Source organism: Channa argus, chromosome 2, assembly GCF_033026475.1.
Source record: "Channa argus isolate prfri chromosome 2, Channa argus male v1.0, whole genome shotgun sequence".
In the NCBI taxonomy this organism is placed as follows: Eukaryota; Metazoa; Chordata; class Actinopteri; order Anabantiformes; family Channidae; genus Channa; species Channa argus.
The window spans coordinates 4,450,208-4,594,386 of NC_090198.1; the positions used below are offsets into that span (position 1 = coordinate 4,450,208).

General features: G+C 41.3%; 1 protein-coding gene and 1 long non-coding RNA gene across 3 annotated transcripts; one reads left to right on the forward strand and one right to left on the reverse strand.

Annotated features, from left to right (window-relative positions):
- Positions 1-52,554: 52,554 nt before the first annotated feature.
- Positions 52,555-90,863, reverse strand: tshz3b (teashirt zinc finger homeobox 3b). The gene is made up of 2 exons (XM_067494961.1): positions 90,535-90,863; positions 52,555-57,443 (listed from the first exon to the last, which is right to left on the reverse strand). Exons 1-2 carry the CDS (start codon positions 90,572-90,574, stop codon positions 53,788-53,790), a joined length of 3,696 nt encoding a protein of 1,231 aa, XP_067351062.1. The 5' UTR covers positions 90,575-90,863; the 3' UTR covers positions 52,555-53,787.
- A 1,743-nt stretch (positions 90,864-92,606) lies between these two features.
- LOC137109891 (uncharacterized) lies at positions 92,607-111,302 on the forward strand. 2 transcript variants are annotated; one of them, XR_010912301.1, is made up of 4 exons: positions 92,607-92,739; positions 106,930-107,007; positions 109,115-109,504; positions 109,603-111,302. It is a non-coding gene; the product is annotated as an uncharacterized lncRNA (long non-coding RNA). The 2 variants fall into 2 exon arrangements; XR_010912300.1 differs by having other exon boundaries at positions 106,930-109,504.
- The last annotated feature ends 32,877 nt before the right edge of the window (positions 111,303-144,179 follow it).

A 144,179-nucleotide genomic window follows, 5' to 3' on the forward strand; every position in this document is an offset into this window, starting at 1 on the left:
TTACAGTTTGTGTGAAGGAAAAAAAGTAGTGACAGGCAAATACATTTTATATCTACAGCATATAAGTTGTATCTAGCTACTGTTTCGTTTTAAACCAGTGTGTGAATACTCACAGTATGCATACAGTACAGTACAGTCTATATGCACACCTTCACACACCATCTACATTTTCTTTCTGATGTTCCACCTTCTGTGTGTGTGTGTGTGTGTGTGTACTCAAACGTTGGCCCTCAGTCTGATGAACTCTGGTTGACCTGTAGAGGAGTTAGGGGGAGGAAAAGGAGGGGGGGTGGAGTATGGTGGGGGGCACAGCCAGGTCAGTTGTCTATTGGTCAAGATAAATAGTGGCCAGCACCAATCACATTACATGCATCCCCTCCAGCTGCCAGCCTTGTTAGTGCAGTAATCACTCATTGTTAGAGACCTGTCCTCAGGCCTCTCTCAACCTCCCATTTAAGACTGGTCTTACATAACATATCCCTGGTTTACATACATATTCATCTCTCCTATGATCTCTGTCCATCTCGAAATCCAACTGGCCAGTGTGTGTGCTCATTCCCTCACTGTATCTGTAGGGTAGGGGTAATTCCACTGCTAAGTAGGATTCAGACTTATTCATTTTATATGCTGGCACACGCATTCACCGCTGTCAGCCGTCTCCTCTGCCATCTGCTGGGTCATGTGAGCGGGCTAGCTCTGCAACATCTGACAAGCTGTCAATCAATCCCAGGAACAATGAAAAGAGAAGAAGAGATAATCCCCACATTTACATGTCCCTAGAGGTGTAAAACTCTGTATATGGGTATAAACAAATTCAACATAAGAAAAGTGTTTTTTGACTATAAACCAAGCACACACTCATCTACTACACACACACACACACACGTGTGCAAACAAATGTCCAAAACTCAATCACCAGAGGTCGTGTTAGTGAGTGGGGGAACAGATTTGATTAGCGCTGTATTAGATACGGGAAATGATTTCTGTCAAAGCCATCTTTACCACAATTATGATATGATAATTATGTGTTTCATTCTTTATGTGGGATAGACATGAGGCCGGTGGCTTCTGGCTGAAACCATGCACGGTTAGAGAGAAGTGGAGAAAATGCACAATGTGGGGAGGCAGCGTTAAAGAGAGCACAAAGTGAAAGAGTAAATGAATAGGAAGCATGTTAGGGTATTTACATTTTTTCATTCGAGTGTAGTGCAAAGTGTTGAAACATCACCTTTCAGTCAAAATGATTATAGGCCTCATAACACCGTTATCATTGTACTGCAGCCCCTTTTTGTAGTCTTGCTGTGTCACAGGCTCGTAACTGATTTTTGGCTGTATCCTAAGTGACCAACAGCTTTGTCAGGTCTGATGCCAAGCATATGTTTTACTGTCCTGAGGTCTTGCGGGACATTTGTCTCCCTCTTCCAACTATGATGTTAGGGGCACTATAAATCCACACCGTGCATTAAATGACAAGTTCAGAAAAAACTCGACTCTCCTAATGGTATTGCAATGCTGACGAAAGAAAACGTGCATAATCTTTACCTAAATACCAAATTGGGATTTATTCTCATAGTTGTGGCAACTGGGTATATTAGTTATAATAAACATGTTCTCAATAAACATAACAAGTGGGTTCGGAAGAGAAATACACCGATCATCCACAACGTTAACACTAATTGTTGGTGTGCAGGGGTCAGCATGGGCACTCTGATTGGTGTGTGACTGCGCAGCCCCAAATGCAACACTCTGTGTGTTCTGACACCTGACAATCATTGTCAGCATTATTTTTTTCCTTTGTTGACCCTTGTTCATCAGAAGACTGGTCTTAATGTTGTGGCTGATCAGTGTCAGTCACACTGTCACTCCACTCAAAAGCTGTGACAAGGTCAGATGTTAAGATGGAGCTAAGAACTACAGTACACTTAAAAGTTTAGCTTTATCCTGTCTGCTGCGCTCTGCCAACGAGCAACGTATGGTGGGTTGGCTCTGGCGGACAGAATAAAACCAAAAAACAGTTTTTAGCTCAGTAACCTCACGATGGTGGAACAAGCTACCTACCTCTGCACGCTCAGCAACCTAACTCCCAATAAAACTGCTGAAAACACAGCTCTTCCACACTTTCCTATGCACTATCCCTGCTGTTCCTGACCACGTGGTGAAGTTTCCCTTATTTAACCTGCCACATTGGTCATATTGGAACAATTTAAGCAACTTAGGTGGCACAATGAGTAGATCAACAGGTTGGATCAGCAGGATGGAATGCAAAAGTCTGGGATCAAATCCCAGCCTGCCCCAGGTATGTTCTTGAGAGGGACACTCAGTGCCAGCTCCCCAGGTGCCCCCCAGTGGCTGCCCACTGCACTGAAAGGGTTAATTGGAGAGAAAGATTTTCATTGTACAGTATTTGTGCTCAATGATGATTGTTTATTATTTGACTTAGATTTTTCTTTGCCTTTTACCTCACTTTTAAGTCTCTAGGTATATTGTTTTGGACATAGGTTAAAGACTGTAGGTCAATCACTGTATAATCGCAGAAAAAAAGCAGTCTCACAGTTGCCAATACAATATAACATTATAACATTACACATTACAAAGTCAGTAAACATCAAAACGCAGTTGTACTAAAGTCTCTAACAATAGGAAAGTTTGGCTGAGTCTCTAAAGTGTCAAACTATTAATGATGGCTTCAATAGGTAAAAAGTGGCACCTCAACCCATTGAGCATCTATGGACGCTTTACACCTGCTTAAACTGTGCTCATATGAAGTTTCTTCTTCAATTTCTACAAAAGCTTGTTTTTTTAACCATAGCACCCCTGTGTTCGCAGCACTATATCTTCTTAAAACAGGACAAGAAAACTAGTAAGACTTGCCCCTTCATGTTTAACTGAAAGCCAAACAGACACTGGATAGATTTGGCTCAAATTTTGGCCCAAACCCTTGGTGTTTGCAGTGTGAACAGGCTCCCGTGGCCCGAATAATTGCCTGTTTCGAATCGATCTCTTGAATTTCTGGCGTGTCAGAAATGTTGGTCAGCACTCGAAACAAGCTTGCTCCCATTTATATATTATATTATACATTTTGTGACTAAAAAAGCCTGTGGTTTTAATGTTGTGGCTGAATTGTCTGTGATATTGGCTTCAGAATTTGGAGGAATAACAAGTAAAGCCATATTTCAGTTTTTCAACACATTGCTAGATCACACTTACAGGTATAAATGTATTCGTGAAACCTCTGAATGACTGAAGAATGGCTCATGACTGATGAGTTAATGAGAGCTACAAGGACATTTTCTATTAATAATACACTGAAATAAAAAAAATTAAAAAAAACCTTAACCTTACCTTAACATACTATACCCACAGCGGGCCATCGGCGTCTGACAACCCATCCTCTTTGCAGAACTCACCAGCGGTTTAGGGAGCTGTATATTCCAATTAGGTGCCAGGATCCCTGCACCATGGATAGTATACAGAGGGAGTCACATTCAATTACAGTGGGTGTCCACTGTGGGTTTGTGGGTTTTTTACCTGTCCTCATGCATAAAGTAAGTACAACCATTTCCATATGCACTGGTGTCAAAGTGTGTGTGTGTGTGTGTGTGTGTCTGTGTGTGAGGGGATCGTTAGACTGGATAAATACATTTGTTTGTGTTCATGTTTGTTTGTTTCCAAACAGCAATTACATTAAAAACAATGTTCAATGTGTGTGTGTGTGTGTGTGTGTGTGTGTGTGTGTGTGTGTGATCAGTGCTTGACAGACTATGTGCAGAAATGCCAGCAGCTTGTGAATGATGGTCAGCAAGCTGTCCTACATAACTCCAGCTTAAAGCAAATGAAAACACTCAAAATATGGTAATGTATTCATGTTGAGGAAAAAAAAAATACAATAAGTGCCATATCTGTGCCCATTCATCATCGTATGACTTCCCTTTTGATTTCCTCATTTTCCCTGACTTATTATCATACCAAGAATAACTAGGAATTTGTTTTTGTTTTTTGTTTTTTTGCGATTTCAGCCTGTTTTCTTCTGTTGTATTCTTTACATATCAGGAATTGTTTGATGTGTGTGTGTGTGTTTTTTTTTTTTTTTTTTCTATCTGTGTCTTGAAGAAAACAAAGGCGTGCATAAATTAGCAGCTAGGACTGCAATTAGACATCCACTGTGATTGGAAAAGAATAATTATCCGAAGGCTGCTCTGTTTCGGCCCTCTTCAACCACACAGCTCCTAGAGGAAGAGAAAAGAAAGAGGGCCGGTGCAGATAACCCAAAATAAATAGATTTTTTTTTTCTTTTTTAGGCATTTTATTTTGACCACCAGGGATAACTGATTATAATTATCAATTTGGACACACATTCTTTCACAGCCTGTCCTAGACACTCTGAAGAACCACTTGTTTTCTTTTTTTTTTTTTTTTTCTTTGAGTTCTGTAAATCTATTTAAAAGCCAACATGAATATATTTATGTTGCCCTGGTGTAAGGTGGTCTTGTCCCTGCTGGACATGATGAAGATGAGAGAAATTTGAGTAAGAACTTTATATAGTTTCTTTTTTGATTGTCTGACTTCTGTGTGCATGTTTGTATTGTTTTGTCTTCAGTCACTCAACATCAGCAACTCAGGATTCAGTAAATATACAGAAGGAAGCTTCAGATTTGATGAACATTTATGGAAAAGCTTTCAGTTCAAGCCAAACTGGAACACACACACATTGCAGCTGAGCTGAGCAGTTTTTTTTGGTTTTTTTTTAAGGATTTGCATGTGTTTTAATCTTTGCTGTGTGTGAGACAAAGATACATTTTTCCCACACCCAGTAAGCCAAAGTGTCACTGAGATCTAACATGCTTAGACTTAAGAGCAGCTGTAGTATCCACATTTTATTTTTAAACCAATACTACTACACTAGCATTGGCAGTCAGCCAGTGTGGATAGATTTCTTTAGAATCATATTCATCCATCAAACCCCAAAGAGACACCCCCTTGTCTATCCTTTTGCCTATTGTCCACTTCTTTTTCATGGCTTCGAAACATGTCCATCTTTCTCACTCTGGCCCTGAACTTATAGCAAAAACAGTCTAATTCACAGGGCAAACTTTGCCTTCTCCAATACGTTGATTTGATATACTCCAATAGAGCCTTTCTCCCAGACACCATCAATTGACCATAGATTTTTCTTGGCTCTCCGCAGAAGAGAAACAAAAGCAGGCCTCGAGAAGCCTCGAGCCTAAGAGGCTTTATTGATATCGATGTTGGGGGAATATCGCCCATTTTCACCGGGGGATCAATCAGCCCGTCACTTCTTGCTTTACGAGCTGCGGCCCCTCCACTTGTGGGTCCACAATATGTCTGTGCTTGTGTCCATGAAATAGAGTGACAGACAGTGAGAGACAGATGGATACATTTGTAGATGGATAAATACTTTAGCCAGATTTGTGTTTTAAATTTGGTTGCAATGAAAAGAAGGTTAATATCATGTTAAACAATCCCTCTTTTTACCTTTTCTATGTGACTCTCTTTATTCTCCTCAAGCACGGGGGATAATAATATCCCTTTCACAGTCCACGTCTGGAGTCGAAAGTGTACTGTCCAACAAAGATGATCTGACGATCATAATTCAAAGCAAATCTGAGCAAATCATTTTTCCATTTGCTTAGCTGCCTCCCTTATCAGGTGGGCTTAGCGAAGGGTTTATAATTCAATTACAGAACTGGGTACATTACATTGATGTAATTCAGGCTGAGGACTGAGGATGAAAGCCTGGATCCCTCTAAACACACTGGGAAAAGTAGTCACTGTAATCGGCCGTGCAGTTGCATGCAGGACGTCAGAGAGCAAAGTCACATAAAGATGTGGAATCTAGCTATAATATTACTTACAGTAGATTAATAGAGTTGTTGTTTCTTTTTTCCAGATGTACAGTAAGATTCATGCATCTGTGGATACAAGTGGCCTAAGTCATTGTGAATATTTATACCTATTTAGTTGTTTGTCATTCTGCAATGACACTTCTGTGCCATGATGGTGGGTGTTCTTACAACTCAGTGGATCACATTGGAGTTAGAGCTAACAGATATTGAACAGCACTTACTGTACAATACTAACAAATGGACCAATTGGTGCTATACAGCTGTCTGCAAGGTCAACACAGAGACTCCAACTCAACATCTGACAAGGTGGATCCAGGTTGTGTGGTGCACAAAAACAAAAATTCAACATAGTAAGACATCAGCTTTACATTCTTGTGGCAACTGTCGTCCGGTGGAGGCATAGTTGCATTGCAGACACACGTGCTTCTATTCGTGCAAACAGAGAAAATGTTCCACACAAAACCTGATGGTGTCCCCAATGTTATGGAGCACTATCAGGTCTGACCTGAGCAAAATTTAAGTGTCAGTATTGGCTCAAGTACAACAAGTTAAAATCACAAACTTCATCTACTTGTTTTTCCATCTCAACCATCCAACTCTCTAGATAAACACAACTGGAGGAGTGTTTCATTATTAGGAGTTCGGAGTATGTCATCTGGAGGAGCTCTGGAAAAGCAGGTTTGCTATGATTACAAACTCTATAGTGTGAGCCACAAGATAACATAATATGAACTGAAGGTTCCTCCAAGTGATGTCATCAGGAGGCATTTTTCAGCTCGAAGTAGAGAGATATAGGGAGGTCAAAGGGAAGTTTAATGACTAGAACCAAAAGAAGCAAATTTTTACTTAACCTTTAACTTCTTCTGTGAAGTTGTAGCTAGAGTAGTGTCTGTACACAGCCAAAAACTATTGAGTGAAATATAATTAATAAAAATAAATAAAAATAAAGTTTTCTAGGAAGGGTCAAGTAATTCCTGAAAAATGTGATGTAGTATACTGTTGTTGTGTCAATTGACTGCAGTCAAATCAGATTCTGTCATAGACCCAATCCTACAGAACTGTGATCAGGATCACGATGAAAGTGTTACATCACATACTCTTTATTTTGGGAAATAATAACATCACTGCTAACCTATTATCTCAGTGTCTCCACAAAACAACATGTTTCCTCTCCACTGAGCTTTGTAGAAACCTTTCTCGTGAATGCAATATTTCCTATAAAGACAGACAAAAACTGTTTACAGTTTGCAGAGATTATGCATGAATGGTAACCCAACATTATGTGACAGAACTCTATAAACAGTGGCAGTATTTTACCTCAGGAGAATGTCAGGGAAACCTGTAATCTTGGTTCCCATTGTTGTTTATTTCTTTCTGATTTTGAAACAGATTCTCATTCTAACCTTCTGTTGTTTAGAAACTATTATAATGGGGATAAAAGTGCAAAAAAAAAAAGCCTGAAACAGCTACAGCAGAAAGGGGTTTCGAAATATCATCAAGTAAAAATAACAAGATACATTTCTTATTTTAACACAAGGATATTTTTTTGCTTTGCATCCTTTTTGGACATATTTATTGTGTTTTTGTTCCAAAAAGAAAATAAAAATCCCAACAGCCTCCCTACCCTTTTACAGTATGTTCTACTCTCTAACTCCTCCTTTCTGGTTCTCTTTCCATAATGTACATTTAAGGAGATAAGTCACCCATTCCACATTGCTTACACTATTTTCTTTCCGTGATAAATAGTGACAACATGCACCCTTCTGCTAAAAAAACTAAACAACTGAATTGGGTACAGAGGAAGCAGCTGTAAAGTAATTCAACTTGAAAAGGATTCATGTTTAAAAAAATAAATAAAAAATAGAAATCCAGGAACTACATGTGGGTGCATGGTGTTGCTAAGTTACAACATTAACTTGAAGGAATTAGAAGTAGAAAAATGTTGAGCTGATAAAAACAAAATTGTTTCTCTTTAATGAAAGTATGCAGAGATTATTTGTAAACTAAACGATTTTCAACACCCTGAAGTTTTTGAACAAAGCAGCAAAGATAGGCAGAACCACAATCTTTGGTTATTGTTCAATTTAAAGCAATATTTGACTATGATTTCTAATATCAATACTGATGCTTTTTGCCGTTGAAAGTAGCAAATGAATGGGAGAAAAAAAAGGGACTTATGAAGCTTTATTATTATATTATATTTGAATAAAGGAGACTTGGTGGTGGAACGAGGCAGTTCAGGAGTGTATACAGAGAAAGAGGTTAGCTAAGAAGAAGTGGGACACTGAGAGGACTGAAGAGAGTAGACAGGAGTACAGGGAGATACAGCGTAAGGTGAAGATAGAGGTGGCAAATGCCAAACAAAGAGCATATGAGGACTTGTATGCTAGGTTGGACACTAAAGAGGGAGAGGTGGATTTGTACAGGTTGGCCAGACAAAGAGATAGAGATGGAAAGGATGTGCAGCAGGTTAGTGTGATTAAAGATAAGGATGGAAATGTATTGACAGGTGCCAGTAGTGTGATGGGAAGATGGAAGGAGTACTTTGAAGAGTTGATGAACGAGGAAAATGAAAGGGAACGAAGAGTAGAAGAGGTGACTGTTGTGAAGCAGGAAGTAGCAAAGATTAGTAAGAGTGAAGTGAGGAGGACATTGAAGAGGATGAAGAGTGGAAAGGCAGTTGGTCCTGATGACAAACCTGTGGAGGTATGGAAGTGTCTAGGAGAGGTGGCAGTAGAGTTTTTGACTAGTTTGTTTAACAAGATCTTGGAGAGTGAGAGGATGCCAGAGGACTGGAGGAAAAGTGTACTGGTACCAATTTTTAAGAACAAGGGAGATGTGCAGAGCTGTGGCAACTACAGAGGAATAAAGCTGATGAGTCACACAATGAAGTTGTGGGAAAGAGTAGTGGAAGCTCGGCTAAGGGCAGAGGTGAACATTTGTGAGCAGCAATATGGTTTCATGCCTAGAAAGAGTACAACAGATGCAGTATTTGCTTTGAGGACGCTGATGGAGAAGTACAGAGAAGGTCATAGGGAGTTGCATTGTGTCTTCGTAGATTTAGAAAAAGCGTATGACAGGGTGGCGAGAGAGGAGCTGTGGTATTGTATGAGGACGTCTGGAGTGGCAGAGAAGTATGTTAGAGTGGTGCAGGACATGTATGAGAGCTGTAAGACAGTGGTGAGGTGTGCTGTAGGTGTGACAGAGGAGTTCAAGGTGGAGGTGGGTCTGCATCAAGGATCGGCTTTGAGCCCCTTCTTGTTTGCTCTGGTGATGGACAGACTGACAGATGAGGTTAGACAAGAATCTCCCTGGACTATGATGTTTGCAGATGACATTGTTATTTGTAGTGAGAGCAGGGAGCAGGTGGAGGAAAATCTAGAGAAGTGGAGGTCTGCTCTGGAAAACAGAGGAATGAAGCTTAGCCGCAGCAAGACAGAATACATGTGTGTGAATGAGAGGGACCCAGGTGGAACGGTGAGGTTACAGGGAGCAGAGGTGAAGAAGGTGCAGGACTTTAAGTATTTAGGGTCAACGGTTCAGAGCAACGGTGAGTGTGGAAAAGAGGTGAAGAGGCGAGTGCAGGCAGGTTGGAACGGGTGGAGAAAAGTGTCAGGTGTGTTGTGTGATAAAAGAGTATCAGCGAGAATGAAAGGAAAGGTGTTCAAGACGGTGGTGAGACCAGCAATGTTGTTCGGCTTAGAGACTGTTGCACTGAAGAAAAGACAGGAGGCAGAGCTGGAGGTTGCAGGGCTTAAGATGTTGAGGTTCTCTTTGGGAGTGACGAGGATGGACAGGATCAGGAATGAGTACATCAGAGGGACAGCTCATGTTAGATGTTTTGGAGATAAAGTCAGAGAGGCCAGATTGAGGTGGTTTGGACATGTTCAGAGGAGAAACTGTGAATATATCGGTAGAAGGATGCTGAGGTTGGAGCTGCCAGGCAGGAGGTCTAGAGGAAGACCAAAGAGGAGATTTATGGATGTAGTGAGGGAGGACATGAAGTTAGTTGGTGTGAGTGAAGAGGATGCAGAGGACAGAGTTAGATGGAGGCACATGATTCGCTGTGGCGACCCCTGAAAGGGAGCAGCCGAAAGGAAAAGAAGAAGAAGAAGAAGATTTGAATATATAATAGATAACACTTTATAAACATAACTCACCTCTTTTAAAACTGAATTTTAAAAAAAAACTGTTTAAACAAATATTAAACTAGTTTAACTACATGGAAAATCTAGTCATTAAAATGTAATCAGAACTTCAAACCATTTTGCAGCTCAATCTTAAAATATTACTGATACAAACAGCCTTTAAACACCATAAAAATCCATTAATATAGTTACCACCAATCAGGCCTGTATGGTAGAGTGGCCAGATGGAATCCGCTCCTCAGTAAAAGGCGCATGACAGCCCACCTGAAGGACTCTCAGACCACGAGAAACAAAATTCTCTAATCTGATAAAAGAAAGATTGAACTTTGAGGCCTGAATGCCAAGTAACATGTCTGGACCAGGCACCGCTCACCACCTGGCTAATACCGTCCCCACAGTGAAGCATGGTGTTGGCAGCATCATGCTGTAGGGATGTTTTTTAGCAGCAGGAACTGGGAGACTAGTCAGGATTGAGGGAAAGATGAACGCAGCAATGAACAGAGACATCCTTGATAAAAACCTGTTCCAGAGAGCTTTGGACCTGGTTTGAAAGTTCTGTGGACTGGGGACTGTGAATGTCCTTGAGTGGCCCAGCCAGAGCCCAGACTTGAACCTGATTGAACATCTCTGGAGAGATCTGAAAATGGCTGTGCAGTGACACTTCTCATCCCACCTGATGGAGCTTGAGAAGATGAATGCGAGAAACTGTCCAAAACTAGGTTTGCCTAGCTGCTAGCATAATACTCAAAAAGACTGTAATTGGCACTAAAGGTGCTTGGAGGATTATTAAGGAGTATTAAGCAAAGGCTTATCTACATGTGATTTTTTTGTTTATTACTTTTATTCAATTTGCAAAGATTTCAAACAAACTCCTTTCATGTTGTCATTTTGAGGAAAAATAATGAATTTCATTAATTTTGAAACAAGGCTGTAACGTAACAAAATGTGGAAACGGTTAAGCACTGTGAATACTTTCTGGATGCACCGTATAAGAATAAGTATACAAGTTAGATGTTATTTTCTGACCAGTTTATTTCTTGAGAAGTTTGTTATAAATTAGTCATTAGGTCACACAGCTAGTCTTTCTTGCCTGGTGTCTATGTCCTCAGTTTAGGGTGTACATGTACAGTTATGCTTTTAAACTTCCCTCTGACTTCCCTTTATTTAAATATTTCTCCACTTCTAGCTAAAAAAACAAACAAACTCTTTTTCATCATTAGGAGTTCAGATGATGTCATCTGGAGGAGCTCTGGGAAAGCCGGTTGATCATGATTACAACTTCCAAAGTACGAGCAACGAGATGACATAATCCAACACAAAGTTTCCCCCCTTGCGATCTCAACTGGAGGCATTTTTCAGCTAGGGGAAGAGAGATGTGTTAATACAGGGAGGTCAGAGTGAAGTTTAATGGCATTCATTTACACTTACTAACCAAACTAACAAAGCTGGAACTGGTGCCATTGTGGAGGTTTATCAAGGTATCCAGGAAGATAATGTCAGGGTGGCTCAGACGAAGCTGGATGATTCAGCAAGACAATGATCCTAAATGTCAAGGTAAATCTACCAAAGAATGACTTTGGAAACAAAACAAATAAAAAACATAGCCCTCAACCCAACGGAGATGCTGTAAAATGACCTCTTAACAATATGGCTAAGCTGAAGCAGCTCTATTAGGTAGAATGATCCAAAAATAAACTGGTACAGGAGTTGCCTGCTTGAGGGTAACTGGGGCAAAAGGTGGTTCAACTGGTCATTAAAACACTGCTGTTTTTTCCACCATTGCTTTGTATCTTTAAGGACTATGTAAAAAAAAAAAAAATGAGATCATGACTGTGTTTCATCAGTTTAGAAATATTGTGTTTGATAATATGTCATGTTCTGGCACTTCAGCTTCACTTCCTGTTCTGGACTTTTATTTCGTAGCCCTTTCCCCCATTTCGGTTCCCAGTGTGTTCCACCAGCTTCACCACTGTCATAATTGTTCATAGCCTATTTAGACTGAGCTCTCCCCACAGTTCCGTGCCAGAACCTTGTCTTTTCCCTTGTCCTTGATGGAACACGCTGCTTCCTGGTTTGCCTGGCTCTTGTTATTTGGTCTTTGGTTTGAGGTCTGCTCAGACTTATCCACTCCTAGATGATTTACTCCTGCTTCCACTTATACCCTGTAAGTGTGCACTGTGACTTTTTTGAGTTGGTTATCTTACTGTTTTCTGTGTGTAAACCCCATGTATACGCTTTTCTACCTATTGGTACTCAAAGCGCTTTACACTGCTTCTTATTCACCCATTCACACTCACAACCACACACACACACACCGATGGGGGAGTTGCTATGCAGCTGGCCGATGGGGGAGCAACTAATTTGCTCAAGGACGGTTTGACACGTTACCGGAGGAGCCAGGTATCGAAACAACAACTGTGGCATTGGTGGATGACTGCTCTACATTCCTGCACCACATTCACCCCTGATGCGGTCGAAACTCCTGTTCATGGCTTTTCTGGCAATACAACCTGGTCCTGAAGTGTCAGCTTCAGGTCCTGAGCTACCTCCTGGGTCAGTCAACATTCTGCCTAATCCTGTCCTGGAATTGACCGACTAGTCAAGCCACAGCTAGCTAACATCACTGGGCTTAAGAAAAGGCTAGTCAGACATTAGAGATCCTGCCGCACCAGGTCCCCCAGACCTCAACCTTTCAATCACCAATCCCTTTCCAATATCACAGCTGGAACTGACTCGACAGACTATAATCAGCAAGAGCAATTTCCTCCAGAGCAAAACCACAGAGACCTCCAGACTTCCTGATGTTCGTTGTGCTGCAGTGGAGGAAATCTTCAACGTCCACACGTTCAAAGTTCTGTCCACACACACACACACAATTCTGTCCACACGCACTCACACACAAGTCTGTCCCCACACACACACACACAATCCTGTCCCCCCCCCACACACACACAATACTGTCCACACACACAAACAATTCTGTCCACAAACACACAAACAATTCTCTACACACACACTCACACACAAGTCTGTCCCCACACACACACACACACAATCCTGTCCACACACACACACAATTCTGTCCACAAACACACAAACAATTCTGTACACACACACACACACACACACACACACACACACACACACACACAATTCTGTCCACACACACAAACAATTCTGTACACACACACACACACACACACACACACACACACACACACACACACACACACACACAATTCTGTCCACACACACACACAATTCTGCACACACTCACACACACACACAATTCTGTCCACACACACACGCACACACAATTCTGTCCACACACGCACACACACACACACACACACACAATTCTGTACACACACACACACACACACACACAAAATTCTGTCCACACACACCCACACACACACACACACACACAATTCTGTCCACACACAGTGCCGCCCCTTGATACCAGTTAGTGACAATGACTGTAGCTGTTGCTTTTCCTGCCAGCTGGAGAGTGTTGATGGAGTCTGATTGTAAGCAAGTAAGTGTATTTTCTGGGTGTGAATATGCGCGAGAGAGAAAGGAAGCAATTCCATAGTGAGGTGGGGCGGATCATCATGGAGAAGCAGAGAAGGGATTGGGAGGAGGAGGGTTGCACACCTGGCATTCACCACAGATGGGCACAATCATCTCCCTCGCTAGCCCCCACCCACCCCCCATCACTCCAGACACACCCCTCTCCTATTCCGCCATCCATTCCATGGGTGTGTGCATACACACACATGTTGTTTGTGTGTCTCGTTTGAACAGCAGTCATGTCAAAATTAATCTAGATGACAAAAAGTTTCATGTTGTTCGTTGTTGTCTAATCCAAATTTCTGGCAACAATGAAATTCATTGACCATAAATAATGTAGGTATGTATACTGGCATGTAGTAATGACATGATGCATTTTGCCAAATGATGTGGATTTTATATAAAGTAGATGCTAATAGATGCTAATAAACATGGTTTGAGTGTCTTGAATGTTTCGACTTATGGCTCCTGTTAATAATTTATGGCTTCAGTTAATGATCTACAGAGGTGAGCAAAAGGAGCGGGGTCTCACAAAAACCCCAGAACAAAGTGGACATCTTTAAGTGTTTTTTTTTTTTGTTGTTTGTTTTTTATTTCTCAATGTCAAGTTGTAATGTTTTTAAATTATTTTAGCTTAGCTCAAGTTGATTAGGCCCATCAGTGTACAATTTGTGCCCGAACACATCTGAGCAGTGACTTCATTTTGTGATTTCTTTTAACAAATCACTTGCTGTGATCTTTTTTTTTTCATAAGATAAAGAAATGAGTGAAAGTACCAAAAATTAAAAATGGCAACATGTGTTATGCAGCCAAAAAAAAAAAAAAACACAAAATCTGTGAACTGTTTAGCAGGCACATTTCATTTGTACTGACCTCATCCAAGCAGGATCCTACCATACCAGGCACCAGAAGTGGGACATGGCCAGTGGGCTTTGATGTTTATTTTAGCCACCTGCCCCCCACCATCAGTGCTTTGCCTTCTTTTGTGTTTGTCCAGGTACAACAGCTCAAACCTCAACGCTGAAAACAAGCTTCCTGGGGCGTCCTCTGTGTTTGACCCTGGGTCAGGGGATGTCCTGTAAGTAAATCCTCACTCCGCCGCACTTTGTTTCCTTCCGTATGCCTCCTGTCTCTTCATCCTCTCAATCTCACAGTTACCAAACATCTCCTCATGGACACACACACACACACACACACCCCTCCTAGAATGATCTATAAGTGTGCTTATGTCATCATTGTATAGATCATCGTCAACACATCTATATTGAACAGTGTGTACTTGTGCATTACAACTTAGAAAGTACTGAGCATAGAAATGAGGGTGGTGGGCACAGATGGGGCTTGGGGAGAGTCAGATTAGGAGGAAATGGGGGGGGGGGATTGGCGAAGGTGGAGGATTGGTTTATGTTTCCTTTCAGTGCCTGCCAATCCATCAAGGCTCAGTGTACCGCTGTGCACTGACAGGCAGCACAGAAAGGAACAAGGCCCGGCAAAAGAGCCCCCCCTCTCCATGGCCATCACTCATCCCCCAGCAGCCTCTGAACTCTGTGTGACCTTTTAGAGAGGCTCTTCATCAAGTTCCATTCCTTAGCACCTAGTTAGCCTCAAAGACTCAGATACAAGCAAATGCCACCGATTGCCAGCACCTGGCCATCATAGGCAAATTTGTTTGGTGTAAAATATGTTCAGCGGAAGAGTTTGGTTACATGGATACACACATGTGAGTGTATGAGTGTGTAGTGAGGAGCTAAATCTCTTCCTTATAGCAGTGAAGCCTGTCCATGACAACCAGATTGCCAGAGAACTCAGAGGAAACACAAAAAAAACCCTGAAATCTACAAGCCACACACACACACACATTTACAGACACTGCAGAGGGGCAGTGAACACTACTTGACATCATTAGGCCAGACACATTTTTGTCACGCTTCCAGATTCGACGTGTCTGCATTTTGCTGAATGCCGACTCGGTCTTGCTGTTTCTCTTCCCTCCCACCCAGCCTCGCTCTCCCTATCTCTTTGTCCCGCTTACATGTTTAATACCGGAGACACCCCGGCTCATCAGGGCTGTCCAGACACCACTTTGTGCTGGTGTGGGAGAAAATAAAAAAAAAAAGAATAAAACAATAGACACAGAAAGGATGTACAAAACAAAACTGTGCCCTTGAAATCCCGTGTACGGTAGTCAACACCGCAGAGCTTGAGTCTGAGCTAAACATTTCCAGCATCTCAGAATATCACAGCACCTTTTTATCATGAGTTTATTTTACCCAGATTTCCTCTCTTTACCAAACACATTACTCATTCTCTGTTCAGATCCAGTGCTTTAGCCCAAGTCTGGTCACATACTGTAGGACTAACTGGTGTGGCACATTTTGCTCTGTCCCTGTGGCTCAATTGTGTTTTCTTGTCTAGTCTGTTTTTTGTTTTTTTTTTTGTTCTCTGAAAGCTTCAGCAGAAACACAGGCATAATTTTCAAAAGATTCCTGCAGGTGACTAATTAAATTTTTAGCTTCCTTTTTTCAGTTCTGCATCCTGGGGAATTCTGTGTGGTATCAAACGCTTTGAATAGACTCATTGCAACATGTTACATTGATATTCATCTGGCCCATTGCCTATTGTCAAAGACTGCCTGATATTTAGTAATACTATGGGTGAGGATTTTACACTCGGCCAAACATATAATGGAAACAACTATAGCAATCAAGTTTTTTTTTTAATTCTAATGTGTGTGTATATATATTTGGTTCATTCATATCTACTTTTACATTTTAAAGCCGTTTGCAAGTTCTGTTATTCTGACTTGAGGACTTTCAACTTGAAATAATAAAATTATTAAATGAGCAACCTCATCCAATCAGAGACATGATGGTGGTAGTATCATGATTTAGGCCCCACTTTGCTGCCTCTGGACCATCTCTGGAGTTGAACAAGCAAATTCTTCAAGAAAATATTCATCTCTCAACTGAAGCTCATGTGAAAGTGGATTATGCAGCAAGACATCTGATACCTTGTACATTTGTCACTCAAAATAGACAAGATGTTCTACCAAAGAATTATGTTTTTGCTTATGTCTATTCAAAAGTAAGAATAAATTCAGCAAGCTTTAAAATGTCACTGTACAGTAAATGACTTTTAACCCTGACTGTGCCTCAAGCACATGCAACAACACACGCATGGGCCTAAAACACCTCAGCGACTGCATGTGTGTGTGTAGTTGAGAAAGCTCGTCTGTTTTAAAACATCTTTTTATACGTATATCAGCCAGGAGATGGATGCAACAGCCTCCAGAGCGATGGGAGAAATAGATAACTCGGTAACATCTGGGCAAGCGACAGTAAAGAGGGATTTAGTGTTAGCCCCAGGAAGGCAGGGAGAAGCTGTGTGTCCATTAAACGCTTTATTACAGAGCCAGCAGCCCCACGCTAACTCATTTAGCCCAGTGTGCAGGAGGCTCTGCTCAGTAACCTGACTGCCTGTCAGCCTGCCTGCTACTCAACACACACTGTGCTCGAGGCAGTCTCCCCCTTACACGCGCTGGTTAGATCGGCCCATCTGATACCTTGTCCATTTGTCAATCAAAATACAAAAAGTGGTCTGCACTCTAACGTACAAAAAAAAAAAAAGAAATATCTGGTACAGAATTTGTTATTAGTCAGTGCAGAAAGAACAGGTAAAAAACTATTTATAATAGTTATAGATAGGTTAAAGTTTTCTTTTTAAATATTAGGGTAAAGGAACTTTCAGACAATGGTCTGAAAACAAACATTTTATTTTGTTTTTATGGCTTGAATGTCCTTTTCACAGAAAAGTTCTTCAAAAGTTAGAGTTTAACACATTGAACTGCATCCATTCATCCATGACCTGTAATCGCATATCCTGTTTAGGGTCACAGGAGGCTGGAGCCTATCCCAGCTGTCATAGGGGGAAAGGTAGGACAGGTGTCCAGACTATCTTAGGACCAACACATAGTGACATACAAGCAACCATTCACACCTACGGCCAATTTAGAGTCACCAATTAACCTAACGTGCATGTCTTTGTCCTGGGGGAGGAAACTGGAGGACACGGAGGAAACCCACACAAGCATAGGGAGAAAATGCAAACTCTGTGCAGAGGTGCTACAGCTGTGTGTATACATAATGCAAATTAACATAAACACAGTTAATCAAAGCACATCGTAGTTCGTGGAACATTCTATGTTCAGTACTTTCAAAGAACATCAAAACCACACTGTGCTTCAAAACACCACTCAAGTCCATACAAACTAATTATGCAATGATTTATATGTATACAAAATTTAAACCATTGAAAAAATGTATTTACCCTTTGTGATGAAAGATCATTAAAGTTGATAAAGTGGAATTTCCACTGAAAGCACTGATTACATCAAGTACCTCTCTTTAGTGTTAATCTATGTCTAACGATTTTCATAATTTTTTCCTGCAACAGGAAACCAGATCAACCATTTACAATGCAGGTACAGCGTTTTCAGCATCTCTTACAGTAAAATAGCTGTTTAAATATGTTTAAACACTACAGAAGGCAAAAATAAATGGACTTGGAGTGAAGAACAATAAACCGGCCAGTAGTATTAATAATATGGTGGACAGGGGTCAGCATGGGCAAAATACTGGCCATGATTGACAGGAAGCATAAAAGGAACCTCTGGCACAATCCCACCTGCTGTTAAGGTGCACGGGCTTGGGGACACAAACTGAAAAGATCACGGCTGCATAGTGGCTTCATTTGCACACAAACTGCGGATTTTAATAAGCATTGTTTGGATTGTCATTCACGTTAAACCCTCATTGGGCTGAGAGGGCCATGTTTCAACTCCACATCCTTTTTAGTAGACTGCATTTTGAGAAGTGACAGATCTATGTGCTAAGGGCCTGTCAGGATCCTGATTCATATTACACTTGAAACAGGCCAGATAGGACACTGGTAACAGATCGTCACACCATGACACAGTGTGAAGGACTGTCTCATTATATGTCCCCACACTCCATTTAAAAACACTAGCTTCTACTTGGCGTGTGTGTGTGTTGCAATCACATTTGCTCATGCAAATGTACTTCTGAGTGAGTATGTACAGTGTATATGTATGCTTTCATGAATCTGTACACCTTCCTTTGTCTATATTTGTGTGTGTGTCTGCATAGATGTGTGTTTGTGCGCGCGTGTGTGTGTGTATATGTGTAAGTGAGGAGAGCTCCTGCTGCAGGAAGAATGAGTTGATGCCCTGTGTTTGGCTAATTAAGACAGCAGTCGACAGAGAGAGAGAGAGAGCTGAGAGATGGCAGAGAGGTGCTAATTCATAATTGACGTAATGGATGAAATCTGTCTGTGAGCTTTTAAAGACTCACTCACACACACACACACACACACACACACACACACATGGTGATTTCAGTCTGATTAGTTACTGTGAGTAATGAAAATACACACCATGTACCAGAATCCTTAATGGATAGCAAATCTGTTGTTACACAACACACACATGCATGCATTTGTACCTACCACAGATCAAACACACACACACTGTATGTTATATGCCTATTTTGCTGCTGTACAGACTAATAAAATTGCCCTGACACTGAGACTCAAATTGTGATCAAATTGTGTGTTCACATGAAAAGGCATCACCCTTTCCTGCAGCCTTACTAGGAGTTCATTCCTCACAAGTGAGTTTTCTGTGGCAAAAAATAACACTTCTTTTTAAGTGTGAGTCATTACTGTTGTCCCCTGAGCATGATTTTTTTTTTTCCCCCTCTCAGTAGTTCATCTTCTTATAGGGAAAACAACCCTTTGCGTATTAGGTGAATTACCCACTCACGTGTCCACTGAGCTCCCAAACCAACGACAATTACATTTTTGCTTGATTAGTACATTTTACGAGTTGCATTGTCATTTATTGTAATTTCATAATGACAACTACCTGAAGCGGTGGGCAGAGTGTAACGTAGCAGCGAGACGGCGGGCTGGGCACAGCATTTTGAGTAATCATACTGTAGCTGTCACACAGAGGAGTTTGAAGGCAACGCAGAACAGAGTCATTGTGTACCTGACAGTCGGCCTTGAGATTTAACATACTTATTGTGCAGAGCAAATAAAGCGGCGTTAGAAAAATGAATTCCAAGTAAAAATTTACAGAGGTTATAATTATGTATGAAAATGTAGAACAAACTTTCATTCCTCACCTAAAACTCCAGCAAGTGGTCTCCTCACCTCCCAGACATTTACAGACATTTATTAAAAGAAAGGGGGATGCTACACAATGGTAAACATCACCCTGTTCCAACTATTGTTGTTGCTCCCATCAAATTCATAGTGAGCTAATATTTCCAATGATATGTCAGCATTTCTCAGTTTCAACATCTGATATGTTCTTTATGTTCTCTTTTGAATAAAATATGGGTTGATGAGATTTCCAAATCATTGGATTCTGTTTTTATTTACATTTTACACATCTTTCGAACTTTTTTTGGAATTGGGGTTGTATACTTAAGTGCATGTAAAGCCACTTAATGATAACTCCCAATACTTAAGAAGCCACATACTTTAGATACGGGCTTGTGATATTTCCACCAAACTAAGACAGTTTCCGCACCTAAGAAAGTAGATTTAAAAGCATGAACTACAGGATAAATATTGCAGTAGTACCATAGTACTTCTAGTGACATTTCCAATACACACAACATTTACTTGGTGACGTAAATAAAAACCCTCAATATTTGCAACATTGTTGGTTGGTGGACAAGCATCGAATTATTAGCAAATTATCGAATCAGATATGTATTTCAGTTTTTTTATGTACCTTCAGTTTGTCACTTTTCTGTTTCAGTGACTAAAAATGGTTACAAGCACATGCTATTTCAGTGTGACTAAGAACAGATCACATTATCATTAACATAATCACACAGAAACAGCAGTTTTCTTGCCACTTTGCTTTGAGAAACTCCAAACCAGATATAAAAGAGGTCAGGGGTTGTCTTCTGCATGAGACTACCCTCAAGCTACAATGTAAACACATGGCAAACAGGGGCAAGGGAAAATTGATACAAGTCAGATTTCAATAACTAAAGCAAATCAGGACAAGAATCAAACACTGTAGCAGCCATTTGCAGCCCAAGTGGGGAAGTATGCAGCAAAGCACACTGACAAAAAAATCCATCTTTAAAATCGGGTCTTTAAAAACGACAAGTGAAACCAGAGCCAATGGCTATTCTCCAATCTGTTTTTTTTCTTCTGACACATGGATGGATCCTGTCTCGCAGACTGCATTGTGCGATTGTAGGCCATCACGTACTGTCAGTGCGGGCTGACGTGTTAGATACAGTGAATGCAGAATCGTTGTGTCTGCAGTGTGCTGAGGCTGTCTTTGACAGTGTAGCACTGTCTGTGTCACACTCTAACAGACAGCCAAATAACCCCTTGGCAGTGTAAACAAAGAGAGATTACACCCTGGTGAGTGGAAGGAGCATGCCTGTGTGCTCCCAGCATCCAGGGGAGAAACTGACGATGGGTGGTTGGTTGCAGCAGAAGAAAGAAAGACAGAGCAACGTAGAAATATAGTCTCTGAAATGGCAAATATAGAAGGTAATGGTTAAAAATACCCCAGCTTGACTTGTTTGGGTTGGTAAATATTGAGCCTGAGTGGCTGATTAAAACAATCCGCCATGCGTTGTATCTCATTTCCTCTGAAGTTAAGTTGTATGGTTACTTCACCAGAATCTGGAATATTTCTTCTTGAATATATTCTGTATGTTGAACATCCATCCATTAAAGGTAACCACTTAACACACCTACAAGCCTGCAAATCATGATTTCCCCACCAAACCTGAGTTCAAGAGAAGAACTCACGTCTTTGGACTGTGAAAACTGGTGCACTGGGAGAAGCATGCAAACTCCACAAGACCTCCATAAAAATCTATTTTGGGGCTTGAGCTGGAGTTTTTTTTTATTATTAATTGCAGTCTTGCAGTCATTGTATGGACCTTGTATGAATGAGGTCTGTTTTTTTCCGTGATACTGCGAAACCGCACTGCAAAATTGGGCATTGAAGGCCACAACCTTAAAAAAATAAATAAATCTCAGGGGGACGGCCTTGTCTCCATGTTTTATACATATCATCAACATTTTAATTTAACCCACAAACCTAATAAAGCTTTGCCTAGGAAGATCAACTAAACAGTTGCCGTCCACAGCAGACACGTGTTATTCAAAATGCATATTTACGTTGATTAAAGGAAAACTCCAATTAGGGACAGAGGTGCTGAGCCCCCTAAGTCTTTCCAGCGGCTAAGGCAGCGAGCTGTTTGAGGCCCCAGGCCAGTAGAGGGCCCCCCGATGGCTGACAAAGTTAAACTCTATACACCGTTGACTACGTGGAAAGTTTCCAATGACACTACAGGTTTCCCACCTCCCTGAGAGGACCCCGACTCTCACTCCGGTGCAAGTAGCGCATGATTCAGTGTAAACCGCCAGGTCTGATGAAACAAGGAAAACCAGCTGACGAAAATGAAAAAGGAGGAACAGGTGAAAAAAGCAAAATAGTGGTAACTGGAGCAGTGGAGATAATTATTAAATATAATACAAAATAACATTAGCTAAATGCTAATCGTGCTATGTGCAGTGTAGTGGGGTGTGTATTCTATCGTATTTTCGACATCTTATGCACATTGGTTCTATGATGCATAAATCTTTTGTCTAGGGCACCAACAGACTCCAGGATCACCACTGCTTAGGGATAGTGAGCTGTCAAGGCTGATGTCTGTCCTCAGTGAATAACAGAGAACCATAATGAAACCATAAGGTAAGAGGCTCCACTTTACACAGCGAGTTCACTGTACTTAGCCTGTAAGTCGCGGGCTGTAATCGAAAGCGTTACCAATAAATATGTATTAAGTGAATGATAGATTTTGATTGGAGGGGTTATTGTCCCTCATATGCATTTCTCTTACCTGTTGACTATCACGGTGTCAATCAGCAGACACCCCACTTACCTTTTTATCAACTAAAGACGACTGGCCAAAATCCACATAAACGTCTGCACCAGTGCTTCAAACTGGCTTTTACCTCTATGTTTGTATATGATTGGTTGCCTTTTCCTTTCTTTGTCTTTGTATTACCAGATTTAAATGTTCTTTGCTACAGTATGTACTTTTAACAAACCCTGACAAAGGCCAGAGGCCACAAATGTGAGGTTCTACTAATAAAGATGTTAGAAACATGCAAATGTTGCTGGAAATTGGATTTTTTCAAAAAAAAAAAAAAAAAGTATAAACGCTGATCGAGGAACACATATTTACTAAAACTCTATCATGTGATCACTGAAGTAATTCAGTAATTTCCCTATTAAGAGTCAGCTATTTTGGGTTTGAGTTTTAAAATAGTTTTTTCTGTGTGTCATTTCCAAAATAAAAAATGTAATAAACAAAAACAAATGAAGTAATGGAGCTTGGCACAAAGGCCGTACATACTGTTTGGTCTCCTACATTTGAAAAGAAGCCCTTTGACAAGAATGATGTGACATCCTGCCTGGATCCTGCCTATTGAACTTAAACAAGCCCAAGTTCAGCCTAAGATCCTTGTAAAGGTATGTTAGTAACACTTAGTTCAAGTTTTAAAAACCAAAGAAGACTGAGCTTTTGGAGTTAAGCCCCTCGGCTCTGGGGAAAACCTGCTGGAACAGATCAACCAGGTGAGCTCAGTGTCCTTTCTTAAAAAAAAACAAAACTCATCTTTATACTATTAATATTTTTCAATCTTTAACACTGTGTCACTGCATAAAACACAAAATCAAATGCGAAATGCAAAATGTAGATATGGTGATAAACAAAATAGCAATGTTTTGGGGCAAGTTTAATAAATTCCTTTGTTATAGCCTCAATGTTAGCATCCTACCATCATGTGCCTGAAACATTAAGAAGGCAGCAAATTGGCATTTTTAACCAACTCACTGAGCTAAAACTATCTTAATTATTGTTCCAGCTAATACAATCTCACAATGAATGTTGTCATTGAAACTATTGAACTCTCCGGTCACTGCCTGAGCATGAGAAATCTACTTTTGTCCACCTCTATCTAAAAAAAGCTGTTGTGTCAAAAATTCTTCAGAAGTCTTAGGCCAAAACCTTTGCTAAAACCAATCAACACAGCCCCGTGTTGAGGCTGTAATGCAGTTGAGCAGCTCCGCATAGCAAGTGTATCATTTAGCTGCCACTCTTATTAGTCCCTGTTCATTTTCAGTCATCACCTGTGCTGCAATGCATCTCAACGAATGAGAGGGGGAAGGGGGGATGAGTGTGCGCTGCAACCATCAACTCTGCGCTCGTGTGCGGTTAGGTTCGTGTACTCTGACCTTGCCGTCCTCCTGGGCCAGCTGGGACACATCAGCGTGTTTGTGTCGGTGAAGCGTGATTGACATTGTGTCATCCCGCCTATCCTGAAGCTCCGAGCACATTATGACTATGTCACACTAATATCCCAGGCATCTGGAATATCCCAAAATGCAACACAGCCTTTGCTTTCATTTCACTCTCCATTCTTCTCTAATAGCTCATATGTTATTACTTAAGAGTTCTCTGTTTCAACATACCTGTCTCTTCTTAAATCCCCAGTCTCTGCAGTACTGATCCCTCACATCCTCTGGCCATTTATAGTAAGTGTAAACTGCAATAAATGTTATTATACTCAGAGAATATAATATCATATAATAGTATGAGAAAGAAAAGGGCAGATGATGGTTATAGTAGTTTCAAACACATTTTTAATCGGACTTTCAGATGGTTTTTGGTAATTCACCAGTGGCTTCAGTAGTTTCAGTTCAGTTCTGAATGGACAATAAACTTGTTGTAAATTTTATTTTAGTTCACTTTTAAGTGACAAATGAGGGATTAGTTTTTCATTTTGTGTGATTAAATTATTGATTTCAGTTCATGAAAGCATCTGTTACGTTACTGTTAAGATTTCTTTCAAAATCCAGAACGGCCACTTTATTAGGTACACCTGTAAAGTCTAATTCAATCCAATACAGCGGCTCTGCCATGAATTCTACTTTCACCGTGTTATAATTTATCAGTTTCTGATGTTGCAACCCTCTGTTCACTGCATTGTACAGCAGTGTTATAGAATGGAACCTTTTCTGTCACAAACGCTGGCGATGACTACAGACAAAAAAAAAAAGTTTCTCGCAGATTAGCAACAGCTGAAAAAACCTACTGCCACAAATATTAAAACAAGTAAGTAAAATGGTACAACTGCTGCATTGCTGCATCCGAAATTAAGCGCAGTTTTCCAACCTCAGTGCCTGAATTACACATTTACAGTAGTATTACTTCTCATGCATATAGTTTGTCCTGTCGCTCTGTTCCTATCAGGGTCTATCTGTGTCAACAAACCCTACTATCTCCTACATCCCCTGAGTCAAGGGCTGTCTGTATCAATGCACCCCCACTACATCCACCCCAGCTAATAGGCCTGTCATGCGCTGTGACATCGTGGGCTTGAACCATGTGACGACTCTGCACGTCAGAGCCATCGCCCATTAGTGAGCGTGACTTGCCAGTAATGTCAGCACTGTGACACGCCTGATTCACTGCCTTACACACTGACCATGATATCATATTAGCCTGAGAGGTCAAGGAGGAGTGACCCTAATGAATACCAATAGGATTCAATACAACGAATGGCACATGGTTTTGAGGCACTTGCTCAGTTTGGAAATCTGTGGCGATAATTTCCCATTCTCTGAAGGAACCAGGGAAGCAGCAAGGTCAGGATCAGCTTAAACAAATGGGGAAAGAGTCAGGAACAAGATGATTAATTAGTTAACAATTTATATTAATGTTCATTGAAAGACCTCCACTTAGAGCGTAATTAATTCTAATTAAAAGAGTGGCTATGGTTATGTCAGCAAGTAAAAAAAAAAAGGACCTAACAATATAATCAAGCTAATTAAATGGGGGTGGTCTGAAACCCTGCAGTTATCAAGAACCGATGATGCCTGAAAATTAAGTGAAGTTGATCCATGTATTTATGCACAAACACATAAAACAGCTTGTTTATGAAAAATAAGGCACAACAGTTTCTCAATTCATTACACATGCAAGAGATTACGCTTCAAGAAAAAAAACAAAAACGAAGGACAGATACCTCAGCAATGCGAAGCGTACTGTCAGTTCATATCAATCCCAGGCATTTTCTCATCTTCCTTTATTTCCATCTCTGCCCTCTTTGCTTTGGTTAAGTTCAAAATCCCCACAAGATGGTGGGAGATTGACATTTGTTCAGCAGAGTTCACAGTGGAGGAGCTGGTGTGATGCACTGAGCCCACCCAAAACTGTCAAGGCCGACAAACAGCGTGCCTCCTCCTCGCTGACGTGCACAGAGATATCACTACGCGTGCCACTGCAAATGGACCACATCCTCTGTGTGTGTGTGTGTGTGTGTGTGTGTGTGTGTGTGATAAGGCCATTCACCTCCATATGACCTGATCTCTCTTTCTCCTGGCTTCCTCTCTATATCTCCCTCACCCAACATCCCCACTTTTGTGACTTTAATTCAATATGCCCTCTTTCTATCCAGCTTCACGCTGCTGATTCTGTTACACGTGCACGCACACACACAGACATGCAAATGTTGAAACAGAGAAAAACTCTAAGACTCCCTGTGCCAATCACCCTTCGCTACTTTTACTCGCTGTGACAACCTTCTGTCCATCAACCGTCACAATCGTCGCATTGCCGCAGTCTTATTTCTGATGGTGTTCAGTGTCACACACCAGCTTTAGCTTGTCGTACTCCATCTGTCAGTCAGCCTGTCACTCCTCCGTGGCCCCGCTTTCAATCAAGCCTGTCAGTCAGCTTGTCCCCAAGCCGACTTTTGGTCTCCCTGTCTGTCAACTGCCAATTTAATTTGTTCATCAGCTCCTGAGTCCTTTTGCCGTTTTCTTCTCAGTATCATGGGACCTACGTGAAAACAACCACAGGCTAAAGCTTACATAACACGATGCCACGCTACCAGGTAGCTCAGAGCCAGGCAGCTCTGACTGACATCCCATGATTGAACCTGTTCAGCAGTGACACATCCCAGGTTACCTTGATCTCATGGCTGGTTTGGGAAATGATGGAAGTGGGCGGGAGGAAAAACTCAACTTCATTCACTTTCTCTTTCTCTCCCTCACTCTCTCGTTCTCTTTTTTTTAATCTAACTTTGCATGTCAAAACGTCAATTCCACACCGAGGGGATGTGACAAGCTCGTGGGCCCAGGGGGGACAGCTCAGAATAAAAGGCCCTGGTGCAAATTGATTTAGATTTTCCTCCAAATCAGTCAAAGAATTTAGCTTTAATGCGAGCTGATCTGAGAGCAACTTGGAGCACGACAGGACGAGGAGAGCGGGACAGTAACTGGGGAGATTAGCCCCGTCACTCCAGAGATCAGCGCACGTCACTGTTGCTCACACACAGGGACACACACACACACACAGAAAAGGCATTCTTGATTTATCAAAACACACACACACATCCAGTAATACACTTTTAATTGTTATAAGTCAAACGTATGGCTTTAGCTCACATGTTCACATGCTCACAAATACTCACACAGCCGATTTGGATTTACATACAACCACACTTACCGTCAACACACACTTCCCCAAACGCACACTTTCTCCTCTTATCACAGTATCTGTCAGCTGTGTAGTGCAGACAACAAGGTGTAGCACAGTTTCCAACACCCTACTGGATGTTTTACATAACACCACAGCAAACTGCAGAAGAGACACACAAACACACACACACAAACACACACACTCACAAACACAATCATCTTTTCCTGTAGGCAATGTAGCTCATTTTAGGGAAAGTCAGCGAGCGGAGTGTCGCTCCGCTGACAACGCCATGCATATTCAGGGAATTCTTATCTCTGTAAGAGTAGTTTGCTTATAGTGCATAAACACATTTTTTTAGCCTAGTTTAAAACTGCAGATGTGTTCAGAGTGTATTCTCATAACTCATAACACATTGTTTACAAAGCGGTTTGGTTGGGAAGGTGATGTTCACTTTTCACTCTCCTGATAAAATTTGGGAAGAATGTAAACCACAAACCATTTACTTTACATGAGAGGTGTCCAAATGTTTTATGGCTGGTGCAAATGGAATAAAAGATTATCCTTAGCCACTTTTCAATTTTTATTTTATAAATATTAAATACTTTTTTTTTTTTTTTTTTGAGAAAGTAAGATTTATTATGTGTTATCTCTGCATGTTGGCTGAGGGAACAGGCTTCAAACACTACATTGCTGTCTAGAGCCAAAGATTGTCTAAAGAATGTGAAGTTGACATCCAGCTTTGCTTAGTGTTGGAGGATGCAAACCCCATATTGTGAGGATTCTTTTTTGTTCATGCCTGTTGGAGAACGTGTTTTGACTTAACTTTCACGAATCTGAAAAGCAATGCAAGAGTACAGTAGGCCAGCAGAGGATCTGCATCGGTTTCAGGTGTTTTAAGCAAGTTGATGTTGCGAAATTAGGTTTGCCAGAGTCAGTAGCCTGTTAATGTGAAACTACATTAAAATACCATCGAATGAACATTAAACATTTACTGTTCTCCAAGAGACTCTGCAATTTTTTGCCGAATCCAACTGGTCGGACTAAACCCCAACTTTTAATTTGCTAAAAACCTACCTCTTGAATGTTTGGTATTTTGCAGAGGGCACATGACACCATTACTAGTATCTAAAAAAGTGTTGCGCTTGCCACAGGGACACACAAGATGCCCCCGGCCACACAGCTCAGTACATCTCCCTGCCCCAGCGTCTGCTCATTTGCAAGCGCTTGATGGCCTTGAACTCTGAGTGGATGGGAAGTGACAGCATCAAAGCCTGAGCTGAGCCAGTCAAACTTCACAGCCCCTCCTGTCAGCAAGAAAATCCCATGGGGAGGGAGGAAGGGAGACAAGGAAAAAAGAAAAGGAAGGAGAGAGATAGAGACAGAAGAGTATTGCCCAACCAACTTCGTCCCATTACCACAGACAAAGCCACCTTAGTGGTCTTAAAACACTAAGACATAAACAGCCTCTCGCATTGCACTAACATTGCTCTTTGACTATACACTTACATATTTGTGCATGTATACAGCCATATATTACCTACTACTGACCCTGATATCACGGTCATGCCAGTTTAAGTCCTGTTATGGTTTTTTATTGACTTTAAAGGCTGGAGTGAGGATCAAAGGCCTGCTTCCCATGAGGTCAGCACTTTTCTCCAGCCCCAGGAATGGGCTTTAAGGTGCCTTGTAATGTGCAAGGAAACAGGACCAAATAGATTGATACACAGGTTTTGACATGCTATTTGAGTTGCAGGCCTGCTGTAATTGGCCACGTCATCATGAATTAAATTAACAATATATAGAGAAGTGCCCTGAGACGAGTGTCTTGGCCTGATCCGTCAGGCATCAGTACAAAGTATATGTGACAGGCCTCTCTAAGAGGAGGAATAGTGGAGACGAGAGGAGGGGGGGAAGTGCTTTTATAAAATATTACTCTGAAAGACATCTGAGCTCAAACTCCTTTACTCCATTCTCTGGCTTTCTTTTGAGTCATCCAGAAACCATCCAGCTGGCAGGGACTCATTTACACCCGAAATGGCTGAAGAAGGTGCTCGGCTAGTTTACAGGTTGGAAAACCAAAAGTAATCTTGATGTTGGACTCTTTAAGTGACTTTTTAGTCCCAATTTGAAATCGGTAACGCTGAAGATTTACACCACAGTTATACTCACCACAGTGGTCAGTGCTTAGGGCTGCAATGCTTGACATCAACACAGAGTCAGAAATATTGTTGTTGCGAATGTTGCCTCCAGCTCATATTTCAGTCCAGCACCATGCACGCCAAGTTACAAATACCTGGAGGTGCACAATCACTCTGTACTTGGTGAGTACAAACTAAGCTTAACTCAATTCTCTTCGGGAGGTCCGATTTTACCAACCGAGAGCTTGGAGAGGACACTCAAATTCTGGTCTTGACTGGGGCGGAACAATTAAATCTTTTCATATCAATATTTCAATTAAGCAAAATCAAATCATTGCAATTGCAATGAAGAGGGCCAAGATCTTAGGGTTCACTCCACTTGTGCCGCTTTGCACATCCTTTGGCAGATCACATTGATGCCACAGGTACCCTCTGGCATTACTACTGGACATATCAGGAGTGCCCCTTTTTGACACCCTGGGAACAATGGCATCTGGTATTGATGCTGTAAATCTACTAAAAACTTCCAGGGTAAGATAAATTACGTAAAACCAAAACGCTACAAACAGTAGCCTGACACACAACAGTCAAACCACAGTCTCCTGTGGAAAAGTCTGTGTCTTGTTGTACTATCCACCACCCCGTCCACCTCCCTATGATGCTTTTTACTTTATATTCTCTGTCATTGCTTTGAACGTCAGATACTGAAGCATCTGGGTTTCCATTGTACTACACTGAAAAGCTCAGAGCTTCAATCTCCGACACAAAATGGCACCTTAAGTGTCATCATGTAAATCAGAAAGGACTGGGCAACACCTCAGTGATGAGAACAGTCTGGTGTCTTTGTTCCTCTCAGTGTGGCACAGGATGTTCTTGGTTGTTTGAGCGATGTTTAGATTTAGCTGTGACCAGATGAGTTGAGATTGCTTTTTGCATCCATGAGGTCTTCAAGTTGTTTATTTGTGTGTTGGTAATCACTGATCTGAAGAAAAGTCACTCCTGTGTATCCCTCAGGTGTGTGTGTGTTCACTGGGTGGGGTTTGAAAATGAACTGACAGGCGAAGAAAAACTGTCACTGATGATGTCACAGTTGTCAGCTACACTTTCGATTCCATATGTTTATAATATGATGAATCATCAATTGATGAGGGAAACCATTGGCATAATGCGTCACCTTCTCCTTTCATACTAACCTTAACCACCATAACTAAATGGTTAACCTCCACCCTCACCGTAATCCAAGTCTAATTCAGTAACCCTGAAACCAATTCTTTTAGGTGTAATCCTTTTTTTCTGGCAAAAGATTGGCTGCTGAATGCAAATATCAACACAGAAATATACCCCCTCTCTTCAGTCTTCCTTCAATATCCCCCACAAATTCATTCATTTGAGTTTCTTTGACAATGGACCTACCAGGTGCATTGAGAGAAGTTTATCCAATACATGCCATACAACATTATTATCACACTTAATGAAATCTGAACACGCAGATAAAACACAAGGATGAAACTATTGTATATGAAGTTTGTTGTCAGCTGTCACACTTTGCTAAATACAGTTGCTGCAGCAACAACAGCAACATTCAGATAAAAGCATACATATGTAATCTAGCAACTTAGCTAGATGGCAGTGACAAACAAATTACTCACTTTTCTATCTCATTTAAACATCTTTGAGCACAGAATGCAGAACTTCTGAAAAGTCTGCTGTGCTGGTTGGGCAGTGTCCTTGGCTACACAACCAGGAAGAATGCCTGGGGTCATTGTCCTGCTGAAAAAATAAGTTATACCCTCTCAGTCATTGCCCAGAGGGAATGGTATGTGTCTCCAGTACTGGGTGGTATTTATGCTCATGAGAATGGAGATTGCTGATGGTGTTAGCCACACATCTATAATCTTTTCATGAGCTCTGCATCTGATATATGTTCTTTGCTTGGATCCATACACATAAAACTTTGACTCATCAGTCCAAAACTCTAGTTTGTGCATCTTTGCCCACTGCAACCTTTTCTTCTGATTTGCAAGAATGACTTTTTTTTCTCTCCAACTCTGCCCATGAGGCCAGATGCCCTGAGTCTCATATAGTGTCTGTGCACATTGGTTTCTCTCTTGTTTTATTCAATGATGGAGCCAATTCAGGAGCAGTGAGGTGTCTGTTTTTCAAGGAGGACACTCGTAAGTACTTATCATCCCTGCTGTTCTGATATATTTGCCAGGAAGTGTGCAAAAGTGACTGAGGCAGACAAATTATTCCAGGCTGTGTTGTTGATATTTGATGTGAATAAAAGTTAGAGGTAGAAAACAGGGTCTTGATTTTTATGACATGTTTTAAACTATAAAGCTCCTAGAATATGTGAAGCAACATGATGTTCAACTTGTGTCAATACAAGAGTTAGTGAGAAAGGGCCTTTATTAGCTTCATGTTTGTTTAATATAGATGGTGGTGCCATGACAAAGAATATAAAAGTTGGATTTCAAACAACTGCATTACTACTCTACTCTCCTTTCGGCTTATCCCGTGTGTTCGGGGTCACCACAGCGGATCATTGTCCGCATGTTGATTTGGCACAGTTTTTACACCGGATGCACCCCTCCCCAATTTCTACCAGGCTTGGACTGGCACTGCATCGCTGGAGAGGGGGAATGGGCTGTTAGGGGTTCAGGGTCTTGCCCAGGGACACTTTGACATATAGCCAGGGCCGGGGATCGAACCACTCACCCTGTGGTCCGTAAGCAACTGCCTTTACCAACTGAGCTATAGCCGCCCCCTATTTCAAACAACTGCATTAACCCCCCACTAAATCAACACCTGGCTCCAATCTGTCCCCTGTGGTTCAAATTGCCCAGAACCCCCACAATGTCCTTCTACGGATTAACTCATATTTTTAAACTTGTTCTTGAGTGATGTATGCTAGTTCAGTCCTACAAGGTCATGTTAGCAGTGCCACAGCACAGACTAAATTAGATCAAATCTACACCACTAAATACTTTAATGCTCATATTCTGTGTTGCATTAAACCAGACCACATCATATTTTATCTGATGTCATTACAGAGTCGTAAATTCTTCCCTTGACTGACAGATGTGTCAGTTCTCAGTGTCACCAGCACAATGTAGACTAGGAAAAAATTGCAACTTTATATTGGAGTCTGTGTGGAGTCAAACACTATGACTCTCACAAATGAGCAAAACAATGATCAACTGTTGCATCTGATGCCTATTTTCTGTCTCTGTTGATTGGGTCTACATTAAAACTACATTAGCTTTCTAAAGGCTTTCTCCAAATGAAAGACACAAATATTAGTCTTAAAAGTTGCACATTGGACCTTTTAATACTTTGGCTTTACTTGAGTATGTCGATTTTCTGACAACTAAAATTAAAAAAAATTGTACTACTCAACATTTACTTGACAATTTTGTTCATTGATTGCTTTTTAAAAAACGTTCTTCATAGAACCCAACGTCTTGGGGCGACTGTGGCGCAGGAAGGTAGAGCGGTCGTCCACCAATCCTCACAGTTGCTGGTTCAATCCCCGGCTTCTCCTGTCATGTGTCAAAGTGTCCTTGAGCAAGCACTGAACCCCAACTTAGTTGCTCCCGGTGAGTGTTGGCCAGCTGCATAGCAGCTCCCCCATCGGTGTGTGAGTGTGTGTGTGAATGGGTGAATAAGAAGCAGTGTAAACACTTTGAGTGCCAATAGGTAGAAAAGCACCATATAAGTGCAGACCTTTTATAGAAAACATAATCAACTAATAATCAGATAATTATCTGATTATTTTTCAGATAGTAATCAATTATTATTATTATTACTCAGATAATATTCAATCATAAACAGATAATTATGTTTTATTAAGAATTTGGCAGTAAATAAAGATACATTTATCAATACTGTGTGTCTTAGTGGACTACTACGAAGCAACAAACTACAGTGCATAGAGGGTATTAGAATTTTTGCAACCAATAAATGCATTTTTATATACCATCCAGTGAATAACTGGCATTATAAACATCTGTTTCTAAATTGATTACTCATTAATATAAAGTTTTCCAATTAGTTTTTCCATAGCAATTTTCACAATGGGCACTCTATTAACCTTATCCATGCCTTTTTTATCCATGTCTGTATTTAGCCTTTACGGATTCTATCAAGTTTCTTAGCAGTGCTGTTCTCCAATAATATAATGTCTTTGTAAAGAAAATTATTCTCACCTTTAAAATGTCTTTTATATCTTAGTGTCATGTACAGTGTGTCCTGTAACACAGAGTCTCTACTAGTTATGTGTTAAGTGGATGGAGGAGGGGACTAATCCTACACATAAGGTTACCAAGTCCATTTTATTAAGTTACCACCACTTAAATTGTGTTTTGACGAACGTGGAAATTTGAGTGCTCATGAATAAAAATAAAAATACGTTGCTGTAATTACCAGGATTTCAAATTAAAAAGTGTATTTAAATCAGTAACTTTCTATTATTTATTTTGGAAACACATTGATTAAGTGGTGGTAACAGGTCCCCCGAATTACTTTTTGTCTTCTGTGAGCTCAAACCAGATGCCATTGGGTGAGAGGCAGGGTACACGCTGGACAGGTCTTCAACCTATCTCAGGGCCACTTTTTACAATAATACAAAATACCTAATGAGATCAGTTAATATTCACCTTGAAGTTTATTTGAAAATCAGCTATGCCATTAAGTTTAATATGCGTGAAAGTGAGCTGCACTAAAATTCGACTGCGAGTGTCAAAAAAATCATATGTGTTTAGTGAAAGAGTCCAGGTTGGCAACAGACACTTGTAGCTACTGAAGTTTGCGGCAGGCTATTGCACTATTCAGGGACAACATCCCGAGCTTCTCAGCATGGGCAGCTTTTAATGACGTTCTAAATCTGTCAAACAAGGCTTTAATTTAAAGAAAAGAAGGGAAATTCTATCATTAGCTGCTTCGGAAACTAGAGTTGGACTTTTCTCAGGTATGTGTAAATGGCGACTAGATTAGTTTGCACGGGTGAAGAAATTATTAAAAAGTCTCACCTAAGACCTGCTGCTTGATATGAATGGCACTTCTGTATGTGTGTGTGTGCGCGCGCATGTCGGTTACGGGTGCGTGCATGCATGCCCACCCCAATGTGTTCGTGTGTGAGAGAGTGTGATGGAAACACTGACTCCTCTAATCTTTAAATTACCTCTGAAAAAGAGAGCGCTGACCTTTACACAGAAGTTATATAAAGTTCAATTTAACAAGCCTCTCCTCTCTATGATTTATTAACCTGAAATCTGAAGTGGAGCCCATTTCTTTACTGCTGCGCCACTTGGTTTGTTGCAAGTAGTCAGGGCTGCAAAGAAAAGTATCACCTGTGGACAAATTCAAGAGTTGGCCCCTCTTTTCTAACTTTGTACCGGTGTGTGTTACATGTTGCCTTTCTGCTTTGTCTCAGCTATTCCCTCGATAAGCAGGAGCATTTATATATTAGCTGGAGTGGCAGCTCCAAAAAAAACAAAAAACAAAAAAGATTCAGGCATTGAAAAGCAATCATGAAAACTGAGTCATGCTTGTGCCAGTTCATTCCCCCTCCTCTGTTAGCCATTTCTTTACTCACTCCTCTCTTTAAAAAAAAAAAAAAAAAAAAAGAAAATCCACCCATCGTCGTCTCTCGCCCCTCTCCCTGTGCAGACTGAGCTAAAAAAAGGCAGGTTTATTTTCTTAAAACCGGCGGAGAGGAGGGGCAGTTGTGGAATAAACTTAGAAGGAGCGAGACAGACTTAAAGGACAGAGGTAAACAATTGAAATGAGAGGGTGAATGACGGAGTGGAAGAAAGAGAGGTGAAGAGAGATGAGGAAAAAGGGATGATGGGAGGAGGGAGATCTCCTCAGAGCAGCAAGGCGGCGTTTGAAGCAGGAAGCTGGCTAGACAACAGAGGCAGCTTTATTTCACAGACACAATGAGCGAGCGCCACAATGGGAGTCATGCCGAGAGCAGGCCTGCACTACACTGAGCCACACACACAGGATTAAAGCGAGAACACACTTAAAGATCCACCCCATGAAAGGAAAGGGAGGGGATATATCTTACACACAGACACCAAGAGAGGAAACAAAACAAAACAACAACAACAAAAAAAAAAAGAACACAAAATGCTATCTGGTGTGTTTCTTTTGATGAAGACATTTTGTGAATAGTGTAATGTTTGCACAGCCTTTCATAATAGCTGTAGGTGCTTTGTGTCTGCCAAGAACCTTTTTTTTTTTTTTTACTATTTTGAGAGATGATCCCAACATTAGGGTGAGCGGAAGTAAGAAAACAAGTAGGGGAGCAAACATCACAGGTACGGAACTGCTTCAGCAAAACCTCCTGTCTAAATAGTCTGTTTGCCATTCGATGAGGTTTTTTTTTTTTTATTTGATTCGATTTTTATTTTTCAACATCCTCCTTTCTTTAGTCACACCTGGGCCTTGAAGCCACTCTCCTGTTCTGTGTGTTAAAAGCTGCCGAGGTGAATTTGCATAGAAAAGCTGTTTGCATATCAAACAGCTGGGATGCAGAGCTCGCATCATCTTTCATTGATTTACAGGGAGATGCATGTAGCGCTGACATGCTGGAGTGCATGTCCCCTTTACCTCCATCTGCCCTTTGTGGGCATATCTTAAACGATCACTGGTGCCTGTGGCAGGAGTGCAGGGCAGCAACGTGCATTGTGTGCATATTCTGCTCTGGTATGTGTGTGTGTGTGTGTGTGTGAATGCACATGAGTGGACCTTCACTATACCTCTCTCACGCTCACACACACACACACACACTCTCGGTCAGCCCTCTTCTTGACAGGGTGCACCGTGGCTGCTAATAAGGGTATTCGTCACGCCAGCAGCTCGCCGTGACAGCGCTCTCCGATCGGCTGCCTCACAATTGTCCCTCAAATATGAACTTATCATTTAATTACACTTGGGGAGCAACTTGATTGCCTTGTCACGATGCAGGTTAGTTAAGAGGAGCGAGATCTTGGCCAGCGGTGACCTTTCTGTCCTGGGAAATGCTCAGCTCGTCATGGGATCACGTAAACTCCACCTGCAATGGGATCAAATTTCTCCTCATCCTCTTTGTCTTATTTTTAATCGCGTGTTCTTTTAACACATCGCCCTTTATTTATCCTCTATTCCAGAGCAGTCGCCTCCAGGGCGTGAGGCGCTTAAGTGTATTTTCCGTTGCGCAGTACCTCGCCGCAGTTTCACATCCCCATTTGTTTTCATTTATGAATGCAGTTTTGTATCGGAGTTCGGTGGTTTGCTGGTGGGTGAAGTGTCAGCTGTTTTGCATGTTGAAATCCCCTTCGTTTGCTTGCCCTAAATTAGTCCAGTGTCTGAAGTAATGAAATCACTCACGACATTAGGAAGTAACTTGGCATTGCTTTTTATTTCCTGTGCACTGCTTAACAGTTCTCCAGGGGGAAACTGGCTCTTGCCAATGAAAGTTCCACCCTGGCACGAGCTAAGCCTTCACAAATGAAGACATATGTCACCAAGAGAGTGAGCTGGAGCAAAAAAAATAAAAAATAAATAAATTTAAAAAAAGGAAAAAAAAAGGCCTGGAGAACTTTTAAATCCTGCACATACCTCTCTGTTAACAAAAAGGCCTCATAAATTCAACCTTTCCAATGAGACACAAATGAAATTTGGAGCCTGAAGTTTGGGCCGTTTTTCTCTCGGATGATTGGAATGAATATGGGGTAGTTAAAGTTTAATATCCTATTATGTGTGTCTGTTTAACTTGCCTGGTTGCCTGGACTGTCAGGAACCTCTGTCTGTCTGTTTCTTTGTCTCTCACTCTGTGATTTTTCAGCATTTTCCAGTGCTTATGAACATTTGTAACCACTAAAATATGTGCTTTCATTTAAAACGCTATGCCTGCAGAGCAAGATTTGTGTCATTTAGGAAGGCTAAGTCTGTTACACAAATGTGTCTGATATGTAAGCCATTAAAATAAAAAAAAAAAATGGAAAACATTACTCAGTAACTGACAGGATGTCTAAAGGTGGATAGACATTACAGAGATATTCCATGACAGAAAGTGAACATTAAAACGCGGCTTTCAGGATAAAATGAACACAATATTAATAATGACCCAAAAATGAAATAACAGGGTTAGAAATATTATCACAAATACACTTAAGCAATTTGTTTGTAGTGAGATAGTAATCGTCTCGATCCCTCCTTAAATGCTTAGCGGCTAACGGACAGCTCGTCTTCTTTACAAAGTACGAAGCAGTGTTGGGTTTTTGAAATGTTTTACTTGGTATATTGCCAAGAGCAGATCCCAATTCTCAAGTTGTCCCATGTATTACAGCAATTTTCACCAGTAAAGAACAGGATCTACCACCCGTACTTATTTTTGTGTTCACGACTACTCTCACATGGCCACTTGTGATTTTGGTACTCGTTTTCGAAATGTGAAAAGACGTTTACGAACTGGTTCACGGGTTCAAAACTAGGACAAAGCAACTCGAGGTCCGAATAAGCACCAGCAGGTTTTGTCTGACGATTTAGTCAAATGTCTTCAGTTCTTTTCTTTGCAAGATATGAGCCACAAATGTTGAAGTCAGACCGTATAAAGTGATGAGTAAAATGTTTTAAATCACTGCTTTACTCAAATTTAGCACAACTTGTCAGACTACCTGTGGGGAAGAATGGGATTACTGAACTAAAGTGTGTGGATTTCACAGTAACAATGATACCATAGTGCATGTAAGAACATCACCTGTCTGCCCTTCTTAGGGTGTGGATGCTTGTGTGAATGATATGCTGATACGCTCTAGCTTTTCAAAATAAAAGCCTCCTTATTAAATCTGTTACATGATGATGAGAAAGCTAATCAACAGTTTGGATGTGATCACATGCAGGTGTTCTCAGACAATTTTATCGCTGGCCTAGTAGAACCACTGTCTTCTCATTTATTCTCACAACGCTTTTCTTTTCCCTTTTACGTGGGCCCTTTACTTTTTCTCCACCATGACTGTGATAAACCTGTTAATGTGCTGAATGCTCCATACACGCATTGCACATCTGTATCATATTTTGATGTGACAAGCATGGAAGAGTAATTGATTACATTAATAGCTAATTACTGGCTCATAATTGGATCTGACTCAATTAAAAAAAAAAAAACCTCTGGGTGATAGTAATGAAACAGGGCGCTACGGCTGAGTGTGAGGCTGCGCAGCCACGCTCGCCAGTGTGCCACAGGCTGCGGGAGGGGAAGAGGGAAGAGGATGGGGGTGGGGCTCTTGATACACCTGCAATGCTAAATCATAAGCGGCTCACTAGATAGAGGCCGGCCTGGGAATGCTTTGTGCTGTTTTTGCAATTCCTCAATGCGGATTTATATCTTTTGCTTTGGGAAAGGTTGTAATATTTCACCGGGTGTGCGGCACTGGTAGTGCACACGCGAGGATTCGGAGTGGGGGTTGTGGGAGGACTGGGGTTGCTGAATTACAGTATCAGCATATATTGTAATTTCATTTTGATAAGGCCATGCTTATAGCCTGGTATGGCTCATCTTCAGCAGAGTGAAGTGGGTGTTATTTTACATATTCTCCAAGCTCAGGGTCTCTGAGGTGCCATCATTAGCAAGACTGTACTAAAAGGGATAGGATCTGCAATTTAGGACGGGTGTTCAGCTAGCATTGCTAGCACAACACATTAGTATGATGTGATAACACAAACCTGGCTTGAAGTCAGTTTATTTCCTGAAATACAGACTTGATGTATGCTGATATTTGTCTCCATATATGTGTTTAGTTGAGTTTTTACGTATACATACGCATTAATATTCCTGCACAAGTGTGTATCATGTGTCTTTTTCTTAAATTTCTGCATTTGTGTATTTCTGCATCTTTGTATGTTCTATTCTGTCTGCATGTGTGTGTGTGTGTGTGTTGTGTTCCCTACCACCACAGCCCTGTCAAATTTCCTTTCAAAGCTGTCTGATCGGGTCGGGCCTTGTCAGCCTGTCACCAAGGCCAGTGTTTCATTAGGACTCCCGCTCTCAATCCGCCCCGTCGAGCACAAGAGCTCAAACACATGCGCAAATTAAATCGACATCCAAACTCACTCCCATACACAAAGCAATTTAAATGATATTCATTAGAGCGATGACAAGTCCTGATGAGCCTTTCAGTACTGCAGAGAGGAAGGGAGAGAGACTGAGAGACAAAGTGAGAGGATGGAGGACTCTTTTTTTTTTTTTTTTTTTTTTCCTCATCAGGTCTTTGCCAACTGTGTTTCATGGGCACTCAGGCATAGCACCCATCAACGCACCTTGATTTAAATAAAAGAGATAAGAAAATGCACATGATGCAAGGAGCTTCCTTGATGTGCTCTGTCCAGTCCACTTCATTACTTCTCTAGGGTTCTCTTTCAGTCTCAGCATCGAGCTGTGTTTCCTGAGAACTCAATGTTACTTCAGCATCCAATCTCAATTGTAGGGAAGGACGGTTGGCAAGTATATTACCAAGTATATTAGCATGTACAGTGGGTGTTTCTAAAGTATATCCTCATTATTTTTTTCTCAAGTATTTTGTTTTTCCAGTCAGAACTCACGCAGGGGCAGACCAAAATCAATCGTTTAGAAGCCGTCTGATCATTTGATTGAGCTCCAAATTGAATAATGTGTGCATAAAACTACACTGTACTTGAAAAAAGTTGTGGAACCTTAATGTCCCGTTTTTTTACATATTTTGTAAAAGAAATGTGCTCCAACTCTTATCTTATTGTGAAGAAGCGCAGTGGGCATCATTGATGACTCGCTCGTTCAAAAACACTGGCAGCAGTGCAGAGATATTCACTTCTGAAAGCATTTTGAATCAGAGCAGAAAAAGAAAGTGCCGGACAGAGTTGTCATGTTGGTGTTAACTTAAGTTGCACACTGGGTTCTTGAATTCTTGTTTTATTATTATTGACCTACTCATTCTTGCTGATCACCAAACCATGTGTGTAACCACTATTTGGCTGTTTGATGTTTAAATTGTCCATTTGTTCATCTGTCTCTTTGTCTTTACTTTACTGGCATTCTTACTTGCATGTTTTCTTTTCTCCTGGGTACTCTGGTTTCTTCCCACAGTCCAAAGACATGCATGTTAAGTTAATTGGTGACTCTAAAATTGCCTTGAGTTGCTAATGGTTGTGTTTCTCTTTATATCTTGAATTATTCTGTACAGCCTTGTTCAGTTAATAACTTACGACCTCTAGTTTTATCAGGTCACTATAAGAAGGAAAGCTTTTCTGTAGAGATGATAAGTTTGGATTGGAAGATTGGAAGTTTAGTGTGGATGATGTTTAAGTTATTTCATATTATACCAGTGGTGCACTCAGGTTTGTGTGAAGGGCAGGGCTGAGAAAGTACTAACCATGGCACCTGATGCATTCTCAAGAGCCCTGCATCAACTTTATTTGGTCCGGTGGAAGCACCTTGGAGGACACTTTGCTACTGCAGCACCTTAAACTGGCAAGACGCTGGACAGATTTGGCCCGATTTTTGCCCTGACCTGCTCATGTCCAGCCCGTTAAAAAGTGCTGCTTTACAGTCCCTTCTGCGTTAAATGCTAATGTTTAAGGTACCATTTTGCATCAGTGACTGGTGCTTGGAGCTTTCCGTGTAGTTGGACAGGGATGGTGTCAAAGGACAAAGGACCGGGGTTCAAGTGTAAGACGTTGCACTTTATTGATGATTGCTTCACAATGTGGCGCACATTGTTACTGCAGTAAGGAAGTACGTGTCTGCTGTTGTCACTGTTTGTAGTGTTTTCTTTTAATGTAATTATTCTTCTAACTTAACCTTACCCTGACATTTTTGTCTGACAAAGTGGCCCTATTTAGCACCTTAGGAAGCTTCAGTATCTGACGCTGTGGGATGAGAACATGTTGTCATGTCTGACTGACTTTTGTGTGGGCAAATTACAACTGAACTTGTTGTTGTTTGATGTGGACTGTGAGCAGGCTCCCATGGCCTGATTAGTCACCCAAATGACCAGCGATCCTGCTATGATCCATTGGATTTATGGCATATTAAAAATTTTGTTGGCTGTCTTAATGCATCTTGTGTTATATTTCTCCCTCTTTTCCAACGTCATGACTATAACTTTTATAATTACTACACAGTAATGAATTGTACTTTCATCAGACAAATGAAATCTACATTGTGGCATTAGTGATGGGGTGGTCAGGGGTCAGTAAATAAATTTTTTCCCATGCTGACCCCTGTCCATCAACATTAACATCACCAGGTGTAATTTGTGTTGTGGTTAATCTGTGTATGTCACCTGTGTTTTGGAAGCATTTGTCACTTAGTAACCACACTGTAGTGACATGTGTAAAGCAGTGGGAGTGTAAAAATAATTGAGTCATAATTATAGACATATAGCAATTCAACTTTATTTATATAGCACAAATTCACAACAAAGTCATCTCAATGCACGTTACAGAACAAAGTCAAGACTATAAAGATGTATAGAGAGAACCCAACAATTTAACCCAACCCAGCAGAAACAGGCTCACGGTGGGCGACCATCTGCCTTGACCGGTTGGGTCGAGTGGAAAGGGAAAAGAAAAAGAGCAACAAAAGCGACAACAAAACATCGGGCAGGTTGGTAGGACCAGTAGCTGCACACTGGAAAACACACAGCTTCAAAGCCTGGGGACACCTGCAGAAAGGGACAGAGGGAGGGGGACAGAGAAGGACAAATAAGGGAGAAAATACACAGATTTAATGACATACAGTGGTGACAATTGCGGGGTGAGAGAAGAGGAGAGAGGGACAGGAGGAGGTGGGTCCCCCAGCAGTCTAAGCCTACAGATGCATAACTATAAGTATAAGCTTTATCAAAGAGGAAGGTTTTAAGTCTAGACTTAAAAGTATAGAGGGTGTCTGCTTCCCGAATCTGAACTGGGAGCTGGTTCCACAGGAGAGGAGCTTGATAGCTAAAGGCTCTAACTACCATTCTACCTTTGGAAATTCTGGGAACCACAAGTAGGCCTGCATTCTGAGAGCAAAGTGGTCTACTGGGATGATTTGGTGCTATGAGGTCTTCTATATATGATGGAGCCTGACCCTTCAGAGCTTTATATGTAAGAAGCAGGGTTTTAAATTCTATTCTAGATTGTGTTGCATTACAAGAACAATTGCTAGTACAGTGACTGTTTAGATTAATTGAAGTTGTATTGGTTTGTGAGTTGCGTGTGAGGCAGGCGACTAAGAAAAGCAGCTGAAATGCTTTCTATGTGGACATGCAATAAAGATATATTTGGATCAGAATATAGTTTGGCATAATCAATTCACGATAATCATCCACTAAGTTTTGTTTAAATGTAACTTTAAATTTAATTTAAATTTTACTTTTCCTCAGAAATTTCTAATTATTATTAAACACATACACTGATCCCTCTCCCCCCTCTATTATTTTTTTCCTTTCTTTTTAGGCACAGGCCAATTAATTCAGGTTTCTCCGCACAGCCCCTAATTAACCCCTTCAGGACTGAAAATATGCTTAACAGTGGTGATTAAGGCCAAGCCTGAAATTAGCCATGCTGCTCTGTTGTAATGACAAAATCCACATTCCCAGTTTGAAGTGTGTGTGTGTGTGTGTGTGTGTGTGTGTGTGTGCGTGTGTTTATGCTGCCACACAGGCACTTGTCTCTTTGTGTTTGTGTCTGATGCCTCTTGATTACCACCATCTCTTTGTTAAAGCTGCATGCATTACCCCCCTATTCTCATTAGCCTCTACCGAGAAGACATGCACACTTTTTTAAAATTAAATATACACTCTCACACTGTGGTATCATGGTATACATTTCTGGCATATGTACAGTAATATGTTACTGCAGCCATTTGTGCCTACTGGCACGACTGAGGGCCAATTGTCTTTTGTTCATGCAGAGGCCAGCCGCACACACACACTGGCTCTGATGTTGTAATCAATTTGTGTGGCCAGACGTAGTCTGGACATGTGTGTTAATTAACGTTCTTGTGGGAGGAAATAATTTAACCGCGATAATGAGCTTGAAGAGGAGCAGTGAGAGGGGTGTGATCTCTGAGATACCAGGCAAACCGAACAGGGAGTGTCCTAACACTCCTAGATTTTCCTTCCATTTGCCGAGCTCGTAACTCCTTAAGCTTTCTTGATAACTTCCCTCACTATAGTCTCCTTTTTGCAAAAGTCTCAAACTTTTTTTTTTGTTTGTTTGTTTTTTTCTAAAAAGGCTAAATTAATGGGCTAAATTAACCTTTTTTTGTGTTAAAAAAAAGTTGAACACTTCCAAGGGAGGTGGGTTGTGAATATTTTTTAATGTGGTAACTAATTTGAAATGCTAAAATCTTATTTGTCCTAATATAGGAATACTATCCATACCTATCTAATTGTGCAGATGGACATTATAGAAACACTGCTGAATTGCGAGATGTGCGAGATGATGTATATTGATGATTGGAGCATACAGAATTACTACTGTTACTGTCACTGTTTGTAGCGTTTTGTTTTTTATATAATTTTTCAAAGTTTTTGTACCTATCCCAACGCAGTTTTTCTGTGTATATAAAGTCAATAAAGTGGACCTGTAGTGTCAATACTGAACTCCATTGTTGTTTTTGACTTTTTCAGTCTTTTTGTTCTTTTATGCACAAATTGCGAAGTAAAAAAAGCCAAACTTCGCCAATTTGTTGGGCACAGGAACAAACAAGAATTTTCAACTCTTGTGGAGGAGTCAATCTTCACAACAACCAGTCGTTAAGTGTGTTGCCTCCTCAGTTTACCAAGATATCAGGTGTGTGCTACTTCCAGACTGTCAGAGAGTAGAAGTCGATTATAGCTGTTGGACTTTCTGTGTGAACTGTCCAGTCTCTGACGGCCTTTGTTAGTCTTCAAGTGTGTCCCCAACATCCAAAAGCTTCTCACACCTGCATTTAGACAGTTTAACCCATTTCTTTCTGGCAGATCCTCTAAAGCTCCATCTGATTGGATAGAAGTTGTCTCTCCACAGATGTTCTTGGCTGTACTACATACGTATACTTCAGGAAGGGTTGCCCTGGTTTCACTTTGTCATTACAGGTGATTGAGTGCAGACTGAAGTGGCAATTTCTATCCATTTCAAATTAAATCTAGTTTAAAGGTCGCAAAAAGTGAATTGGTCTGAATAATATCTGAAGCTACTGTATACTCATACAGTAAAAGCTCCCTGTATATCACATACACACAGACACGCGCACACAAACACACATTAACATCCACATTCACCATGCATCTTCTTTGAGTGCATGTGTATCAGCGCACGCGACTGGGATTCTATTTGTGTTGGTGAAGTGGCTGAGCTGTGTTTGTAGCGTTTGGAGGAAATTACCCAGCGAGCACTGCCTCGGCCACAGTAGACATATGGCATATTGATTTCTTGTTGTGAGGAGTGCTGTTCAAGCCCCATTTAAGATTTCCATCGAGCCTACAGCCCTGAGAACGGTAGACAGCTGTAAATTAGGGAAATTGCACATTCATCACAAGCGTTATTTTAAGATCCCTTAAAACACGTGGGGCCACAGAAGATCTATGTTGTTGCAGACAACAAACATACACAACGACTGACTGACTGACTGACACTTCATCAGGACATAGAAGTGTACATTAAAAGCCAAATCACACTTTTGAATCATGGTAGTTATTATGGGATGTGATACTTAAGCCGCTGTAGCGAACGAGAAAACGCACCAAGCAAAAACATTAGCTGCTTTCTCATATGAACTTCAAATAATATCTACAGAATCAGGTGCAAACATTGTCCAGAGTTGCCATTAAACAAATGCAGCACACAACAGAAGGTTGTCAGTGTCATGTTCTCACTTAATGGAAATACTGCGTTTGGTTTAGGTAAAAGGTGGCACTTGGATAGAGCATGTAAGAGTCACGACTGGACGCAGAACATACAAAGCAGAAATGGCAGGGTTTTATTTTCAGCACATCGAAGCATAGCAAGTCTCCTACCATCAGACCATCTCAGCATCGGCCCTCACTGACAGCCCCTCCTGTTAAACATATTCATTGGCGTGTTTGTGTAAATTACCCATCCTCTTCACCCTCACATGTTTGTGTTCTTGTGATTTTGCGCCTGTCGCATGATAGAAACAACATCAACATGCGGCCTCACTCGTTTCCTGAAAATGCTCAACACAATTACCTGCTCTATTCACACATGGGCTCATTACACAGACATTGTACTAGGGAGCAGACGGGGTAAAGTAAGTGTAATGTTCGGTCCAACTGATTAAAAAACACGACGAAATGCAGAAATGTGCAGCGAATAAAAAAAAAATGAACCGCAGTTAGCACAGATGACTGTGGAAATGTTTGCAGGAGGCAGAAACAGGAAACACAACCACATACATCACAAAACTTTACAAACCTGTACCCGTCGACTTCAGTAGCTTCATGAGTGTATCCCAGGTGCAAGATTGTTGCCTGTGCTGTTTGCTGCATTTTTGTATTTCAAGTGTGTTTCCGTATTTGGCTGTGTTTTCCATATTTGTAACATTTTCTTCCTAAATGTGGCACCTGTGTTGTAAAATTAATTGATCTTAATTTGCTTCTGTTTTGTCCATTTGCACATTTCCTTACTCACTACGACTATTTAAAACGTTATTAAAAGGACTATTGAATTGATGAGGACATTGTTAGAGGTCTTTATCACAATATGTTTAATTAACATTAAATTATACCTCAAATAACAATAATTAGTGAGCGCCTTTCAAAATAAATTTCAAACCACGAATATTCAATATCTTTTCGTATGTGTATCGTCTATGTGAGTGGGTAATCTCTGCTTTTTTTCCGAAACAGGTGTTTCTGTTTGTTCCTCTTTCAACATGCACAAAGACACCAAGAAGATTTAGAGCTACACTGGAGCACTGGAGAGTAAGAAACATTAAATTTAATCCTTGGAAGGATTCTTTAAATATTTTATTAAAAAGGCATAAAAATAAAAAAAATGTCATGATTCTACTTCCCAACTGCTTCTGATGTGTGACTTTGATGTGCAACTTCTGAGTCTCTTGGCACACTTCCTATAGCTGAAGGACCTGCGAAGACAGAATTTACATATGCCATTGCTGTGATCTGGGACATCAGTGGCTGTACAAATGAATACCTTTCTCCCAAAGCACTACATTAGTGAATCAAGGCGCTGGTAATGTTACCAAGAGGAGATGCTCTGGTAAATTACAAACTAAGAGACTTCAAGACAGAGATTCAGAGTGATCTCTTGGTCGCCCTGAATGCTTTTTTTTTTTGATGTTTTACATCCGAATGAGTTCTATTTGGTTTACCACTGTAGTGCAAATGCTCATGCTGTTATGCTTGACTTCACATACAAAGAAGTAGAAAGGTTATTTTGTCGCTGTAGGTAAGACAACTCTGTCGACACAGGACGGTGGAGTGCAGGTATCTCTACTTTTAAATCAACTATAAGTAAACACAAGTAGATCCGTGTGCGAGTGTAGCTGTGGTTTTTCGTTTTTCTTACCTTGAACTGCCAGCAGCAGTGGATTGGCTGCAGTGTGTTACGGACAAAGTTTTGAAACTCAACTGGAAGAAATCACTGACCACAAAGTATTTCCATATGTTGTACTTGCAATTATCATCAGGGGGTTAACATAAACTCATTGTTTCCCAACTCACAGATTTACAGAATTTAGATTTTTTTGCAATTAGTGTGTCCCGTCAGTGTGCCCATGACGAAGACCACGGCCTCATGTGCAGTTTAAAGTCTGGAATTTCAGGGGTCTATTGTCAAGAAGATACTAGAAAAAAAAACCAATTTGAAAATCAATTTGTATCTTTTCAGATAAGTTAGTAGGTTAGTTAAGTCTGATTTTTCTGAAGCTACGTTCACAAATGTTTTAGAAATCCTAGGCATATATTTAATAAGACGCCATCTTTGACTTGAAACCCCAGTCAGTCAACGTTAACTGAGTACAGTTTCTTTATTGTTATACAGTAGAGGGGGTAATGACCCATCAAGTTAACCAACGATCCACTGTCATTGGGCATATCTTTCACTGACTGACCATGTCTCTACACGTTCGTCAAACTGCACAAATGCAGGTGCCTCAGCCTAGAAAATACACAGATGAGGAACAATGGAGATCTTTTTTTTTAGGCTTTTTGTACAGGGTGTTGTAGTCTAAACAGGCACATCACTCGAATGTAAGAAATCTTATTTAGGCACACAGGTGCGAATGAGTTCAAGCAGGAATGGCCAACAACCAAAGCAGTTTTCAACCAGGTGCATTTTTTATTGCAACTTGAAGAAAAGTGTATCTAAAAAGTATTTGACCAAGGGCGGGTTTCTACCTACTCCGAGCAGATAATAGGCAGGAAAAGAAAGGGAGCCCATATGACTGAAGATGAGAACTTCTGTGGTTGTTATTGTATATGTAATAAAAATATAAATCGCCAATATAAACTGTTCATCAAAACACCTCCATAGGCCAAATATACTTTTCTGTATATTTGCCGGTAGCAGCTAAGTACAACTATAGACCAATAAGCCTTTTTGTATACTTGTCAATATAACTAGTTTATACTTACTGTATAGCATTTTGTTTAGTATGTTTCTGAAAAGTACATAAAAAGTAAATGATATTCTTTCATTAAAAAAAAGGATACAAATCAACTACTAACTTAAACATGCAGTACTTCTTTTTCGCACATCCACAACATATCTGTTGACTATAGTGAGATATTTGGCTAATTGCTATGAAGACACCAAAGCAAAAGCAGACCCCTGTAAATGTGTCCTATTTTAAATGTTGAAAATTGAAAGATCAGAATGAGTCTTTATGTAGTTAAAAAAAAAAAAAAAAAAGGGAGAGGAGCTCACAAAAGTAATCTAAATATATTTATACTCGATAAAAATCTAACATTGTATGAAATATTAGTCGTATTGACAGCTTTGTGGTACACTTTTATGTGTCAGCACTGGATCAATGCTTTTACAGAATACAGAATTTAAATGAAACTCGAGGAAACTTGTGATTGACACCTCTATTATATGCTGAAGAAATAAGACTGTATGTACAGTAGCTGTTGTAATGTGGACTATAAAACTATGCTCATTGAAAACTGTCAGTTGTCATAGATATCTGTGTGGAGTAAGCAGTACTTAAGTATTGTTGGACTTACAGATTTTGTGTTTCCACCAACATTTCTTTTTGTTATTAAATCCATATTTTCCAAAAACTGGTTGTCATTATCAACAGAGCAGGTCACATGGAATAAACCTAAAAACCAAGTCAATTCTTTTCATAAAAGGCCGGTGGAAGGCCTTAGAACAGTTGGCTGTTGAGCTAACTGTTCTAAATAAATATAATATAATTTTTATAATATCTTTAATAGGGAAACAAGTAATTAGATGTGCAGCCTATAGGTAGCACCATGCCTGTGTATGCAAGTGAAAGAACGGGAGGGGAAGGAAATGGGAATAGAGAAAGGAGTCAAAAGAAGGGAGATGGACAGGGTGAGCTCCCTGTGTGTCTTTGTGTAAGCGGTGTGCTCGCTTGTACCTTGGCTTTATTTGTGTTATGCCGTGTGATTCCATTGTGAGGAGCAGATCCACTGAGCTTGTATTCCCACCCTCCCCACAAGCCCCTGCTTTAGATAAAGCTGTCTGGATCTGCAGCGCACCTTCGTCCAATGCATGTGAGCAGTTTACTGTTGTGGAGGTTCTCCGGGAGATTGTGACGGTTGTATTGTGTGGGCCACAATGGGGGTGTGGTATGCCGGCATATAGCACCATCTCCCAAATCACTATTTAGATGTTAATGTTTGCTGGCGTAGCTGGCGTCTGATAGTGCAGTTGTTTAACATCAAAGAAAGACTACAACACTTTTGGATAGTCTATAGAATCATGTTCAATTGCAGGGGGCACCATACGAGCTCATATTATGCCTTAGGACTAGAAATGTCCTGAGCCAATCCTGAGAGCCTGCACCTGGTCTGATCCAGCTCCGAAAACGCCAGTAAAAATGCTGGCCATTCTTTACTTTACTCTATTGCTACAGTTCTGCCGGGCTCCATATTTCCCTCTGTCTCCACCCTCTTTTTTCTGCTTTCTGCAGCGAAAATGTTTCTGCTTTACCAAAGTTGACCACAACGCTCATCAGCTGTACCTGCAACAACATTTGCCAGTAACCGAGACATTTCAACAGATGTTTATCAAAAAAGCTAAACACATTTAGTTTTTCAGAAAAGTGACGTATTGGACACATGTAACACAGAGCTTGTTCTGCTATTTATTAGCGATTGTTGGCATCGAAGGCAGCAGGTGGTAGAAGGGTTGGCAGTGGCGCCTCACGGCTAGAAGGTCCCCGGTTTGAATCCACAGGCCGGCAATGGCATATCAATGTGGTGTTTGGATCTGTGTATCTCTCTGTGTTGACCCTGAGACCTGTCCGGGGGGTGTAGCCTGCCTCTCCCCAATGACAGCTGGGATAGGCTACAGCACCCCATGACCCTGAACTGGATAAATGTTTAACATAATGGGTGGATAGATGTTGGCACTGGAAACCAAATTAAATATAAATGCCTTTAAAACATGTATTAGCTTTTGCCAAGAGCTGTGGGAGACTTTGTTGAATTTTGTCATATATCCATAATGAAATGATAGTTTGTTGTGGCAGTAAAACGGACATAAGTGTGTACCAGTAAATCTAGAACTAATAAAACCACTGTCTGTAGTCTTCACTGTAAAAAAATACAGGCTACATAAGAGGACTGTAGGCTTTATACTCAGTGTAACATAATTTGTTTGACATCATTTATTAATATATTAGAAATACTGCTACATTATTAAAATAATCAAAAATTATAGGAAGCAAGGTTGTTGAGATATATCCCCTGATTTTAGTCGAATACTTTGATTAAAATAAGTAAGTGTTCAGTTTGATTAAGATGATTTGACCATAGTAGGAAATGCTTCAATTTTAATTTCATGTCACTTTAAATAAAACTCTACAACATTTATCATTAAAGCACAGTTAACACAGTCATGGTTTCAAATTTTAGACACAATATTATAACTCCCCACTTTGGTTGTGTTGTAAACTGAGACGGTGTGCAGCTGTATGCATATAACGTCGGGTGCTTTTGGTGTTTGCGTCAGCATAATCCGTATCTGGAGGTCACCATTTACTCCTCATTTTACTTAACAAACTGTAACTAATGGGCTTTAGTGCACATTTTGATTACATCGGGACACATAGGAAGTCCTTGAATGTTAACGTTTCCTTGGATGTGTGTGAGTGAGTGCACACATCCCTGCCGTAGTACCCCCTGTCTCCTGCATGCTAGTTTTGAACCTTAATAAGCCCTTGCCTCTGCTTGCCGGGTGTGAAGGCAAGGAGAGAGAAAATGGCTTTCTTACACTTCAATTTCACGCATATTTTCTTTGAGGCTAATGAGAGCCTTAAATATGGTGCCAGACTTCAGGCTGCACTGTTGAAGGCTGACATTTTCACACACAGTGGCACCCTGTCACTGTGGATGAAGTCCTTCTACCTGGCTGTTGAGAGGTATGTGTGTGTGTGTGTGTGTGTGTGCCTTTTACACATCTATGTGTGTACGTGTGAAGAAAAGAAGAGAATTTGGTGTTGTGGCCTGTACAGTTGTTGTGTTGTGTGCAGGTGTGTGCTCTTGCCCATACATAGATGTCTTTTTGCAGCAGAATGGTGCAGAAAAAGTGACGTAGTTACAGAACACAGGACTGTCTCATTTATGTTTGTATGAGCAGATTTGGGTCCGTGGTGATGCTAAACATGCTAGTTTCTACACACTTCTTTGTCCAGCTATACATTTTTCATAGAGCTTTTCACCTAAGCTCTAACTCTTCTTTCGCTATATGGTAGTGATGCGATTTGTATTTAATCACATCTGTGAACAAAATATGAATAAATAAATACTCAAAAGGCTTGAAATGAGCTGCACAGTTTGTCAGCATTGTTGTCATCTCCCATGAAGCCTAAACAAATGTCTTTCAGGTTCCTTACCTCGTGGATAGTAGTCACAAGACGGATGTTGGAGATAATTATGGAGCTGGGGACATGTAGAAAAAACTTTTCCCATTGGAAAAGAGAGACAAGGTGAGTACAGTCCTCATTTGCTCCCAGGTTGTTTAATTGCAAAGAATGATCAATGATGAATGAACTGGATTATGATATCACTGCGCGATGCTATCTGAAACTACGGTGTGTGTTTGTTTTATGGTGTTTCGAATTGAGATCCCTTTTTGCACAAATTAGGTGGCAATTAGTAGATTCCGTTTCTTAAAATTACACCATAAAAGACAGTTTTGTTGCAGAGATAAAACAGCTGTTGTCATTGTTCTGTTTACTGTTTGGAGGCCTTTTATTACAGGTTCAATCTTATATATGCAATGCGTGCCTTAGTCTAAAGCCACCAGGACAACAGAAGTGGGTACTGAAAAACCCAACAATGATGGCATCTGTTTGCATGTCTGAATGCAGTATATGTATGGGTGTGTGAGTGTGTGTGTGTGTGTGTGTGTTTGTCTCCCACACGGCCAGCTGCTGCCACTCACTGTAAACTAGTCTGCAGCTCGTCACAGACAGACGTTGACACACTCCCAGTCTAATGTGCTCATTAGGGACTGCACAGCACACACATAATTGATAGCCATGACACATAGGATGCGCACACACACATTGTTGCAAAAAACAGTTTCCTTTTTTTAATGCTGCAGTAGAAAACAAGGTTATATGAAGTCATATAATGGGGGGGTTCATTGTCAGGAACAACAACAACAGAAAACGAAAGAACGAAATGAAAAAGACTAACGGCACAGAATGCATAACGGTATCTGTGCTGTTTACATGCCGATATTTTACACATAAGGATTTTATTTTTTTTTTTATTTCTCTACACTGGCAGCTGTCAGTTACTTCAGCAAATTAACTGCCAGAAATGTAGCAGAACTTGTCACTCAAGAGGTTAGTGTAACCATGGTTACCTTTCATATCCCAAAAAGATAAAGCTGCAGTGTGAAATCATGACAGAGTAATTAGACGGAAAGAAAATGACCAACAGGCATTCAACGATATGAAACAACCAAGAGTGCTTATAAATAACAGTTTACATTGTGAAATATCTTCATAAAGCAACATCTTTTTTTTTGTACAACCTTTAATATCATTTTAGTGTTCATCCAGCGGCACGCCGTGGCGCCTGGTAAAAAGAGTCTTTAACCCTTTGAGCACGAGTTGGGAATAAAAAGATTCACCTGCCATCCTTTTTCTGATCTCCCTTTTTTGTATCGTTTGATTAAATAACACATTTATAAAACTATTGTGCAAAACAATTTTAGTTAGGTCTTCATATACTGTGCACCAGCAGATAACCTTTTTTTTTTTTTTAAATTAAAAATATAGAAATGATGCATAATTTAGACAGGAATTAGTTAATATGTTTTTATATACATATTTTACACAGACCTGAATTAATATAGGTCCCTGATCGACCAAAGTAAAAGACTTATTTAGTTTGTTTTTTTGTTTTTTAACCACACAGCTCCAATGCTTGTGTCAAGTCTGGTGAGTATCTGCCAGACAAATATTGAACCCAAGCTGAACACCTTGCACTGTAAAGAATCTCCTTATAAAACCTCTCTCGTGTTTAGTCTTAGACATCCTGTATGTCTGGGAAGTAAGCATTGCAGACAAAATGCAGCTTATGCTTTCAGTTCTCAAAATAGCTTCAGTAACTCCCAATCCCATATCTTGAGTGTCTGTAGATGTAGAAGTGCTTGACGTACTCAGAGGGTTAAATATTAAATGCTGCCTTCAGCAGAAAAAAGGTATAGAAAGTAAAAAATGGACAGAGCGAGCAGGAGGGTGGAAGAAAAAAAACATTGAAAGTGCACCAGATTTATCTATAAAAGGTTTAACTAAACTGTTTTCCTTTATGCATGCAGCTTGTCACACCCCAGTGATGCCAAAATATAAAGGAAAAGAATTGCATTTACACAAGTTTCAAAATACACATCACTTCATTTTAGAATCTCTTTTTTAAACCTTCATATACTGTATCTTCTCAACGACAACAACCCCTCACTCCTCCATCTGCACATTTTGAACAAAGTCACTGTTCCTGTCAGCAGAGATCACTAAAATCAAGTGTCTTGGGCTGGAGTGAGTCTACCTCCCACAGAAACAAAAGAGAAAAACATCTTGTACAACACAAAATTTAAAACCATGTGCCGAAACTCAAAGCAGTAGTTGTATGGCATCTTTGTGCAGTTCCATCACATTAAGAAACCTTTCTTTTCTCTGCAAGAAATGTCTGTGAAAGGCTAAAGAGAGACAGAACAAGAAAGAGTGAGCCATTGCGAAAGAGTGCAGCATCGTCCTCAGCCAGTGCTACTGTTTTTCCAGCTCACACACATACATGAGATGGTCCTCGGGGGACTTCCCGTGAGTCTTGCTCAGATGAAGTTTCACCGCGTGCTTGCTCGCAAAAGTCCGGTTGCACAGATTGCACTGGTACACGGTCCCGCTGTCGTCATCGTCGGGGGAGGGTGATGGTGAGTCAGTTAAGGGCAGAGAGGTGGTTAAGGATGAGGGCAGGGACATGGATAAGGAAGAGGGTAGGGATGTGGGTAGAGAGGAGGGCAAAGCGTGGCTAGATGAATGAAGATTTGAAAGCAGTTTTTCAGAGAGTCCTTTGGTGTGGTGTTGTTGATGGCGTTGATGCGATAACTGGCTTAGCAGCTGTTCCCCAGAAAGCTTGGCCAGGTCTCGCAGACGAAAGCCTAAATGTGATTCTAAGTGGCTGACATAGGTGGATGGTGAGCGAATCTGAGAGGCGCAGTCACTGCAGAAAAACACTGGGTGACCTGAATCCAAGTTTTTCAAGAACTTGGTGCCACCGGTTCTCCTGAGCTGGTACTTGACATTAGCCAGCCAATGAGATATTGTAGTCATTGAGAGGCCAGTGAAACGGGAGATATGCATTCTCTCCTGTGGGCTCAGGTCCGACATCATGTACTTGCCATCGTTTGTTTGCCTCAGACTGGAAGCAAACTGAGCTTGTAGGATTAGGAGGTGTTGTGGGTTCCAGTTTGACTGGCGGCCTTTACGTTTCTGGGCCGGCGAAATATCTTCCGTTTCCTCCTGTGTGATGCCTTCAATGTCGGATCTCTCAGAATGGCTGGTAGGTGTGGAGGACTTGGAGACAGCCTGACTTTCAGTCAGGTTCCTAAGCATGTCAGAGATGTCTGACAGGGCATTTTCCCTCAAAGGGGACGTGGACATAAAAGATGCTACAGCAGCTGAAGCTTTGGTCATAGTGACAGTGGATGAGGGAGAAACTGAAGATGGGGTGGAAGTGGTGGAAGAAAGAGCTGTTGAACCCAAAGAACCACTAATGCTATTTTTGTCAGTATTTTTGCCTTTGGTGAGATCTATGGGTTGGTCGTTATTTAGATGTTGCTGGTAGAAATAACGGTCTAAGTGGTCATTACTGGGCTTTTTGGTCTGTGCTGGTGGAGTGGAAGCAGCAATCGCTGCTTTCTCTGCTAGACTGTTGCTCATCTTAAACAGCATGCTCATGGGGTCCAGGGAGGGGAGGGCGGGCTTAGCGGCCTTTCCTAGGTGGACGTTCATTACTGACTGCAGTGCACTAAGAGGGTTGACAAATGGCTGTTCGGGAGGTGGATGATCTGTAATGATAGCTGTACTGCCACAAAGGGAGGACGGGAGTGGGGGTGTCACAGCAGTTGACTCAACTCCATTCTCAACAGACTCCTTTATAGAATTGTCTCCATTTGAATCTCTCTGGCCAGCTCCACTTCCATCTTCTATCTCCTTTTCCACTCTAGCGGTATTCTCAGGAGTTTTACAGCCTCCCGCTCTACTTTCTTTGGGGGACTCTCCCCTCGCTGAGTCCCCTGTCTCGCTGTTGCATGGTGAGGGTGTGATACGTCTCATAGGAGATCCCCTCACAACACCACTGGGCTCTCTCATTTTCTCCTCTACCTTGGCAACTTTCTCTGTCACTTTCTTCACCAGTTCTTCCATTGCATGGAAGTTGTTTTTGGGAAGTGGAGATGTCTGGCAGCTAGGAGGGGAGATCAGAGGCTGGCTCTTGCCAGTGGGAGAGAGGATTTCCCCTCCAGGGAACATGTATTTAAGTGGGGAGCTCTTACCAGAGTTGCCTAGAGAGAGCTTCATTATGTTTGGGAGCTGGTAAGCGGCATGGATGCTGGGATATCCACCCCAGCTTGGAGAGCCATTCTGGGCTTTGTTGATGGCTGAAGTCACTGTGTTCTCCAAGGACTTGAGAATATCAAGGCCCCCCTTTGGACTTTCATCCAGATCCTCCTCAGTCAGGTAACTGTACTTTGAAGAAACATCAAACTTCTCCTCAGACTCCTCCTCACCTCCCGCCTTCTTCTCCTTGTTAAAATTGTTACCATTGTTAACGATCGACTCTTTAGTGCATTCCTCCTCCTTCTCCTCCTTTTTAATTTCCACAGCCATGGCAGTGGGGGAGATGCTGGATGGAGGAGGCACTGGGGCAGGTGGAGGGGAGAAGGTTGTGGCAGCCAGGGGAACGGACTGGACCTTTTCTTCAGCTGCCAAATTAAGAGTAGGGGCTGGTGTGGATGATTCTATAATGGGTTTGCCTTTCTTGATGGCAGAGTTGGTGACTTTTATAAAGTGTCCAGTCACCATCATGTGAGCGGTAAGCTCTTGCAGCGTATCGTGAGAGCTGCCACACTCCATGCATTTGAGGATCTGCGACTTCCGGGACTCAAACTGCCAGGCATAGCTGGCACCATTCTGATGTCCATAGCGGTTGTTCGGCGTGATGTAAGGGTTAGTAACCTTCTGTAGTATGTCATTAGTGTCGTTGAGGGAGGTGGGCTTCGGTGTGGTGCCTCCATTAGAATCAGGTGAGCTGGGGATGTCTAGATCAATCGGAACCCTTTTTCGAGCTGTGGAGATAATCTTAGCTGCCACTGGTGTAACAGGCTCTTTCAGAGGCACTTTCTGGTAGTGTTTCGTCTTGATCATGTGGACACTTAGGTCCTGCAGGGATTCAAAGGAGTGCCCACAATACATGCACTTTAGAACTTTCTGTGCATCCTCCTTCCCCTCCATCTCTAGCAAAGAGCGCTTTCTAGGCTTAGACCACCGTTTAGTACCTTCACTATCTGTCTCGTGGTTATCATCGCGGTAGTGGCCTGTCTCATTCATGTGCACCGTGAGCTCAACTAGTGTATCATAGGCCGCACTGCAGTCCTTACAGCGGAATTTGCTGGCACCAGTGAATATAGAGCCATAAAGCTTTGAGCTTTGTCGGTATAGCTGAACTGTGCTAAAGAGGTTAGGTTCTGCTGACACTGTAGACACAGCCACCGTGGGATGTTGAACCAGGCCCAGTCTGTTGTGGTGGTTCTGTGATGCCTGCTGAAGAGTTTTAGCTATAGCTGTCTGGTGCCAGTCATAGCCTCCACTTCCACAGCTACTGCTGCTGCTGCTACTACTGCTGCTGCTGTGACTGCGTGGGGGTTTTTCAGCAGGGGGCTGGCTCAGGTTCAGATTCAGTGTAGACCAATAGGAGTTGGTCAGGAAGGAGGTGTAAATTGCCTTCATCTTCTCCAGGCTGTCGGCCACTGAGCCTGTGGTGGTTAATACAGCCTCATCTCCACTTACTGCGGCAGCAGCATGGGCGCCAGCCATCATAGCAGAGGAGGAAGACAGGGAAAGGGCATTTGAGGGCTCTTTTGAGAGGAGGACATCGTCCTCATTTTTCAGTGAAGAGCTCTCAAAATCCGACATTCTATCACTGGATTCGCTCAGGTGAGACTCACTGTCCATCTCCTGACCAGAAAATTCAGCAGCGTTGGGGGAGTCATGGAAACCAGTTGATCCTGGCCTGTCCTTAAGAAGGAAGTCCTTGTCCTGACACAAAAACTTGGCAGCCGGTTCCTCCCCTTCCTGAGCTGAGTCGTCTCCATCCAGGTCCTCCTCCAACAGGGCTGCTTCCTTTTCATCATCAGGGACGTACGCTGCTCAGACAGAGAGAAGAAAAAACAGAAAAGGGAAAGAGAGATTTGTTAGAACCACACTGACAGCATATCTAACAGAGATTCTCAGTTCTGTATTCTTGTTTCTTCAAGCAGGGAACTGATAGAAATGCAAGATACTGGCATTCACTTTCTCCAGAGGAAACAGAGCAGTCATCCAGTGACAGTCACAGACAAAGTATTTCCTATCATAAACAGTTAAAGTAATTCTGTTATAACTTCCCCTTTTTACATTGACATTGTTTTCAAATTGGAATCAATTCACCACCTCTTCCCATTATCGCTCCACCCCCAGGTCTTTGTTCTGTATTGCAGAAAATCACAGACAGCCAGCAAGAAAAATGGAGGATGGAAAGAGAAAGATGGAGGGAGGGAGAGGGGAAAATAGCTCTTCAAACAGAACTTGCCACCTTATTCTTCTCAAGGGGCAACAGCTTGAAATTAAAACTAAATTTGAAATTAATGAAGCACATTCTGGCGGTGGCATTCGTTTCTGAAGTAATAAATTACTTGTATCAACCTCGGAGACAGCGGTTCCTGTCTGTCAATTAATATGTCTTACGCTTCTTCTGCAGACTCTAATGCATTCCCTAACAGACACACTCGCCATTTAAATTAAGCATGCATTTTCACTCATTACACTGCTCAGCCCTCGCCTCCTCGTAAATAAAAATGAATGTATGTACGTTTGCCTGCGACAAATCTCTCCCTGCAAAACCCATTTGCTTCAATTACCAAAGATTAGAAAAAAGTTTAGAGTTATTATTTACAGTTTAGCTTCGGGGACTGAGCTCGAGGCTTTCAATTTATATTCAAATCCCTCTGGTTTAAGAATAATACAATGGAAATCATAGAGAAAAGATGTATCAAGGCGAATCACAGTCTTGCCTCTTTGTACATCGATGAATGTTTTCCTTTGTTAATAGGTCTATCAAAAGCATAAATCAACATCAGATGAGAAATGCTGCCTGGTCACCCTTTGTGGTTCAAGCTGGATTTCTGAATAAAAACCGATGCACACACATGCAGATGTGTGCACGAACATCTCTCTTGTTTTTGCAGCTCCACCGGCAAAGAAGAAGATGAGCATGTGTGAACGTCAGCGGCTTTGTAGCCTAGCATTCCTTCCTGCAACAGGCCATCACTCATCTAAGCTGGTATGTAAACACAGAGTGAGCCGGTCAGTGGGATATGGGTGTGGCACAGAAGCCCAAACTCGATCCAAATCTACCACTTTCAAAGGAAAACGTGAAAAAAAAAAGTTGAATTGTATTACATTTATGATGACAGTGCACAGGGAAAATTCCTTAAAAACCAAAGAAAGACCAAAAAAAAAACCAAAAAAAACCTACATTGAAAACAAAAATCTAAATCATGGCTACAGTTTGAGGAAAATAAGGGGCTGAAAAACACACAGGAAAATACAGGCTTCCACAGGCAATGCATTCGCAACCTGCCAGCCACCGCACACAACACACCTCAGGTGTTGCAAACTCCTGTCTCTCACTAAGGACTGCAACTTGTGTGTGTACCTGCATGTGTGCATGTGTGTGTACATGTCTATTTGTTAGCACTTGCATCATCAACAACGCAGAAAGAAGACTCTGTCATTGTCAGGCCACTGGTTGCCATCGGCAATGATGCGACACTGCCGTGGGATAAACAGATGCACAGAGACACAGATATCCCAGAGCCCATCACACATCATGTATACAAATTGGCACACACACACTCACACACACATGCATAACACTTGTACTGTAACTGCTCTGGTCTAACAACATTTTGCCTTCAGGCAATCTCAGGAGTCTGTTCCAGCATTGAAAAACAAGCACCTATTTGAACACTTCCAACATATTAACTAATATTAAATACTGTTACACTGTGTGCAGTTTATTGAACATAAGCCATTTTAAAATATTGATGATCCATATTTTAACATTTATGGATGTAAAACACGCGCACACACACACAACCAAGTGTGACACATCTCCACAGAGCTTCCCTATGTCTTCCTGTTTCTCTCTCCCCCACTCAGTCTCAGAGACACATCCACCCGCCTGCACATACGTGCAGCCAAGCAGACCCACATGTACATGCCATCTGTTCTGAATCAGCCAAAACGACAGCTGTTTAAGAGAACAATGATGCTCTGGCTTCAGAAACAGCCGAACACAGTGGCACGGTGCTCTCATCAAGGCCAAACATCAATGTGCGATCCCCTTTAAAACATAACACACACACAAACTCTCTCTTTGGTTCAAATTAGCTTCCTTTGTGTGATAAGAACGCAGTGCGTATTTGTATACTTGCAAGTGTGTGATATGTATAGAGGCGCAAGCAGAGGATCGGAGAGACAAAAAGGTGTTTGCCAGCAGTATGTTTTGAATAAAACCTTGGTGTGTAGGCTGCATCCAATATACTGTACCTACATGGAAAAAACGAAGCACAACTAATTTCTAGACTTATCTTAGGGAGAGAATGTTGAAAAATGGGGACATAGGTGCAGTGTTACAATATCTTACATACAGTGACATGTATCCTGCCGTTGTGGGTGCCTGCATTGGTTTTAGTATCAACAGCAACTTCTCATAGTATAATGTCAAATTGTGTGACTTCATTTTCAATGCTTTCCAGTATTTTTGAAGCGTTTCACCATCCACCAAAAGATCGCTTGCAATTACAGAAGGCAACGGGTAGTTCACAGCCGTTTCATTAGAGCTTGCTGTTTTCTAAACGTGTTCCAAAGGCACTGAATTTAACTCTATTAATAATGTAAAATACATAATGTTATATTTATTTTACATACAAGACAGCATTACAGGATTTTGCTTCTTCTTTAGTGAGGTGCAAACCCCTTTGAAGAAAAGTTGAGATGTGTAAAATGCAAAAATTTGCAAATCATTTTTTTGTTGGGAGACAACCGCCATAGGCTGAAAACACTATGTGATGGTTAAGAAAACACCTGGTGCAACATCTACAACTGGCAACAGATCAGTATCACAACAGATTATAAAAAGATCATGTTTCTCAATTTATAATTGCAAAGAGTTTGGGAATTTCATCATCTGTAATTCATCACATCAATAAAACATTCAGAGAATCTGGAGAAATCTCTGTACTGAAGGGACAAGGCCAAAAAACAGTATTGGTTACTACAGTTCTACACCACACTACACTACGGGTCTCAACACCTGTGAAAACCACCGTCAATAAACAGCTTGTTGCTGAGTCCACGAATGTGAGTTAAAAATCTACCATGCAAAAATACAAATATATAAAAACAAGATCCGGAAATGCCAAAATATTCTCTAAGTCTGAGCTCATTGAAGATAGAATGAGGGGACATGGAAAACTGTCCTGTTGTCGGACTAGTCAAAAACCAAAAATTCATTTGAAAATCAAGGATGCTGAGTGACCATCGGACTCGTTGTCAGCGTTCAGTTCCAAAACCAGTAAGGGTGTGGGGATGCATCAGTACACTCCGCATGGGTAACTTGCACATCTGTGAAGGCTCCATTAATGCTGAATAACATAATCAACAACACATGCTGCCATCCAGATGACGTCTTCTGCGGGGAAGACCTTTTCTATTACAGCAACACACTGCCAAACCACATTCTGCACGTGTTACAACAGCATGGCTGCACAGCAAAAGACTGTAGGAGCTAAACGGGTCTGCCTGCAGTGGAGACCTGTCGCCCACCAATGAAGTGAAGTGGTAAACGTGATCCTATTCAGACTTTTTTGGAAAGTTGTTGCTGGTATCAACTTTAAAATGAGCAAAACCAAATCAGTTTGAACATTTGAAATGAATCAAAGTCAAAAAAGGGTTTAGATATTTTTTACAAATCATATTTACAGTCATTTGTAAGCCTATTACTTTGTAAAATTCCTAAAAATGAATATTTATTTAACAATTGTAGCCTATAAAATGTAAAATGAGATATTCTGATTATCTTATTGGAATAAAAATATAAATCTGACCAAATAGTTTGATTGTGTTTGTGTGTGAGGAGTACAAGGCAGGGAAAGGAGGACAGCTTGGCAGGAAGTGAAGACCAGGGGCACACACACACACACACACACACACACACACACACACACACACGCACACACACACAAAATGCACATGCAGAGATGACTCCCAAGGCCACTGGCTTAGGTCCAGGCTGGAAGGTTCACAGCGATATGACCCAGGATACTGAGATAAAAATAAAGAAACACATCCACACACACACACAGAAACACAGCCATAGAAAACCACTGGAACAGCAGAACCTTGAGCCAAACGCACCAGGTATGCAGGTGCTCTTTTAATTAGTAGAAAGAGAGTGAGGTAGAGAGAGTTCCAGATGAACTGTCAGCAGGGAGGAAGAGTTGGTTTGATCTCATTTCCAGGAGAACGGGCCGGGAGAGACTGCTGATTTGGAAGCCTCAGCAAGGCGAGCAAACAGCGCAGTTGCATCTGAGCGGGGGAAAGCTTGGAAATGATTCTTGACATGTGAACAAATCCCCGCCATAATAGCAAATACTTCTAATAATAAACAGTCAAATGGAAGTACTGTAGATGGAAACTTTGGATTTACAGTCACATGAAAAACACTTTGATAGAACGTCTGTGTATTATTGTCTGTGCATAAAGGGAGGGAATACTTATGCACTCTGCAGCTGTTATGATGTTAGGAAAGAGTTTATCATGCTTATATAACCACTTAACAGCCCTATCAGACACACAGGCACGTCAACGCTGTCTGTTTACACTTCTGCTCAGGCCGTGTATTTTCAGTGTGGTGTTCACATCAGTCCCATGCACATCAACTGATTGATTGATTAATTGATTGATTGATTTTTGTTGGGGGGCAGACAAAGCTGAAAACATGTGCAGACCTAAGATGAAAGTTAAATGAATTGTCTCCCATTGTGTGAATGAGTTTCTACATACTTGTCTGTTCTACACAGCCATCCCCCTCCCATTTCCCACTTGATGAGATCCTATAATCTCCAGCCTCACCTCCCTCCCTTCCTCATTTCCATCTCTTCCCAATCACCAGTGCAACCCACATTAATGAAGTTAATTGAATCTGAGATCGATAATGCTTAATTATTGTGATTTGACATGCACAGACAAATTGGTGGAATGGCTTCTCTCCTTGTGTGTGTGTGTGTGTGAGATTGTGCAGGCATGGTGTTTGAAGGGGCAAGACTATCAGCAGCGATTGCCATGGGAATGGAGAGTTGTGCCATCGATCCCCAAGAGGTGTCTGATCGACCCAGACGTCTCATGATGGGGCTGTTTCCTTTAGGCAGCTACACGACATCCCAGACTTATAACATATTTGCTATTTTATTGGAATATGATGCATTAATTGCTTTTCCAGTGGCACACTTTGCTCTTAGAAACATATTGCACATCTGTCATAGTCTGACTGGAAAACAACATTGTATTGTTGCAGTTCCTGTACTTCATAGCCTCCAAAATATTTCAATATACTTGCATTTAAAATGTTATACAGCAAATAGTTCTGCTATTTCTGGTATTTACTCACGGTTTACATTGATAATAATAAAATGACGAAAAAATGATAATAACCTTGCATGATTTATAGCCTTTTTTGTAAAACACATTACATTTATATTGTTTTTTTATTCAAGTCTATACTGTATTGTTCATGTGTACTTATATAGCACTTTTCTACCTATTAGCACTCAAAGCACCAAAGTCAGGTTTCAGTGTCTTGCTCAGGGACACTTCAACATGTGACCGGAGGAGCCGGGGATCGAACCAACAACTGTGATGTTGGTGGACGACTGCTCTACCTTCCTGTGCTACAGTCGCCCCTAGCTGCATGATAGTGGTAATGAACAGCATGATAAGCAAAACGTCTTTTGAAAAAAAGCTGAGATAATATTACAGCACATAGTGGCAGTGGTGTGTGTGTGTGTGTGCATGTGTGTGATGAGGGAGGGTAGATTAGATTTGGAGTGGCAACAGTTAGTGTGTCTGGCTGTAGCTGCACCAGCATCACTGTCACAACACTCTGAAATACTGCAGTCATTCAGAAACACAGATCCTGTTGTAATACACGTCTGTGTGTGTCTGTAAATGTGAGCAGTGTTACACTGGCTAATCATCTTCCCCTGCCACTCAGCCGGAGAATGGTTGGCAGGGTATTTACATGCCAGTGCTAACAGCCAATACAGTATGTGTAAAGTGTATACATGCGGTCCAGAGGTTTTTGTACAAATGAAATGCAGCACCTATTGGTTAGACGTGGAGTCAACAACATCAACTTAACTCAAAGCTGTGGGAGTCAACACTGTCTGTGTGTGTGTGATAGGGATGTAACCAAAAGCAAAAGTGTTAAAATTAACACACCAGCTAATTATCGCATAAGCCATAAAGCACAGAACGAGTTTCTTATTTAACATTTTGATTTAAAGATTTATGAGAAACATGGAAGAAGAGTCAAGGAGAAGTTGTTTTGATGCGTAAGTTCAAGATGCACATTACAAGAAACCGTTTCAAGTTCGGAGTATGTTAAAAGACCAAGATGCATTTATTTTGTTTTCTCTCAATGAAATGAACAGGAATTGCTATTTAATATGGGTTTTACGGAGCAAAACACATTTCAGATACCTCTCTGATGCTCTAACAAACACCAGGCATCAGCATCACTCTTGAAATGTGATAATAAATGAAAAGGACACAATCCACAGCTACAGCTTCATTTGTACTGGTGCTTCACAGACTGATTTGAACTCACAAAACAGAAAGTATGATTTAAGATTGCACAGAGTTGCTACATGTTTTTTTTTTATTTTTTTATTAATACAGTAGCAGAATGTTGGCCAGAACTCCAATACTTTTACTGGTGCCAGTGCTCTCAACCAGTAAACCATGCTCATGCATGATATCCAGCATGTGCATTTAGTTTCTTTGAAGGAAAACCAGGTTTTTAACAAATCCAAGTTGTTATAAAGCAAATTTAATTTGCACTTCATTCTAAGTTACCTACTTTCTTAGACTGACGCCACAAATAACTACAGTACAGAGCGTTTTGTGTTTTGTTTTACTTTCAGTCAGATGACTCATTGCTTCATCTATTGCTCCAGACATTCAATAGGCCCTTCAACCTCAAACAACCCACAGAAGCATGAGTTAAAGGAATTGGTGGGCCTGCACCAAAATGGTGGATGCAGTGTCTTTACAGTGGCAGAAATACATAGCAGATGATGTAACACTGCTTTTCATCCTAAATTGTCAAAAACACTCGAACTGTGCAAATGGGTTAAGTTTAGGCACTAAACTAACATGGTTAGGTTTAGTTAACCCTAACTAAACTAACATGGTTAGGTTTAGTTCAAATGTTGTAGTTGCATTTCACGGGTTCATCAAATAACCATACTGTGGTTATGATATAGGACAAAAAGCTAAAAGCTGGTTCACCCCGAATCTGAACTACAGTCTCCTGTGGAAAGTCCACTGGAAGATTTCTTTGTCTAAATATGAGGTGACTCCATAATTTTTATGCTGCCCAAAGGAAACAAGTCCCTCTTGGACGCTCTTTCCTGCTTGTACAGCCCAGAGTCATATTTTAAAGCACAGTCTCCTCCACTCTGATGCTTCCTTTGTGCAGTCTTTTGTCATGAACATACACATTTGTTTTTTTTAAAAAAAAAAAGGCAGATAAGAAACTTGGTTACATGGCAGAAAAATTATCTGATATCATTTACATAGCGGTTAAGAAATCAGCTTACTAAGAGCCAAAACAACCGAGTTAAGGGCTTGTAAACGCAGCCAGTGTCTAGTTCACACCACACAAATATCACATATTATCATTAGGTGACTGTCAGTAAATGATCCTCTGCCTGTCCTTTGTTATTCAGATAGGTTGCATTTGGAGCAGCCACTCTCAAAGCAATACAGGGCAATTCAAGGTCATGGGCGCTTGTCCCAAGGGATGTGTGGGTATGCAGAAAGACAAGAAGAAGAAAAAACAACAACAACAGTGGGGTGCAGAGTTAGCTAAGCAGAGCTGGGCTTAATCATTCTCACCATGTTCCATTCGTTTCCCTAGTTTTATTATTCATTTTCCTAATTCGTTCCTTCATTTTTAACTTTCCTTTTCTCTTAATTTCACAATCTTTGCCTTTATCTTGTCTCCTAAGGAACAGATCTGACTTGCCAAGAGGGTAAGTGAGCACAATCGAGTAGGGACACACACACACACACACACACACACACACACACTCACACCAAGCAACAGAAGAAAACACCACAGTGCTCAGTAACAAACGTAACACATTAAACACATGCACACACACGCACGTTGCAAAGGGAAACAAAGCTGTGTGCCAGCATCACTGTGCAGTAATGTCTGTACTTTAGCATATTTGCTAAATAGTATAAATGTCTGTATTCTTCTTTCCCAGAGACAAGAACACATGCACCACTTTGACAAAACACACACATTCACACACACTCTTTGCAGTGCAGTCTGGTTAGTTGCTGGGTATCTATTACCTGCCAGTTTGCTCTGATCTCTTTGGACAGCTCTGATCAAAAGCTGTCATCCGACCTACTCGACTGGGCTTGCTAGAGAAGTTAGCAACAGGGAATGTGTGTGTGTGTGTGTGTGTTTTGGAGTAAATCACATAGTGGTCTGGGTGTAAATAAAATGACAGGATCACTTTAAAGTCCTGTCAAGTTGGCAGGAAGCGATTATGATAACGCCCGCTTTGCTCCAACGCAAACGGACATACTCAGATTCAGTGGCCAGAGCGTAATATACATGATATAGCTCTTTTGTGTCTCGTCCTCTCTGCATTTGTGTCTTTTCTTTTGTTTCCTCTTTCACATTTTTTTCCCCCCTTTCCTTTGTTATTGATGCTACAGGCTGGAGGTGCATCTGCTGAGAACAGATTGAAAGAAAATCTCACTCGCAGACAAATTCAGGCCTTTAAATCTATAAAGCAAGAACGTGCCAACTCACTATTCACACATCCAATCACACATGCGGACACACGCACGCATTCTCTAACACACACACCAAAAAAAAAAAAAAAAAAAAAAAAAGGACGCACACATCCTGCATCTAAAAATGAAATGCATCTTCTCCACATAGAAATAATAAGATTTCCCCCAAATGAAGTGTAAACCAAACAGAACACAGATGTAAAAGACGAGTAGCAAAGCTCAGTCTGAGCAATAAAAGGTGTGAAATGTGAGCGGTTTTAGGGGGAAAGAAAAACGGCTGGCAATAAAGCTGGAAACCAGCACTGCTCCAAGGCAATTTAGACTGCAAAACACAAACCATTAAGTTTGTGCATTATCTTTTAATTTAATCTTGAATGATTTATAATCCATCACGCAAGGCTTCGACCATATCCAATTATTCTCTGCTGCTTGATTGACAACAAAGGTGATTTATTAAGCTAATAAAAACTGATGTGCTCTCCACTTGCTCTGAAAATAACCAGCCGGGCCGAGAGCTTAAAGACACACTTCGCCCACGAACACACAAACACACACACACACACACACACACACACCTCCTTACTAAGAGGTATAAGATCAATACTTTGTGTGTGCCTGCATGTTTATTTTGAAGTTGTGAGTCTTTGTGCGCAAGGTTAAAATGTGTGGGAACCCTTTTAACAATTGCTCAAGTATCTCTTCACTTAAAAGTGAAATCGGTCTCCATCTGTCCCCGCAGCCTCTCTCTCTTACTGTGCCAGAAATGTCGGGAATCAAAATGTCAGGCGTAGTGACAGGCCTTGGTTTTACCCTATGCAAAGGCGAGTGATTATATTAGGTTTTAATTCCTCCATCCACGGCATATATGTCATCTTAGTCTCTGCTTTATCTGCTAATGTTACGCTCAATCACTTGATATTAATGGAAAAACAAGAGAGCCAGGGTATGTGCATGTATGTGTGTATGGGTCTTTGTTGATGAGTGGAGGTGTGGGGCGGGCTAGAGGGGGTCCACAGTTCACATGCATATAAATGTAGGAGAGTGCCATTAAACATATTAGCATGTTTACAGCACCGAGTGGTGTATTAGGCTCATTTAATGAGGCTCACATGCTTTAATGTGGCTGCATGCACACACACACACACACACACACACACACACACACACACACACACCACACGGCTTTCTCTCTGTTTTCTTTTGTTTTGCTTCTCCGGCTTTTTTAGTTATTTCTGGTTATTTTTTTTAAATAAATTAGGTTTTTCTGACATGTTTAGAAATGCCCACTTAATGCAGTTGTGTTTCAAGGTGACTGAATTAGTCATATGGATAACGGCAACAATGTTCCCAGAAAAGGATGTGAATAATTTTACTTCTCCTTTACGATCAGTTGTTAGTGAGGGTTAAGATGTTAGAGGACAACTTCACTGATTTTAGATTTTAGTACATGTAAATAAATGCCATTAAACTGCTCTTTGACTTCCCTATACTAAAATATTTGTCTGCTTCTAGCTGAAAAATGCCCCGGGATGACATCACTTGGAGGAACCTTCAGTTAAGATTATGTCCTCTTGTTGCTCACACTATGGAGTTTGTAATCGTGGTCAACCTACTTTTCCAGAGCTCCCCCAGATGAAATCATCTGAACTCGAATGAATAGGTAGAAGCAGAGAAATCATTTGATATAGGGAAGTCAGAGAGACTTTTATATGGATTAATTTACATTTACATGCTAAACTGAAATCATAGAAAGCAAGTTGAAAATCGGTGAAGTCGCTCTTTAAGGAACTAATGCAGAAAATTGACAGTGGTGGATGAAGTACTCAAAAACTGTACTTAAGTAAAAGTCGGAATAAAAAATTTAAAATTAAAGTATTAAAAGCAAAAGTAATTCACAATTGTTTTTTCTCTGTCCTTTTCTGTGGACGAGTGCCACGGCGTGGTTCATAAAAAAATGGAAAAAGTAGTTTAGTATAAAATTTGTAGAGCGACGTGTCTGTAACGCAGCTTACAAATGTAGTGGAGTAAAAAGTACAGATATTTGCTCTTAGATATAGTGGAGTAAAATCCAAAGTAGTCATAATTAAATCTACTTAAGTAAAGTACAGATACATGAAAAATGTACTCAAGTACAGTAACAAAGTACTTTGGTACTTTCAACCATTGGTCATTGAATATATATGACTATAAATCAATTCTGTGTATATGTAAATTTAAATATGTTAAATAGTGAAATTTAGAGAAAATCTGCCAAAAACATTCAGCGAATCCAGAGAAATCACTGTATACAAGGAACGAGGGCAAAAACCAATACAGAATAATCAGGATCTTCAGGCAGCACTGCATTAAAAGCACCTCTGAAAACCGTGAACAAAGTTTATCGCTGCATCAAACATGTAAAGTTTAAATTCTACCATGCAAAGAAGCAACTTTTTCTTCTTTTCCTTTCAGGAGTCGCCACAGCGAATCACGTGCCTCCATCTAACCCTGTCCTCTGCATCCTCTTCTCTCACACCAACTAACTTCATGTCCTCTCTCTCTAGATCCAGAAATGTCCTCTTTGGTCTTCCTCTAGACCTCCTGCCTGGCAGCTCCAACCTCAGCATTATTCTGTATTGTTTTTTTTGCCCTTGTTCCTTGTATACAGTGATTTCTCATGCAAAGAAACAACCTTATTAAAAAAAAAAAAAAAAAAAAAAAAAAGATCCAGAGATGCTGGAAACCTGGCCAATGCAACTGAATTGAGAAAAACTTTGACAAGACGCAGACCCACTGAACACAGGCAACAATTCCTAGGCTTCAACAAGACATACAACTTCTTATCCAACGACACGACACACATCTGCAAAAGCTCTAATGCCACATTTTCCTACTGAATACTGATAGTAACAGACTGCAATATAAATGTGTTACTATCAATTCTGCTGTGACTATTTATTTATTTTCCTCATCCCTATATTTTATTATTATAATATATATTGTTTCATATTTTCAACACAAAAAGCTCATCGATACTGTACAGTAGCCCAGGGACATTCTAAGCACAGTACGTGTCCGTCTCCATAAAGACTTCCTGACTTTTTTCACTTTAACTTCTCTCCCGCATCGTCATCACATAGCAACATGCAATTAAAGTGCAACCTGAGAAGTGCAGGTAGTGAAAAACAACACATCAAAAGTCAGTTCCTTGGCTTTGATAGTTAGCGTGTTGTTAATATGTTGGTATAGCTGCAGACGTGTCGCCTAACATGATGGATCTCTGGCCCTCGGAAGCCATCAACACTGTTCCTTTTTTGGCCATGGGGTGCAGCCTGTGTCTGAGTATGTGGGTTTGTTCAAGGCGAATGATGGGTTTTCGGTTTCAAAGCACTGGATTTGCGTGTCTGAGACCGTGTGCATGTGCTTCCAGTAGGGCGGTAAAAGACAGACAGTGATGAATTATGTCAGGAAGGAGACTGACATTTTTAATCATGTAATTAGGCTTTAAGGACAGCAAAAATGAAAGAAAGAAAGATCTTTTAAGTCATGCAAACAATGTAAGCATGGATGTGTGCACATATGTGCATGTGTTTAACTGTAAAAACACCTCAGTATATGAAAGAGCCCCTCAAGTCATGGCACCCAGACTACAGGTAGCGCAAGAAGGCAAACAGGGCCCTGTCTAACTTCACAACCTCAGAGTGCTGTTATGGCAACAGAGCCTTAAGGGAATAGATAGACATGCACATGCAAACACACAGATACATATAAAGGAGATAAAAGAGCTTAAGATCCATAGAGACGAACTTAGAAGTGGTGGATTTTTTTTCTTGTATTAACTGTAATATATCCTGTATGTTGACATATTTTATTTTCCTGAAGGTGTAATAATTATTGCCACATAAATGTGTGGTATAGCATAGTTAACCGACACGTATAAATGCCGTGATTGAAGTATCAAAACAACAAATTAACACGTTAACAAAAACCAGAGAATACATTTTTGACATTCAACTTCTACGTTAGCTGTTTCGTATATTCTTAAAAGCCAGTCTGTTCAAAGCCGTCTTTCATGTGACTTTATTCGAGGTCATTTCCAACATCAGTGTGTTCAGAAAACGCGATAGTTGCCAGCTGCGTTAGACTTGGTCAGTTAGTTGCAATATTTGTATTTGTGTTGTGTTGCTAGTTTCAGTTAAAGGATATACTGGATATTTATGTCAAACTGTGAACAGGCCTAACATGTAACTGACTTGTCTGAATGTCCTCTAAGACATTGATGATGACAATCGATTGCAATAAAAGAAGTAGAAGTCGCCGGTTTTCAACCTGCTATGGTTGTAGTCTTGAGAGTACAGGGAAACTAATGCTTTTAATGCTTGTCCCTGGAACCTCTGTATTACGTCCAACATGATGACATCCTCTGAACTGAACTCCTCCTTCTGGCGGATTGATCCTGTGAAATGAACTCCTACTGATCCGAAGGTGTTTTGTTAGCCCAGCGCAGTAACATTTTAACATGGGGAACACAGATGGGAGTTTTATGTCCTTTATACTCATGTATTCACCAAATTAGAAGCACAAAAAGCTGTAAAATGTTCTATTTTTTAAACTACAGCATAGAAATTATATGCAACACATTTTTATTTTATTACACGTCAGGTGTTGGAGGAAGACTGTGGCTCAGGAGGTAGAGAGCGTATTCATTGGTCCCGAAGTGTCCGGGACTGAACCCCAAGCTAATCCTGGTGGGTCAGGCACAGATGGCAGCCGTCATCATAGGTGTGTGTGTGTGTGTGTGAACATAAAGCCCTTTGGGTACAAATAGGGTAGAAAGGTGCTAAAGAAGAGCAAACCTGCTCAACTGTTCTAAAATACAAAAATGAAATAATACAGTACATTGTAAAACATTGTCTGTAGATTTTGCTTCTAATTAGAAAATGGGTAGGTAGAAAACATCTGACAAATTAGGTGCGTGCATGTGTGCGTGTGCACGCACGTCTTAGAATAAAACTTAAGTAGATGCTGCTTGTTACTAGTCACGTTTGACTGCTGACTGTCCCATCACAGTCAGTAGAGCCACTAAAACCTTGATGACACAGATAGTGATGTGATTGGATCTTTATCTAAAAAAAAAAAAAAAAAAAAAGCATTTTACTGTTCCACCGCATCATGTCATAAATATTTGCCATACAACTCTCACACACACACAAAACACATGTGTGCAAACCTACAAGCATGATACAGTACATACACTAGCTGTGGTCTTGGAGGCAACTGTGATTGGTGACAGCTGTGTGCAGGACATCATGTGACGGCTGTGCACACACCCCCACCCCCCAATGTAAAACAGAGCGTTTGCCTTGTCGGCCATGTCTTGACACAGGCCACAATTGATTAGTGTGATTTACAACATAACTCCTACACACACACACACACACACAGGGATTCACTCTTTGGCAAACAGGCGAGTGCTTGCATGTGTGCGATCATGTGTGCTGCTCTGACTCCGTACTGGGCCTGTGGAATCCATAAACGCCGAGCGTTGACGTGGTTTCCTCTTAGATCGGAGGAGCTCTATCTGTCTCTCTCTGCTTTTTCTCAGTCACACATCCCAACAAAGCTGCTAAAATGGTCCGTTTGTACAAATCATTTTGCGTGAAGGTTTATTTAGAAAAATAACTTTACACCCTTGTGTGTATTTTTAATTAAAGACACCAAAGTCCTGTGGCCAGATTACTCTTTTTAACTCCCCCCCCCCCCCCCCCCCCCCCAAATCGTGTGGTTTTTAGCTAAAAATACATCAAGTGAAAGAGTAAAGGATCTTCCTCCAGACATGATCACATTATCACACATCACCAAAAAACTATATTTGTAACCCATCGCCCTGGGGGCTGGGAACAAAACAATGGTTTGCATTCATCTAACGGGATGCTGACATATTTGACCAGACAGCTTCATAAAATTGCACAAGCACCAAAGGGAGACAAATCTGGGCTGTTTGAATACGCTCAAATTGAAGCGATCTAAAGGCAGGACAGTATTAGTTTCCCACTGTATTTTAGCATGTGATGTAGTTGAGGCATTTCATTCAAGAGCTGAATTCATGTCACAGGAGAAAGAGAAACATGGCTTGACATAGCTTCTATTTTTAATTTTATGCTTTGTGCACTAGCAAACAAAACTATCTTATAGTCAATGCTTATTCATTTTAATATAACGTATTTACATTCGCTGTGAAGTTGAGGCTCCATTATTCCAATAACATTTTACAATGAGTTTAATTTTCATTTCAGAGTGATGGAGCTTCGGCTTCCTAATGTAGAAGTCTGTGGAGTGGATGCATTGGTTTTCAACTCTGAAATTCTTGACTGAGATATGTAATGCTTGCTTTTGCTTAAACCATGTGGTGACAGTTCACACAGACCAGCCAAGTGAAATAAAGCCCATGTGACATATTTAACTCATATTACCGAGACTTTTCTTGGTTCAGTCATGACTAATAACAGTTTAGGAATGCTCAACTATTAACAGATTTCTCAGAAACACCCACCCTTGCTTTCATTTTAAGAACTTGATGCCAGTGGGGGAGACCGGGGAGTGTTCTAACACTGGCTTAGTTGTAACACTGTCAGTTGCACGGCTCAGAGAAAGAGCTGCGATGCTGTCATTACTATCATACAATCTCAGGAGACGGGAGAAGTGGGATTTCTCTGTGAGCAACACGGTGGGTCTTATGACCAAAACACAGATTTTCAGGAATGAAAGATTTGGCGAAATTTGGTTTTAGCCATTTGTTAATTTTACTGGACGTACAATGTTGTTTTTGTCTTTTTGCTAAAATGATGCTTTAAGAAAAATGTAAGAGCACTATAAATTGTTCAGAACAGTTTATTCTTTATGCTTCAATATTTTTTTTGCCATTTTCTTTCTAAAAATGAATAAACTGATAACGTTTCTATACATTAGCTCATGTTATTATTAGCTCTGTGGGGTGGGTTGTAACAATCAAAACCATTGCATTTCACATTTTACATAACCTAACTTAGATTGTGTATTAAATGTGCCAAATAATGGTTGTCATAAGTTGGACAGGAGTTGGACACGAGTTTTTAATGCCCAATAAAAAAAGTGTAACTACCCTACAACCAGATTAAATTACAACCAATTTGTTTAGATGTTGGGAAAAAATATGTTTTTAAGCCTGACCAAAAAAACAAAAAAACTAAAAATATTTTTACAGTAATTGCATGTTTTCAGGCCTTCAGATATGAGCGTTTCCACTCTGTAGCTATCGGAACGCTATTAAACACCTGAGCTCATAATGGTCAATGAAATCAATAGCTACATGTTTACCAATCAAGTGTCTATTGACTAGGTTATAAGTGCTAATGAATCACACACACACACACACTCACACACACACATTCTCCTTTCTCTTTCTGCTTACCCAGCTGTAGATTGCTCTGATTCTTTATGCCAATGTGTCTTTACATAGCTTGTGTTCTTACGTTTAGTTCCATCAAAACAAAGACTTTCATTTCTGTGTTGCCAGGTTGTGTGATGATGATGTGATGGTAACCAGATAGAGTGTGTGTGTGTGTGTGTGTTTGTGAGCGTGTGTTAAAAGAGACAGGCAATTCAGTGAGACTGGATACAGTATAACCTGGGGCAAGGCTTGAGGCTAAATCGTTCCTGGAAGAGTGGCAGAAAAGGTATAAGCAAAATGTTAAATGCTGACTGATGCTCTGTCTGCTGCTCCCTCTGTCTCCCTCCCGCTGGTGTTTCTATAGCTGCATGCCTTCCTTCCCCACTCTCGATCTGTCCTTCCTAACTACCTTGGTAAGTAGCTGCCAATCTCGTGAGTTTTTCTATCGGTCCACAAATCTCCATATCTACTTCACTGTATCTCCCTCTACAGTGTGAAATATGTGGTTTGTTTTTACATATTGTAAAGAGGTGGTATTGTCTTAGTTTAAACAGATCTGTGCCATTTTATTCAACCACCAGGGTTCAGATTTGTTTAAAACCCATCGTTGTCATCATCGACCACTCGGATTCCTCTCTGTAAGTTATAAGTTAGTTCAAATAATTTCACATTATTCACGAGCCCCTAACCCTGATGGGCTCGACTTGCGGTGTCTGCGTTCCATCGTTACATAGTGATATGTGAACAGGAACCTGATCCTGATTGTTTTGAAAAAGGTAGGATTAAGCTATTTTATTCAAACCAATGTATGCAGGCAGCTATGGCTTTAGCATGTCATGCATTCGTTCAGCAGGTTAACAAGATGTTCAATTAAAACAAAATAATCCAGAAAAAAAAAAATGAAATGGAGCTATTTACTAATAGATAAGACTAAGTAAAGATGAAACCAATAGTCTAATGGTCCTTTTCTTTCCACTCTGCCATTATAGAGGTGATTTGGTAAATTGCAAAACATTCAACTCGGTTAATAATCCGCTGTTATACTTTCCTTTATTGTGCTTCTTTGCTTTCACACTCTCCTGATAAGTTCTCGTAAGTGGCCCTTTCTGGAACCACACAAAAGATTTCCTCAGTCATTTAGGACTCGCTCCCTTTTAACAGGTCACTGTATCAAAGTAAGTCTTGACCACACCACTTTTAAATCGGTCCCTTAGAAATAAAATGTTCTTTTTCAGAATTTGGACCTTTTTTCACAGTATTCTGACTCCAGAGCCAGAGAACTGTCTGCTGGCAAAATAAAGTAGATTGAATCAAAAACTGGCTGCAAGCCTTCGAATATTAAGTGCACCATTAAGCTCCACTACAAAACTCAAGACCGCACCTCCCAGGTCAAGATGATGCCTTGTAACTTGTAAATCCTTTTTTTTAGTTTTAATCTAAAAATTATAAATGGTCTGCTAGCATTTGCCGGAAGACTTTTCTAGACACCTGAACATAAGTCTGACGTGTGAAAGTAAAGATAATCTCTTCCCCGTTTGTCTGACTATGGGTCGAGATTTTTCAGTCACTGACTTCTCTCCCATGCTGTTGTTATGTCTCAAAGCCCGGCTGGTTGTGTGTACAGAACATTTGGTTCCATTGCTGTGCTAGTCCTGTATAAACCCCAGATAATAAATGGTGGTGAGAAAATGAGGGATGTCAAAACACACAGGGACTCAGCTTGGGAGATCAAAGACGTGACACAGAGGAGAAGGCTTGAGATTCTGTCTGATACTTAACCACTAATGGAAATGCACATATGAAGTGGGAACACACATACACTTGCATCCCAGAAAGGTGCAAGAGGATATAGACACAGTATAATCCTCTTCTCAGAAACTGGGCAGGATGTCTCAAAACAACCAACAGCTTTAACAAATGATCAATCAAGCAATATTAAACCTATAATGTAATATCTCAATATGAGCAGTAACTGGAAATAAACGTATCTTGCATTCAAGTTTGTTACTATCGCGATCACCTACGAAGCCTATGATTAAACGGTTTTCATGTAGCAAATCTACTGAAGCTTTGCTGCTAAGAAAACTAATGTAAAACCCCAATGCATCAATTAAAACAATGTTTCTATTTTCACATACTAGTAATAATCCACAATAATCCACTACTCATATCTGTTCACTGTTTCATATCTCCAGCACACTCTTGAGCTGAAGTAGTGCTCACAAACGCCAGGCAAGGAATTCCACACTTTATCAGGGTTATTGTGAAAATAAAAAAAAATGCAATAGGTACTAAGGACAAACAGAATGTTTTCAATATGTTTCAAACTCTACTTTCAAAGGTCCAAACCACATAAAAGAAGAGCCTTTCAAATTATGCATGAAGGGAAGTCGACTAACACGCTGGTTTTAGAAAACCTCGATATAATCAGCTGAGTAAAATTGAATTCATTCAGCTAAGCATGTCACGTTCAGACTCATGTATTCAATTTTTATCTATTTGATTCCACAAACTTCCAGTAGGACAGTTTAGCACGTAGGTATTTGTGAATGCAGCGTTTATTGCCCCAGCATGGCAAGGGGGGGTGGGGGGGGTGGGCGGGGGGCAGAGGTTACACAAGCACAGTCTGTCCTTCACAAAGATGAAACCACCCATCGACACTTTACTCAGTGGTCATACGGTTTGCATACCAAAATTTTGCATGTGCAAAATTTGCACCCGGGGCCAACAAATGCATGTTTGTGCATGAAGCTACTGTTTCCAAAGGCGTTGTCTGCTGGTGATACAAAAGGAGATTAAAACCCTTATCGTCAGTAGGTATACGGTGTAATGCTTTTTAGACCCAAAAGATTACAGCCAAATCATTGCAAACATAATATTTGAAAAGGTTGTAGTAGCATGCGGTACAATCTCTTCACTTCTTCCAAGGGTCAAAAATTGGTGGAGAAGAATCAGATCAGGGGCTTTGGGTTCGTCCCTTCAGGGTTCGCCGCAGCATAATGTGTTCTGCACGTTGGCATGAGGTTTAATGCTGGATGCTCTTCCTGCTCGCAGCGATCCCATTTTATCTGGGCACGGCGCCGGCACCAGGGTGGTGCTCGGTGGCTGGGCGGGGCCACGCCTGCTGGGGTGGGATTCGAGCCCGCTGCCTTCAACTGACCCACCAGGCCCCCTCAGTTGAATAAAGGATAATAATCATAATAATAATAACAGAGGAATCTGCCTTCACATTCCTTTACAAAAGTGATGGGGGCAGAGCATTGTGAAGCTGCTCACCAAGCAGTTGGTGCCGTAAATGTTTATTTGGCTAAATCAGTCATCAAACTTCTGTCACGACGTTCTCTCCTCCTCCTTTCTTCTCCCATTCCTCACCTTTGTGGAAAGCCCATCCAAAAACAACTTCTATGCCAAAATAAGCATCCTTTGACACATTGACAGAGCAGGTGGTTATCACTCAGTCTGGTCTCTGCATATAGCTGTGTATGTGTGAGTGGAGGTGACTGATGAATCCGCAGCAGTTTGAAGAGTGCTTTCATTCTCTGTGCCAAGCTTTCTTTCTTTCTTTCTTTCTTTTCTTTTCTCTCTTTTTTTTTGAAAAATCCTTTCGCTTCTTTTTCCAGCCCATCTCCTCCTAATTAATTAGAGCAGTGTCACTGACTAACAGGAGAGCCTGTTTTATCAGCACTCATTCATTCCACTTCTCCACGTCCCTCTGAGTGTTTGAGGGAAGCGAGAGGAGGGGTCCAAAGCTACTGCAAAGTCTACAGGCGTCAAACACAAGATTAGTCAGAAGCAAGGTGGAATCTTAAAGACACACGAATCATTTTGAGGATAATACTGCAGAGAAGCGGTGACAAAGAATGAGCCCTAGTCTTCTCACCTTTTCTATCTCCCCCCTCCTTGCTCTACCTCCCTCCTTCCTGGGCAAATGCAGGACCAAGTACCAGCGAGGGTCATATCTTTTTAATTATCTTTCCCTCTTTTGATTAATTATTCGGCGTAACAACAGTGCGTTCGTAATGCTTTTCACCTGCCGCCGCTGACTGACGGCCCCTCTGTCGAACTCAAAAGCAAACAGCTGCTGCCATGATTGCCTAGCAACCGGGTGGTGATGGATGAGTATGAGAGATGGATGGCCACAATAAATCACCGTATCTGCCTTGGTGCTATAGAAACCTGCGAAGAGGGAGAGAGATGGAAGCTGGAGAGAGGGAAGGGGACCGAGCGTATCAGAAATACCCCCAAATGCAACTTTTGTTATTTCAAATGGTTACACACGCGTGGAAGGAGTTTTGAAAAGAAGCCAGAGACCTTGCTGTCATTTCTCCCTCCCTCAGTTCCTATCATTACTTTTGTATCCTCTCGAAACAGTAACAAAAATATAAACCACTTGCAGCAGCACATACAAACTCATCCAACGGTGTCTTACATAATGAATCCTACATTATCTTATAAACACTACAGAACTTAGAATAGTTCACATTTGTGTTCTTAATATAATAATATGTGCATAATATGCACATTTTATTGAAACATGACCATGCAACTATATACTACAGTCAATATAACAACGTGAAATGTTTTAATCTTGGTCAAGAATTACTAATGATATTTTTGATATGACATTACAATATGGCACATCCTTACAAAAGCCCCCAAATAAGAGTTTGTAGTCTCAGAACTTCATTAATTAGATCTATCAGAGAAATTGAAACAAATCTCTGTATTATTTAACTAGTTTAGTGCCATTGATGTTTGGAAGATGCCAGCATATCAAATCCAAAGGTTCTATGGGCTCAACGATGACTGGAAATGAACACACGCTCACGATGCTGCTGTCTTGGCCACGTCGTTGTCGAAAAGGAAATTTGAAACTCACATATTGTAAAATCAATCGCATTTCCTTTAACACACCAACTAAAAGACAAACCAGGCAAATGGCAGGTCCTCCTAAAACAAATTTGTACCTACATTGGCACATTTAAAGAGTAAGTAGCCCTTTTAAACGACGCCTTCGCTGATGCTGAACTCGCTTCTTTTGGTTCTGATTGGGCTAGTACACGTAAATAAGTGCCATTGAACTTCACCCAGGCTTCCCTATATTAAAATATCTCTCTACTTCTAGCTGAAAAATGCCTCCAAATGACATCACTTGGAGCAAATTTCAGTTCAGATTATGTCATCTCGTTGCTCGTACCATGGAGGTTGTAATCGTGGTTAACCGGCTTTTCCAAAACCCCTCCGGATGACATCATCTGAAATCCTAATGATAAAACACTTAGCAGAAAAATATTTAGATAAAAGGAAGTCAGCTATAGTTTAAAAATAATATACTTTTAGAAAGCATAGAAACATAGAAATCATATTCGCCCTTTAAATCTTACATCGTACATCATAATGTCGCTGCCCCTGAAACTCTCTAAGTGAGATTCTTCTAGTTACCAGGGGGCCTCAATGGGCTTCTTTGCCCAGTCCCCCTACAATCTAGGATCACCCCTGTTAATACATAAACACTGAAAACACATTATATTAAAGATGTGTGTTATTTTAGACCTTGTATTCATCTCCTTTAAATAAAAAAAAAAATTGACAGTGCATATTAATGCACATAGCCTTGGGAGAGGACATACAGGAGAAAGGCGTCTTCTCATCCATCATTGACTGCCACCTTTGACCTTCTGGGACCCTCATGGGTATTTGGACCTTTCATTTCTACATTTAGCCTTTAATGAACAGAAAGCTGTATTTTATTTGCTGCACGGTTTTAGTTTAGCTATAAATGCACTTCCACCCTTTGTTGAGACTATCTGACCCAAGCCCCCCCCCTCTATTCTTCACCTGCCTTGTCCACGCACACACGCACACTCACACTTGTAGCTGTAGCTCAGGTTACAGCTCTGTAGCGATCCAGTCTAAATAATATAGCAGTGATGAATGGCAGGGCCAGATTCATATCCATCAACGGGCTCCTTTTTTTTAAGGAGCATCCATCTTCTATAAAGCCTTCCTTTGAATCAGGGAAAAGTGAAGAGAGAAGGAGAGAGACTGCACTGCCCAAACCCATGGGAGAGACTTGAGTTCAGTTGTGAGTTTGCACGTGTGTGTGTGTGTGTGTGTGTTTCTTAGATAAGACACTGTGACTGATACATGCCTGCAAGCAACCCCCAAGACACATGAGCACAAGAGAGAGAGACGTACACGGATTGTTATTGACACGCAAACATAAATGTGTGCCTGCACATGCATCAAGGAGATTAATGGAGCTATGATTGACAATCTATACTTATTTATCATGTGAAATTGTTTGTAAAATACTACTTCAAACTGCTATATCAATAAAACATGTGCACACTGTTTTTTTTTTTTTTGGTTTGTTTTCTTTTTTTCCCCAGATAAGCCACAGGGGAAAATAGAAAGTAGCTGGGCCAAAACATTAGTGCAACTAGCCCAGATGATTTCTTTCTGCCGCACCAACTTCTCACACACTCACTCGCTCATTCAACACTTTTAATTCCCCTCTTTCTGTCTGTTCCTGTCTTCCTCACTCTTCATCCTTCACTCCCTTCCTTCTTTCCCAAAGGACCTCAAATGCACACATTGCTATGCACTGCCACCCCCCCCCCCCCCCAAACACACACACACACACGTGTAAGGCCCTGGCAAAGCCCTGTTTGATAAATGACACATGTCACTGTGTCAGGAGAGAAGGGTGGGTCTGTGATGTATGGTGCAGGCGATGAGAGGGGGAAATCGACTGTTTGGCAGTAAGACGGCGCTCGTCTACTCCCTGCCCTCCTCCTCCGGTTTCTGGAAGCCTCTGAAAGCATACACACACACACACTTCCACATAGACGTTAACTGGCAAACACACATCACCGACACACAGTCTCACATGCAAGTGTGCTCATATATGTTCTTAAACCTGCATCATACATTATGTCTGGGAGAATGTGCTCAGGGCAAAGGAAAGGTCGCCTTGCTTTTTTCCCTTTTCTCACATTTCTTGTGCTCTTTCCTTCTTTTTTTTCCTTCCTTTTTTTTTTTTTTTGCATTTCCTGGCCAGGTTACAAAGAGGAAGAGTTCATCAAGCAAAAGAAAACGAGAAGAAAAGGAGAGAAATGCGTCTGGTGGATGTGGGCAGGGGAGTGGTGAAAGAGGGGGGGCAACAATATCAATCATAGTCCCGTTTGGCAACAGAGATACTAGTACTTCAAATAAAACAGCCAAACCCAGACAAATAGCCCTAACATGGACCTGTAACCTGAGCACCCCCCCGAGCACCACCCTGAAACTTCTCATAAAGTGTAGCAACAGAAAGAGGCTTCTGCTTTGTATTTCTCCTCTTTTTTTTTTTTCTTCTTCCTCACCGACTATCTTTCTCCTGCCTCTTCTCCCTTTGTCGCTAGCAGGCGAGGTGGCTGACATCTGCAGAGTGCATTTAAAGGGGAAAAAAATGTGTCAGAGGAGGGTGATGCACTCATTTGCACGCATGCACACACACACACACACACACATACACAGACAGCACCCCCCCACCTACCCACCCACCCAGCCAACCCCCACCCCCACCCTTGCTCGGTTTCATTAGCTCACTGGCAGGGTGGCACTTCTCAAGCTCATTACTGAGGAAGGATTTATGGCGCAGCAGCCAGTAGCGGAGAAAAGGCATCTGTCAATAATTGCAGGGAGCAGCAACTCCCATCTCCACCAGCTTTGAAATCTCATTAGGTATGCAGTTATCAGGCATAAAGATCAAAAACATTACTCAGCTCCGACAGAAACCGACCAAGAAACATTAATTAGCAACAGGCCCTCGCAGTATAAAATAAAACAGCCTTCTTCCCCACTCCTCTCATCTCGCTTACTTTTTTTGCTCTCTCTTTTCAGCATGGTTGACTCTCTCTCTCTCTTCCTCTCACTCAATCTCTTTCTTTCTCACCTACCTCCTTGCTCTTAAAGCTGACACACAATGGGACGCACACGAAATAGGTGAGTTTGCTGGTTTGCACATGCACACACACATACACACACACACACACACAAGTTTCCTACCACACCCTTGTAAGGCCAAACCACATAAAACCATGCATTTTAGAGGGTGAGGATAATTCCACAGCATCTGAAACTGATCAGAACATGAACTGAGAAGGAAGAAAAGGAGGGCCAAAGGCATGTCAGACTGTCTTTTGGCAGTGACTGAGTGGTGACCATTCAGCCATGTGTGGGAATACGTGTTTGTGTGTGTGTGTGTGTGTGAAAAAGAGAAGAGGAAGGCGCTGTCAGCTAGAGAAGGATGTCAGCTCAGGCTGCCCCTGATTACTAGGGCCTCCGACGGGTCCTCACTGGCTCCCCTGCCTTTCATCACAGCCACCATCACACACACACACACACACAAACACACACAAGACTGATGGCTGCCAGTCTCGTCTACGTGCAGCCAAAGTCTCTGTGGGAAAGGGACACGATCAGCCCTGATTATGTGAGTATGCACACAAACACACTCATATACACACACGTTGCAGACATAAAGGCAACCCCCACTGATGGAAAGAAGAAACCCAAACCTGGAGCCAAGCCCAGATGACAGTCAAAAGCACACACACACACACACTCACACCCACCTTGTCTTGACACTGTCTCATTCTCCCACTGGACCTGCACACACACACACACACATACACACACACACACACACAGACTTTTGTGTAGCCTCCTGAACATGATAGGAACAGGCTGGACATGCTATAAAATTATAGCAAACCATAAAGAGAATCTGCTTGTTTTGCTTGCAGTACATTGCTACTAAAACGTTTCACTCAGCAGTTTTTTCACATTTTCTAAAACAACTGAAACCAGAGTTGAGACAGTATATCACAATATGTATAACCTGTTTTATTTTAGGTGATATTCTCATGAGCTTGTGGCCTGAACACAGACCACCCTGAAAAAATGAACCCACTATAGGATCATAGCAGTAAATACACTTCCATCTGCCTCGTGTCAGCACAGGAAGTGTGTGTGTGTGTGTGTGTGTGTGTGTGCGGGGATCTTACTCCACTCGCTCCATTTCCTGTTTTAGCCATTTTCCCAGGGTGGATATGGTGTGGGCCCGTCAGCCGATCAGACAGACCTCACAGCGAGGGGCTGCCGCTCGTATTAGGACATTTGATCTCTGTTAGCACAGGTAAGTCTGAAGTTTATTATAAATTATAGTTTAAATGTATCCCGCTCTAATGCAATGGTGGAAATATAAACAAAAAACAAATATTGTACTTTTTTAATTATGTGATTTTGACTAAGGTGATTCTTTTCCATTTTTCTTCTTTTTTTATAATGACTTAATATCTATATTATTTTTTACTTTTACTCTTTGTACTTTTTTCTGAAACACGTTGACCGCATTCACTCATGAATCATCAAAACATATACCATTTTGTTGAAGCATTTGTTATTTACCATGCCTATAACATACCCATAGCTCATGCTTGTCTTTTGTAATAGTGAGGTCTAAGTACATTTTTATAATTTAGTTTTAAATTACTCACTAAGTGTTAAATGTGATTTTTTTTTTAACACATAGAATGAGTTTGCAACAAAACTTAAATAATTTAATGAGTTAAACAAGCACATAGATGATGCTTTTTGTGATACACTGATCTGTCCTTTAAGATATTTAAAGAAATGACTTTATCCTACATGTTGACTGGTGGCTACAGTGTGCACAGCCTTTATTGTGAGAAGTGCATCTTGGAAGAACATTACAATCCTTAGAGATATAAAAAACAGAAATGTTACCTTTGTGACTTCTGTTGTTAATAGGAAGTTTAGGTAGTATCACTAGTGTACTTTTGACCCGAGGTCGAGTGCTTGTTCACATTTGAACATTAGTACATGGCATGTTTAAAAGTGTATTCAGAAGAAATTTGAAGCGACAAGATACATTTATTCTTACACAGTGAACAATAAATTGTCCCAAATCTCGCCTAGTTCATATTGTCATTACATTTTTAAGGCTGTTTTTAAGACTATTATAACATGTTCCAAAGAATACGTGTCTTTAATAAATCTTATTCATCTCATTCAAGAATATTTAGTTGCTTCAGATGTTCATCTGGTTTCCTTAAAAAAAAAAAGAAAAAGAAAAAGAAAAAAAAAACAGACGGAGATGCACATTTCTTCTCTTTTGTTGTGTGTGCTCACTCTGTGCACCCACCCCTCTACCGGCACGATCCGTTACTATCTCCTCACAAAATAATCCGGAGGAAGGGAGGGAATAACGGGGAGGAGGGAGACAGAGAAAAGAGGGAGAGAAGAGGAACTGGAGGTGCAGGAGGGGTATTGGTGGTGAGGAAAGGATGCAGCCTTGTGAGCCAATTTAAGAAATAACTGCTGATGCATCAGCTATTGACTGTTTGAGCGCTCGTGATAACGCTCAAGGCGAATCTGGGAGCAAAATGACAGCATCAACTGTCTGCAATAAAGTGCAGTGCGCCAGACCAAGGGGGCTCTAATTGACAGCTGTCAACCTAATGGGAGCCATGACGAAAGATTCTGGCAGAGGGAGGAAAAGAAACACTGTTTATAAACCATCAGCCACTTATCCTCAAGGAAGGGAAGGCGGGTGGTTGGGGGGGGGGTTGAACTCCCCTTCCTTCCATCCCCTATCTCTTTTTCTGTCTCTCTCTTTCTGTGACTGTTGTTTGTCTACTTGTTTGCTTTTTTTGTCATTCCCTCCTACCTTCTCTTGCCCTTGCACATAATCCTTTTTTTTTTTTACAATCGTCTTCCCTTTGTGTCTTTCCCTATGATAGAATATTTAACGAGGCAACAGTTCTCCCACCTTATATCATTCTCTTTCTCTCTCCTTCTCTCAGTTCATTGTGGCAGAGCGTAGTGGGGCAGGAGCCCAGAGAAAAGCAGAGGAAGGCCATAACTAATCATAATGTCAGTTAGCTGCCTGGGAAAGACTCACTCTGCACAAAGTAATGCAGGGAGCAGGACTGAGTCCGGGACCCACAGACTGACTGGAACACACAGTGCCTTAAGCTTAGAGTGCATGTATAAGTTAGGAAACATGTTGAGGGTTAGTCAGAGTACAGAGGAGGCAGGTGGGATCTTTAGGCATCGACCTATTTGGAGGTGTCAGCCCTCCGGTTGGGAAGTAACTGGCCCAGAACAAAACTGATAATCACAGTGAAGGTCAGGGAGAAAAGTGTCCCACGACAAGCAAAACACTACAGCAACGATGTAGCGCAATCGCTGTACTTTGTGCAGTAAATAAAAATGTATTAGATGAACCCAATGATCCCAGATGAATGACGATCAAGGGAAATCTGCATAAAGTTTAAATCTTCATCCCCCATCCATGCAGCAGCTGATTAATGATGTTTAACAAAAAAAAATCTGTCCTAAAATCTTGATTGATTTCATTTGTGCTGTACGTTGTATTCCACACACAATAATGTTACAACATAGAAGAAGAAACATGCTTTTGTTCAATAGTTAAATATAGTTAAGGTTTAGGAAACCACAAAAGTATATTACACAATTTGAGAACTTTGATTAGTTTTCTTCATCTTGAATATGATCTGTCTGTAGGGCTCATCTGAGAACAGACGGACAAATATCTAGCGCATATAAAAAAAACGATTAGTACGTCTGCATTTATATAAAGTGGGAAGAAGTCAGAAGGTCCAGCATTTTTTAGATTAGCACAATGCACATGGGATACTTTTCCAGATATTTGGAGACATCAGCTTCATTAGAAAGTGGAGATGATGACTTTCCCTTTGCGGATGAACGGCCTCTGATTTTCAGCTCTCAGTGAAAAGTCTTAGTAATTGTTCCACCACATCTTACAGGGCTTTATCAGTTGACAAGATCTTAAAGGTTGAAGATGGGATGGTAGAGGACAGAAGGAAAGAAAATTATCCAAGGTATCAAAATTTATGGGCCTTGCAGAGCGCCGTGACATATTTTTGTCTTTTCTTCAAAAGCCACAATTATAAAAAAAAATTTGGCTACTTGCAACATCTGGCTTGCAATGAAAAAATGGCATTTTTATAGCATTTTAGTTAAATAAAGTACTGTGTACTGTGTTGACCTGTTACATTAACAAACACATAGCATGTCATTTTTATATTTTTGTTAATGTTGTTAACACGAGCTATTCATAGGCAAAAGTGCCCAAATGTGCAAATTATTTGCATTGTGGGTATGTGCAACTCAGTCCTTCCTGTAGATCTGTGTGTGTGCCTGTGTGTGAGAGTGAGTATATTTAAATGGGCCACTGCATCTCGACTTAGATCCACTGCGAGTGCAACGTTAACACACATCAAGCATGATTAATCTCTCACTCTCATCTACAATCAATCACACACACATGCACATGCCCATGCTTGCAGATGTACACACACACACACACACACACAGAGAGAGAGAGAGAGAGAGAGAGAGAGAGGCAGAGAAATCACAGAAATCAGCTGGTTTCCTCCATGTCTGCCATCTATCTCCTGTTGGACAGAACCAGATCTGTCTCGATGGTAATATTTACATAAATCATGCTTAGCCTCTTTGGACACCGTGCTGATGATAGGTGTTTCAGGAAAATCAACTCGGGTGAAAAATCCTTCCACTATGGCAAAGTGTCATTGAGCGGCTAATAATGACCAGTGTCATCAATCCACAGCAAGATCACAGGAGGACGACACACCTTTAGACACACACACACACACACAGTGTAACACCATGCGGCTGAACATCCCTTATTGCATGTTGTTGAAACAGCAGATTAGTATAAAGTGTAACGATTAATTTACAACAGCAGAAACAAAAAAAAAAAACACAACTAAAAATACAGGTTAAAAAAATACACAGGTACTTTGATGTTCAGGTTTCCTCTCCTGGGACAATGATCTGTTTGGTCTAAGCCTGGCTTTGAAGCCTCACGGACAAAAGCCTGCTGCTCGCCTGAGCTTTGTCCTTCCCTGACGGTAGAAGCACTGAAAAAACAAACCCCACTGCTCAGAAAATAGAGGCGGACATGAATAAGCCAGAGACCTAAGATACACAAACACACAAACGCGCTTATGTCGCCACCTTAGCAAACACCAAACTTCTTCTGTCTAGTCCATAAAACACACTCAACGACCCGCCTACCTAACTGGCACCTCTCACTGAACCTCCACCGTCCCAGGTCTCACCTGTGGTGTGGTGGGAGAAGAAAAACAGAGGAGGGTAGAGGGAGGGCGAGGGGTTGGGGGCAAAATGAGGATGGTGTAAGATCAAGCTGATTACATCCCAACTATGCCGCAGACCTAATTGGCGAGCGTGACAGTGTGCGGAGCTTGTCATCTCCAATCATTAGGCCTGTCAGAGATCCATCAGACGCTCGGCTAATTAGGAGAAAGCTAATGAAGCTGGCAAAACAGCTCTTCTTTTTAGACGGCTGAGTACGCTCCAGCACTGGGGTGGGAAGCGTGTGTGTGTGTGTGTGTGTGTGATGGGGAGGTTTGATGGAGTAGACAGAGGAAGAGTGGGATCATCGAAAGGACAGAGATACTGCAAATGTAGACTTGTGCTAAGTTAAAAGAAAGCAGCAGTTGTTCCTTCACAGTTGTAGAACAATGACTGTGATGCCACATTGAAGTGGATCTTTGTAGAAACACACCAAATCAATAAACCTTCTGACCTTTTAACCAGATTTACTGTTCTTTTTCTCATTTGATGGTTGAATAAATCTCTGCAGGTCAGTATGCTTCCTTTACCTGCTGCCTTTATTTTTTGCAAGCCAGAGAAGCAACGTCAGGGACAAAGAAAAGAGGGGGAAAAGTGAAAGCAAATGTTTAGATGAGATTTTAACTGTGTAAAAAAAAAAAAAAAAACGAAAACCTAAGTCTCCCACGTTCCTAATCAAGACATATCATTTGCCATCCTCCCATAACTCTTGCCCATCACTATACAGCGCAATCAATTCATCACCACTCCGTTCTGTCCCATACAGCTCCCCTCAACCTTTATAACTTGCAGCTGTGAGCGAAGGAAGTAGGCAGGCGTAGTAGGAGAATGGGGAGGAGCGAGGGCAAAAAATTAAGAAGTTGCCAATAGTCTAACAGGCGACTCCTCCTCTGGCTGCCTCGTGTTTGTTCTCGTCCGCTCATCAAAGAAATAAATGCGTCATTTTCTCTCCTGCTCTCACTGCCGCCAAACACTCTCCTTCTTTCCAGCTGAATAAAAAGGCTTTCAGTCATCCCACTGTGCGTCTATCCATCCATCCATCTATCTGTCCATTCAGCCATTCCTTTACCCCCACCCATTGTGTCCATTAGGGCTAAAACATTTTGATCAAGTAAGGCCCTGGGCTGAGAATACACAAGACTCTCTCTCTCTCTCTCTCTCTCCCTCTCTCTTTCTTTCTCTCTCTCTCTGCCAGCCTTCTGATTGACCATTAGGGCCATTGATGAATGTGGCTGTCAGAGGGCAGACAATTAAATCAAATATGAAACAAAGTCTCTCTGACGGCTCCTTCTGATGGAGCAAACCAGTCTTCCGCCTCACGATTAGGCTAATAGTTACATTTTTCATACCACTCCGTGTGCCTGTCTTTGTGTGTGTGTGTGTGTGTGAAAAGCACTGCATTCTTGTTTGTATGCACTTCAAAGTCACGGCAGCATGTCGTGTGTGTGCATGCGCCGCTGCACACTTGTAATTATATGTGTTAGGATGTGTGTGTACGCTTGCTCAAGAGCGAAACAAAGTTACAAACACGGGTGTGTGCAAAGGTAACGTGGCCTTAAAGGTCCTGTATAAATTATTAATAATCACTGGAATGATTCAGGGGAAATTAGCCACATTTTCTACATGTGCAACAAAGCTGCCAAAAATTAAAGCTTGCATATACTATTTGACTCAACATCGGAAAGTTGAAAATAAATATAAATTAGGAGTCTCGTTAATGCTTTGATGAGAAAAACAAAAGTTTGTGTCCACGAACATAACAACTGAAGCTCACATCCGGCCTGAGGCGTGAGGTTAAAGAAAGCAGGAAATAAATGCTACTAAAAAAAAAAAAAAAAAGGGGGAGAGATTGAAAAATATTAACCGGAGGATCGTCGTAAAATGGTCAAAAGTTTGTGAGGCCCGACCTGACTTCCCCAGGCCCTTGCTCTTGCTACTAGAGTGAGCGAGGGAGGGCAGGCGGGAAAGGAGGGAGGTAAGGAGGAGTGATTTATTGACATTTATCAGGAATGAACAGATCAAAGGCTCGGCCCAGATGACACGTGATCAATCAGGCGTCAAATCAAAGATGGCAATTGTCCATTAACACTCTCTTCCAGTATGCACTCCCCTCCCCAGGCTTTGAAATAATCTTTAGACCAGAACAATAAAAGTCTTTCCCAGAAGTAGAAGGGAAGGAGGCAAAGAAAGCAGGGCAAAGCCGGACGAAAAAGCAGAAATCTCTTTGCATTTGCAAAAGGGAAGTTGCTACATCAAAGCCTCAAAACTGGAGAGACCGAAACCAAACTCTAGCCTTAGTTTAATGTGAATACTGCAGAAATCCTGATTTAATAAGTGATAAAATAAACTAGAACATAAAATAACCCAGTTTTGTGGATCATGCACATGTTAGAAATCCCTGTGGAGAATATTACAGCAACAGGATAGTGCAATACTATTAACTATTTGGCCATCAAAACACACTCTCTTAGACATGTTAAAGGGGTTTCAGTGCGCACTGAATACAACTGTGTGAGTTAACTTCTTAATTTAATCGGGAGAAGTTAATCAGCCTCGACCCCTAAAAGAAATCAGCCGGCATCGAGGGCCTCTTTGACAATCAGCTGACCCTAAGGCTGCACCAAAGCTCTCCACTACCGATCCTTCAGTTCCACAGTCGATAGCTACAAGCAGAGGAGAACGGAAAAAGAGGAAGGAGGCAGTGTCAAAGGAGTGGAGGGAGACCCCTGGAAGAACAAGGTGTGATGGAAAAATGCAGAGCAAAAGGGACTCGGGGTGACCTTTGACCTCTCTGAGAGGTGATACTATGTAGTCACACCTGTAAATGTCACCATCTTCCCCATAACATGCAGTTATATGAAACATCTATAGACTCACAGTGATTACAGATTAATCTGAATGTTGGTGACTTATTTTTTTAAATTTGAAAAAATACCCATCACATTTGTTTCTGCTGATGTCGCTAAACGTGTTGTTCTTCCGTGCAAAACCGGTAAACTTGTATGTAAGCACATAACCTTTTATTTATTTCAAGATCTGCCAACTCAAATGATTTACTGATAGTGAGAACAGGAGATGTCAGCTGTGCTGCAGAGCACAGACAAATGCACAAAAATGTGGAATTAAGATACTAAAACTTCCTCGTATTAGTAGTTAGTACTGCAGAACAGCTGATTACAACAGTAATTATGACACGAACGTGTCATAGCATCGGAGGGTAAAAGTTGTGTTGACGGAAGAGAACACGCACACTGTGAGATCCTCGTCGTTCTACAATCAACAACAAAAGATGCTGCAGTTACATAAATGCTTCTAAAGCGAGTGAGGAAAATATCAATGAAAAGTGACTGAATGGGGAAAGGCTGGGGGGAAGGGGGAGGGGGGGCACAAACAGAGTGAGGGGGGAGAGAGAGAGGTAAAAAGCATGTTAAACCAAAGGAAGTGCGTACCTGCGGCGCGCCGCGGCGCTTGCTGCTTCCTCCGCGGCATGTCGGCTTCGGGGGGCCCGGCAGGCGGGGAGATCTCTCGGCCCCGTTGATCCGATGCTGCCTGGGGAAGTGGAGGGGGGGTGGGGGATTGGGGGGGGGGGAATCCGCGAAGCTTTGATACACAGTTTTACCCCTGGGTGCAGCTCTCAGGGCTCTCCCACATAGATCGGAGAGGGTGGGTGGATTCGGGGGAGCAGTGTGCAGTTTTCGAACGCAAATCAGAGGAAGAGAAAGAGCCAGTAGATGCGAAGACGATTTGAAAGCCAAAAAAAAAAAAAAAAAAAAAAAAAAAAAAAAAAAAAAAAAGGCAGGAGAGGAGGAAACCAGCGTGACTCCCCGGTTGGTTGCTCTCTCTCTCTCTCTCTCTCTCTCTCTCCGTCGGTCGCTCTCGGCGCTCCGCTCCGCTCCGCTCCGGCTCCGACTCGGATGGACGGCGGTAGGAGCAGGAACTGAGGGGGCTCCGCGGTAGAAAATCACAGAAGGGAGGTCAAAAGCGCCCCGATGCCTCCGTGTGATCCTCTTCACTTGACTTCGGAGGCTGCAACAGGCGAGCTTGGAGGGGATAAAACCAAATGATCGCGTCAGTCAAAAGTCCACAAACAAGGGGGACAACACATCAAGAGCTGACACAACTGAAGCCCTGCGCCTCCTCTACGGTTCAACCTCTCCGCCGTTGATAGGCGTCACGTAGCTCGTAGTCTCTCTCTCTCCCTCTCTCTCCCTCCCTCTCCCTCGCTCTGTGCCTCTCTTACCCCTCTCACTCTTCCTGTCATTTACTGCTCTATTCTACCCCCCGATTATTCCAAAGCAGCAGGACAATCATTGGTTCTGCTTTGAAATGTGCGTGATATCAGTTATATCGCAGATGGAAAGAGGGAAGCAGACGTGCGGGCACATGGTAGCCTAACAAACACACACACACACACACACATGCATTTACAGTAGAATTTTCAAGCACACATAGGCTGACAATGTGATCTGAACGGAAATACATAGGCAACTTACTGTGCGGGCTGATCCTCCGCAGCTCTATCCATGAGGTTTTCTCCTTTCCCCCCTTCTCACCGGTAATCACGCGCGATTCAAAGCCAAGAGGTGAAGCAGCCGAAACGTGCCTGTAACCATCATATACAAATCCACTCGCATCTGGCTGAGTCCCTTCGGTTGTGAGGGGGGGGAGAAATGCCACATGCAGCTTTTTCGTGCAGTTTCTTAATTCTCAGGACCGACAGTGGAGGAGCAAAAAAAAAAAAAATGAGGAAGAAGAAGAAGGAGAGGAGGAGGAGGAGGAGGTGACGGTCGGGACTGGTCGCCCACACGCTGCCCTGCCTGCCTGCCTGCTTGGCGCGGCTACGTTATTTTGTCCGAGAGCGCTTTGGGGGGGGGGGGGTGGGGGGGGGAAGGAAAAATATCCGCTGAGAGCAAGTCACTCAGTCAGTATGTGTGCGCGTGCACGGGCGCGCACACGCACGTGTGTGCGATGAGATACGTGCTTGATTGGGTCTCCCTTGTTGTAATAATGTACATGAGGAGGAGGTGGAGGTGGAGGAGGAGGAAGAGGAGGAAGAGGGGACGGCTCAGGCTGCTCCCATGCATGCAGGCTGGCTTGAGCGCACGGATAAGCCGAGCTCTGGCGCCTGCTGCCAAATACTTTTTTGGCCGCTGATGGTACTTTTCTCCCGTTTTTTTTTTTTTTTTCTTTCCGCGGCCTGATAGGAGCTATTTAAAACAGCACCATGAGTCAGATGTGTCTCCCAACACTGCACTCCGCTCTCCTTCCTGCGCCTCAAGTGACCGGAGAGGCGCAAAATCTTCACCAAGCGATGTCCCTGTGGCAACTCAGTGGAATAATACTTTTTTTTTTTTTCTTTGCAGGTAAGCTCCTCCTTATTTTAAGTTATTCAGATATTTTTCTGTAGATGCCGTAGCTCTTTTTTTCTCGCAGTGTTTCACAATACAATGAGGAATAGGGTTTTTTTTTCTCTCGTTGAAAAGTTTTTGGATACAGCTGAGTTGGTGAAGAGGATTTAAAAAAAAAAATGTCCTCTGTTTTTGTTTTGTTTTTAGGAAATCCTCAGGGTGGAAACGCGTGGCTTCTCGTTGGCGAAAACAAAGGAATAAAGGGTTCTAGGAGAAGGAACGGAACAACAAGGGAGGGCAGTGAGGGTGAGTTGCCAAAGGCTGTCTTTCTCCCTCCTCTCCTGTCTTCTTTTGCGCCAGATGTGGCTGCGCTGTGTCTCGCACGCTCTTCAGAAGCCGGAGAAGCAGCTTTCTTCGTCGGTTCCTCCGAGAGAATCGGATCTCCTCATCCTTTCTGCCAGTGTTGTCGCTCCTCGGAGAGGGAAACTGGAGAGTCCGTCAATTCCTCCTCCGTTCACGGTGCTCGGGGGAAGGATTGGTGATTGGTGACTCTCCGCCGATCGAGGATGTTTTCGCCCTAATCTCAACGCGACTGTGTGCGCCGCTCCACCACTGCATGCTGTTAGATCCGCCCAAGCATCTGTCCGTCTTTCCATTGGCGCATCCATCAGTGTCACACACACACACAATCACACACACACACACACACTGCCGTGCTCACATTCCTCGCAATACTACAACCTCCCCCCCCCCCCTTTTCACAGTGTACACTCAAACATAACACGCATGCACACGCAAACACACAGTACTCGTGCGCGCTCACGGGTGACGGAGAGCTCTCCTCTCCATCTGACTGACACAGTCCACTTTCTTAAAAGCCCGTCAACGACCGCGCTGCGCTTTTGTTTGGCGTTTTCTCTCCAATAGTAGGAGTCCGGGCGTTTTTTTACTCCTCGTGGCGCCAGACTTTTACTATTTCTTTCCAGATAACTAAAACAAGTGGAAACACAAAAATGTGTAACTGTCTACTAAGATAGGAAACACTCTTATTTTATGAGCGTAAAACATTATAACTATTTCATGTAAGGCTCAGCAGGGAGTTCAGTGTTCTGTCCCTGGATGATTATAAAAAAAAGATTAAATTCTGATTATGGCCATGAATCATGTCTTTTTAATAACCAGGGAGTTTATCTGCTAAGTTGACCCATACAGCTCTCTTATCACATTTTTTTATAGTTTCTAACTTAATATAAATCTGGATGTAATGTGCTCACTTGATGCATAAAATAAAAATCTCCAATTAAAAACAAAACTTTTCAGTGTTTTCGACCAGTTTAATAAAACACAGCTGCAGGATGCCTGTGGTCCCCCCCCCCCCCCCCCCCGCCCCCCTTTATTTTATTCACCGGCAGCACACCTGCAGACATTGTTCTCTGCTCCTTTTCTGAAAATGAAACTGTTCTGGTGTCATTTATCCAAACCTGGCTAAATGTGCGCACACTGTATTCGCTGAGAAGGATACAGACATACAGACACGACCTACTACGCCTACTCTATAAAACTCAGTCAGGGAGAGAGGGGGCTGAGAAAGAGGTGGGCTTCGATTTATTTTAGTCTACCAAATGAAAAATCAAATATATCATCACGGAGTAATTTTTTAACCCCTTTAAAAGTCGTGTAATCCTACAAAAAAAAAAAGCGGTTGACAGGTTTCATTCTTGTGCGCGCTCTCATCTGGATGGAAGTGCTAAAGACTTAGTCCTGGTTGAGACCATTCTGGTGGCGAACTGGGTTTAAGGAGACAGCATCCAAGACGCACTTTTGAGCTTGAACTTGATGCAGCGTTTAGCAGTTGTATTCTCCTCATCCCCTGGCGAAGGGAATTGAATCACGAACTCCAGTGCACTGCTGAGACTCCTGCACAATATGACTCCGAAAATAGCAGCGTGAATAATACGTGGCACAAACAATACAAAGCTGCAAATAGTTATGATTCTTTTTTTTTTTACATTTTTATTTTTATTTCAGTAGGGTTGCGTGTGTGTGTGAGTGCATGTGTGTGTGCAGTTTCCATAGTCAACGTTCTAACAGAACAGAACCAGTGAACAACTGAACAACTTAAAAGTTGTTTGAAATAACGTCACATTGTTTATAGAGTCAATGACGTGTAATGTGTGTGTGTGTGTGTGTGTGTGTGTGTGAAAGAGAGAGAGAGAGAGAGAGAGAGAGAGAATAAAACAAAACAGAGCCTCAGTGATGATTCATTTGTGTGTGTGTGTGTGTGTGTGTGTGTGTAGGGGGGGTGTGATTAACACATTTACGCAAAACGTTTGCACAACACTTTGAAGTTGCATCGTGTTAAAAAGACCAAGAAAAAACTGAACAGTTATTAAATATGTTTTAAAGCAGGGACAGATGTGTGTCATTTACCCCGAATTCACGTTGGATCAAGTTGAAATCGAAGTTTAAAGCAGTTGTAGACACACAGTGTCATTTTATGTACAATTGAAGCCACTGAATTATTCTTCCGCGATCAAATGATTAGTTTGAAGGTTATTTTTTGGTTGTTGTTGTTTTGGGTTTTTTGGCCAGCAGAACCCTTTTATCTGCGAACTGTAAATATTTTCACACACGATAAGGAAGTCGGCACATTTATTTTCTTTTATTACATTTTTTAAATAAGAAACTGCGAGAGCAAATGACCACAATTTAATTTATTAAACCAGACAAGAAATCACAGCATTACATAAAATAAATAACTTATCAAATTCATATATTGTTAAGACTCGCCAGCGGGCCCATAGGATAAATATTATACCGTGTTCTGTCGCCGTGTTCCCCGCCTGGTGCGTTTTCATGAAGCTCACTGATATTAAAACTAATCTAATTCAACCTTCTCCTCTTTGATTGCTCGCAACTATAGGAGTCGCGGTGATGACGGGGACATATTTACCTCTTCCTTCTAAAAACAATAAGCATCATATACAGAGAAATAAATCCACGGTGGCATATTAGGATTTGAGCACGCGAGCTCTAGACAGCCGCGTTTATGCCACAAAAAATGTGGTATATAAGTGATGAAGCAATCAACTTTTGTAGTATTGATTCCACCAGCATTTAGAGAGAGAGAGATGCACGTAACGTCGCACACACTTACTGTTGATCCAGACTTCTATAGGCACGTGTGTGAAACCTGTTTTACGCATGTGGGTCAGTTATTTGTGTCGGTTTTCCTTCACTTTGCATGGTGGTGGTGTTGTCTTACGTGTGTGTGTGTTTGGTAACAGCAGACAATATGAGGGTACGGCGGCTTTATGCCGCCTCTGCCTTTACGCAAAAGTCGTACCTCCAGACAAACCCCCTCCGCGGACGCACGGCAATGCAAGGTTTTGGCTCTCACGGTGCAGGAGGTGAGCCCAAATTTGATGCTGTCCCTTACTTATTGCTACTATTGAATAATGAGCAGGCAAGACATAAATCATTATGGGTATATAGAGGCTAAAATCCTCAAAGCGCAGACTCAGTGATTTCTTTTTTTTGCTGGCTAAAAATACCCTTTATTATATAGATGCATCACAAGGGGAGAAGTATTTTAACTTTCATTCTTGCACTTTCTTTTTTTCAGGAATATGATCAATACTTGCGAGCTCCAAAGTTACAATAAAACATTCTGTAAGATGCGCGGATTGTGCCACAGCCCAGATCAGGCTTTACTCGATTTCCGATGCGTTCGGTTCAGTAGAAGCAAGAGAAGGTTTAGAGCACAACTAATGTGATTTATCTCCGAGCCCCACCGCTCTACAACATCCGCGATTTACTCTTTTTTTTTCTCCCCCTCTCCTCCCTTTTCTTGTTCTCCTTCTACGACGATCACTTTGACGTGGGGAGGCAGCGTGGCGCACCGGCTTCACGGCACACTGGTTTCTAGTAGAGTGGATAAAGAGCCATAGGGAGGGACAGAGCAGCCTGTGGGGGAGAAAAAAAAATACAAAAAAGGAAAAGAAATAAAGAAAAAGAAAGTAATAGTATGATGTACTGTATGTCCCCTAAATTCTAAACTGTGGCACAGCTCCAGAATCCTTTTATCCATTCTCAGTGTGAGCGCACATTTCAGGACAAAAAAGTGGGACAATGGGTGATAAATATATACAAGTTGATAAAGTTAGCCTGCATGTGTGCCTGAATAATATCCCTGTCAACATCTTAACCATATTCAGTGATATTAAGTCTAAAACATACTGTTCCCTAAGCCTTTAAAATGTTTTGTGAGAAGTGCAACTGCAAGTTCATCTGTTTTTAATAGTAAAAAGATAGAAACTATCTCTCTATTGTGCAGGACAGACTGAAAGGAGAAATCCACAGGCCTCATCAAGCTACACTTTAAGTTTTCTAAGTTCCTTCCTCCCTGAAACGGCTTTTCGTCGCCCTGTTTTTGGAGTTCTTCCCTCTCACCCCGAGGCCGTGCCTGTGGCTGTTGGCCAATCCCTCCTGCCTTGCCCACCACGATTTAGACAGACTGTTTTATTATGTAGTGTTAAGGTTTCGCTGATATCTGAATGGCCTCCAAAAGTCATCTTGCCTAACTGGAAGTGGTATTAACTAAAAAAAAAAAAAAAAAGAAAAGAAAAAGCCACCAATTTGCATGGAGAGCGAATTAAAAAGGAGGCCACGGTTAGACTCTCCTCAAATAACTTTACAAGTTCCAAACTCCCACCAACAACAAGACAAGTATTTGACGTGAGAAGCTTGAAAAGACAGAGTGGACGCTTTCTCTCTCTTCCTTTCCCTCCCTCCCCAGTGTCCTCCCTCCCTTCTGCCTCGTTGGGTGTGCTGCGGAGCTAGCAGGGTTGAGAGGGCAAGTGCTGACCAGCCCTCTTTCTTTCTCTGTCTGCTCTTACTAGGTCATCAGACACACACACACACACACACACACAAACACACACACCTCTCCTTGCGGTCAGTGTTGCCCCTTGGGAGAAGGGTAATTTAAGCCCTCCTTGATGTAGCCTATTCATCACTGTCCCGTGGTCCGCACTTCAAAATTAAAGTCTGATCTACAAAGTTAGAGTAAAATGACATAAAAATTGGCAGAGGTCACAGAGGGCCGGACCAGTGAAAACACAAAGAGGCACCTCTTTTCCTTTTTTTTTTTCCTCTTTAATTTAGAATTTAGCAAATAGGGGAGAAGTACACTTTAATAAAAATAAGAAGATAAAATAAGAGAAGCCTGGTATAAAGTTGTATTGGGGACAGTTTTGTATTTACCATTTTACCAACACAGCTAATTTGCAATTAGCTCATTTATGCAACTTTCTAACCTGCTAAGATTCTTTTTAAAATGTGATTAAAAAAAAAAAATCAACACCTAAAGGTAAATAGCCAACTCGATTCTAGAAAGTTCATGTCCATGATTGGTCTCAGTTACATAAGATAATAAAATCAAAATGTCTTAATTTCATTAAAATCCTGGAAACAAAATTGATGAAGTAGTAATCCTTCCTTTTGACATATTTATTTAACATGGATGAATTGGGATGGGCTAGAGCTTCATAAAGTAACATTAAATATCAAATCCAAGTATAGAATAAATAATAGATACCTTCAAATTGTTAGTATTTAAGAACAGTTGCCTGTGTCATTTTTCTCTTACAGACCTTTTGACACATGCCATCGATTGTATATCATATTATAGGTCTTATTGCATTAGAAAAGCCATATAAAATACAGTTAAGGGTCATTTATTTTGAGTTTGACTTTGAGCTTTTTGCTGTTTGCTTCCTAGACCCCAAACAGAGCACGGATTTTAGAGATGAAGTGGAGCCCATTTAGAGTTTCCTTCATCTTTGGACTGTGACATTAGGAGGTAGAAAGCGTTTGGAGACGTGTGTAAATCTGACTGCAAACGTAGAAATCAAGATTTCATTCACACAAACACTCGATCCCATGACTATGTGCATCTTTCTTTTAGTTTCTATGACTCACATGCTGCAATCGCCGGGATTGTGCAGTTTGATTGGCTAAATCAACACGTGATCCTCGACTAAAATATGTCATATTTAAGACAATAAATACAAAAGCAATTTTTAAAATGCGAAAAACACTGGACAAGAAATAGCAGAATAGACATGACAAGAACAAGTAATAGGCATTTCACTGTAAGTGTGAAACAATTAGTGTGTTTTTTAGTTGTACAACGAATCATAAACTGTAACGTAAACTCACAGTTATTTTTTTTGAGGGAGTAGGTATTTCCGAGGAAATGTTTGTGTCTAATGTCTGGTGCATGTCTGATGAGTTACACTGTTTATCAGCCTGCAGTGTGATGGCACACTGCTGAGTGAGTCACTGCTTCCTTACTGCGTACGTGTGTGTATGTGTGTGTTTTGTCTGTGCATGTGTGTGTGTGTGTGTGTGTGTGGAAACCATGCTGACAGCTGCAGCTCATTACAGGCACTATTACTGATGGGGACTGCTGGGGGAAATTCCTTCTTCCACAGAGCAAACCACCCTGTTTACCACACACACACACACACACACACACAGGTCTTGCTTATTCATAAACTGGAGTTGCAACATCTGTAAATGAAACACAAATGAAATAAAAAACATTTACTAAACATTTATTCTTGAGTGAAAAAAATGTAAGAAAAAGGAAGCTTGCTTCAATAAAAGGGCGAGGAAATAAATGACATCCTTCCAGCTGCTATAGAATAAAAAGACACATAGCTTACCTGCACACAAAGTATATTCCTCTACATGTAGTCCTCAGTGTTATCTCTGAGTGTGTGTGCATAGACATACATGGACAAGAACACTTAGCCACAGGGTAAGAAAACTTAAGAGGAGATGAGATCACTGGTGCACTCTAAGACTTGCTATACTGGCAAACAGCAGTGTCTCTCTCTCTCTCTCTCTCTCACACACACACACACACACACACAGTCACACAGCCAGGGAGTATACAGTGTCCAGTGACGTTAATGAGAGGGCTGAAAGCCAGACACATGTGCTAGAGTCATTAGGGAAGACTTCATAGCTACACTTTAGGCCACTACACCCCATTACTGTACTTCATTGGTTACACTGCTTGAAAATAGTGGTTTCTCAAAGTCAGGTTCAGGGACCACCAGGGCTTTTTTGAGCCCCTGGGAATCCCTCTTAAAAATAAAAAAAAGTTTTTCTTTTTTTTAAAATTTGAAACCGTATGTGCTAAAAACACAGAGATCACCTTTTTCTTTCGCTGTGATTGGATGCTGTTACAGATAGAGACATACGGATTTTTCTGTGTCGCAAGTTTAAAATGTCTACATTAAGACACATAGTTGTATTAGACATGTTACTGGGCAACACAGTTACACACTGTCCTTTGTTGTGTTGACTGTCCAACAAAGCAGGAGACTGGAATTCGAGTCCAGTGTGAAAGTCTCGATGTTCATTTAACTAAACCTAACTCTGATGCCTTGGTGTCTAATTCTAACCAAACTGCTGTCAGCAAAGGTTTGATTCAAGGGCAAAAAAACTAACAAAACAAATGTGTGAAACTAACTGACTTTTTTATGCCCGGCACCAAAATAGACAAATTTCAGCAGATGCCTGCTACGTTATGTGTGGGCCATATTTTAACAATTGGTCCTGTTGGATGTACGAGAGGTGTGGGGACCTATATGGTGGACACATTTATGGTTGAAAACCTCTTTTAGACACACGAAACGTGTGTTTAATTTCATTTTACGTGAACCCAGATTTGACTTTGACTGGCTTTTTCAAGATGTTAAGCATAACAGTAAATGGGCACATCATCAGCATAAAGAGAGAACCCTGAAAAAGTTGTGTTATTTGTTATTTGTAATTGGAGATATAAGACCCACAGTAGCCCATGAAAATGAAATTAAGAAAAAAAAATGGTGTATGAAGATGTTCCTTTATGAACAGAGACCAATTCGCTCTCATGCATTAAAAAGCACCTTAAAGTAGAACAAGCTGCTTTTATTAATTACGGTTAATGTGAAGTTGTTATGGCCACTCATAACTGCCCTCCCCCCATTCCGTCCCTTAGGACACACTAGTCACCTCCAGAGAAGGAGAAAGACGCTACAGAGAGAGAAAGTGAAAAGCATCATCACAACCAAATGAACAGAGAAAATCAGGCCGTGCCAAAGGGGCTGCAGTCAAGAAAACTAAGCTGTGTGTTTAAAAACAAAATGGTGGTGGGGTCATATTGGTTATGAAACATATTTTTCTAAAAAGCAAAACTATTGGCAGAACATGTTTTTCTACTCCTGTTTGCAGACATTGGCGATGTTCATAACCCATTGTTGAATGTGTTTGTGTGTTTCATTTTCTTTTACCTTTATGCTAAACTATTTATTCTACCTCAGGAACTCTCCTCAACAACCTCACAGCTCACCCAAGACCTTTAACAGGAGTTTGTTTAGTAACACTGAAACATTTCTCTTCCATAAAACATGGTGTCGAATCAGAGAATTCAGGGAAATTGCAAATTCCTGTTACTATGGGCTCTGAAAACACATATTTAAGTAATAACATTTTTGAATGTAAAATCACTATGAACCAAAGAAGCTTGGACTATTTAACATTCTTTTTTTTCGAGAATCAATTAAAGCTGGTGTCGTAATACACACACACAGATAAACATATATCAATCAAATATTATTTGTTAGTTGTCACCATATCCTAATTTTGTTAATAAGTAAAGAAATAAGAATCTGGTTGTAATCATGTTTTCATTGGGAATTTTCTAGTAAAGAATAATCTTGTTTTTTTTTTTAGGATACTGGAATTAAGAGGTTTTACTGAACTTAACATTAAAATTAACATTAAGTAATTACTATCATCAAACTGAGATAAGCTACATAAGCTAACAGGGTAGGATGCACCAAACCGTTTTTGCTCGCCTGAAGTATATTCCACATTTGGATCTTAGTTTGAGCCACTTCTTTAAAGGAAATGAATCTTTGATTGCACATGAAAACTATGAAAGTGCAACACTACAGGAAGCACATTAGGTCAAAGTTTAACTAGTAGGGCTGTAAGCTGTAGAGGCTGTTTACAGCTGGAGGTTTGCTTTATAGCCAGATGCCTTTGTTCTTCAAACTAATGTAATTCACATGAGGCTGTTTTTAACCTGGTTTTATATCTTAGCGAACACACTGCATCGCTGAGTACAATGTTATCATACAACTGGTGGCTTAAGTGATGGAATCAAAATAGCGTCCTCTCAGATCCGACCCACCGGAAGCCTCACTTGTACTTGACCAAACCCAACCCACGTCCCGAGACGTCACGCAGGTTTTCATATTCAATACTCATCTGTTACCCAAGCTAAGCCAATTGACAACAAATTAGCAAAACTGTGTCTTTCCCCCCGTTCCCCTGTCGTGGCGTACTTGCATTGAATTAATTTTATAAAATGATCATGAATTACATTTAAATTCAACTTCAATTATTAACAGACAAAACAATCTCACCTAAAAACCATCTTTACACAACAAACAGCAAACAGCCGGGTCTGAAGTATCAGTGTTTATTTCTGAATGCTTGTGATAGATCCAGTGACGCCGTAACAAGCCCTTATAAAATTTTGTAACGCTGGACTCTCAGCAGCCTCACTGTGATACAGTATTATTATAATATCGCTGACTATACACAAACATAGCTCTAGATTACAGAAACACTCAAACACTGTACATTTCAGGATGCATAGCAAGTGCGTGGGCGCCACTCCACACTGAGAGCTTCAGTGGATACAAATCACAGGCCGATACTCTTGTCATGTCAGCCCAAAGCCACTTGAGCTGCGCCCAGTGTTTATCTTACTGTGACATTCTCCCTGCTGTTATGCTGAAGCATCTCCCCTCCTCCCACCCACTTTCACCCCACCGCTAGCCTGTAAAAGATACCCGCTAAATGGAAAGAGAGAGACGGATGAATTTAATGGCGGCAGAGGGATACACAGAAAGTGAAGTAAAAGGAAAACACAGAGAGGGAGAAGATGAGCACACATTTGTCTCTCTGTGACAATGCTGATGCTGTCTCACTTATGAGGGACCCTGATGTGACACGAGGGATGTTTGATACTGCACAGATGTGTTAACCAGCTCCCGTGTAAGAAAACCAGTTGAGTTTACATGTATTGTTAAGGTCTGTGTTGTTTTGTTTCAGCACTAGGCCCAAATGATTTTAAGGTGGAAATTAATGCCACAATGTATATTAACTATTTATAGGAAACAAGTTATAGTCCATAATAAAAGCCCCTCTATCCTGAATCTAAGAAACATCTGTCAGTTAAAATAAGCTTTAATATTTCATGCTGAACTCCTTGCTCCCACCACTGTCCATACACCCCCACAGCCTCCTCCTTCTATCATAAACACACTCTGACCTCATGTTGAACCAACATCCATAAGCCGTACGCAGCATCCACACCTCTGCATGCGCACTGCATATCAGACTGTGCTAAATGCAGACACCACGGGCTGCACTGGACACAGTTTCTCTCTTACAAAACTGACAGTCAGGTGCCTTTGGGCCTCACAAAGATGCCAGCTGATTTGACATCCAAAGTTAGAACCACGTCTGCTCCGCGCCTGTCTGGATTAGTGCCTCGCACGCGGGGCTAAAATGGCTGACAATCTGCTCTACCTCGGGGGAGGTGAAAGGAGAGGTCAATACTATGCTCAAATGATTTCCCACTTCTGCAGAGAATGAGTAGTTGCAGCTTTAGGATGTTTAGTGACACGGAGCATTTTCTTGATGTGTCCCGCTGCATCTCAAACATGGAAATGTGTCTTTACATCAGCAATATTGATGACTGACGTGTGAGGAAATAGAAAGCAGCGTCCTCGACGTTAAACAGATGCTGACCAGCAGATCACCGTGAACCGTCCACCGAAGTTCCAGAGTCTCGCAGGGATTGTAGGTTATGTAAAAAGTCTCAAATGTGTGTGTGCGTGTGTGTGTAGCCCTGAGTAGTTTCTGAAGGCTTTTCCTCTGAAGTGTCAAACTCCCAGAGAGAGGATCAAGTGCTAAGCTGGGGACTCAGGAGCTCAGTGCCTGTGTGTGTCCAGCAGCAGCACACATTTGTGGTTTCAGGGATTGAGGAAGTCATATATCCTTTTATCTGTACTTGTGGAAGACCACAAGTCTAATGCGAGTCGGTGGCGCAAGGCTAAATCCACACACTCGAAGCATGGATCGGTGTGTGTTTGTGTGTGTGTGTGTGTTGGGATGTAAAAAGGTGCATCAGAGAGCAAGGCCTCCTGAGGGGGAAGCACAGAGTTGAAAGGTCAAACACACATATGGGGGGGTCAGTGAGCAGCCTGGCAAGCGGAACAGAAACCTCATGCACACAGAATCACATAGGTCAGTTAAATGCCTGTGTGTGTGTGAGTGTGTGCACAGTATGAACGCACAGATGTGAAAAATATATTAGCTAACTATTAGCGTAGACCCTCAAAGTGTGTATTTTTAACTTAAGCTAAGTTTCTTTAATACTTGTGTAAGTAGTTACACACGTCAGACAACTTCAATTTCAATTTTTCCTGTATATTTTCGGAATATCCATCATGAGTGTTGTCAGGGAACTTTGAGCTGTACCATGAATTATTTAGTATCTTCTGCATTTATATATCATAAATCTGAGGGTCAGTGGTTTTTAAAATAAATAGATAAATAAAACCATAAACAAACTCAGTATTTTTTTTCATTTTTACTTGTAATGCGCTGTATTAGTACAGATTATATGAGAGAGAGACACAGAGATAGAAAAACAAAATTATTTGATATTTACATATTTAGTATCTTTATTTCAGTCATCTTCAACAGGTTTACGCAGTTTCCTTAACATATCTGTGACACGTTTTCGGTCCAGATCAAAGGTAAAAATTCAGCACCACAGTTTGATGGTTACTCTATAAACAGCTCGGTTTATAATCGGTGACTCTAGTACCTGCTACATTCACTGCACAGCAAACTCTCTTCTTCGCTTCTTTAGGAAAAAAACATATATAACAATGCAACTGTATTTGTTTGAGGTTAAGACCAACCCTGAGAAAAAAAGAGGCTTCCACACCAACTGAAGCATCCAGGATATAACATGACGTTCCTGAATGATTAGATAAAGAGTTATTATAACCCACAAAGCACAGGATGAGCCGTGTATCATCGGAAAAGCAAGGCAAAGCCTTATCACCAGATAGCAGAACCAAGGGATGTAGTACAGCGGGTGAAGAGAAGAGGGACCAGAACTGAGCTCTGTGGCACACCTGATAAAATCCAATGAGAGCTATAATCTCATCTCTGCCAAGATACCATCAAGTTTTGTCAAGATAACACTTATGCCAAATGAGGTCAATAGGCCCAACAGAAATCCAGATTTGCAAACACATATGGTTCACTAGGTCCCCACTTTACCGGCCAGTACATTCAGTGGGTTATACGTGTAATGTTATAGTTGCAAATACGGACATACAATCTTGCAACATTTGGACGCAAAGACAACTTGGTTAGGGCACTGGAAAAGATCATAGCTTGGGTTAAAATGAAATAGCAACACTGGCTAAAGTTACGACATTCACTGCCAGTTTGAAAAAGGAAACACACTGCTGGTCCTGTGGTTTGTCTCCCACGTCTCCTGTGTATGCAGACTTCAAAGTACACTAGGTGCCCCACTGAACCATAACCATGAGTATAATAACCACTGATCACTGAGCCTCGTAACATTCACATTGACTGTATAAAAGTCTACGTGCAAACATGCAAAGATAATAGTTTGTCTTTATTATTATTTAATTAATCAAAGTTTAGATTTCTTTTTACATTACATGGCATTCAGGTCAAAATGATAAAATTAAAACTTTTCTCAAGGAAATAAACTATATAAAATTGGTTTTAACACACTTTCTTATACCTGCTCTATGGCCCCTTTACGCTCATGTTTTTTCATCAGCCCATTCTCGTTTCAGAGGTGTTAAAAAAGTGAGTGATGCTCGAAGCTTTCGGTGTATAGTCAGTTAGAAACCAGAAAGGAAGTCTCATAGGGAGGTGGACTGGGATGGTGGACAGTACGCAGGAAATCTAGGTATCTTTCTTTGAGGTTATTTCTTTTCTAACTTCTAACTTAAGTTTTTCTTCCTAACCATAACCGTAGTTGTTTCTTCACGACATGTTGCTCTGAAGTTGTTTTCCATAATCGTAATCCATAATAAAGTGTTTTTTTTTTGTGTGTATATAAAGTCGTTCCTGTCACGTCAAAAGGTAAAACTCCTGGAGCATCCAGTACTGAGAGTACTGGCACCAAAGTGCACCTGCAACATCAATACATGATGCAGTTGTACCCAGGGCATCAAATAGTGGCGTCCCTCAAGTGTCCAATAGTAATACACAGTCGCCCCGACTGTGGAGCAAGAAGGTAGAGCGGTTGTCCACCAATCTCACAGTTGTTAGTTCGATCCCCGGCTCCTCCGGTCACATGTCAAAGTGTCCTTGAGACACTGAACCCCGACTGGTGAGTGTTGGCCAGCTGCATAGCAGCTCCCCCATTGGTGTGTGTGTGAGTGTGAATGGGTGAATAAGAAGCAGTGTAAAGCACTTTGAGTACCAATAGGTAGAAAAGCACTATATAAGTACAAAACATTTAGCATTTAATGTTAAATGTTAATATGATACAACAAAGGCCATACAAAGCGGCACAACTTTAGGAAGTGTCAATAAATGACGCCGTGGAATGACAACATGTTGTCTTCATCTGTTGATAACTACAGCAGTTTGAGAGGTTTAAGTTTGTTTTTTTTTCCATTCCATTTTTTTCTGCTTCTAAATCTACACTGGTCAGCCACAACATTAATACTACCTGGTGCTTTTATTGTTATGGCGGCAATGATCGACAAGTTTCAGAAGCGAGTTTCAGACGTTGCATTGCCACAGAGCAGTCTGAGTGCTCATGCTGACCTTTGTCCATTTCAACATTAATACCACCAGGTGCTGCCTGTATAAGTAACACACCCTTCCACGCACGTTATTGTAATAAAGTGGACACCATGGCTTTCAATTTCATTTTTATTATTGAACCTCTAAATCTTCCTTTCTGTGGCTTTGTGGTGAGCTCACCTCCTCAACCTATACAGAAGACGCGACCACCACCTTATTTAAACTTGAGATCTGTAGGAAAATAAAGGTGTGCTGTCGATGTGGTTTTAGCACTCCCAACATTTTACACTGTGGTTTGTAGTGTTGTAGTGGGAGGCAGTGCATGTGGGGGGAGGGGGGGGGGGGGGGGGTGCAGCGAGCTACCTGACAATGCAGGAAGAAATGTGCTAAAAGCCAAACCGTGTTTGTCGTCATGTTTTCACAGCTACTATCTAAACTACAACAAGAGTCAGTTTTGCCGTGACGACAAAAAGGTCGACTCTGATTGGTACTTCATGGTCACAATCTCTCTCTCTCTCTGTCTCTCTCTCTTTTTTTTTTTCCTTTCAGGTTGCTGCAGAGATTTCTCGAAATCGTACATTGTGATCCAATTCGTTTGAATTCACCCAAAACCAAGAATCAACCTGGGTATGAGAGATGAGGGCACCTGTTTCACGGAGCGAACTCATCGCTCTTGGCTATGTAGAAGCACTTGTGTCTCCTTCCTCGCTCCTTCATCTGTCCACACTGTTCCTGACTTTCTCGAGTTATTAGTCTCTCGCACCTCTCTCCATATCAGCAATCAGTTTGTCCATCAGCCCCCCTCCCCACCCCACCCCCCCAACACACACACATAACACACACATAACACACACATAACACGTCAGTTGTATCTTTTAGACTGAGGAGGAGAGGAGGTTGTTGGCAGCAGGTGGAGTTGACAGGAGAGGAAAGGAACTACACAGGAAGTACATTAGTTATCACTCCCATGTCTTCTCCACCTTTTCACTTCCTATCACCGCCCGACATCTCAGATCCAAGGCAAGCTGCTTCTCATGTCTCAACCCACCCCTTTTCCCTTTTCTCTCGTTCTCGCTCACACGCCTCTAAAAATGACTTCCGTGCTCCACTTTAGTGTCGGGCCCCGGGATCTAGATGACACTTGGCAAGCCACAGAAGTCGCAAGACAACTGGATGAAATATTTAAATGAAAGACGGCAGGGCTAGGAGAGGTGAGGAGAGAGAAAAGGAAATACAGAGCATTGGACGGTGGAAGGAGAGAGTGACGATATTCACACAGTGAGCAGAATGTGAGGGCTGTGTGACAAGAAGTGCAGATAAATTGGCTTTTATCTGTGAAATAGCCTGAAGAGATATATACCAACATGGTATGAGATCATATGACTTTATCTTGTAATCATTAGAAAGTCTTGGTAACGTGCTTTCAGCCAGCGCAGCTGCTTAGAGGTTAATACAATTGAAATATATATCTTTATTATAGTAAAGATAGAATTAGGTTCTATTTGACTTTTTTGTTGCTGATAGTCTTGAGCCATACTATCATGGATTGGCTGTGTTACCATGACAGCACGGTCAGTGACATGCTACATGCTGATTCTGAGCCAGTTTGATGTTTAGGTGCATGCAATACTTATTATGCACAGGGGCACAAAACAGATGAAGTGTAGCTGATTCAGAATTCAAACATTTATTCAAAAATCAAGCCTGATGATGACGACATGGAGTAAAATAGGGAAATCACCCCAGTTATTACAGTTAGTAGTTATACAGTTATACATAGTTATTACAATGTAAAATGGAAATCAGTCAAGATTTAAAGAAGTGTATCCAAAAGACAGGGAAGAACCACAATCTGAAAAAGTACAACACAAAATACAATGAACGAAAATACTAAAAAAACCTTTAAAATCCATCAAAAAGGACAAAGTCTAAAGATGACTAAATAAGTTTTACAATAAAGTGGGATTATGCTATGAGTGCTATGAAATAACTGATTATGGTCACAAGCTGGATGTGAGGATGTGCTGACACAATTGAAAGTCATGATAAAGTGTTGTTATAATAATGGTTTCAGTAATATGGACAGAGACATTTGGTGTACAGCGCCTTTATATTGCATTAAAATGTTTGATGAGTATCATTATAGCAAAGAAACATGGTGGGCGAAGTCTTAGTCCAGTTTTAGTCCAGCCAGTATACCGGACAATGTATTTAAACATATCAAAAAAAAAAAAGTTTTCCCAGACAACACATTTTGCTGGCTACAATATCTGAGCATCTAGGACAAAATCCCGTTTGTCCGTATGTTATTTAATCATTTTATTGTTATGTTCAGGGACCCAAAGCACTTGGTTTGTTTGTTTGTGGTCAGATTAAATGAGATTAATCTAATCACAAATGTGTTTATGTCCTCTTAAATAAAACCACCATCTAATTTTAGGCAAAGTGCTTTTCTTGCATAAACTTAACCCCACACAGGACTCTAGAGTCCAACTTGGATTTTAGTATGATAGTCCTCTGCTTTTTATGCCCACTATCCTTCCAAACTATCTCCTGCATTTATTTGTTATTACAAAATACGCACGGTAACATTGTCAAGAACATAATTGGTGCTTGCAGTTGAGTTGCATAGTAATGTAATTTTTTGGGAGAGACAGGGTTGGAACATGAATGTCTGTTCCAAATTTTATGCTAATCCATCTCAAATTTGTTGATGTATTTCGTCCTGAACTAGATCTGTCATAGCAGCAGAAGACGAAATGCTATAGGGGACGATCCACAACATGAGGAATCGTGGTCTGGGCATCATCTGGGCAGAATTTGCTGTCATCCCCTTCAGTAGATGTTGAGATATTTTACGAAATGAGATTAAAACTTTCCAATACAGCTTGGGTTTTTAAGGGACGTTGATTGTGGTAAACACAGTGGGTATAACACTTACTGTTAAAAAGGTTGGACATTTCACAATAAAAGTAAATTCAACCAATAGTTGTTGAGATGTTTAAGCATCACCACATCTAGAGACGTGCCATTGACTTTTTTAACAGCCAGTTTACGTTGTGCAATGTTAACCTTTTAGAGACGTGATTGCCATCTTGTGAGGATCCCCCCTGCCCACTTGCTGGTAAGTTGGAATCTATGTTTTGACTTGTACTGAATTAGCGGATTTTGCATGAAGCCACTGAAAAACAGTTCATGTATTTGTTATTATTTTTTCCACAGATCACTGTTTGTTATTGCAATGTAATTTCTTCAGGTAGGAGTCTCTTTCTTCCTTTTCACGTCTTCCAAACTCCATCAAATTAGAAGCATATGGACATGTTTTGCTATACACTGTATTTTTATTTTTTATTTTTCGCTCAGCACTGTAGCATGCACAGGTTAAAATGCTGCAAAGATCACAAGATGGCGCACAGGTCCCCCAACAGTTAGCAAAACTAGACGTCTTTCATTCTAATTTCATTCTCATTTGGTCGGATTCGATTAAGTCAAATCTTTAAAGTCACTCAGTACTATGCTAAAACGAATGATTCAATTGTGACTGAGGTTACTGGAGTTAAATATACAAAAAAAAAAAAAAAAAAAAAAAGCCTCTTATTGGCACTGATAATGTCAGCCAAGCTGTAGTGCTGAATTCAGGCCAACATTTATTTGAACGTATTAAACTGAGATAAAGAAAATTAATTGCTGAGTATTTCAGCGATCGGATCCTAATGGAGTTTGCTCACAGTACAAGCCCTCTACACAAAACATGACAATGACCACATTCACAGCTCAGACACTGACAGACACTCGAGCTAGTGCCCATAGAACTTTGCTGCATAATGTTTTTACAGTACACCCATTACTTTACAAATCAGGATCTCAGATACTAATAGAATTTATGTTTCATCCAATCTCCCATGAGAAACGATACTGCGCGGTAAGAAAGCACTTTCAGATTTGTGTTTGTTTGTGGTTGGCTCGATTTACACAATTGTCCACAACTTGCTTTGTAAGCTCTCTTTAATTATTTTGTCAGCTGGTCATGTGCACAGAGCTGCATGCTGGTGTGTGTGTGTGTGTGTGTGTGATAGCCTTTGTGGTTATTCTGTATGTACATAATTGCGGTGAGGTATACTGTACCTCTCTGGCACGTGTGCATGGGTTTGTGTTTGCAGAATAATTTATGCTTCATGTGGCGTTAGAGTTGTTTTTTATATCTCGAACAAGCGACAGAAGTCAAAGAAAGGGAATAAAATTCAAAGCACCCTGTAGTGTTACTGTATATATAATTTAAAATAGAAAGTCAATAAAAATGGAGATGTGATATGAAATTTGTGTGATCTCTTTTGTGTTTTACACGCAGCACTGTGCATTATATCACCTTCCCCTGGAGTACAGAAATGTTTCTGCTATTTTAGAAACTGCTCCCAGTATTATTACCATAAAATCACCATGCATTACAGATTTATGAAGACATGGATTTAAGTAAATTGCAGAATAAAGTATAATAACAGCAACAAATATTTTGCACATAACAATCATGTCCTGCTCAGGTCATATTCAGCAAAAAAAAGACTGGAAAAACAAACACACACGGACGACTGTGATTTACACTCTTACAAACAGTGTAAAGGTATTGTGGCAAGGAACACGAAAAAGAAATCCCTTTCTATATTACTCTGTGCATAGGAAGCAACGAAACTGCTGAAATATTGCCATCCAGTAGTACAGAGTAAAGTATTACTTCAAATAAACATTCTGTTTCCTAGCGCTGGGCTTTGTGAATAAATGGAACAGAGAGTTTGCAGCAGAGGACTTTTCTCCTGCGCTGATTGGGTGCAGATGTGAGCTCCAGTCTGGGTTTGGCTAAAGTCCTGCTGCCAGGAATATTTGCTACAATTCAATAAATAGAGCTGTTAGGAGCGAGGCATTTCCTTGTCACCATGTCAAGGTTTCAGAGCAGATGTTTCAGATTGAGTGTTTTTACTCTTCTTATAGGTGCATTCAATGCTTAGGCCACAGTAGGCTCAATATAAAACCTTGTAACTCCATAATTTTATTGAAATTCTGCAGATTAAATGTAAACTGACATTAAAATTAAAAGGATTTGGAATGATGGATGTACTGAATGTGAGGTTTTTACATGTAGACCCTCATGGGTGGGGTGAGAGAATAAAATGCTAAATTGTTGCGGTGGAACAGGTCAATAAAAGCACCAACAATATTTTAGATATGTTTTTAAGACATTTCTCAAGCTTTGCCCAACTTCTGCACATGTGACACATGCTGCAATGCTCAAATCCTATTCACTCCTGTATGTATTGTAATCTATGACCATATATTGTGTTTCTTTGGACTTATCAGACTTTGTGTGACATTATGCAAAACTACACCACTTCTGGTCCTCAAAGTTTTATTTGTTCCCACTTATGATTAACATATAATGGGATTGTATTATCCATAAAAAACATGGCTTTGTGCTCTTATAGTATATTAAGAATTCTGAGAATATTCAATATGCTCCTTCATTTCCCTAATGTGGAGACCTGCTCCAATGACTCCTAGTTTAAATAGTTATATAAAGATGGGAATAAGGAACTATAAACATTTGAGTTTAGACATTCTCTGAATTCAGAACTTCAGAATCTAACTTAGAGATGCTAATAATAATAATAATAATAATAATAATAATAATAATAATAATAATAATAATAATAATTATTATTATTATTATTATTATTATTATTATTATTATTATTATTATTATTATTATTATTATTAAAAATATAAAACCATGGGTGGGTCTGGCCCTAATTTAGCTCTCCAAATACCACTATATAAAATCTAAAATCTATCCAAAATTTCACTAGGATTCACTGCATGTGATGGATTTTTGTGGTCAGCAACAACCCAAAGCCTAACCCCAATACATCAACACGTTCAAATGGAAGTAGATGTTAAAAATTATGAATGCATATATATGATAACATATATAAATGCAAGATATTAATGCACGCAAAGATATGCAAATGTGTCAAAACTATCATTTTGTTTTGTAAATAGTAAAGTTGTAACCTCTCCAAAACCCAAGATGAGCCAAAATTTCAACACAATACCAATTGTGATTGGTAAATAAAAAAAGGAAACAAATAATGTGGAGGATTTAAAGGTGAGTTCATCATTCATCGGCAAACACACGCACGTGCACACACACACACGTACACACACACACACGCAGGGTACTCATATCCTCTAGTGCTCCTTCACAGTTTCCTTTCACTGATCACTTCCTTTCCTTTTCCTCGCCTCTTTCCTCTCCTCCCCCCGGTCCCCATCTGCTAGGCCGATCAAATCATCATATGGAGAAATCCCGGTGATCCAACAGGGCCACGCAGAAAGGTCACGGAGAGAGTCCGTAAAATGGATGAAGCCTAATGATTAGCTCAACCTTTACCTAATCAATAATCATTTATCCAACAATATCACCGGCAGCCTTAGCCCCATTCGCCATTAACCTCAGTGGTGAGGAGAGAGGCAGTATTGTTTCCTCTGGCAGCTTTATGGCACTCAGATGACTGGTAGGGGCCGGGATGGAAGCTTAAGGTTGGATCTTGATGGTTCAGATCCTATTAAGGGACTGTAGGTATTTTAGCATGTCAGTGTCATGTAATTACCCTTTTGCATGATTGACCGTGACATTGGCCTTACTGTTGAAATGGAAGAACAGAGTGGCCTTTTCATTAAAAGATATAGACGTATAAAGGTGTCTTACATACATAATCACAGATGCACTATTAAATCATATACAAAAGGTGTGATTTACTACTCAGAACGTGTTATCTCTCGGTAGCAAAATGTTTCTGCTTTGCTCCGGTTTTCAGAAATGAAATGAACTTTAAGTTTTTACTTTCATTTTTTGTAAACAAAAAAGCAACATATCCTGTGACGGGGAGAACGCTCTGTACACACACACACACAGCAGCAGGTCCTGTCTCCTCTGTGTCTCTCCATGATGCCATCTTCATCATAACCTCTTCCTCTTTATTGCCATTAATGGCTTCCCCTTCTCCTTTCATTAATTCTTTATCGATTTTGCCTGACGTTGCCTGAATTATTTTCCAATTACAGCAAATAAAAGAAAAAGGAAAATCCAATTCAAATACATACCTCTGTGCGTGGAGGTGTGAGTGTGTGTGTGTGTGTGTGTGTGTGTGTGGTTATGTACCTACACCAACATTTAAATAACTGCACACATAGTACAAAACCTACCCACCATCTATGAGCAGTTATGTGTTTTAAGTCACTGGTACTGTTTGGTGCAGGAACATGTGGAAATTCGCAGCTTTATCATTTATTCCTTTATTTGTGGTCAAACACCGATATAAACACACACACGCACACACACACATAGACAAGGCAGAATGTGATTGTGATGGCAGAGAAAGAGAGGTAAAGGTCACAGGAAGCTAATGGCTCCAGCTATCTTACACGGAATAAGTTCAGACACTTTGGACAGGTTTGTGTGTGTGTCACAAAGGAGCAGGGCCCAGACGTGAGCGGAAAACAACATACCAGCAGACTCTGCATTCGTATTCTCTTCCCCTGGAGAAGTGTGGCGCCACACCATTCGCACACACACACACACACACACACACATAGATTCTGCCTAAAGTGTTTGTGCAACAACAGAAACTAAAGAATCATTTAATATGCTCTTTTGAGAGTGTGAATGATGCTCCCTATAACAGATAGATCTGGCTGCAGAGTTGGCCTCAGAGGTCCATCAGATGGCTCTAGTTAATACCCACAGGTCATTAATTACAACAATTATTCACCCTCATATCGCAGACATGTATCGACTTTTGTTTTTGCGCCACGTCATCTGATGATGCACACAAAAGGCTCAATGGGGAAAATAAAGCGACTGCGTAAAGCATGTGTGTGTGTTGGGTGTTTAAAAAAAAAAAAAAAGATTTCTACCTGCATCGGCATCTCGAATTGTTTTTACATGCTGTACAGTGTGCCGGTCCCTCTGTTGTCCAATTAGATCGTATTATTCTGAGGCAGTGTCAGAGAAAGTGATCGTTAATGATCAGCATGATACAAATGCACCCATGTGTATGTGAAGTTGTTTTGTTTTTTTTTGTTTGTTTTTTTTTTTGCAGTTGCATTGTGTCGTGACTTTCAAATGAGCAGCAAGAGGAAATTAAATTAAGCCCAATTATGCACTTACCTGAGAACTGTGCTGTTGCTCTGTTGTTTCTTCTGTTTTACCAAATGAGAGCCATATGTTATCTGCTTTGTTAACATGTCTCATGTGCATGTGCAGCAAGGTATGCGCTGACCTCTCTCTCTCTCTCTCTAAAGTACGTGCACAGTGTCCACCACCGTCGTGCAAGGGCACTTAAACATATCCCCAGTGTGTGTTTCTGTGCATGTGCATGACCTGCTCTCTCTATTCCATCCCCTTCCTTTGAGAGCGCGTGTGATATACAGGGCTCTAATTGTCAGGTCTGGCCCCCACATTCCTCGCCTCGACCAGCCTACCAACACTGTGTCACTTTAACAACCGCGAATTATCACCACGATGGAGATCTCGGCTTCACGGTGGCTCTATGAGAATATAGATACATTTCCTTCAATAAATTACTCCTTCCACACACACACACACACACACACACACACACAAGCCTCGCCCCCCCCACCATTCCTGCCTCACATTCACTGCTCTATGACTGACGTTTTTACCACAATATTATTGCGTCTGCCTGAAGATGGGAAAGTCGTCGCTGCACCAAATGTAGCTAAAGTATCCCTCTAAAAGGGGATGAGATGAATCTAGCGCCTCTCTGTCATTTGACCATGGTTATTGATTCTTGCAGAGCTGAGCAGGATCAGAGCAGGTTTTCCATAAAGTCTGCAGCCACGGTGACTGCAGACGGAGGAAGAGGATAATATGTATACATGTCTGGCGACTGGGGATCGTTTCTCCTAATAGCATCTGTTCTAAATTAACAAGCTACATTCGTCTTTCACAAAAGCACCAGATCCTCTTTTTTTTTTTTTTTTAGCTGGACTGTAGTCAAAGAGGATATGTTTTATGTAGTTAGTGTTTATTCTTGGCTGTGAAATCTATTTCTCTGTTGAGACAATAGAGTTTAATTAAAATCAAAGGCTGAAGGTTATGTTTTTTAAAGTTCTCCATCACGTGTAACCAACCAGCAGACTACACCAACTTCTTCTGCCTCCATCTAACCCTGTCCTCTGCATCCTCAGCAGAATACACCAACTGATATTCTGAATATAACTTTAAAACTTTAAAGCCCCCACCCCCCCAAAAAAAAAGATTAAATAAAAAATACTGCCTTTTACAACATAGAGTGATTATTAAAGTGGAGCCATTAGATCCCAGGCTGCCATGTGGTTCATTTTTATATCAGTGCTAAACAAAATAATTCCAACCAGCCAATCGGATGCAGACTAACTACTTCAACATGGCGTTGTGAAGCGAAGCAGTCATCTTCTCCAGGGGATGGGATGCCACGTAAGTGTTTCAGTCTGTCTTCATAGAAGTTCAGGCCAGCTCCGCTACAGGCTCAGCCAGGACCGGGGGTTTGGTGTAATGAAAGGCAGATTGAAAAGGGCTCTTGATTGATTTCCTACATCTTGATTTGATATCCTGAATTAATTACTAGAACTTGAATAATATATAAAGGGAAAATAAATATGGAACACTCAAGGGAAACAAGAAGAGGACTTCAGTGCTGCTGCCGCCGCCGCCGCCGCCGCCGCCGCCGCTGCTGCGACTGCTGCACAGATAGTGTATCTGTTGGTCAGTTTTATCCCCTGTTGCTCGGCAGAAAGTGTGTGTGGTTTCTAACGCCTGTGTGCGTGTGTGTGCTTGTGTGTCTTTGTGTGTGTGTGTGTGTGTGAGTATGTCACATGTGTTTCGTGGTACAGACAGCTGTGGTACATGTGTGTGCTACAGTGTTTTTTTTTTTTTTTCAATCTGTGTGTATGTGTGGCAAGGAAAGAAAATAAAGGTTTGTGTGGTAGACTCCTTACTATTTCTTTAGGAAGCTTCCAGATTGTTGTTACAACTTTCTGTAATTTTGAATACAGACAGCTTCATAAGAAAATGTACAAAAACGAAAACTTACTGTGTTAATCTGTTTTAGATTCAATATAATGGAGCAGATTATTGATCACGCTAAATGGGAAACTGCCAAAAAAGACCGAAAAAAGAAAAGACTCTCTTAAGACTTTAGTCCGAGCTTGGAAGATATTGTTAAATGTGGTAGCACTGGGACGAGCACGCTAACGCTAAAGCTATCACATTTTTTACAGAATTTACGTAAACCTTTCTGTTAACAATGATCTCAACATAAGTTCAAAAGTGATTTTTAAAAATCATGTCCTTTCATTGGAATTGTAGGATAAAATGTCATTAAGCACTATGCCGATGATAAACAAAATACCCTTAGTATACAGCTAAAAAAAAGTCTCTCTACTGGTGAATTATGCAAATTTTACACAAAATTGAAAAGTACTTTTTGTCACCACATATACGATAAACTTAAAGGATGTCTTCAGGATTTTGATTTTGCTTCTTTTGGTTCTAGTTTGGGTAGTACATATAAATAAATGTCATTAAACTTCCTGTTGACTTCGCTATATTAAAATATCTCTGTACTTCTAGCTGAAAAATGCCTCCAGATGACATCACTTGGAGGAACGTTCAGTTCAAATTATGTTATCTTGTTGCTCGCACTACAGAGTTTTTGATCATGGTCAAACGGCTTTTCCAGAGCTCCTCCAGATGGCATCACATGAGCTCGTAATGATGTTGGTGATGTCGTCTGGAGAGGTTTTCAGCTAGAAGCAGAGAAAAAGTTTGAAATAGGAAAGTCAGACGGACGTTTATAAGCATTAATGTACATTTACACACTAAACTAAAGCCATAGAAAGGATGTCACCTATTAAGCAACATCAGCTGTAATGTGAAGCAGCTACTTCATAGGTCATTGTACGGTAAATGGTCTCTTAGCACTACAGCACTAATATAGCAGCATTTAAATCTATTCACCTATTCACACCCCCTGATCATGCTATGACACATTTAATATAATGGATTAAGTCCATGTAAGTGATAGCTATGAAAAAATAAAAAAATAAAAAAACAAGCAAACACACAAAAAACACATAAAAACACATTCGGTATGAACTGGCCTTCAGATGCACCTTTATTTCACTTGTTAGATATTATTTATTTTTTTATTGTGTCTTACATAATTGTGTGTGTTTTTTTTCCAGACCCTAACTTTATGGTTTTGGTTCAGTGGCATTACTCTCATAAATACAACATTTGTGAACATCAGGGAACAGGCTGGCATATAGCGTCAGGGTCATCCCTACCTTTGCTTTAATTAATATTAAACCAAATATGCTAGAATTGGTGCAATGTACACCCCCCAAAATTTGGAACTGCAGTTTATGTTCTAAAAAAGTTATTTTATTCTCTTAAGTTGAGCCCAATGTTTTTGTCAAATATTTCTGTTTCTGAGTGAAGAACCAAGTTTCTCTTTGATTAATATAAGATTAACACCATTAAAATTTTAATTTACACCAATTAAAAGTCCTCTATATACTTTTGTTTTTGCTTTATTTGTATTTTTAAAAAATAATGTTGTTTCTATGTCGTCTACAAAAAAAGGTTCACAGGGAAAAATTGCTAAAATAGATTTGCTGCAGCACAAAAGTAAAACTGATGGTCTGCACTGTTATATATACTGTTGATTTCCAAGAGGTGGTAGCTCACTCACTAGAACCAGTATACAAGGCTTCAAGACAGGAATATAGCCAAAGAACTGTACCACCAGCACCAACCCACTCTTCAAGATGGGTTAGCAAAATGTCAACTCTGCCAAGAGCTGTGCCAAGTTCTGAAAGGATACAATAGAGGTTTGCCTGATACTTGCTGAAAAACTGATAAACATTCACCCCCTTAAAGGCCAGTTCCCACCCACTCCACATGTTTGTGGCATCACAGACATTAAGTTTGTTGCCACCCAAGCCCAGGGGTTTGAGCTTTACTTACTTGTCCATGTGCATCTGCATGGGCTGTTGCAGTGTCATTTGACCACAGAGTAAGATATTACCAAAGACTGTTCCCTTGACCAGATTAAAAAAAAAAAAAAAAAAAAAAACAACACAACTGATCAAGAAAATATTTGCAGCCATATAATCAAAGTCATCTGCCAGATTTGATTTGTATAGGATCAAACTTCCCTAGTAATCACAGCATGTGTGAGACAATGGATCAGTTCTGTTTGATACGACAAGAATTGTAGTTCCCCTCCAACAATAAAATATTCTAAACTACAGTATCATCCTTATACAGCTCATTCTAAGTGCCAGGGGGCCCAGCTCATTCTGCTGTTGCACTGGAGAAAGCATTAAACACTCTACCTGCTCATCTTCTCCTTTCAGTCTAGAGAAGAAGGATGAAGGGAAAATGTGGGACGCTGAAAGAGAAAGGGAGGCTATCAGCTGGGTTCAATTGGACGACTATACTGCGCCTTCCTTCACTGCCACCTATTTCGTTCACCCTCCTTCTCTGCTGACATCCAGATTATCATAAAAGCGGACGACTGCCATGCAGGCGCTGATTTACAGGGAGCTTGAACCAATCAATCTCTAAAGTTTAAATTAACAGTAAAAGCTTCCAGCTCCCACTTCTCTGTCCACTCACTACCTCGTTCCTGCCTCTTCCTCTGACACGTTCCCTCCCTCCATTTCTCTTCCTTTTCTGGTATATATCTTTTAATTTAAAGGAGAAAACATGAAGGGATCTTTAAATTTCTTATCTCCCAGAAAATTCTGCCAAATTTGCCTAGTTGTTTTGCGTTTCCTTTTTACCTCCCGGCTGGAAACCTTAGCTCGTGACATAATGTACATGACAAAGTGTTCTCAAAATGTCACTGAAGCCTTTAGATTGAGCCTTATTGATGCCTGCACGCAGAGATCAGCTTGTGTCCCATCAGCCCAAGGCCTCAGACATCTCGCCACATTAAAAGCACCTACACTAAATATGCCCACAACTAAAACAGGCGTAATTACTCCCTGGATATTTTAGGACAATTATTCTAACTTATGATAAATACTTTTTTTTTTTCCTTCTTACAAACCAAACTGTTTTATGGCAAGGATCAGCAATGTCATGAAGAACGAGGCGCAGCTCTTAATCATTGGGACAAATACACCATTAACTTTTGAATTCATTTCCCGAATCTGCATCGGCTATGGTAAACTCTTCTTCATTACGGAAGCACATGCTTTAAAAGCCAGACTGGATGGGATCAAAGGCCAGCGAGAGAGAGTGCGTCTGGCTCCGTTGCTTGCCGCTTGAGCTCATTTTCATTATCATCCACGGACTAAAACATGTATTGCATTATGCGTTAACAATTTAAAAGCTCCTCTTTTCTATGGCCTCTTCAACACCTTTTCTGTATTAGAGGATGTCATCATAACCAAAGCACAGCAGAAAGCCCAGCATCAAGTCGATCAAATCAACGGCACTAATGATAACAGCTTTGGGAGTGGATTGATAGAAAGTAAAAAACAAAAAAAAAAAAAAAAGAAGGGAGGGGGTAGAGAGGAGTGTGTGGGCATAGTGTAGATCCTCACACACGGCCAGAAACTGTAGCACGAAGCAATGTAGCAGTGTGTATGGTACGAGTGTACCAGTGTGCTGGGCAAGGCCAGAGAGTCGTGGAGGCCGATGGTAATGTATTTTACTCCAAGCAAGAAAGATTGCCAAATCCCTGCCTACCGGAGGCGGCGTGGGTGGGTGTGTGTGTGTGTGTGTCTGTGTGGGGTGGGAGGGGGGGTTGCTGTGCAGTGATGCTGGGGATTCAGGTATATGGATGGCCTAAGGAGGTTTCCATCATTCATAAAGCACAGCGGCTGTATGCGCTCTGACGCCGAATTGATCTTGCAAAAGAAGCAGGGTGGCAGAGCGACCACTTCATTAGTCTCCCCGAGCTACAAATCACCTGCTAGTGCTGTGGCACTCAGAGGTACCGGTGTTACCCCTGTTGCATTACGAGGCTACAGCCTCAACAGTCTAAAGTGACCGGCTATTCATGCAGCCATTATGAGTGAGTTATGTAGCGATGCAGAAATATTCTCTATACATCTGGTGCTACCCTGGGTCACGGCTGACACTCTAGGATAAATGTGCGAGCCTTAAGTGCAGCATAATACACAATGTAAAAAAACGGCGCAGTTGAAGGGTCATTTTGCTTTGCCGCTATCAGTTTGTGCAACTACCCGACTCCTGATGATTTTTTTTTTTTTAAAGTATGTTCTGTTGTTCAAAAAGGGAGTAAGATCATGTCTTTGGAAGATCCTTGATCCAATTTTTACAAAATTTAGTGTTGTCATACAAAAAAGACAAATAGCAAAGAGCACTGTTAAAAAACTGCGGGTATTGCAAAATAAATGATCGAATTAGATTTTGGAGCATACTGGTGCATGATTTTGCATATTAAGATGTAAAAAAAAAGTTTTAGAATTAGGCAGTTTAAGTGCTTTTTGCTGTAATCTGCTTCATGATTGTGGCACTAATGGCTTGATTTATCCAGTAGAATGTGTTAAAAGTGCAGACTTGGTGGCACAGGACTGGTACACGCACCAATTTTCCAATGAGTTTATTTTAATGAAATGAGTTAGGACCTGAACATTTTTGATTCCATCCAGCATGTTTTGGTGAGATTCAGCGTACGAAGCTCCAGGTTATTGAGAGGGATGTATCAGATGTGCCCTGTCACCTGACCCAAACTGAGGTGGTTCGGGACGAGTTAGAGTGCAAAACAGCCAAAAAAGTTCTGTGCACTTATGATATCAGTTAAGTAGTCACAGCACTTAATTAAAATAGTTTGAACATCCAAATGTTTCTTTTTACACCATGCAGGATTTATTTTGAATCTTAGTTCTTATGTGTCAGAGCCAAATTTTACAAAGCTCAACAGCTGCTCCACATGTGATTATAAAACAATAATTAAAATGATACATTCAACTGTCACAAAATGCCTGTGTCTTTGAGACAAGCACTTTCTATGCAGTTCACTGATGACCCACTCGTTTAAGAGATAGGTCTCTTTGCAGGATTTACTTTGGACTTCTGCCACACAACAAAGGTATGGCGGAGGAAGATTTTCTTTCACTCCTGGAAAGGCAAACATGCACACGTGAAGAATAAACCTGAAGGTGGTTCTTTGTGCTGATCAGTTCTTATCTACCATGACATGTCCAGGGCTATATTTTCAGTGGCCTTGAGAGCTCACGGCACTGCAAAATTAAAAAAGGTGCTGCAAAAGCCGCGTCTCAGTGTCCCCCTGGAAACATTACTATGACATTTTTCTACAATGGTTTTGGGGGGTGACTGTGGCTCAGGCGGTAAAGCAGTTGTCCACCAACCCCGGGGTGGTTGGTTCCATCCTCGGCTCCTCCGGTCCCTCGTCAAAGGGAGCAAGACACTGAACCCCAACTAAGTTGCTCGCGGGGATTGTTGGCCAGCTGCATAGCAGCTCCCCCATCGGTGTGTGTGTGTGTGAGTGTGAGTGTGAACAGGTGAATGAGATGCAGTGTAAAGTACCAAACAGGTAGAAAAGTGCTATATAAGTGCAGACCGTTCACTATTTCAGGGAACACTAAAAAGTGTGAGTGAGTGTTTGTAAATCTGTATTTAGTTGCCCTCAGAGTAATGTATGGACAGGAGTGTCTCTCAGAGACATTCCCATTGTGCTATGGCCTTTTGGGGCACATTTCTTTACGCTGCACCTGTGTTGTCAAAATGACGATGAAGCGTTTTATGGAGTCTTTGTGTTTTGTCTATTTGCAGTGTCGTGGGTTTTCAGGGCCACCATATATATTAGAGAACATAACCACCAATAATAGTTAAAAATTGTTTTCAACTTGCTTTACATTATATTATTTAATCAACCCTGTTTGGACAAAAACAAAAAATTGCAACAGTGATTATGTTTAATCCAACTCGTTCTCATTCCTGAGGTGTCAAAAAGTGCCGCTTTGTCCAGTTCATTTGCATTATATGCCGACGCTTAACGTACCCATTTGCATTGGTAATGGACGCTCAGAGCTTTCAGTGTAATACAATATAAACCCTGACACATCAATATTCAACGCTGAAAGCACTGAAGTACCAAATGAAGTGCAAAAGTCTTGTAGGGGTGTGAACAGGGTGGTGGACGGTACAACAAAACACAGGTGTTTTCCACAGGAGAACCGGGGTTTGACTCTAGTGCGAGATGTTGTGCACTTTAATGATGATCGTGACACAACTAGTGAGGGATTATGTGTGTGCCGTCGCTGTTTTTAGCATTTTGTTTTTATGTAATTTATCTTAAATTTATCATAAACTTACCCTGAAGAACCTGATGAACCTGTTCCCGTAACATCAAATAGTGGAGCTCCTGGAGCATCTAATAGTAACACCAAGAGGTAACTGTCCATGTGAGGCGCCAAAGGATCTCAGATAGCAGCGCAAATCCATACCTTACAAAGTGTCATTGTCTGACGGTCACAGCAACCGCCCCTCCTTTCCCCCACCCCCCGTCTGTTTTTGTGTATGTGTGTGCGTGTCTTTGTGCTTTTAGCGCACCTGGACCTGCAGCGGTGGCCACACCTGCACCTCACTCAGCTGTTCATATACCGGTTTCCTGCACACCACAAGTCACCAGAATGTCTCAGTAATCCCACGGTATCAGAGAACTCTAGCCTTTTTCCTGATTTCATAGAACTGTCCTCCAGCCACGCCCCAGTCTCCCCCTCCACGGACGGCGCCCCTCTCCTTAACCCCTTTACCTGCTTTTCCTAACAGTGCTGTGATTGTCAATAAACCGTCCTTACCGCCTCTATTGCTCCGTTCCGTTTCTATCTCTTGGTCCACTTAAATAGAATACACTCAGGAAGGGTGACAGAAGGAACTGGCCACTCTAATGGACCCAGGAGATGCGAACCAGCTGCAACGGGTGTTCACCAGCCAGGGCACTCTACTGGGGCAGCATGACAGGAAGGGGTGAATCAATCTGTGCAGCAGATCTCCCAACAGGCAAAAATGGTTAGTGGTCTCTGCTCTAGGTTCACCCCCTCTGCTTACTCACCAGAGCGCCTGCATTTTATTGTGCCTCCTCCTGAGCCCTTCCCTGGCAACCTGGATAAGTGTTGTGGGTTCCTCCTCCAGTGCCGTCTGTTCTTCGCCCAGCAACCTTTAACCTACGCTTTGGACTCAGCAAAGGCCTCCTACATCATTAGGCAGCTCCGAGGGTGGGCTCTCGAGTGGGCGTAGGGCAGATTAGGTAATTCTCCTTTGATTCCTTCCATGTCATCATTGAGAAACTGAAATGTTTTTTTGAACACCCGCAATGGTTAACGCAGCCCACAGGCTTCTCTCTCTCTGCCAGGGCTTTCAGAGCGTGGCAGACTTCTCTGTGGAATTCTGAGTACTTCCTGCAGAGGCCCAGAGGGACAACACTGCTCTGGAGGCAGTTTTTCATCACAGTCTGTCCAACCAGGTGAAGGACGAGTTGGCACACAGACATCCTCCCAATTCCCTGGACGAGTTAATTACTCTAGCCATCCGCCTGGATGACCGCATTCGCGAGAGGTGGAATGAGAGAGGCCAGAAACCAGCAGACGCCCTGCAGGACCAGGACACACTTCCCTTTATCCCAAAGCCCTCGTCTTGCCTGGATTCAGCTCTCTGGTGCCTCCACCAGCGGAGCCCATGGAGTTGGCCCGCGCATGCCTGTCCCCCACCTAAGGACAACACAGGGTCCAGGTGGGTGAGAGCATTTACTGTGGCTGGACATTTTTTTGCCCTGTGCCCCTTGCGGCCAAAAGGGGGAGTAAATTTGGGGGTATTGATGAGCGGAGCAACAACCCTCGCCAATACCCAGACTCGAGTGCTAGTCACCACCACTCGTTGACACCAGTCAGTTTCTCTCCATCTTCAGGCCCTGATTGATTCTGGTGCATAACTTGCTTAACACCTCTTTAGCCAAACAGTCGTCACTCTGTCTTAATCCCCTAGACCAGACCTGAAGAGTGAGAACCTTAGACGGTTTTGTAGTCACTGAGATCAGACACAAGACACTGTACCTGTTAGTGTCCACTAACCATCAAGAAAATGTATAATTTTTCCTTATGCCCCCAAAGCCCCATGGTCCTTGGTTATATCTGGTTAAAGAAACATAATACTTACATAGACTGGTCCTCCAACAAAATAATTGGCTGGGGAAACTCTAGGCCCCCTTTCCCGGTCACCACCCATCTCCCGAAAACAATTCGCTTATACTTGCTCCAGCTGTCTTCCAGTGTCTAATCAACAACATTCTGTGGGACTTCATCAACAGGTTGGTCTTTGTTTATCTGGATGATATATTAGGGTTTCTCATTGGAGAGGGAAAGGTGAGAGCTGATCCTGGGAAGTCACGCGCTGTCACAGAGTGGCAAAGATTGGAGACGAGAAAACAACTACAACCTTTCCTGGTCTTTGCCAATTTCTATTGACAATTCATTAAGAACTACAGTACAGTGGCCGCCCCAGGCACATTGTTCCACTGGACCCAGAACGCAGAAAGCACCTTCAACCACCTGAAGGAGCTGATCACCTTTCCACCCATCCTGACTAAGCCTGACACCTCTCGTCAGTTTGTTGTAGAGGTGGACACCTCAGTGGTTGGCGAGTGCGGCCCTGTGCCTTCTCTCGTCAGCTGTCCCCTGCAGAGAGGACCTCTTCTGTGGGTGATCGCAAGCTTCTGGCAGTTAAACTGGCACTAGAAAAGTGGCGCGATTGGTTAGAAGGGACGCCACAGCCATTCATCATCTGGACTGATGACAAGAACCTCGCTCACATAAGGACTGCTAGACACCTCAACTCACGCAAGCCCGATGGTCGCTCTTCTTCAACCGCTTCAACTTTTCCCTTACCCACCTCCCCAAGTCTAGAAACGTCAAGCCTGATGCTTTGTCCCAAATCTACGCCCCATAACCATCCTCCTATGACTCAGAAACCATTCTCTCCTCTTCGTGTGTGGTGGGGGCCCTCACATGGGCAATTGAGAGGCTAGTGCACACAGCCCAGCAGCAGGAGACTGACCCTGGTACCGGACCTCCTGGTCTCCTATTTGTTCCATCTCTGGTCTGGTCCCAGGTTCTCCAGCTGGCCCACTGCTCTAAACTCTTCTGTCGCCCCGGGGCAGAACACTCCATAGACCTCCTAATGCAACACTACTGGTTGCCTTCCCTCATCAGAAACACCAGAAAGATCGTACCAGCCTGTGCTGTCTGTGCCCGAGGAAAAACCACTAATACGCCCCCAGATGGTCTCCTCCAGCCCCTTCCCATCCCCATTTGTCCTTGGTCACACATCACCCTGTACTTTGTCTCTGGACTCCGTCGTCACAAGGGAACATTACCATCCTCACCATCATTGACCGTTTCTCCAAAACTGTCCACTTCTCCCCCCTACCAAAATTGCCCCCTGCCACGGAAACCACCCAACTACTTGTCAAGCATGTATTCTGCCTTCATGGCATCCCCTGAGACATCGTCTCGGACAGAGGTCTATAGTTTATATCTCAAGTCTGGAAATTATGCGCTCATAACTCACCTCTTCTGCCACAGGTCTCTCGCCTTCATGTGTTCCCCAGGATAGCAGCCACCAGTGTTTCCCAGCCAAGAAACGGAAATTGCTGTCCCCTCCATCCACGTACACATCCGTCGCTGCCGTAGGCGGTAGACAGAGTCACGGGCAGCTCTTGTCAGAACTGCAGACAGGAACAAGCAGCTAGCCGACCGCCGTAGAGCACCGACCCCCACCTACGAACCAGATCAAGCTCTCATCAGTATTTGATGCCTAAATCGGTGACTTAAAATAAGATAAGAAAAATTCTCATAGGCAGAAGGGATAGATAGATGGTACACAAGATACAGGCCTCTTTCACGGGAGACCACGGGAGATGTTTCGACAATAAGAAATAACATGTTCAGTAAGAACATTAAGATTTTGGAACATATTAATTAGTAACCCTTTCTGATCACAGTATGTCTGTAGGAAATTTTTGCAATTACATTCCACAAAAAACATATTTGCAGTTGCTGTTTAGTTAGATAGATAGATAGATAAGTAATTTTTATCAGTGTGGTTGTACTCACTGAACACAAGGCTGTAGCAGGGCTGGCATGACTCTGAATTACACCATCCACACACATAATTAGTGCAATATCCTCCTTATACTCGTAGGCTTATTGTAATGACTCCAAGCAGTCAGAGGGGTAGACAGAGCACTTACTAAGGACTTAGTTTGTGATCCCTGAGGAGGCAACTTTGTAGAGGCAGAGCAGAGCGAAACAAAATGTGAAGGCCTTCCCTGTACACAAATCTTGTCAATGGTAATTGATCGCTGCTGGTCACCAGCACAGGACCTGGGACGAAATCAAGTGGCTTCTCCATAAAACAATGTCAAATATTGATGATATTTCTCTTCCCTGCCTCAAAAATGAATAGCCTCATCCTCCCTGTAGTTTTGATGAATGTTTGTTATTGCCTTCTCCGCTTGTTGTCTTTCTGCTGTCATATTTCCCAGCCGCTTGCCAGGATGGAGAAGCTTTTTTTTACTACTCTGATGCAAACAAAAGTAGTACGTCTATAATTACTGATCTTGCAGTTTAAAGTGACATTGTCATGAACTTAAATACAAGCTGTTTTCCATGATGAATGTTTGTGTTTCAATGGTGAAAGCACATTCTGAATAACTTGCTACTTGCTATGTCCTTGGTATTGCACATGTCTTTTAAAGGCTGATTGCTTTTGGTCATGACAATCGTCTCCCTCAAACGAGACACAAAAGACGTGGTGCCATGCCACAAACACGATATTGCCACAACAGAAGCAAAACAGTGGAGATGCATCACTTGAAAATATACAGTGAAAAATCTGCAGCTCCTCGCTGCCTTTTCCCCTTGTTTCATCTGTCAACATCTCTCTCCTTCTTTCTAAAAAAAAACAAACTATCCTCTCCCCTCTTATTCTCTGTTTAAACTTGCATGCCCCCCCCCCCCCGCCAAAGCCTTCCACACTCTATTCCCTCAACTGTCAGTACAAGAGGTCTAAAAGCTCGTCTGGTCCACTGTTTCACATCAGAAATGGTTTGTGTGTTTGTCAGTTCTGGGTCTTTGGGAAAATGAAATGAGAAAGACAGAGAAAGAGAGAAAGAGCGGGAGAAACAACATATGGAGTTTATGATGGATGTCAGAAAGGACAGTACATGTTTTCTGTGATCATTGGGTGTTGGTGGTGGTGGTGGATAGATTTCGAAAGACACACTGGATATGACACATGCATATGCAGGCACAGACCAGTAGAGACACACACACTCTCTGACAGTCCCTGTCTGACTTGCGTAGCTTAACAAATGCATCAGAAGGATAGTCATCAATTATTCAATCTACTTGGTTTGGGAAAAGTTTAGATCTGCGTGCACATACTGGTTGTGGTGTTTGGGGAGGGGTCAGCGGGGGTCGAACAAGTCCCTCAAGGTTAGGCCCATTTGGAAAGCACGCTGGGCTAAACGCCAGACAGTAGTGATATGTATGCAGCACTGGTCCAAAGGGAATTTGGACTCAGGGGTTGATTTGCAGCTCTCCAGCTTTTTCTCGTTGCCTACATAATTAACACTCAAAAGATTATAATAACACCATCACCATCATCACTAACAGATGTAGTGTTAAGTGAAACTCTGATTATGTTTACATTCAAATTTTAGGAAAAGAAATTTGTATACACACAATGGAGGCTCACTAATAACCTCTATTGTGGGGTTAGTTTGGTGTGATATTGTCATATTTTCAGCAGTTTTTGAGCGTTTATTGAGGGGCACAGAGGGGTTGACCATTGCTTAAAAAGATGTTGGCTAATGAAGTATGTATGAGTCGTCTGAAATTATTAGTAAATGATGGACACTGCACATGTTATTAATAAGAATAAGGGTCAAATGTCACTGTTGGTAAAGGTGGAGCTGATTTGAACTACTTTATGTGCTGACAGGTGGTTAACCATGATGCTACATTATTTATCTGTTCATAACAATTTTATATTAAAACCACCAGGTGGTATTAATGTTGTGGCTGACGGATGTATGTCGCTTCACTTTTAGGCCTTGTTTTATGTTCTTGGCCTTTGACTATAACTGAATGTAAAACCTTCAGCACAAGGAGAACAGGCCGAATTTGAGGCTGAAATAAGTCATTCTCATTATGAATAATTTAAAACTTACTTCATTCGAAAGGTGCCACCCTCCTTTGAGTGTGCACCCCAGGCTGCCCACCTCATCAGAACAGTTCCTACTCACCGACTTACACACTGTATTGACTCTGGAGATGATATTCACAATTGCTTTTTAGAGGAGTAAGGTCCCAAAGCAGTACAATTGTTACTATCAGTCAGAATTGTCTCTGTGCACGTAACCATAAAAAGACATGTACACACACACACACACAGTGATGCCTTGGCTGAAAACAAGTAGCCTTGTTTGTGCAGTGTGTATATGTGTGTGAGTGTTTAAGCATATGCATGAATTGTGTGTTTGTGTGTGTGTGTGTTAGAGTGATAACCCGCCAAGGAGACTCAAAAGAGGCAGCTAATGGACTCCAACCGCGGAGAGCTTGTCACACAAACATTTCTGCTGTCACAGCAGTTTATCACACGTAACACAATGAGTCCCCCCCCCTCCAACCCAACACACACACACTCACACACTCACACACACATGAAAACACTCACATACATGCACACACAAGGGTCTTAAAGCACCCATTTGTCCCAGCTTGCAGAGAGTAGATGGGAGGGGAGCAGAGCTGAGAACAAAGGAGAAGAGACAGTCATAGAGAACAGTTGTGTTTTCACAGTTGTTTTAGCAAATCTGATGTGACAAAGTGAAAAAGAAGGCTTCTTGGCACCACGCTGCTCCTGAGTGTACACAAACTAGACCATGTGTGGATATGGGTGTGTACATAGACTGTTGTCAAGAAATTACCACAATAAAATATCTAAAGGACGTGTGTGCATGGGTTTTAGTTTTGAGAACAGCACAGCACCCATCTTCCTCACTGTGCATCTCTCTATCACATGAGACAATTTGAGACACCAACTGTATAGACACAACATCAACCTAATTCTTGATGAGTCGCTTTTGACGTGCACCAGTCTGACATCAATATGTACAATGCCTATTTTTTCTAGTTTCCTACAGTGAAAACAAACAAACAAACAAACAAACGAACATAAAATAGCTGATATTTTACATTTTGTGTAGAAAAATACAATGTTTTAATATCATTTTGCCAGTAAAAGGTGTTTTGATAACATTTCTAGTGAGAAATATGGACTCTAGCCTTTTGGCCTAGTGGTGGAGTGGTTAGTGCTACTGCCTCACAGCTATGGGGTCCGTGGTTCAAATCTACCTGCCAGCTGCAGCCTTTCTGTGTGGAGTTTGCATGTTCTCCTCGTTCTTCTGTGGGTCAGATACATGCAAACCAGTAGCCTGCTGGAGGTCATGTTGCTGTGCTCTTACAGTGCTCCTGCTCTCCTGCTTGCACAAAGGAGCAAATAGCAGCCCTGCTGCTAGGTTTTTGCCTTTCTACGGCCCTGTCCCACTTTCCTATTGTAGTGGTTGGTGTCCCGGTGTCTCTTCCATGCTCTTGAGACTGCGCTGAGACATAAAGCAAACAGTTTTGTGACTGCACACATGGACGTGCCACCGTGGACTAACTGAACTATCGATGCAACCAGATTAGGGTTCCAGGTACACAAAAAAACCCACAAAACTTCAAAAAATCATTCGCAAAGGATGTACAAGAGCATGTGTAAGGGCTTCATGTGAACAGTCACAAAATGTTTGGCCGGCACGGGATGCAGAAAGTACAACCTTCTCATATTGTGTGACTATTATATGAGACTGGGTTGTCTGCTTGCACTGTCATCAAGTTGATTCTCAGGAAGCAGCAGCACAGCATACTTTGTAGTAGCTTATTACGTGGAGTGCAGCAATTTGGAAAAAAAAAAAAAAAAGTATCAGCACCATAAAGTGACAATGATGCTCTTAATCATCTAAACACATCCCACCTTCCTCCTCCTAAGCTGTTGGCACAGAGGATGGAATTGTAAAAGACATTTAAAATAATATCCATTTATGAGCGAAAAAAGGATGAAATGTCTGTTGGGTCTAGTTATTGATGAAGTGCTCTGTATAACTCCTAGACAGCCTGATTTACTTCCATCGTCTGCTAAAATATCTGCTTGGAAAGAGTGCAAGGACAATTTGACTCTGTTCTATTTTCTTTTATTCTGCCCCTTGGGTGATTCACTGAAGTTCAGCATGGAGCTGAAAGCTGCATTTAAGCTAACACAGATGACTTACCAGTATGCACATCATGGCTGTGCATCGGCTAAAATCCACTCAGCAGGGCTGTGTTAAAATAAATATTAGGTAAACTATTTTTTGCCTTATACTTTATCATGGGCCCTTCAGGACTGTGAGGATGGCGAGATGGACAACATGGACAAAAAGGAACTGTTCTTCCCACGGGTCATCGGTGTAAGCAGCTCATTATTGTCTGCAGTCTACCTGCCTGTCTATCAGCACTACAAACGCTTTTCACCAAGCTTTCTAAACACAGAAATGTGCATTTTTTTGGTCTGTAGATTAATTGATTTTATGGATGTCTCATAGATGAGATTTCTATGGATGAACATAGAAAGCTCACAGTGACATTGGGAACAAGATCATCCATTACATATAGCAGGAAACGTTTTGAAACACCTTAAAAGCAGGAGATTTATCTGTGGTCGGTGGAGATTACATTTCACTAAACAAGATTGACACATTTGAAAAAGAAAGTCTAATTATGATGGGAACAAAGGGATAGTCCGATGATTTTTTTAGTGTGACAAAATCCACTGAAGGTAAAGAATGGGGTTAATGGATGGAACAACAAAACATAGGAAAGGGCTGTTTGTTTCTGTTTGACTGTTTGAAACTCCGGAAACCACAGCAACTATTCCTTAACCATGATGCCGAAGGCCCTCTAATCATAAAAAAAGCATTAACCTTAACCAAACCCATGGTCTTTTCTGTGACTGTTGCATAAGCTCAACCAGATGTTTGTTATTGTAACCATAACTACCAAAATTCTAAGCCATTTGCCATCAAGGTGACACTGCTATTCAATTCAATTCAATTAACCTTTATCTATATAGAGCCAATTCACAACAAAGTCATCTCAAGGCACTTTACAGAATAAAGTCAAGACTTTAAAGAAGTATAGAGAAAACCCAACAATTCCCACCTTGAGCAAGCCCTAGGCAACAGTGGAGAGGAAAACCTCCCTTTAACGGAAGCAACCTCCAGCGAAACCAGGCTCAGGGTGGACGGCCATCTGCCTTGACCGGTTGGGGTGAGTGGAAAGTGTAGAGAGAAAAGTAAAGAGCAACACAAAACCACAAAAAAACATCGGGGAGGTTGGTAGGACCAGTAGCTGCACGCTGGAAGATCCACAGCTTCAAAGCCGGGGACACCTGCAGAAAGGGACAGAGAGAGGGAGGCAAAGAAGGACAAAGACAACTACGGGAGAGAACACACAGAGTTAATGGCATACAGTGGTGACAATTGTGGGGGGACAGGAGAGGAGAGAGGGACAAGAGGAGGAAAGGAACTACATGCATCAGGGGTTGGTCCCCCAGCAGTTTAAGCCTATGGCAGCATGACTATAACTAAGTATAAGCTTTATCAAAGAGGAAGGTTTTGAGCCTAGACTTAAAAGTAGAGAGGGTGTCTGCTTCCCGAATCTGAACTGGGAACTGGTTCCACAGGAGAGGAGCTTGATAACTAAAGGCTCTGCCTCCCATTCTACCTTTGGAAATTCTGGGAAACAAAAGTAGGCCTGCATTCTGAGATCGAAGTGGTCTACTGGGATGATTTGGTGCTATGAGGTCTTCTGTGTGTTGTAATAGATGGTAAAGTCAAATAACCTACTGTATATGGTTGTTTAAGCTCAAGGACTTGTTGCTTAAAAACCAAAGTTGAATAAAACACAATCGGTATTATATCTGTATTAGAAAGCAGATGGACAATCTGATTTTTCTGTTTGTTAGCTAATAATTTAAGCTTTTTGACTATTTAACTGTTGAGTCTTCAAACCTTACTGATTCTAATACCGCTAAATATATAGTTATCACACGTTAAAGTCTAAGTTGATAAACTTGGTAGAGTTAGGAGATCACAGGTCAAGCTGTGACCTCATGTCCAAGAAGACGGTACCCTCTCTATTCAGCTCCCTCTCTCCTGGCAAAGCTTTCCTCATCCCTTTATTTACTCTCTAATTATATCAAGAGACGTTCTTCTCAATAACCTGTTTCGTGGTCTGTCATTTGACAGGTTAGTGTTGTAGATATCATCGTGTGTGTTTCCGTTTCACTCCCACGAAAGCAGCTTCCTCAGTGTTTTACAACCTTGAGCAAAAAGACTGAATGTGTTTTAACTTTGCTGTGAAGCAGGAATGTACAGGAAATAAAAGAAGCTATCCTGGGATCTGCAGAAGAACCTGAGCAGGGCAGCACGCCGAAGCTTAAACAGGTGTAAAGTATGTGTAAATGCGTCAGCAGTCCGCATGCTGTAAGTGACCTTTCCTGAATTATCCTTTTTGAATACTGGATCATCAAGTGCAGAGAGACGCCAGCACTGGTGAAGTCCTTACTGCATCCTCCTGACCATTTAATGGAGTATACGATGTAATGAAGTCCTTCAAAGATGAAACACAACCAGATTGAATTATGAATCACACTTTTATTGCAAATACCCATCTCTACTTTTCCAAGACATGAGAGCACAGATGTCAATGATGGATAAAAGAGTCACTGTATATAATTTCTTTTACATTTACATTAAGTCATTTGGCAGATGTTTTTCTTTTTTCAAAGCCACCTGAAAGTGATACAAAGCAAGCAAATAGCTGAGTCCTTGACTTAGCTATTTAAGTCCTTGACTGGACTGTTTTTTTAGAAGCAACTGAAAATGCCAGGAGAAAAATTGTTAGAATATGTTGTATATGATGCAAATTGAACGAGTTCAATAAGACCGGTCTTAAATGGCTTTTTGCCACTTTGCCAAAGTAGCATCTTCCATTTGTATTCGAAATCAGTATATTACCTCTTCTGTATAATATGTTCAAACATCTAAAACATCTTGCACTTGTTAGACATGAAGAGACACAATATACACATTGTTCTGGGCAAATTTAAGACAGAGAGGTTTTACCACAATATGCCATCCAGAGAGCATGTGACCCACTGACCTACTGTAGGTCCATGGTTGCAAGGTGAAGCCCCCTTTTGAATCAGTTTTGATGTGTCACCCAAGCTGATATTAATACATTTCGATTAGAGTCCATAGTGCTGACAAACTCTCACTGCTTCGTTCTCTTCAAATAATTTAACAGGCACTGATTCCACTGATCAGCCAAAGATCTCCGGGCAAAATATCAACTATACACCTAAGAGAGAATTACTGCATCAGGTGTTTGACACAAATCTAAGTAATTCACACTGTCTCCTGGCTTCCTCTTTTGTAGCCCTCCTCATCTCTTTATATCTTTCTCCCAGGTTTCACTGAACGCCCCATCCCAACCTCCCCACCCTACCCCCACCCCATCCTCCTGCCTCCCTAACCCTTCATCATGCCGTCCTCTTTCACAAACATGCTCTCTCCATGCCTTTCTCTGCATGGCTGGGCTAATTGAGTATCTAAACAAACTAATTAATCATGGGAGTCCGGCAAAGACGGACAGGTCCAGAGAGGTGATGTTCATCAGCCCCCGCCCCCCACCCCCACGATTTTGTTTCCTTAATCCCCACTTGCAGTTTATTTTGCTGAATGCGCACATTCACTCCCCTCTCCTCCCATACCACCCGCCCTCCCCTCAAATCTCTTTGCCATGGCCAAGGTTATAGTCGTATACACCCTCATTCACTATTTATGATTTTGCATAGAGAATAAGTACCCTCACCCCCCCCCCCCCCCCCAACACACACTCCTCTCTTTTTCCTCTTTGCCTCTCTTCTCTTAGAGTCAGGGTATCTGGGTACATTAATCAAAAATAATGAATAAAATGATCAGCCTGACAACGTGGCGAAGCCTCCCTCGGTTTCAGGAGAATAACCGACCAACTTTATTAATCAACATTTCCTGATTAATTGTTACAAAGTGTCATCCATAAATTTCTCTTCATTTTAATAGTACTTCGGCCAACACTAACAATATCCCCCGTGACCACAGATTTATTGAGGCCTTGGCCGATTTGAGAGAGGGAAAAAAAAAAAGAAACACGGAGAAAGGGAGAGACTGATAGGAGTGGAGGTAAGGAAAACAAGATCCGCTTTAACAATGATTTGAATGCAGGACTGAGACTGGGGGTAGATTTGTAGCTCCTGAACACTTAGTCTTCCGAATTGGCCTAATGGCACTTTGGTAGCTACAGTATGGCCCCATGCAGCTCTCTGTCCCCCCCAACATGCTCTCTCGCTCTCTCTCTCTCTCTGTCTCTCTTTCCCTCTCCTCTGCTTGATAAGGTGAGTCGGCGGAGTAAACCATTACGGGTGACAGTTTCACTTTTCTCCCCCTAATTACTTGTTCCTGCCCATGTGGCATTTCTTAGAAAAATTTGTTGAATAATGACCGGCATTAAAATGGAGGCTCTTAAGAATTTATATGCACCGGCTTAATTCATCATGTACTTTCTTTATCTCCTGTGTAGATTTATATCCTGGCATGTCACAGGGCCCTCTGCCTTGTGACAGGGGCCGTCATCTCCTTAAGGGCACGGCATGTATATCAGTGACTGCACCACCCCACCCCCATCCACCCACCCACCCAACCACTGCTGCTTTCCATCAGCAGGCCTGGCTAGGCAGGTAGAGTGGAGGCTGCTGGGAGCATTTGTTCCTCATGTCACTCGTCTGATAAGTGGATCACAGAGCAGCAGTGGCATAGATTCCAGCTCCTTTGTGCTTGTTTTGTAAGTGACTAATTTCCTCTACTCGACATCTAAAACCTCCACCATACGCAGATTTTGTTGTTCATCAAACAAGCAAGGTGCTCACCTGACCCACCCGGAGAAACTTGGGGTTCAGTCTTGCCTAAGGACACATCAACATGTAACCAGGACCGGGAATCAAACCACTGACCACCCTGTGGTCAAAACTCTTGCACAGGTTAACGCACACAGCATTGCTAGAAAACGTGCACCATGTATTTAATCTTGAAAGTCGCATCTTTTTTTAGCCATACATACTGAGTCATGCCTGGTGCCATGTTCGTTTAGTCATATGCATAGAATAATCCTTTAATTTGTCATGTATACACACAAACCCACACACACACACAGGCGCACGAACACCGAACGAAAAATTTTAAAAAGATAAACATAAACCTAAGAAAAATGTTTCATTTTTAATGTAAATAAAACTAAACTAAACTACACAACAAAAATGTTTGTAAAAGGTAAAAACAAGAGTTGAAGTAGAGTCCTCAGTCTAGTTCTGCAGAGCAAAGCTGTTTATTCCAAGTTTATTCCTGTGGGACTTGAGGCCACTGTTTACAAAGGAGACTGTCCTCCTGTACGTCTCTATGGGTCATTTGTAATCCACGGTTTTTGAGTGTTTATGATGAAAAATAGTGGTGTATGAGCTGGCATTCTGCTTTGGTGTCATAGGCCGGCTGGCTTGGGGGCAAATAAGGATGGAAATAAATACAACCCTAATACAAAAAAAAAGTTGGCACGATGTGTAAAATGTAAATTAAAACAGAATGCAACGCTTTGAAAATCTCATCCACCCATACTGTTGCATCCCCTCCTCTTCTAACAACTGCCTGTAAATGTCTGCGAAGCGAGGAGACCAGGTGCTAGAGTTTTAGGGGAGAAATGTTGTCCCATTCTTGTCCAAAGCAGAATAGTAGCTGCTCAACGGTCCTTTGTTGCTGGAGTCTTTTTGTTTTATGAGGTGCCAAATGGTTTCTATTGGTGAAAGGTCTGGACTGCAGGCAGACCAGTTCAGCACCCGGATGCTGAACTCGAACCGGATGCTGGATGCAGTATGTGCTTTAGCATTGTCTTGCTGACACACATTGCTGACCTCTATGTATGTTTGAGCATTGATGGTGCCTTTCCAGATGTCTAAGCTTGTGTGTAACCGCGTCCTTGTTTCCCAAAAATAATTCATATTTTGATCATCCGACCACAGAACAGTTTTCCATTTTTTTCCTCAAACCATTTTAAATGAGCTTTGGCCCAGAGAACACGGCGACGTTTCTTCTTTGCAGCTTTAACTTACATTTGTGGATTGCACAGTAACTTGTGTTGACAGACAGTGATTTCTGGAAGTACTGTCTGATGTCCTTGTCCCTTGCTCACAGAGATTCCTCCTGATTTTCGAAATCTTTTGTTGGTATTATGTACTGTAGATGGTGGCATCGTCAAAGTCTTCGCAATTTTATATTGAGGAACATTTTTCTGAATTTGTTCCACAATTTTTATACGCAATTTGTCACAGATGGGTGAACCTCTGCCCATCTTTACACGGAAATCTGAAATGTTCCTTTTATACCCAGTCATGTTACTGACCTGTTGCCAATTAACCTAATTAGTTGCCAACTACTCCTCCATTAGCTTTTTCATTTGCAGCAATTACTTCACCAGCCTTTTGATGCCCCCGTTCAAACTTTTGTGTAGCTGCCATCAAATTCAAAATGAGCTAATATTTTTCATCAAATGGTAAAATGTCTCAATTTCAACATCTGATGTGTTGATGTTCTATTGTGAATAAAATATTGGTTGATGTGGTTTGCAAGTCATTGCATTTTGCTTTTATTTAAGTTTTACACACCATCCCAACTTTATTTTTTTAATTGGGGTTCTGCATATAGGTTTGTGCAAATTTAGATTAAAGCACTTAGTGTTACCAAGCATTTGTATATTAATATAAATATTATTTAACAGAGCCACCACATCAATTGATCATTTAGTGTTTCTCATTCAACAAGAAATTGAAAGATGCCTGAATAGAGATGTCTGGATGAGGGCAAATGTCTAGGAGCTCTACGCCAAGACAAGACAGGAAGGTCCATATTGACTTAGTGAAACATTTGAGAAGTCATAAAAATGACCTGCTGTAAATAATATTACTACTGTATGTATTTTACACACTAAAATGAAACTAAAAAACCAAGCAAAGAAAATAGAAACTAACACAAAAAGTTGAAAGTACAGAATAATAACACTGATCTGTGGGATGTGTCAGTCTCTGACTAAACAATAAATTAAATAGGCCACGGACAGGTTCGTGAGTGTGTGGGTGTGTGTTGCGAGTGTCCCAGACATGCCACTGAAGCCAAGATTAATATCAGCACAAAACAAATGCAGTGCAGGTGTGGAGTTTGTCCTTCTAACTCGAGAAGAAGTGATGAGTCCGTAGCCTACTGGGCAGAAGACATCAAAGTGTGATGCAAACATTTCTAAAATACCAGTGCTCACGATTCAACAATTTACATGTTCACATGTCCTACTTTGAATAGGAGGGCAGCTCACATAGATGCATTATACATGTTTGTATTTGTGTGTATATTACGCTCCCTCCTTTTTAAGTCAGACATTAGGATGATTTATGTACAGTATCGGGCGAAGTGTTCTGAGAGCCACCTACAGCCTCTGCTTTATTACTGTTGTTTTTTACTGTATCCTTAGGGTAATTTACTACACGCTCTTGAGTATACCCACTTAAGGTGGCTTTGCATTTTCAAGGGCATCATGGTGGGCACCTAATATGTGTTGTCTGAATAGCACAGTGCAGCATGGATGCACAGATCATCTACTCTCAGTGTTCATTGACTGCGGTGACTAAATACAATGATTCAGGACAGACTAGAAGAATAGAGCTGGATGTGCATTTGTTAAGGCACCACTTGTTCTGTTTAAACCAGTATATTCCACACCTCGTGATTTTTTTATTTTTTTTTTCTCTCTGACTCAGTTATTGGTCATTTTGAGATCTTGTACAAACAATATGGATGGTACAAAAACAATGCAGTAAAAAGATTAAGATAATTTCGAGGAACTTTGCACATGTCACAGTCTGAAACCCTAAAACATATTGTATATTTTGACAAGGAGAAAATAATTGAAGGAAATATTGAAAAGTCTCTAGCTAATCTTTAATTATCTAATGAGTTCAGTTCAGTTTTTTTGTACCGTGGGCTTTTCTCTATTAAGCATTATAATTCATGATTATAGTTGAATTAAGTTGAATTCATTCATTCAACTTTGCCTAATATTGTCTATAGTCATGTTTGTTGGCTAAAATTTGGAAATGTATCTCTGATGAAGTCATATGTTGGGAATAATTGGCTACTGGGAGGGGCTGGTTGTACTTTCCACTGCACTGGCCCTCTTCTCGGGAATTCCAACTAAGTCCTATGCAGCACCTAGTGACAGTACCTACTGACAAAAAGTTTGTATTCTATATTGGTTGACTTTGTGTACGAACCAGAACATTGAATTCTTTGAACCCTGTCAGACTCTGGCTACTTCCTACCAAGTAGGTGAGCAATCAAGTAGAAAGTAGTGAAGCTTCCAAATATCCCAAAATCTTAAATAAACCAGTGTCCAAAGACAAATCATCTTTTCTGAGGACTCCATTTATGTATGCAATTAAAGATTTTTACTCAGGAGTATTCATCCTTATTTCTGTTCTATGGTGGGACCAGTTCACAAAATCCAGACTCAAGAACCTATAAAACATATATGTAAATTGTGTAAATGGTCCTCGGGTAAAACCAGGTACAATGTGCCCTGTCCAATTAAAGAATCCCTCCAGTGAGTACATTCTTCTCTACGCTGAATGTAAGGCATGATCCAATACCATGACATGTTCGGCTTTTCTCTTTGGGTGACCAACGGGCCTTTGGGCATCTCTATGCTAATTGCATGCAAATTACATAATAGCTGACACACTTTGGATGGGAACATAAAATGAGTGACATTGTAGTGCACAAAGCAGTGATTCACAGCATCCCATCAGAGCAGCGTAGTACATCTACATTTTCTAGTCCAAGTCTGATTGCACTAAAAAGTTTCCATATATATTTGACCTTTTTATATATAATACATGACCCTATTTTATGTTGTGTGAGCAGGGTAAATGTCTTTTATAGAGCATTGTGATAAAAAGGGGAATACAAGGTACAATCAATGACCTTTGACCTTTTAAACCTACCTGCTGCTATTTCAAAGTGAAAACATTTAAAATTCACGACTTAAAGGAAAAAGCCCTTTCGCACATGTCTTTTGCAAACACCTGTGACTCGATCATAAGTGACAGGTGCAACACTTGATAATACACCACAATTGTTTCACAATTAGAAGCGGTGGTAACACCAACATAAATCAGGTGTACTGTGCTCCACACACGCGCAAAGACACCCACAAACAGCAGTGCTGTATGTATCAATCAGGCGTGACAGCATTTACGTGTTGAGGCTGTGACATGACGGGAGCTTCCTGCCAGAAGGCTTGTCTTTCTAATGACAGCCACTGCTCTGGAACGGAGACAGTCTGGGAGGCACACACACACACACACACACACACACACACACACAGCCACACTCGGCCTTTGCCTCGATCTCTCTCTTTGATAACTATCACTGTCAAGGGGAGACAGAGCCCAATGTATGACAATTTGTTCATTATCATAGTGAATAGATTTTCACAGGCTCCCCCGCCAGTCTGCCACAGGCGGATAGATGAATATCAAACAGGCCTCTTCTTTGTCCTAGGGGCCAAATTTAGGAAATAACATCTCATCCTATTCTCTGTCTGCCTCTTTCTTTCTCTCTCTCTCTCTCTTGCTCTCTAGACCAGTGACACCTCAAGTACTCATCACTCAGTTCAGTGTGTGTGTGTGTGTGTGTGTGTGTGTGTGTGTGTGTGTGTGTGAGGTCTATCTGTACGTCTGAGGAGACACTGGGAAGTAGCTGAGATTAGAGCAATGTCAGCATTAAACAACGAAATGTCAATGATTCCACAGGTTTTTTTTACAGAATGTTTGTCATTATAGTAACTATTTTTACTTTGAAAGTTTTGGCCACCAAATAGAAATCTTACCTTTCAATGACCCTGAATTTCTGACCCAAATTTTGTTGTTCTGCCTACAGTGCACAGTTAAACATTAGCAAATCATTCATCTTCATCATTCTTAAAGGAATGTAAAAGTAATAATATTCTATTTAAATGTGTAATTGTTTTGACTTAGCAGACTGAACGTTTATTCAGTAGCCAAGTTAAACGTACAATCAGAAATCTTATTTCATAGAAAAAAATGTTCTTTCCCGTGTCAAACCATGAGCTTATGACTAACAGGAGCTAGGACTATGTCGATGAATGGATCGTGAGAAAATGGGCCCCTGGCCACTGATAATCTAAGCCCCCCATTTCTTTTTGGCCACTTAAACTTTTTGTGCTTATAGTATGTCTTTGTGGCCATTTTCTGTCTTTTAATTGAGTTGTTTTTTTTGTTTTTCTTAAGGAAACATTATCATTAAGTTAAGAGGCTCTGGCTCATGGGCCCATTCCCAGTAAGCCTGTTTCGTAAGACTTCCCTTACATGGACACCGCTTGGAAAAAGGAGGCAAGGCCGGACTAAAATAACTTGAGGCTTGACATGATGTGAGGCACGGCACAGTGCTTATGAGAAGTCCAAATGGAGGCAAATTGTTTATGTCTTATGTCCTACTGGGAAGGAACAGGAGTAAGTAAGTAATCTGGAGCTCCCAGTAACTTTGAAACTCACTAATAAAATCAATGGTGTATTGTGCAAAGGCCAAAGTATAAAGATAAAAAAGTTTTAGAGAGACAGACTTATGTGTTGGACTTTGTCTTTGATAGCCATCTGGAGAGACACTTACTGACAAATGGGATCCACTACTTGATAAGTCTCAATAGATGGAAAAACACCTACTGGACTATTCTCTGCTAAACACCATATGTGTGTTTCATCATCATCTATCATCATGATGGTGGATGATATTTACACTGTGGTCGAATCACTGCAGTTTGTGTTGATTGTCAATCTTTTGACAATGGTGGTGGCACACGGCCGTACGTGCGCCTGTTCTGTTGGAGCGCGCTCAGCTGACCACGCCGTTCCGTAATTAAAAAGCTCCGCTAGGACAGCAGACGGGAAATAGATCCCACACCTGTCAGGACCTGGCAACCCAACTCTACCTGCTTCTCAAACACACAAAGCCTCCAGTTCAGAGAAGAGAACACAGAAGAGTTTTTAAGCACAGGCTCATCACTTCTCCTTTCATTTCCTTTTTTTTTTCACTTTCTTTTCCCTTTTTGTTGCTCATAAGATACCTTTTTTTTACACAGGTATCTATTCTGTGCGCTCTCCGTTGTGTATGTATTTAGGATTGTTGCTCTGTACAGTATCACCCTGAGCCCGTATAAAAACCAGATGAACAATCCCTTTTACCTACAAAGTTTTTTTTAGTATGAGATAATTTATGAAAATGACTTTTTGCTCATTTTGTTTAATGTATGCACTTTAACAATTAATAACCCAAGCGCTGGGAGATTTTCAACTAAAGGCCATTAATTTGTATAAATCTGCCAAGCTCTGACAGCAAGAGATTTTTTAAACTGATCTGAAGGGAAAGTAAAATTATTCTCTAGCCTCGGGTTAAATATTACTTTTCTCCAGGAGTTCTTCAGGTCCGCTGGCTCCTCGCCATTTTCTGACCTTGTCACTGGTCTAACTCTCCCTCACTTGCTCTCTGTCTCCTTTTCTTCCACCGCATTATCTTTCTGCATTGTTTTTGCTTATTTCTTGGGTTATCAGGGAGAGGTGTTCTTTTATTTGTGAGTGGGCATCAAGTCCTTTTCCAACAGCTGCCCCTGAATCAGGGGCCGATGTATCCTATGCAATAGTGGAAAAAAACTAAACACAACTGTTTTCTCCGTGGTCGTTTTGATGTGACATTCGATTTGGGCGACTGAGTGCGTATTAGGAAAGATTGTATCACATGTAACACTAAATTTGTTAAAATAGTTAATTTCATTGGATTCTGCCGATTACAGTTACTGCAATCACCCTATGTGAGCTTTATTTAATTCAGTTGTGCCTTTCAGTTACTCTCTTTCACTGGGTTGCATACCATTAAAAGTGTGGCTTTGGTTGAGGCGCATTCATGGATTTTATGTGTGTCACCCATAGCAACTACTAAAAGCTTACTTTTCTTATAAAGGAGGCAAATAAACACAATTTAGGAGGCATAAGAAACGATCAATGGATTAAGATTCCGTTGCTGTAGTACTTGTTTATTGAATTAATTAAGCATTATGTTCATTATTAAAACGCAAGACGGCAGAAGGTGATTGATGTAGATGACAGAGGCGTAAACTACAGGATTATCACAAGTTAATTTTACAAATAGGTTTAGGCAAGAAAAGGGCTTTGGTTAAGGTTAGAGAAAGATTGTGAATTGGTTTGATGGTCAGTTTTAATTTTTTTTACCTTAATATAGTCCACAATGTTTCTCTAATTGTAAACAACTTAACCAGTGGTGAAACATAATCATAAAAAGTATATTAACGCTGTAGTGATACAAACTGAATGTTGTACTGCAGGATGAGATATTGTTTGTATGGACAAAAATATTGTGTGACAATAATATAGTGTGAGAAGTTAAATACTGTAAATTGATTTGCAATTTGCTATTAACACCTAGCTCAAGATTCTTTTTGAAAATATGAAAATGTTCATATGTTCATTGCATCAAGCAATAGGCCTCACATTTACAATCATTGCTTGTCAGTAAACCTGTGGGACACACTTTTGTATTTCGTTATTAATCGTTTAGAGAAAGTTTGTATAAAATGTTTGTGTTTGTTTTGTGTTTTAATGTTAATAATATACAGTTTATTAGGCAGTTGAATGGCAGTAGAATGAAGAGAAGCAGTATTCAATTGCAGCAAGGGATGTTCAGCTGTTCAGGGATTCAGCATATATTCAATAAGTGATCAATTGTTTTTGTGAAACAACTAGTGGATAAATATATTCTCAACCAAGGCTCAAGTTCCACATAACACTGACATCAATCCCATCCTCTGTGCTCATCTCCATGTACTTCAGTATCGTGCCTCTTTAAGCCTCTTCACCTGGCTGCTGCAGCTGCTGGATTTGTTATCTAGATCACCGCAATTTAGAGCCCTTCATACATCATACATGCCAGATTTGAAACCCGGCAAAATGAGGCAACTGCAAAATACAGTACACACACCAAAACACAGCTTCGCTGTTCTAGGTCAAGGTCATGGATTCGTTTTTGCACCAACTTCTCAAAGACACAGCAGATAACCATACTAAATTTATTAAGTTTCAATTGGGTATGTATGTAACAGTGATTTTTTTAGGAGCGTGAACACATTTTTTACAAACTAATAACATATGCATCTAGCTTAAAATATTTGTTAATAATCAATGAAAATATGGGCACAATTTGGAATATTTACAATTTTCCAACACATCAACTCCTCTTTTTTTTACTCACATTCTCAATTTCTGTCCATCATCCTTCCCCTCTCCTCCCTCCTTCTCTCGCCCTCTCCTCCTAGTGGTAGTT

What these genes read in the sequence shown, in the direction of transcription:
- tshz3b (XM_067494961.1), bottom strand. Translation starts at nt 90,574, where the DNA reads ATGCCGCGGAGGAAGCAGCAAGCGCCGCGGCGCGCCGCAG. An exon ending in AGCGCCGCGGCGCGCCGCAG is followed by an intron (nt 57,444 to 90,534) that starts GTACGCACTTCC and finishes CTGTCTGAGCAG; the next exon opens with CGTACGTCCCTGATGATGAA.